At 48.0% G+C, this 144,179-nt stretch overlaps 2 protein-coding genes across 3 annotated transcripts; one reads left to right on the top strand and one right to left on the bottom strand.

Annotated features, from left to right (window-relative positions):
- Positions 1-28,756: 28,756 nt before the first annotated feature.
- GAPDH (glyceraldehyde-3-phosphate dehydrogenase) lies at positions 28,757-43,547 on the bottom strand. Its single transcript, XM_078651551.1, has 12 exons — positions 43,450-43,547; positions 41,527-41,569; positions 36,336-36,435; positions 35,584-35,690; positions 35,319-35,409; positions 35,079-35,194; positions 34,717-34,798; positions 34,319-34,470; positions 32,090-32,168; positions 30,032-30,115; positions 29,579-29,676; positions 28,757-29,087 (listed from the first exon to the last, which is right to left on the bottom strand). The coding sequence occupies exons 2-12, from the start codon at positions 41,547-41,549 to the stop codon at positions 29,018-29,020; spliced, it is 1,002 nt and encodes a 333-aa protein (XP_078507677.1). The 5' UTR covers positions 41,550-41,569; positions 43,450-43,547; the 3' UTR covers positions 28,757-29,017.
- Positions 43,548-43,625: 78 nt separating this feature from the next.
- Positions 43,626-83,763, top strand: LOC144768129 (zinc finger MYM-type protein 1-like). Of its 2 annotated transcripts, none has more exons than XM_078651550.1 (3): positions 43,626-43,780; positions 73,989-77,455; positions 83,354-83,763. In XM_078651550.1, the coding sequence occupies exon 2, from the start codon at positions 74,118-74,120 to the stop codon at positions 76,785-76,787; it is 2,670 nt and encodes an 889-aa protein (XP_078507676.1). In that variant the 5' UTR covers positions 43,626-43,780; positions 73,989-74,117; the 3' UTR covers positions 76,788-77,455; positions 83,354-83,763. The 2 variants fall into 2 exon arrangements, with proteins under 2 accessions (XP_078507676.1, XP_078507675.1); XM_078651549.1 differs by lacking the exon at positions 43,626-43,780 and adding an exon at positions 68,343-68,458.
- The last annotated feature ends 60,416 nt before the right edge of the window (positions 83,764-144,179 follow it).

Below are 144,179 nucleotides of genomic sequence, written 5' to 3'. Positions count from 1 at the left end.
CGATCTTGGGGTCGGGGGCTGCATCGAGGGAGAGTTTACGGCCTACAGCCACGTTACGAGCACCGGCCTAGATTTGGACGACCTGCCGGTGGGACGCCGTCGACTAACGGCGCGCCGGACTACAGTTTACAGCTGAGGCGGCTGGTGAGTGGAGCGGCTGCCTTCCCCCGCCGGGCCTTGCCCCCAACACACCGACAGGGCTGACTGACATTGCTTAACCGCCACACTCCCGACCTGAAGTGGCGAGGTGCCTGGAGGTCCGCCACTGGCGCCGCGGCCTAGCACGGCCCGAACTATTACTCCTGTGTGGCTCACCGGCTTCGGGCACACACCTGCTTTCCCGCCGACTGTTGGGGCGCGACGACCCCAGTGCTGGAGGCGGTGACCCCCCCGCGAGCATTAAAACGGGGCGAACCTGTGCGGAAAGAGGCACGGTACAAGACTTTCGGCCCCCTGAAGGTATCGAACTGATGGCGAGGTGACTGGGCGAACGCTGCTCATCCCTCAGAGCGGGTTTTACTCACCTTCACAGCGCATTGACGGCGTGTGCGGGGGACGGGGCGGGGCGAGGAGCTGCCCGCATCTTGGAAATACAACTGTGTGGCGACTGCACTGACACTGTTTGCGTGACGGGACTAATAGCCCTCCACTTGGCATGGAGTACTGAACCGCCAACAAAGCGCCCACCGAGCTTCCCCAGTGTGGCCTGGAGTGGTACGCAGCGTCCCTCTCACAATGAGCGGCAAAGGTAATCGCGGGCCCCAGCCAAGTAAACTTGATAAATTTGCTTACGCCAAAGACTCCCCCACTGGCGGAGCAAAAGAGGACTAGCACAAAAAGTGCGGAGGGAGGTACGGTTCCTGCAATGACGTTGGAAGACATCATGGCGGCCCTGCAACAGGTACAAACCACGGTGGGCGCGATTTCGACAGACGTGACACTTCTATGGGCAGACCTGCAAAAAATGTCGTCTAGAGTTACTGCAGTGGAACAGGTCACGACGACACTCACCTCGGACACCGCATTATTGCTCAAACGCGTAACGCAATTGGAAGAAGACAACAAACTACTGGCGGACAAGATGGACGAACAAGAAGGGCGCTCCAGACGCAATAATATTCTCATAATTGGCCTTCCAGAATCGGAAGGGGGACCTGCCATGGACCTTTATGTGGAGGACCTTGTGAAAAACACACTGCAAACGAAAGGCCTCTCAAATTTTTTCTCGGTGGAACGGGTGCACAGGGTACCAGGTGGACAACCGCGCCTCGGGGCACGACCAAGACCTGTTATAGCACGTATATTCAATTTCAGGGATCGTGACGCTATTCTACAAACGGCGAGGGTGACACCACCCATACGGATCCAGAATTCCGAAATTTCAATTTTTCCTGACTATACGACGGCGGTGGCAGCGCGACGGAGGAGTTTCCTTAAGGTGAAAAAGACACTGAGATCTCGCAAATTGCCCTACTCCATGCTCTTCCCAGCGCGCCTCAGTGGTGCCTGATAAAAAAAACTTATTTTTTTTACACTCCGGAGGAGGCACATGACTGGCTCGAGGGGTGGCATCCGGCGGAGGGCTCCGGCAGACAGAACGGGCGGCCTAGGCGACAAGGAAAGTCCGATGAGGCTGAGGCGACCGGACAGGAGGAGAAAGATGAGGCCAGCATGACCAAAGACTCTGGGGAATGACTCCTGCTAACACAAGGGAAGTACTTCTTTCTTTTTCCTCTTGGAAATGTGTCCTGTAATGCCGAACTTTACTGGTTGGGATTCACTTCCCTTACTTGCTAACGTGACTATTGGCAATGAGCCGGGACTCTGGAACTGTTGGGGCTCTTTCTGGTCCTTCTTGGACTTTCACCCCCTATGCTCTCATAGGCAACGTTGTTTTTTGACAGGGATAATGAGCACTCTGCTGAGTTGGGGTGGCGGGCAGTTTGGAGTCCGCAAGGCAGGGAGGGGGTTGGAGGGGGGGTAAGTTCGTTGTTTCTCATGTTCTATGTTCATGCGATGCTCAGATATGTAATGAATGACACGGTGTTTTGGTTTGCAGAAACTGACTATCATCTCATTCACACACTGATCCACGGGGGCCCTGAAAACTCTAAGTCTGATGATGGGTGTTGACTCACACACTGTTTTATGAGAAGGCTCCGATGGAGTAACCCTGTCCCTATCTATACTCACTTGAAATGTTCGAGGCCTGGGTGACAAAATTAAACGAGGCCTGGTTCTGAAATGCATTAAAAGGGAAGGTGCGGCAGTGGTGCTCCTACAGGAAACACACCTCAATGGCAAGGCTACAAAGGCAATGGACAGATGGGGTTTTAAGATGGTGGCCCACTCCGAATTCACCTCCGGATCTAGAGGGGTTGGCGTCTTGGTTAAGAAACAATTCCCTTTACTCATACAGTCTGTTAAATCTGACAACGCAGGTAGATTTGCTGCCATACATGCACAGTGGGAGGGGAAGCCCTTTAATATTGTCTCAGTCTACATACAACCAGCCTTGCAGGAGACGGCCCTAGCGGATCTTAGCACTTTCTTACTTGGACTCCCTGACGGGGACTTACTTCTCGGGGGAGATTTCAATTTGGTGGCTGATAACTTAATGGATAGAGTCCCTCCCAGACTGTCTGTGTCTGGTACATCACGGTTGGGGGGCTTTTTGACGGCTATGGGGCTCGTGGACCTTTGGAGGAAGTACAACCCGCTGGAACGCCAGTTCACCTACCACTCCAGCATGCATAATAGTCTTACTAGACTTGATTATTTTCTGGGCTCGGTGGGTGGCCCTGGCACTGTTGTAAATGTAGAAATCCGGCCACGGGGCATTTCAGATCATTCTCCTCTGCTGATTAGCTATGCACATCACCAGCCCAAGCGGCGTCGGACCTACCCGATCCGCTCTGGCTCCATCATAATCATAAGATTAGGAAAGAGCTGAAGGCGGGGACGAAACACTACTTCCAAGACAACATCGATTCCATGTCCTCCTCTGTCACCCTGTGGAAGGCCTACTAAACCGTGATTAGAGGGCAGGCAATAGTCTCCATCACAGCGCACAAGCGTGCAGGGCAAGCAGAACTACTAGCTTTGGAAATGGCAATGGCTGAGGCAGAGATACAGCATGCGACTGACCCGAACCCCACTACGGCGCATAGCTTGCAAACAGCACAACACCGACATAGAGCACACCTGACTGAGGGGGTCAATCTACAAATGTCCAATACACAACACAAAATTTACGAGGCAGGTGACAAGGCGGGCAAATTACTCGCATGGCTGGACAGACGTGACAAACGGGACAGGTGGATAGCACAACTTACGGTGGAGGGAGGGGACCTTATTAGAGATCCACAAACAATAGTACACATGCTAGCCCAACACTATATGACGGTGTACTCTTCTGCATCCACGATCTCGGAGGAGGCAGACACCTACATCAAAGACCTCAAAATGCCCACTTTAACCGCGGAGGAGGCGCAGGCCTTGGACGAAGACCTCACGACTGAGGAGGTGCAATTAGCGATCAAGGCCCTGCAGGCGGGTAAGGCACTGGGACCTAATGGTATACCAGTTGAATTATACAAGCAACAGGCAGGCACGATTGCACCACATCTGCTGCATATGTTTGAAGAAAGCCTAGTGGCAGGGGAACTTCCTTTAGATCAACGCATGGCTACTATTGTAGCTATATTAAAACCAGGGAAGCCGGCTGACCAATGTGCGTCCTATCGCCCGATCTCCCTCATAAATGCCGAGGCTAAAATACTCGCTAAACTATTGGCGCTGCGTCTCACATCCTATTTACCCAAACTCATACATAAAGACCAGTCTGGCTTTATGCCCGGCAGGAACACGGCGCTCAATTTAAGGAGAGTACATGGCGTACTGTCACGTGCGGAATACCTTCGGGAACCGGCTGTAATACTGTCCCTGGACGCGCATATGGCGTTTGATACGGTCCACTGGCCCTTCTTATTTGCGGTGCTATGCCATTTTGGCTTTGGCCCGAGGTTCTGTGCCTGGATTCGCCTATTGTATGAGAAGCCCATGGCGCATGTTGCTGCTAACGGCCACATTTTGGCAGACTTCCCACTGTCCAGAGGGACGCGTCAGGGTTGCCCATTGTCAACATTACTGTTTGCCATGGTATTGGAACCATTGGCGGAATGGATAAGATGGGAGCCTACTATCAGGGGCCTCCGCTGGACTGATGATTGGGAAGATAGAATATCCCTGTACGCAGACGATATCCTATTATATCTCACCTCTCCCAAGCGCTCAATTAACACTCTTCTGGATGTCTGCACAGCCTACGGCCGTGCATCGGGCTACTCGATCAACTGGTCTAAATCCACCATGTACATACTGCGCGGCCCCCCACCACGTCTACCGGACACCTGCCCATTACGGACTGCAGACAGTGGGTTTAAGTATCTAGGGGTATACGTCACAACTAGCCCGGTTGACTTCCATACACATAATCTACCACCCCCCCTTGATCGTCTTAAACGTGCCATACGGCATTGGGAATCACTGCCGCTGACCCTGCTGGGAAAGGCGGCTCTTTTCAAAATGATGGCTTTACCCCGCTTTCTCTACATTTTTTCGAAAATACACCCTACCCCGTACCAGCCGCATATTTCAAAACTATTGCAGCACAGGTCTTGGTGTTACTAAGGGGTCCTAAGCCCGCACGTATAGCACAAGCCAAGCTAACACGAAGCTGGTATGACGGAGGCATAGCGCTCCCATACATCAGCCTTTATTATTGGGCATCACAGTTGAAGGTCATTAACCAATGGCTCCATCTCCCGCAGTCCGAGCCGGCTCTAAAGGCAGACAGGGCACAGTTGGGGTTTCCTTGTATGCTGGCCCCCCTTTATGATAAATCTCTGGTCGCCTCAAAGTTTGGCCCACTACAACACACACTCACTATCTGGCACGCGGCACTGGCCAGGTTGAAATGGCAGGGCGTGTTAACACAGTTAACTCCGTTGTGGGACACAAAGAAGCTGGGGAAACTCAGACAATCCAAGGGCTTTTACCGCTGGGTTGATATAGGCATATCAACCATTGGGGATCTATGTCAAAAGGGACATGTGCTACCCTTTGAGACATTGCGCCAACAATATGATCTGGCACCATCAGAACATTTCCGATATATGCAAATACGCCATGCATTAACAACGGCGCTGCCACCCGAAACAGACATCCCGGAGGCATCTCCGCTCGAGGACAGAATACTCATGGACTATATGCCATCAAAAGCGACATCACTGACATATCGTAAGCTAATAAATAACCTACCTGACCCACTGGTGGCCTTGCGGGAGAAATGGTCCCATGAATGTGGAGACATTGATGACTCGGAGTGGCAAGAGGCAATTGCGTCTCCGAAAGAAGTGGGCATCTCCTCACGTCTCCGCTTGGTGCAACTACGCATATTGCACAGGTCTTACTACACTAGAGACACATTGCATAAGATGAAACGGATTACACACCCATACTGCCTGCGGGGATGCGGTGAAGTAGGGACCTTCTATCACACAATATGGGACTGCCCAAGAATTACACACTACTGGGTTCAGGTGATGCGTACCATGTCTCAATCAGAAGAACTTTCCGTACTGCCGGACCCCAGGCGTTGCCTTTTAAATATATGGGAACCTAATGACCTCACACGCTCTGGGCAGGGCTGGATGACACTTGGTATGATGATAGCAAAGAGGAATATAGCGCAGAAATGGGGCGGGACAGAGACACTTACACTAACGGCTTGGAAGCACGATATGGACGCTGCGATAATTTCAGAACGGGCAGTGTTCTGCAATAGAGGCTGTCCCAAAAAATAGAGTAGGGGGGCGTCGAATAAGTATAGAGGGAACATTTGTGAGCCACCCTCAGATAATGATAGTTCCAGCTCTGATACGGATTAATGCTTTGGAGCTAATGTACTTGCTGACAGCCCATGTTATGATCAATGGAATGAGATGTACTTGTACTTGTGATATAATCAAAATGGTTTCTGTTGACGAACTACTGTGCTTAAATTACTTTGTACTTATGCCGAGCAACGTGTCGCACTGTTTTAAAAATGAAAATAAAAATATTTTCCCAAAAAAAAAAAGGAGTTGGCTTAGCTGTTGTGTTCAGGCAAACATTACATATCACAAAAGTTGACGTTTCCATAAAAATTGTGAGGCTCTTTTCACCAAATGTAATCCTACACTGTCTTCCTCCTGTAATTTCCTGCTCCTTTACAGACCTCCACCTAGCAATGCGACATTCCCAGACATGCTTCTAGACAGGTTTCAAACCAGATAACACTAAACTCCAACCTATGCGTTCTGGGTGACCTCAATATTTGGTTTGACAACCCCAATGTTCCCCACTTCCGAAAACAATCATCGCTAGCCTAGATGCACTGAACCTGCATCAGATCGTCCACAAACCCATACACAACGCAGGACTCATCCTAGATGTCATTTTTGCAAATACCGAACTAGCTACCTTTCAAACTCAAACTCCGGTCACATGGTCATACCACTATTTGCTTGCTTTCCAATATAAAACTACACTTAGCGACGCACCTAAAACCACTTTACGTGCATCCACCTATCAACAGTGGAAAAAAACTCAATTTGGAACACTTAGAAACAAAACTAACATCCAGTACAGATCTAGAAACAATAAATTCTGTTAAAAAATGATATGAATGGCTACCGGAAGCTTCTGATATCCTAACACTAATAACCACACAACAGAACAAAAGAAAACAAGCACCGTGGAGAAATACAGAGATAAAAGACATAAAACAACAAATTAGAAAGCAGCAACATGTCTGGCTCAAAACAAATGCCAATCAAGAAAAACTTTGCCTACAGAAAATTAACAGATTATACAAGTTAGCTATCAAAAAAGGTAAGAAAAGATACTATTCAGACTGAATTGAAAATTCTAAATGTGCAAATAAAGAATTCTATAAAATACTTGTAAACCAAATTGCCTAGAAGGAGCTCATTCCGTTACTCAAGTTTCACAGACAAACTGGATAATCATTACACATTGGACTCATACTTAAAACAAAGACAAAGCACCAGCGCTGATCCTTTCACAAAATAACAATCCAAGGATACTCTAACCCAGCCTCTCCGTTCCTTCCAACACAATGAATTTATGGACCTGAGCAAAGCAAGCAGGCCTGCCAGCAGACCTTCTGAACCGTGTCACAAACCTTCAAGACAATTCCTCTAACAACCTGTGCGGCCACTCTAGTAAGAAGAATCATCAACAACTCAACTACCGGATAATATCCTGAACTCAAAAAGTCATGCATATGCCTACTACTGAAGAAAATAAACTTGGACCCGCTAAACCCTGAAAACTACAGACCAATGACAAATGGACCTTTCCTTAGCAAACTGATAGAAAGATTAGCGTTCGCATAGATGTCATTCTTCAGACATCCAAACGGGATTCCGTTGAACAATAGACACAGAATCTGCCATCCTTGCCATCTAGGATGACCTGAAGAACACAGTTGACCGCAACGGGGTTGCTAGGCTACTTGTCTTGGACTTCTCAGCTGGCTTTGACACAGTTGACCATGACACTCTGATACAAAGACTCTACGAAGCTGGCATAGAGGGGGCTGCTCTAGACTGGATCGCATCATGCCTTCGCAACAGAACTAATGTAATCCATATTCCACCTTTCTCATCCAAACCGTTCTCCACAAAAGCAGGGATCCCTCAAGGCTTTATCATCTCGCCCATGCTTTTCAACATCTACATGAAGTCGTTACCGGTACTGATCAATCAATTTCACCTCACGTGCTATAACTATGCAGATGATATGCAAATACTCCTTCGACTGGAATGCCCCAAAGACATTGGAAACTCAAAAATGTTCAGTTGTCTCAGAGCCGTGGATCAATTGATGACGTGGAGCCATCTCAAATTGAATGCTTCCAAAACAGAAATGCTCACGTGTGGCGATTGTAAACATTATGACCCGTTTGCAGCCTGGGCTGATGATCTGGGAACACCGCCGAAAGTATCAAAGGAAGTAAGAAACCTCAGAATGACCATGCACTCCAAGCTATAGATGAATGCCTAAGTGGACAAACTAGCAAGATCAAGCTTTGTTACTACAAAAACTCTGCAACAAATCTTTCCCGATTTGGGATTCCATTCAAGGTCCAAGCTACCATCTCCCTTGTTCTGTCCAAACTTGATTCCATCAATAGCCTCTACCACGGATCACCTTTAACAACCATGAAAAGACTACAAATGATTCAGAACTCGGCTGCCAGATTACTCTTACATATAAAACCGCAAGACCACATCTTCCCTGCCTTGAAAATCTTTCATCATAACTATTCATCTACTCACAAAGATGTCTAAATCCTTCCCTCTTCTATCCCTCCACTATCCTTTTCAATCCAAATAACTGACACACATGTCCACCTCTCAAATTAATTCCATATTTCACTATACTAATTCACCACTAATCCTTTAAGAGTTCCAGAGTAGTGTGCTACTCTTAAAAAATGAGCTTCAACACCTCATTAGGGGAAGCAAGCACTATATAAATGCAAACATTTTTAGGTCAAGCCTAGAGTCAGCCCACATGTGCTTATCTGCAAGACATGCAGTGTCTCCTCTATGGGCATTGATCATGCCGCTCGTTCCCCATTGGTTCCTTTATATGCTTATCTAGATTCCCTTTCTTTGTGTGGCTAATTTTCACATTTGACCCTCTTTTCAGTGGGTGGTTTTTGTCCCTGGCGACTGACCCCGTTACTTGGATCAGTTGCCTTCTGACCATTTAAGTAGGTTCGGCGCACTACTTTTTGTTTTCCCTCGGCTTAAGTTGCCGTGCTCCCACGACCTTCCGTCCGTCTCTGCTCCTGTTCAGATCAAACAACTACCTCAACCATTTATCCTCAACAACACAAGAAACAGACACATGAGAAATATCAACACTGCGTTCTTAAACACATATTTGTGTGAAGGGTTGTCATAAAACCGAAATAATTATTTGATAAATATACTTTATTGAACGTTAGGTTTGAGGTACTATAAAGTAGAATCAATCTATCTTAAATTGGTACAATCGGATCTTTTACGTCTACCAATTCAACAGCGCAATGGAATCAAAAGGATTTTAGGTAGGGAGACAACGGTATATATATTTAGCATTTGTTCTCATTTGCAGTTATTGGTGTAAATTTTTAGAACTATTGCAATCCTATATAATTTCGGCAAACCAATAAATCTAAGCTATAATTTGAGGTTAAAGGCATGCTCAAATCAGGACATTCCAAGCACGTAATTAAAAACTGCTTACTCATTTGTGCAACATTTGATAGAATATGAGTGTTTCGCCTACTCAGTGATATTAAAAATGATAGCATAATACAGATGTTTGCAAGATTAGGCTGGTCCGCGTTTGTGCTCGATAATACCCTTAAGTGGAATAATATGCCTTAACTGCGTATGCCGTTACTGTAATTTACTCAGGGAAACTACAGCTCATGTTGTAATCCACTGCTTAAAATTAAATGCTATCTATAGGTAATAGAGGATCAACGAACCCCCCGTGATTATTTCATGTAGGTTTTATTACACACAAACTCTTGTGCGTACTTGCTCTGCTCCATTAAGCCTGTCCGATTAGATGTGCCCCTCCTTGACAATCAATACACTCTTTTTTCGTTTCTGCACTTCCTAGTTTGTAGCATACAAACTGGACAGTGTGTGCAAGTTCCTCATATAGGGAATTCAATGACCACTGTATTTTATTTACTTTGATAATTTATATTTTAGTTTTTTCTAGCACTCTTCAAATATCCCAGCACATACCTCATAGCATAGACTTGCCCTTTTGAATTGAGGTTTATCCTAGTCAACCATCTGTTCTATAAAACAAGACTTTGCCTGTCTCTAACCGGCATCCCTCACCTAGAAGATTTGTACAGAGTTCATGAGAAGAAGCAAGATGACATCCTTTGCTTCATGGATAATTTGTTTTCTTAACCACACAGACCTACAATTTAAATATATAATGAGCTCCATGTGGTGGGAGAGGCCCAAAGGCAAATTGTTATGCTGCATCAAGCTATATTTTTTGTTTTGTTTAATAATCTGTATTGAATTAATGTTACTATAAATCTTTTGAGTACCACTAGTTGTCTCCTTCTGGTGCTCTGTTGCTTACACTTTCTATCTCGGATGGCTGACTTTAGTTTTCTTTTTTCAAGCACCTTCTGTAAAGTTATGTTTTTCATAGACTCAATCCCTAGGCTACTATTTGTTCTGTGGCCCATCTTTGAGAAGCAATGTTAAAGTTTCTCTATCGAAAACTCAAATATTTGAAACTATATCTACACCCAACCCGCCAGTCAATACCCCCAAACAACCATTACCCTCCATCCAGCTACCCCCAGAGGCTTCACCTTACGTGGTGGTACTATCTTGAGTTCCGCCACTGGTTGAAGAGCGAGGTGAAACGTTCACCGAGCTAAAGAATAAAATCATATTCTGGTTGAACAAATGCAGACCACTAACGAATTCAGGTCAAGGGGAAATACTATTTGCCAGAAGAGTTAGTTGGATAGGGAATAATACTAAAGATATCGGTGGGGATTGTGTGATCATTAATTTTAGAGATCCTGGCGTGGTTAACCATATACTAGACTGGGGCGGTCCCTGTCATCAAGGCCCAATTACCCCCCTTCACTTAGGGTATTTCTACCCACAGGAAAGGTTCCCTGGTGGTTCAGGAGCATCCTACTATCATAATGACGATGAGAGGTCCAAATACAATATACCTGTGGAAAATAGATCTAGTACTTTGAATAATGTGGATTGACTAGCCTCCTCCTCCTGGCACAATGATATAGATCGTATTCCAGCCGAGTGCTTGGAGGTGAAGGCGGGTGAGAGGCAAGGGGAGGAGCACCCTCAGACCGCAGGGGGGGGGGCAGTACTAGTGGACCCATCGTCGCCTCTATTATCTGTAAATCTCCAAGTTTGCGGCCAAGGAGATGGAAGCGGGACAACCAACCAAGAAGGTACCCCTTGTATTTCTTTGCCACTGCCCATCACAGCCAATTCCACAAGGCATCAGCTAAGTAGCTCATTTATAGGGTCTTGGAATGTAGCGGGGTTAGGCTCTAAGTTATCGAACTCGGATTGGGGAGAGTTGGTGGACCAATACGACGTGTCTGTTCCAAGAGACCTGGATGACATCCGTTCCCCTCAGGGTGGGCTACGCATGCTACCATATCCCAGCTGCACAGGGACCGAGGGGTAGACCATCGGGGGGCTTGTGTACATGGGTAGCCACTCATCTGGGGTGTTCAGTGACATTGATTGACACACACTCCCCGGATCTTCTGTGCATTGCCGTTAAATATCTGGATGGCACTCACCTGCACTGCACTCACCTGCACTCCACTGCACTCACCTGCACTGCACTGCACTCACCTGCACTGCACTCACCTGCACTGACCTGCACTGCACTCACCTGCACTGCACTCACCTGCACTGCACTCACCTGCACTGCACTGCACTCACCTGCACTGCACTCACCTGCACTCCACTGCACTCACCTGAACTGCACTCACCTGCACTGCACTCACCTGCACTGCACGCACTGCACTCACCTGCACTCACCTGCACTGCACTAACCTGCACTCACCTGCACTGCACTCACCTGCACTGCACTGCACTCACCTGCACTGCACTCACCTGCACTGCACTGCACTCACCTGCACTGCACTCACCTGCACTGCACTGCACTCACCTGCACTGCACTCACCTGCACTGCACTCCACCCACCTACACTGCACTGCACTCACCTGGACTGCACTGCACTCACCTGCACTGCACTCCACTGCACTGCACTGCACTCACCTGCACTGCACTCACCTGCACTGCACTCACCTGCACTGCACTCACCTGCACTGCACTGCACTCCACTGCACTGCACTGCACTCACCTGCACTGCACTGCACTCACCTGCACTGCACTCACCTGCACTGCACTCACCTGCACTCCACTCACCTGCACTGCACTCACCTGCACTGCACTCACCTGCACTGCACTGCACTCACCTGCACTGCACTCACCTGCACTACACTGCACTCCACTGCACTGCACTCACCTACACTGCACTGCACTCACCTGCACTGCACTGCACTCACCTGCACTGCACTCCACTCACCTGCACTGCACTCACCTGCACTGTACTGCACTCACCTGCACTGCACTCACCTGCACTGCACTGCACTCATCTGCACTGCACTCATCTGCACTGCACGCACTGCACTTACCTGCACTGCACTCACCTGCACTGCACTGCACTCACCTGCACTGCACTCACCTGCACTGCACTCACCTGCACTGCACTGCACTCACCTGCACTGCACTCACCTGAACTGCACTCACCTGCACTGCACGCACTGCACTCACCTGCACTGCACTCACCTGCACTGCACTCACCTGCACTGCACTCACCTGCACCCACCTGCACTGCACTCCACTGCACTGCACCCACCTACACTGCACTGCACTCACCTGCACTGCACTCACCTGCACTGCACTCCACTGCACTGCACTCACCTGCACTGCACTCACCTGCACTGCACTGCACTCACCTGCACTGCACTGCACTCACCTGCACTGCACTCACCTGCACTCCACTCACCTGCACTGCACTCACCTGCACTGCACTGCACTCACCTGCACTGCACTCACCTGCACTACACTCACCTGCACTACACTCACCTGCACTGCACTGCACTCCACTGCACTCACCTACACTGCACTGCACTCACCTGCACTGCACTCCACTGCACTGCACTCACCTGCACTGCACTGCACTCACCTGCACTGCACTGCACTCACCTGCACTGCACTCATCTGCACTGCACTGCACTCACCTGCACTCACCTGCACTGCACTCACCTGCACTGCACTCACCTGCACTGCACTCACCTGCACTGCACTGCACTCACCTGCACTGCACTGCACTCACCTGCACTCACCTGCACTGCACTCACCTGCACTGCACTCACCTGCACTGCACTGCACTCACCTGCACTGCACTCACCTGCACTGCACTGCACTCACCTGCACTGCACTGCACCGCACTGCACTGCACTGCACTCACCTGCATTGCACTGCACTGCACTCACCTGCACTGCACTCACCTGCACTGCACTGCACTCACCTGCACTGCACTCACCTGCACTCACCTGCACTGCACTCACCTGCACTGCACTCACCTGCACTGCACTCACCTGCACTGCACTGCACTCACCTGCACTCACCTGCACTGCACATACCTGCACTGCACTCTGCACTCACTACTCTGCACTCTGCACTCACTACTCTGCACTCTGCACTCTGCACTCACTACTCTGCACTCACTACTCTGCCCTCTGCACTCACTACTCTGCACTGCACTCAGTACTCACTACTCTGCACTCACTACTCACTACTCTGCACTCACTACTCTGCACTCACTACTCACTACTCTGCACTCACTACTCACTACTCTGCACTCACTACTCTGCACTCACTACTCTGCACTCACTACTCACTACTCTGCACTCACTACTCTGCACTCACTACTCACTACTCTGCACTCACTACTCACTACTCTGCACTCACTACTCTGCACTCACTACTCTGCACTCACTACTCACTACTCTGCACTCACTACTCTGCACTCACTACTCTGCACTCACTACTCACTACTCTGCACTCAAAACTCACTACTCTGCACTCACTACTCACTACTCTGCACTCACTACTCTGCACTCACTACTCACTACTCTGCACTCACTACTCTGCACTCTCTACTCTGCACTCACTACTCACTACTCTGTACTCACTACTCTGCACTCACTACTCTGCACTCACTACTCTGCACTCACTACTCACTACTCTGCACTCACTACTCACTACTCTGCACTCACTACTCACTACTCTGCACTCACTACTCTGCACTCTCTACTCTGCACTCACTACTCACTACTCTGCACTCACTACTCTGCACTCACTACTCTGCACTCACTACTCACTACTCTGCACTCACTACTCTGCACTCACTACTCACTACTCTGCACTCACTACTCTGCACTCACTACTCACTACTCTGCACTCACTACTCTGCACTCACTACTCACTACTCTGCACTCACTACTCACTACTCTGCACTCACTACTCTGCACTCACTACTCACTACTCTGCACTCACTACTCACTACTCTGCACTCACTACTCACTACTCTGCACTCACTACTCACTACTCTGCACTCACTCCTCTGCACTCACTCCTCTGCACTCACTCCTCTGCACTCACTCCTCTGCACTCACTCCTCTGCACTCACTACTCTGCACACTCACTACTCTGCACACTCACTACTCTGCACACTCACTCTGCACTCACTACTCTGCACTCACTACTCTGCACTCACTACTCTGCACTCACTACTCTGCGCACTCACTACTCTGCGCACTCACTACTCTGCGCACTCACTACTCTGCGCACTCACTACTCTGCGCACTCACTACTCTGCACTCACTACTCTGCGCACTCACTACTCTGCACACTCACTACTCTACACTCACTACTCTGCACTCTGTCTGCACACTCTCTCTGCACACTCACTCTGCACTCACTACTCTGCACTCACTACTCTGCACTCACTACTCTGCACTCACTACTCTGCACACTCACTCTGCACTGTGCACTCCGCTGATATCATGGAATCTTCCACCACACTTTCTAAAACTCTATAGTCCGAAGCATAATAGGCACAGAACCAAAAGAAGGGTAGACATTGCTTAAAATAATCTTATTGTATTTATGAGAAGCAAAAGCGAGACTGTGAAATGTGCTGAATATCAGTTTGTTACGAATCAACAGAGTGGAGTTAGAGAACCAAGAAATAGTAATTTAGATTCCGGGTTAGAAGGAGTAGTAATCACAAGCTGAGGATCAACGGGCGCGAAACAGCGTGGTGGGCGCGCAGGAGACGCAGCGTGAGCGTGCACATCAGCTGAAGATCGCCGAGAAGACACAGAGCCTGCCTGCTGCCGTGACTGACCCGCTGCAGAGGGAAAGAGCCCGGTGAGTGGGGGTAGAGGGGGGGGCGGCAGAGAGGGAGTGGGCAGAGAGGGAGGGTGTGTGTGTGTGTGTGCGTGTGTGTGTGCGTGCGTGTGTCTGTCTGTGTCTGTCTGGTGTGTGCCTGCGTGCGCGTCCACAGACCCTGGTCGGCTCGTGCACCGCTCTGTACTCCCTTGCGAGCTTACATGGCGACAATAGTTCTCGTTGCCGAGACCTAAAAAGACTAGGAATTGTTTTGTCTGGTTAAGTGATCACACACTAGGATGCAACTTAGGATTGGTTTTAAGAACAGTCCTGTTGGACCTGAATTGAGGACTCTTGTAGTGTGGATGCTTGCAATTCGCCAATGTGTCAGAATATTGCCACCTTCCGTGATAACTAAAGGGGCATGAACTTAGGTTGGAAATGAGGTCGTGTAAACTGAGAACTATATTAAGATTCCACACAGGAGAGGAAGGCTCTTGAGAGGCTCCAGAAAGACCATAACTGGAATTCTAGAAAGGGACTAGTGTTCCCTATTCTGTATGGAGGCTGCGATTGCAGCAAAGTGTATACATGGAGGTGTAGGGGCTGTTTTCTGCAACTGTAAGGGGTAACATTTCCCTGTACAGTAGGCTTCAGAGAGAATCTAGGTTCTTGGAAAAAGAACGTACCTTTTCAGAGCATTCTTCATCAACGAAAAAGTTAAACTTGCCCCAGTATTGGAACCTTCATAGATTCCCATGCTTTGTATCATTCCCCGTCGTCGGAATGGGAGCCTCGGTAGTATAAAAACCATAGAAACAAAAGAGAAGCCTAGGCCTTATCTCATTTTGTATCCTATCACCCTCTTTTTGTAAAAAGAGACCAAACTTTTGCCAGGACCAATCAGAGCAGCCTCACCTTCTAGAACCTTCCTGAGAGAGCTCAGAGCCTCAGATTTTTCTACCGCACGTTGTGCTAGGGAGTCTCCACTGAGCTCTGCTCAGTTTTCACTATTTTCTGGTTATTTCTTAAATTTTTCTTCAAAACATCGATATGTCTGACAAGGAGAAGAAGGCCTTGTTCAGGTCCTGTGCCTCTTGTGGGAAAAAACGCCTGTTTGTGGAAGATAAGCATGAGAATTGTGTTTATTGCTTATATCCGGACCACAAGGCAACAGAGTGCAAGATCTGCAGAACCTTCTCGAATAAGACCCTGCGTGACAGAGAAGGTCGACTGTTAACCTGGCTGCAGAAAATGAAGACTCGCAAGGAGGTGATCTCTTCAGATGAGGAGGATTCCACATCTTTTGCTTCCTCTCACAGATCAAGGAAGAGGGGTAGGTCTCCCCCTGCGGCTTCTACATCTGAGCCCCCTCTTCAAGCCTCTCACAAGATCTCTGATAGGTCTGAGAAGGCTGGTCCCCTTTAATCTCCTCACGGAAGTGAAAAGGAGAGGCAGGGACAGGCTGCTGGAGGTGTTACAGCCTTAAAGGACAAAAAGGAGGGTGTTCTCCCTTCTCCTCCGTCCAAAAAGAGTAAATCCAGTGACAAACACTCTGCTGTCACTTCAGGATCTGGACAGGACAGAAAACAGCGTCCGTCGACGACGAAAACACCAGGTACGTCAACGACAGTTACTTCTGTGAAAGTTCCCGCTGTTTCTGTTCCGCCGTCGACGGGATCGTCGGCGGCAGCTTTCTCCACGACGACGACGACTTCGTAGACGTTCAAGGTCCCGAGTTAGTCGACGCTGACGTCTTCCACGTCGACGACAAGCAAACTACTGTCGACGGCAGCGTCGACGACGAAAACTACGTCGACGACGACAACCACTTCAACGTCGACGATGATGATAATGACGACGAGTTCGTCTACGAGACCGTCGACGATGGCGTCTACGACGAAGATTGGGTCGACGAAGGCTATGTTACCGTCGACGATTCCGCTGACGGCTTCGTCGATGACGGCTGCTCTGGCGTCGACGAGACCGTCGACGGGTCAAAAGTTGGGTTTTCCAATTCAGAAGATGAAAATTACGCCGGAGATGACTTCTCCGCGACGAGTTTCCTCACATCCAACAACAATGCTGCTGGATGATGAATCGGACGAGGATGACATAGAGGATGATGATAATTATGGTCCGGCCTATAGTCCTTCGGACTTGCATGTCAAGATGCAGGAGACGGACACGGAAGAGTATTGTGAGCAGTCAGGTGGCCAGCAGTTACATCCATATGTCCTGGATGAGCGGTCTGGGGACAGGGCATGGTGGCCATGCCCTCTTCGCTTATTTCTGATTTGCAAATGATGCTTCAGGATTATCGTCAAAGGTTTCCGTCGGAAATGCCTGGACAGTCTGCATGTCCTCCACCCCAAATTCAGCCACAAGTGCTACCGACTATTAATGTTCCAGTGGTGTCCTCTTCACCACCGCCAGTGACACCTTTGGTGCGGGTCCGTACACCAGACCCCTTACCAGTTCAGACGGTCCATCAAGATACCTCTTCGGATGAAGAAGTGATGCAGGTGGATCCTTTAGTTGATCCGTTACAGGACCCAGACTTGGATCAGGGGGACAGTGGACCACAAGATCCGGACGCCGCTGGTCGTGACACGTCCGTCTCCCCCCCCGGTGGATATAGGGGGTTTTCACCATCTCATGGAGCGAGCAGCAAAGAGGTTTGGCTTACCTATTTCGAGAGAGGAATCGGAATGTTTCCTTTATGACTTTAAGGAACAATACCGGAGATCGGTCAAGTCTAGTCCCATCATTGAGCATGTATGGGAGGAGGGCATGAAGATCATGCAGAGTCCAGCCACGGTGATTCCAGTGCTCCCCAGGCTGGAAAAGAAATATAAGGCTCCGGATGGCAGTCCAGCTTGCCTTCTGGGTCAGCCGAAGCCTGACTCAGTGATATCTCAGGCGGCCCAAAGCAAGTCGAAGAATCCGTCCACACCGTTGACCACACCCCCGGACAAGGACGGCAGACGTCTGGATAATGTTGGAAAACGGTTTTCCTCCATGGCCAGCTTGCTAGTTAGAGCGGCAAATGCTCTTGCCATCTTAGGCCGTTACGACCGCCAGATGTGGTGCGACATGGAACCCTTCGTGGAACTATTACCAGATCCCACAAAGGAGGAAGCCAAGAAGGTGCTTACAGAAGGGGAAAAGTCTTCTGCAGAGGTGATTGACTGTGCAATGGACATTGCTTCCACGGCGTTTCAAGCCTTGGCAGGCTCCGCTGTGCTACGGCGCCAGGGTTGGTTAAAGGCCACCTGGTTTCGTCAGGAGGTCCAGAACAGAATCCTAGATCTCCCATTTGATGGGGAGATGCTGTTCGGGAAACATGTGGGCGATACCCTGCAGAATATAAAGAAGGACACGGACACGGCAAAGTCCTTGGGGTCACTCACCTATCGCAAGGTCCCCTTTAGGGGCGCACGAGGTAGAGGATTTGCGTCTTACAGAGGAAACCAGCAGAGATATTCCTCACAGTCTTCCCAGTCCTATAAACCCCAATACTCAAATCAGCGACAGGGGCAATCGGCGTCTTTCTCTCGCCACCCCCCGCGGGGACGTTAACATCGACAAGGTCGTGACAACGCCAAACAATAGCGGCCTCCCGGCTCTACCTACTGTTCCTCCCCTCCCAATCACATCGGTGGGGGGCAGGATATCCCTTTGTCTGGACAGTTGGAAGTCAATAACATCGGACCAGTGGGTCCTCAATATCGTAGAGAGTGGCCATACGTTGGAGTTCCACAACCTCCCTCCAACACGAGCTCCGGGCGCCAGCCGCACAGGACATCTAGGATTACTCCATCTAGAAGCCCATCAATTGTTCCTCAAAGGAGCGATAGAACCGGTGCCTCTCTCAGAGGGGCCGGGGATTCTATTCAAGATTCTTCCTGGTGCGGAAAACTGCAGAAGCTTGGCGTCCCATTCTAGACCTTCGGGAGCTCAACACCTATCTCGTAAAGCTCTCGTTCAGGATGGTCACTCTCCAGGAAATTCTTCCTCTCTTGAATCCGGGCGACTACTTGGCGTCGCTGGATTTAGAAGACGCGTATTTCCATATTCCGATACACCCAGCTCACAGACAATACCTTCGCTTTACAGTGGGAAAGAGCCATTTCCAGTTCAAAGTGCTTCCGTTCGGCCTTCGGTCCGCACCAAGAGTGTTCACCAAGGTGCTGGCACCAGTGGCAGCTTTTCTTCGACGACAATCTCTAGAGGTTTTCCCTTACTTGGACGACTGGCTCGTCAAGGCACCATCTTTCCAGGAAACTTCTCAGGCAGTTTCTACTTGCATCCATTTGTTCCGTTGCCTGGGTCTTCAGTTGAACGAACGCAAGTCAGTCCTGCTGCCCTCCAGAACGGCCAGGTTCCTGGGGTCCGTGTTGGACACCACGCAATGTACAGCTCGTCCCTCGGAGGAACGACAACAGAAGTTGATGGGTTCAGCTCGACTACTCTGCCGCAAACAATTCCTGTCGGTCCGCCAATACAAATCCCTTCTCGGGTCGATGTCATCCTGCATACCATTGGTGCCACATTGCAGGCTGCGAATGCGTCCTCTGCAGGAGGAGCTCGTCAAGCAATGGCGCCAGGCAGAGGGGTCATTCAACGACAAGGTGGTGGTGACAGCAGCGATGAAAAAGGCGAGCGAATGGTGGCTTCTAAAGAGCAATATCGCCCAAGGTCTAACATTCAGGAGTTCACCTTCACCCATGGTGGTGACCAAAGACGCTTCATTGGAGGGCTGGGGTGCAGTTCTCCGAGAGCTTCAGGTCAGTGGCCACTGGAGTCCAGGACAGCGCCAGTGCCATATCAATTTCCTGGAGCTGATGGCCATTCGGTTTGCCCTGCAAGCTTTTCTGCCCAGAGTTCGCAACCATTCAGTGCTGGTCCGGACGGACAATACGATGGCCATGCACTATGTCAACAAACAAGGTGGTACCAAATCACAGACTCTGTCCGCAGAGCTCAACGGATTTGGGATTTTGCGATTCTAAACAACATCACTGAGAGCCGAGCACCTGGCGGGAACTCTCAATGTCAAGGCGGATGCCTTGAGTCGACAGACAGAAGTGACTCACCAGTGGGAGTTGAATCAATCAATTCTAGACAAGGTGTTCTCGGTTTGGGGAACGCCAGCCATCGACCTCTTTGCTTCGCCGGAGAACTCCAAATGCCGGTTCTACGCAAGCAAGGTTCACCATCAGGGGTCCCTGGGGAACGCTCTTTTGATGGCTTGGTACAGCGCATTCTTTTACTCTTTTCCTCCAATTCCCCTCATTCCTCGGGTTCTCAAGAAAATGAAAGCAGAACCCTGCAAGATGATTCTAATTGCTCCAGCATGGCCCAGACAATTCTGGTACACAGCGCTTGAGGCTCTCCCAAGCTCCTCCAATTCTTTTGAAACCCATTCCGTCCCTTTTGTCCAGGAGTCAGGGGCAGGTTTACCACCCGGACCCGAGATCACTCCATTTGACAGCGTGGCTCCTGAACACAGAGAATTCAGTCATCTGACACTCTCTCAGGAATGCAGGGAGGTCTTGGCTCACGCCCGAGCACCAAGTACCAATAAGACTTACAAGGCTAAGTGGAAGAGGTTCTGCTTGTGGTGTCAACGGGAAGGTCTCCATCCTTACACTTCCCCACCTCATCAATTGTTGCCATATTTACTGTCTCTGGCCAAGTCTGGCTTGGCACATTCATCGGTCAAGGTGCATCTGGCGGCCATATCAAGGTATCGACGAAGTTCTTCAGGTCCTTCCTTATGGTCCTCTAGGGTTGTTAAGCAATTCTTGAAGGGATTATTCCGGATGTATCCGCCAGTCTGTCCTCCTCCACCAGTGTGGCAGCTCAACCTTGTCTTGGCGCAACTCATGAAGGCTCCGTTTGAGCCTGTGCACAAAGCAGATTAAAGTTCCTATCTTGGAAACTAGCCCTCCTTGTGGCTTTGACGTCAGCGAGACGAGTGAGTGAGCTTCAAGCACTCTCCATAGTGCATCCATTCCTGCAATTTAAAAGAGAAGGTCTTGTTCTCCGGACCAATCCAAAATTCATACCAAAGGTGCCATCTGAGTTTCACTTGAATGAACCCTTGATTCTGAAATCTTTCTTTCCGCACCCTTCGACACCTGCGGAACGCACACTACATTCTTTGGACGTTCAACGATGCTTAAAGTTTTACTTGGAGCGCACACGTCCCTTTCGGAAGTCAACTCAGTTGTTGGTGTCCTACAGCACACCACGAAAGGGGTTGCCTTTGACAAGGAGGCATTTCCCGGTGGATCTCCAGTGCGATTCAATTCTGTCATCAGGCAAGCCGCTGGACGGAAGAGTCCGTGCACATTCCACGAGGTCGGTGGCATCATCTGTGGCTCTCTTTTCGGGAGTTGCCATTAAGGACATATGCAGGGCAGCAACGTGGAGCAGTACTCAGACCTTCACGAAACACTACTGCCTGGAGTCAGCAGGACGAGACGACGCGTCAGTTGGTCAAGCAGTCCTGCGGAATCTTTTTCATTGAGGTGAGCTTTCCCTACGATCCCTCCATCCAGGTGAGCACATTTTGTTTGTTTTGCTATGCTATATGTATTGCTTATATGGTTATGTGATGCCATGTATTTACAAAATGTGTTCTTGGTAATTTACTGCTAGCTACTCTGATACAAAGCATGGGAATCTATGAAAGTTCCAATACTGGGGCAAGAAAACAAGTTACTTACCTGTAACTTTGGTTCCCCAGTATTGGTAACTTTCATAGATTCCCATGCGCCCGCCCGCCTCCCCTGGGAAAGCTCAGTCTTGTTGCAGAGTTAGTGGCGGTTTTGCACAATGGCTACGAAAATCTGAGGCTCTGAGCTCTCTCAGGAAGGTTCTAGAGGGCGAGGCTGCTCTGATTGGTCCTGGCAAAAGTTTGGTCTCTTTTTACAAAAAGAGGGTGAAAGGATACAAAATGAGATGAGGCCTAGGCCTAGGTTTCTCTTTTGTTTCTATGGTTTTTATACTACCGAGGCTCCCATTCCGACGACGGGGAATGATACAAAGCATGGAAATCTATGAAAGTTACCAATACTGGGGAACCAAAGTTACAGGTAAGTAACTTGTTTTCTTATCCCGGCTCAACCCACCAAATCCAAGATCTGGAAAAGGGACCTGAAGAAACTCAACCCCAACTCCTTACCTTCCCACAGATGCAATCTCCTCCTTCCCCCTACCAACGCCTGACGTACAGTCTCTGACCGACCTCTACCTCAACTAGGACCTCAATAATCAATGAAGCCGCCCCCATGCAACTGAAGAGTCTCCACCAAGAACTCTAACCCATGGTATGATGGTAGACTCAACGAAGATAAGCGTGCCATGCGAATGGCAGAGCGCACCTAGAGACCAGACCCCTCAGCACTGCACCTTAAAACCCCTTAAGAAAAAAAGAAACTCCTACTTTAGAAAAATCAAGCGCTCATAATCAGATTTCTTCAGCCTCCAGCTCGATCAAGCAAAAAACCGACCAAGAAAACTGTTTGAACTAGTCAAAACTCAAACCAATTAAAAACCTCTACAATCAAATAGCACAACAGGCGATATACCATCCTGTGAAGACTTCTCTGCTTTCTTTAAGCTAAAGACTGATAACATAAGTGATCTCAATGATGTAAGCCGCTTCTCCAGCCCCAACAGCATAACTTCCACTCAACCTAAAAACAACGCGGCATGGTCGTCCTTCGACACCTACTCAGAAGAAACAATTAACAAACTGCTCGGCACCTTGAAACCCTCCAATCACCTCAGACCCCTTACCTGCTAATGCTGTAAAAGACTTCATCCCCCTGCTCCTCCCACTTTGGACAAAAATGATTAACAGTTCCCTTCAACAAGGTCTCATCCCTGACTCCCTCAAGGTGGGACAGGTCACGCCTATACTCAAGAAACCTACAGCTGATCCTGCTGACCTAAACAATTATCGCCCTATCACCAATATTCCCACCCTGGCAAAACTGCTGGAAAAATGTGTACAACTCCAACTGACAAAAAACATCGATCAGTTTGACCTCCTCAACCCTCGTCAATCAGGCTTCCAAGCAAGACAGTACGGAAACGGCTATGACACATAATTGATGATGCCCTCCAAATCCTAGATCATAACGACTCCTGCCTCCTCATCCTACTTGATCTCTCCTCAGCATTTGACACTGTCAAACATGAGAATCTACTTGAGCTGTTAAACACCAGAATGGGTCTATCTGGGACTGTTCTCAAGTGGTTCACTTCCTTTCTACATAACCGGTCTCAGAAGTTCAAGATCAACATGTTATCCCCATCTGTGCCTGTAACATTAGGCGTACCACAAGGATCTTCCCCATCCCCAACTTTGTTCAACCTAGACATGGAACCACTCACCACCATGTTACAAGCATCTAACGTACACTTTCCCATGTACGCCGATGATACTCAACTCTATCGGAAACTACAATCCCCGGAAGACACCAAACTTCTGAACTCTACGCTCAGAAACACCCAATCATGGTTGGCCGATAATCACCTCAAACTAAATGCTCTGAAAACAGAGTTCCTTCTGATCTCACCTCCTGCAAAAATCTCCACCACCCAAACTTGGCTCAAGCACCTAACTGCACTCAATGTACAACCCACTATCGTGGACTCCGCGAAATCCTTAGGCATCACACTTGACGCCAATCTCAACATGCAGCAGCATATCAGCAAAACAACTAAGGGAGCTAATTTCCAAATCAACACCTTGAGGAAACTTAAACCCTTCCTCCCAGCTAAGGACTTCCAAACTGCAGTACAAGCCCTAGTCATCCCACGCATAGACTACAGAATTGTCGCTCTCTGCGGACTCCCACTATCAACAACCGCACCCCTAAGAGCCTCCTTGAACTCTGCAGCGAGACTTATCACTGGATCAAAAAACATTTGCATATCTCCCCTGACTTAAAATCCCTGAACTGGCTGCCTTTTGAAGCCAGAATACAGCTGAAAATCGCTTGTATGACACATGGCTGTACACCACAAGTCACCCAACTACCTCACTCAAAAGCTGACTATCAGGGGGCTCGAGATCCACTAGAAGCACAAAAAATCTCCTGAAACCGCGAAGATTCCGTAAGGAAAAAACATACAAATGCTCCTTCTCTAGAATGGCACCCAGGATCTGGAATGCACTCCCTCCCGAAACCAGGCTTCTCCTACACTGCATTTTTTAAGAAAGAAGTAAAAGCCATCCTTCTGGCTAAATTCACTTGAACTTTTATTGATGTATCGAAGACATTGCACCGACTACTACTTGTTTCTGATTATCTAATTGTACTATTTGTTTATTTGATCGCTATCTTCTTATTTTGCTACTCACTTACTACCTACTACTATTTTGTACCCAAAAGTTTAATCACTCCTTTTTCCCTTACCCCTTGTTCCTGTAAAGCGCTCCGATATCTGCAAAGATCTTGTTCGCGCTATATAAAACTTTGAAAATAAAATAAACAGGCTGGTGTGGGTCAACTTGCTTCTTATGGACATACATTTGTGAGGAAGGGGGGGATAACTGAATTGTAGGACCCCCTGTGCCAAATCACAAGATTGAGCTCTGTATTGCCTGTGTAAGAGAAGGTCCAGCCTGAGCAAGAGTTTCATGGCAGCTGCCTAGCATCTCCAGAGACTAGACAACCAGGATTGTCTGTTCCAGGTTGGAACTACAACAATGCACACCAGTGATGTTTACCAATGATTTCACTATGTAGTGCAGAAACTGGCAGAGGTGGAAAGTGTAGGCAGATATCCCTGACAAATTCCTATTAGTGCATTGGCCATTGACTGGGCACCAGGTTGCAAGTGACATTTTTGTATTTACCATGTTGGCAAGCAGGTCTATGTGAGGTGCCCAAATGTTAGAAGTACGCATAGTCTAGGGTTTACCATAAACTTTGACATTTGTTTATAGGCTAGACACTGCATCTTGATAAACTTGAGGTAGGAGGAAGACACGCATCCTCCCCCTTTCAAGTGCCTAGCTAGGAGTTTTCCATCTCCAAACACCTTTGGTGACCCCAAAAGGAAGCACTTTGTGGTAACTGGCCAAAACTAACCAAAGCAGAGGAACTGTTGCTGAACAGGAGGGGTATGAGGAAACCGGTGCCTTGAGGATAAGAGCGCCTTCGGGAAATAACCCAGGTACAGGGAGGATGACATTCTGAAGAGTGGTCAAGCAAAAGTAGCCTGACCGGATGTGGTTGAAAGGGCCATGTAAAGGACTGGCCTGAGCAGTCGGGGAGAGAATGAGACGGAGTAGACCACTCCCATCATGATGCACAGCACCCTTTTGTAGAAAAGCATTCACTTCTTCCTGAAAGAGGTTAAGGATGTAATCAACATGCACAATGGAACATGGTGAGTGTTTGTAGTTAGACAGCCATGTTGGACCACCTTGCCAGGAGATTCTCTCAAAAGAAAATGTATTCCAGCCCCCTTTGCTCTTACGCCTGTTGTAATTCATTGGTGACGGTAGGCCTTCTGCCAGCAAGCCAATAGGAGTGTAGTTGCTAGAAAACCTGTCTTAGCTCCCTCTCGAAGCTGCCACTTCAATGAAAGCCAGACCAGAACTCAGGCACAGAACCAATGGCTGCAGTTTATCATAAACTGCACCAGGCAGTTCATTAGAGAAGCATTTCTATGGATAGTGAGAGTCACCCCATGCCTAAACTCTAGCCCAGCTGAAGCGCATTGCTATCCTGAGGGGGGACAGCAGCCTGTTCTACACCATACTGGCTACCATGAGATTCCGGTAAATCGAGACCACAAAGTTATGGCAGAATAGCACCCACCCTATGCTCTAAGATAGGGCTTGGGAGGAGTGCTCATGTAAAATGATTCAATAACTTATTTTGAAAAACGCAATTTTTTCCACCATTCTTGCACTGCTGATTACCGTGCTTTGCCTTCTAACCACTTGCATTTTATTCCAGAACCCCATTGCACCAATAAAGGTTTTAAATATCAATTTTTGCATTTTGTGTCCAACTTTGGAGATCAGAGTAAATGGGTAGATAAGTTGCCATAATTTTCTTTTCTGGGGGGCGGGGAACCATCAGGGTCACCATGTTCTGAGATTGCAGACACCATCAGGTACCCTGTAAGGTTTAGGGGTCTGGAGGGCGCACTGAGCTAGCAATTAAGAAGGTCAGTCTATTCTGATAGGTGTCGACCCCAGTTTTGAAGCTCATGTCTGAATTAGTAACTTTGACAGGGTCAGCAACATTTCAAGCACTTTAATGTGGCAGTAGTTTGTGTGCCTAAAGCCCCTAGTCAACATCCTAAAGGAGAAATCTTGTGATTGTAAAGACTGCAAAATAGGCTTGAACCTTTTAAAGTATCACCCCACTATAGTTAACCTCCTCTGAAATCCATTTGTTAAAATGCTAACCCAGTATTAGTGGTTATACCACTAAACTAAAGACCTGCATTAGCAGAAATGTTACAAAGGCTTAGTCTTACTGGAGTACATACCTTTGTGGTTGAGGCCACAAAGCAAATTAAAGTTATTCTATTCATGGGTAGAATTTCCTGCAGCAAATATCAGGCAATTTCACACTTCAGCCATAATTTGAGCTTATGGCGATTTAGAAATTTCACTAACATTTCACGAACACAAATTGGTTCCAATTCATCCTACCACATCCAGTGGCAAATTGAAAACTGGGTCCATGCAATGGGGCCAGCATGGCCAGTCCTAGCTGGCTGTACACCAGATCTACAAATGAGATCACTGCAGCAGAACTTAGGGCACGTAGCTGTATGTATAGTTAAACTGTGTTAACAGGTTATGCTAACACTCCTAGCAAGGGCTGTTCTAACTGCTGGCATTGCAAATTGCAGTTGTACAGTCACCAATAATGAAATTATGGTTAAGGTTCTCAGGTTGGAGGATGGTCTATTCTGGATTGCACAAAACAAATCAGCGCGAAGCAGTATTTTCCCATATGGGAAAAAGATAAACACATTCTCACAGTGTGCCTACCTGTAGGGATGGTTTCCTGGTAGAAAATTAACCACATGGAACACAATACCCTCATACAAGGTACACCATCCACAGCTGTTCACTTTTAATGTGTGAACAGGGCAGCCCCTGCCCTGAATTTAGGGATGAAACCGGCACTTTTGCTATAGTATGCTCAATTAGATATTAATGGGGGAAGCAGCATGGTCACTACACCTCACACAGATCTGTCAGACCTGTGTCAACTACCTAATATTGCTGAAACGTCAATAAGTTTCAGAACTTTGAGCAAGACTTAAAACCACAACTTGAAGATCATCCTGAAAAGGATAACTCAACAGGTACCAGAGTCTACAAAACAGCTGGGAGAATCACTCTACTGCAGTCTTCTGAAAAGCACAGTAATCTACACAATGAGAATGTAACCGCCTGCTAGGTATCAATACACCCTTCCCTCTGCTTTCAGGAATGAAAGCAAAAGTGAGCAGACAATCAAAGCACAGGTTAAATTACATGAAACTGAAGGACTATGCTCCTTTGACCTCAATAAAAAAATTAAAAAAGTCCAACAAAAGTTGGATTCAAAAGAGCAACAGTCTTACTGAATTAGAAAGAACTGTATGACACCCCATGGCCTTTGCAGTTTGCATAGCCTCTCAGAGGCTTGAGAAGGTGACCTGCCAATCAGACAGTCTAGGAAACGCACAAAAGAAAAATTAAGAATCACAGTAAGACCGAACAGGCCAACAGATTGTCCCTTTGAATATCTGTGCCCAGATTGTGAAAGGAAATAAAGTCGGTGCGGATGCAAAAGGTACACCAAGGAACCAATCTTGATGCAAAATGCAAAGAAAATATTCCAGGCCTACTAGATTGCAGTAGACCAAGCATGCGTTTCTACACTCACAATGTAAGTCTAATCACGAACGATGAGCAAAAAAAATAAGTGAAACCACCCCGTGCCACTTTCTGCCTTTCACAGATACAAAGTGTGTGGTCTATATTTTTACATCTCCTCTGTTGGTCAGATCCAGCCTATGTTACCAAGTCTCCTGCTGCGTCAGAGTTAAGATCCAGTCAAAAGTGTTCTGTGGAAGACTAGCAATAAAAGCAACGCAGTGTTATGACAGGTACCTTTCCAGGGATCGTATAATTCACCTCCAGTGATCTGCCCTCTAGTGAGGCCTGGCTAGGTGCGTGCATCAACTGGGCAATAGAAAGACTGAACCGTTTCTTCACTAAAAGACTGCAGGCAGCATGTTTTAGGTATGCACCAATAGAACACAAGTATTAGTGACATTTGCATTCCCTTTGAACCCATCACTTAGGTGATTGCTTGGTAGTGCACTTACTCATTAGTATACTGTGCTGATGTAAAATGACAAGCACTGAACATTAGGTATTTTGTTCTGTTGGATAATTTGATTAAACCTTAGCCACTGTTGAAACCCAGTTAAAATAGCAAAGTGTCATTATCTTTAGATCACAGGTTTGCTTCGAACGGCTCAATAGCCAAGGTAACCTAACTCTTGCCTCTAAAGTGGGGGGAACCAACATGCATGGCTACAACATTGCACACACCCCTTCTGCCAGAGACACGAATTACACGTTGTTTCACACAGTGCCAAGATGGGTGTTTATTTCCTTACAGTTTACAGATGTTGGTGCAAGTTTATTCTAACAGACTGGGGGCAGAGCCCCCTCGAGTCAGCCAGGCTGGCTACAGACAACGGCGCACATCAGCCACACGTGGACAGCACTACGAAGGAGCAGGTCAGGAGCGATGCCTTTGTGCACAGGGCATAAGTGGTGGAGACATTTAAATGGGAAGACCAAACGAAGACGGGGCAACGAGATGGGTGGTTCACGTCTATTCCTTGCAGGCCATGTGGCTCATCAGATCCACAACGCGTTGACTGTAACCAAATTCATTGTCATACCTGCAGGGAGAAAAAAGGATCATTAAGTGGTTACAGAACAAATACAATCTCAAGAACTACTGACTGGCACACATACTCAAGTATCAGACAACTGTAGGAGCTAAATTACTAGTTAAATTAGCAGAACCCTACACAAGTACTGGCCGACAGGGCAGATGCTCCTACCTATTGTACCCACAAGGGTGTGCCATTGTTCCACTAGCAGTGGTGGCCCAGACTGGAGAGCTGCTAGCCATGGGAGGAAAGAAGGCTGCCAATTAACAGCTTAGCCAGATAAACACCAAGGCTACATAAGGGAGCTACTGCTTGGCAGATGAGGGCGACTGTACTGTATTAGAGCCCCCTGGCATGCTAAACTGCAACATCCTCTGCTCAAACATGGGAGTTGAGGGAGGAAAAAACATTAAATGCAAAACCTTCCAGTACACAAGGGTTTATAGTAAATCCTACTGGCAAAGTATTGTTGCCCAAGAGCAGAGCTTCGGACTTACCAAGAAACCAGCTTCACGAAGTGGTCGTTGAGTGCAATACCGGCACCAGCATCAAAGATGGAGGAGTGATCGTCACCGTTGAAGTCGGAGGACACCACCTGAGATGCAGAACACAATTAGACACCATTCTCCCTTCCACATGCTGTTCTTTAGAGTAAGATCAGAACAGTTTAAGGAGCCTTGGAGCCACCATACTGGTGTCGAGGGCAAACAGTTCAGTTTACACTGCTACTTCATGTATGGAGTCACAACATGTAAATCTTCCAGTAACTGTGCATGTTATACACCCTGCTGAAGCAGGGTCTCTGCAGACTACCATCCAATTTACTTTGGCTTGTCCAAGCCAGACTGAACTTTCACAGCCAGATACAATTAAAGTATTAAGCCATCCAAATACTCCACCTAGCGCGCACGACATGAAAGTCAAACCTGGTGCAAACCAATTATAATTACCTGTTCTTCGGTGTAGCCCAAAATTCCTTTCATTGGTCCATCTGCAGCTGCCTTCACCACCTTCTTAATCTCATCATAAGATGCCTTAATATGAAAAAAACTCAATTAATTGTACCCTTCCACTGAAGTGATCCTACTCCACCCACCTTCCATGTAAATCACAACTACTTTTATATCCTCCAAACTGACTGCCCCCCAAAACACTACCCCCCCACCACCACACTACCCACCTCTAGATTATCGAACAGTCATACCAGCAAAGCTTGCAGGTGCCTGCAGATAAGCAAATCATGCAGCCCCACCAGTGATGGTTCGTCCCCTAGGGCGTTGCCCCCCTGATATTTTAGCCCCCTGTTAAATTCAAGTAAAAGTCCTAAACATTTTAGAACGTGTTAAGCATTTCTGCTGCGGGCCGGTTTCAGGCATGCGGCAGGTCCCTCAAGAATCCTCCAGTGCAGGCCTGAGGGGGTGGAGCATATTACTGACAGGCCACACTATCAGAGGGGCCCAAATCCGCATGTCGGGTAAGGACGGTGGCCTCTCTGGCCAGCCAGACATGCTCATGAGTCTTCCCCTGCAGTATACTGGGCTCAGTAATGAGCATTGCAGTCCCCTGCCCCAGCCAATCACGGTGCTTCTGTGACAGCAGAGCCAGTGTCTGGATTGGCTGCAGCCTGGTATGCTGGATGCTGGCAGCATGCACTGGGGATGGGGCGGCTTCTCAGCCCTGCTGGATCTGAGCAGGAGCCCAGAACCAGAGCCCACTTGCTGAGCTGGTGGGGTGTGGCAGAGGAGCAATACGCTGCCTCTTCCATGGGGACAGTGATAGTAACCTTCTATCCTTCCCAACACAGGCAGCAGCACAAGTACTGAGCATGGCTATGACTCCTGGCGAAAGTGATAGAAAACCCTCCACCTGACTTGGGGAGGCTTTCATAACCGGGTGCACTGCTGTCGGCTGCTGCATTCCTACTTCACGAGCTGTTGGCCACAAGTAAGAGTTGGGGGCATGGACACTGGGTAGTGGTACAGGCTGCGGTGTGAGCATGAAAGGCACTGTCCTTTCAGCAACCCCACCGTTTTTACAGGCATGGGCTGTGTTTTCACCAACTTGTGCGGGGCCTGGGCTCTTGAATGTGGAAGATTTACACTTGTGATGCCAGAGTATTGTTTTAGGAAGGGACCATGGTACTGCCTCCGACTACATGCTTTAATCTACCATCCCGTAATACACAAAAAAAATACTGTTTGCAGCTGTTTTTCGATCTGTGTACTGTTGCATCAGTGGCAGTGCTGTGAAATTTGTAGTTACCAGCGTGGCAGATTTCAGCTTGAGAAAAGGATATTCTGCTCTGTGAAATTTAAAGTCTCTTAATGACCTTGATTTTAGTTGCGATAGTGTGAACGGCCAGCCTCTGAACCAGTTTAGAATTAAAACGTCACCAGTCATGGATTTTCTGTGACTGTTGGAAACCAAGGGCTGCAGTTAGTGAAAAAAAAGTCAAGATGTGCAGGGCATGCTGCATGTGGTGTTTTGATAGGGGGATGGAAAGGGTTATGACAACCTTGCCAGATTTCCAAAATAAAGACAACCACTTAGTAAGGGCTAGTGAACATCCAAGCAATAAAGTAGGTTTCACTAATACGGTCAGATTGACAGGAGTTATTCTGTGAAGTAGTGAGTTTTCAAATCTTTTCTACATCGCATTGTTGGGGTGGTGTTAATGGATTGGAGGATATGGTTCCAGATACTGGGTGCAGAGATGGAAAACCTGCTGTGCAGTCTGGTTTTTACTTTACACTTAGTTTTCAGTCTGATCGTATCCTGTAGGACCTCCCCCCCCACACACAGGCATCTTTATTGGGTTTACACGCTTCCCTATTCAACAAACGTTTACACCCTACCACTTTGAAGTGTCACCAGCCGCCACTGATCCTCACCAATAAAGGTGTAGCACTGGGCCCCATTTGCCCTAGTACCTCACTTGTAAGTCAGCCAACAGAGTGATATGCAGATTAACAAATTAAAGCAAAGGGTGTGGTTAGGAGAGTACTTACACCCTTCTCCAAGCGGCAGGTCAGGTCAACCACAGACACATTGGCGACAGGTACACGGAAGGCCATGCCGGTGAGTTTCCTGCACACAAAAAGATGAAGCAAGTTACACAGGGGCGCATTACAAGACTGTATGTCATTGGCTGCAGTAGTTGCAGCCAACCAGAACCCAGGACTTTCAGATCCTGGCCAGCGTCTCACCCAGCTCTTGGATAAGTTACAAGTCAGCTTAATACTACAAAAAGATAATCACATGTTGAAATGACTAAACTGCTGGGAGGATCAAAATCTATGGTATCGCCATCTAAATATTCTGTAGTTATCCCATTAGAAAAGCCACATGTAAAAGCCAAAAAACAGTCAAGATCTTGGTCAGGATGGGAATGCCCCCCCTACCAGGTAGATAGGCATGTACCCCTGCCCCAAGTCCCGACAGCATGTGAATCTGGTATCCTATATATTTGGCCCTGTAGCAGTCCAGGCTCATCCATGAGATCCAGAACATGTTCCGAGACCTGCAGCACCAACAGGACCTCATAACTGACCTAGGGATACAGTAGTCCCAGAAAGCAGTGGTGGCAGCATCCAGTTTATGAACCCTCTACTAGAACAGTCCTATAGTATGAGCATAGAGTGGGGGTCTACTGACCACACGTGGAGTTCGGCTGTAGTGTGACCCACAGAGCGGACTATTCGTGCATGTGCACGAAGTTTGCAACACATGTAAGGACTGGCAAATCCTGGGATCAGTTGGCTAGCCCCTTGCCAAGTATGGGGCAAAAGAAAATAGAGGGTGGATACTGTTCCTCCCCCCCGAACAGTGGATGTGTATAGACTGATCGAGGAAAGAGGACACCGAGGATAGAGACACGACCTACCCTTAAATTCAGTTAGGACCTTATTTGTTCTCCTGAACACTCCCATTTGGTGTATGTAGGCGAAGTGAGGGGCTGCAGTTTAAGGTGAGGAAGTTTCTAGGCATGGCCTGTTTTAGTTGGTCCCAGATTACTGCTTCAGGAATGTTAATGCCAGATGCAGAGAGCACTTTATTGTGCATTGTTTCAGGCTCCTGCTTGGTGCCAGCACCGTGGCTTCTTGCTTAAGAGATCCGTTTCCTGGCACATGCGAGAGAACCAGCCCAAACAGTCCGATCCACATGCAGGCTAGGAGCTTGGTGCCTCAGACCCCACCCAGTTATAGTTCTTGACCAAGTAAGGGGTGCTCTGCGGAGTTCAGGGCTGCAGTGTGACCAGGGTGGCATGTGCATGACAGACTCCTTAAGGAGAGGGGAGATCACTGCCTGAAAGTCTGCACTTCACACTGGAGAAGCTGCTGGATGAGGCAGGCCGCCTGGTGCAGTGGAAAGCTACTGTCCAAGAGGGCAAGCCCGCATTGCTGACTACTTGTTAATGAAGCCGGTGTTGTGAAGGGTCACCAAGCAGCTCTGGTTCAGAATTGCACTAAAGTTTACAAAATAAGAGCAATTGTCATCCTGCACCCAGCCATGTGCCAGAAAGACTGAACTGCGCCACATCCAACTGCATCAAGAACTGGTGCAACAACTGGAGGAAACACCCCCAAGACAGTCACCAGCCAAAAGCTGCAACTGCCGTGAAACCACTGCTGGCTACAAATCTGCTGAAGACCAGCCCTGCCATGTAGGCCTTCTCTGCAGGTACCCAAACAGCAGTCCAGGACCTGAACGTGTTACTGCATTGCTGCACCCCACCTGCAGCATCAATGGTTTTGCTGAGCCTGCCAGCTCCACCCTGAAGGTAAAGCAGGCACAAGTGCAAATGGACTGCAAGACTGAGCACGCGGTGATGTTAGCAAGACGAACTAGTCATTAGCGAGTTGGGTAATCTAGGGACTTTTCCATGACATGCGACCAGACATTAGAACACCTCCAGTGGAGAGCACCATACTTCTGATCAGTGATTCCCATTTCACTTTGAGGGATTGAGTTTTGTTGGAGGGGTTACAAATGAGCATTGTTGGACATTACCTGTTGAATCAATAACTCTTGACACACCCCAACCCCATGCAAGAATCAGTTCAGCTATCCCAATAGATCCAGCCCTTTGGGACCCATATTAGACACCCCTTTTGAAGGATTCTGCCATGTATTGTCCAGGGGCTGCACATAGCATCTTACTGCGCTAGCGTGGAACAGAACTGACAGACAAAGGTTACTTAATGTGCTCTACAAGCCTGATCTTGCACACTACTCACCCATTGAGTTCAGGGATAACTTTGCCCACAGCTTTGGCTGCCCCGGTAGAGGCTGGAATGATATTCTGGTTGGCACCTCTGCCGTCACGCCACAGTTTCCCAGAAGGACCATCCACGGTCTTTTGTGTAGCGGTCACAGCATGGACAGTGGTCTGGAGGAGAAATTTAGAAACATGACTAGATCTGACTGAAGCAATTGTCCCACAGAAATTGGCTAAATAAAGCATCATTTGTGTGGACAGCAGCAAAGCTCCAACTAGCAAACAACCAGAGTGAATATGCTGTGCACCATTAGTATCTCACCCACAAGCCCTTCTCCCAACCCTCAATGGAGCCCTACAGCCATCCGAGCCAAAACGACCTGATAAGAATGGTCACGCCTCCAGCCCATCACCTACCATCAGACCCTCGACGATGTGGAAGTTGTCATTGATGACCTTGGCCAGAGGAGCCAGACAGTTTGTAGTGCAGGAGGCATTGCTGCAGAAAGGGGATAGACAAGCGCACAAAGTAATCAATAAACTGTCAAACATAGTACTAGGTTACCTCAACACCTACCAAAACTCCGTCCCACTGCTCACTCAACTCGGTTCTAGGATTCAGACATGTCACCAAAAGCCATGTGCTCCATTCATTCAGCCTGGTATAATCTGCAACCCTGTGATGCAGCAGCAGTTTGGTGCCAGACATCTAGCCCAAAAAAACCCTGGCAGCCATACTCCTAAAAAACGCAGGTACTCAGCCTTCTGTAAGTACTCACCTTACGACCTTCAGAGAGTTGTCGTACTTGTCGTGGTTCACCCCCATCACGAACATGGGAGCATCAGCAGAGGGTGCAGAGATGATCACACGTTTGGCACCACCCTTCAGATGAGCCTACAAGATGAGGTGTCAAGGACAAGTCAGGGCACAGGATAAACATGCTAGTGAGCATTAAGGCAACCTACACCACATGTTGTGGGAGCAATGATAAAGTAGAACTTGTACAGCCTTCACTTACAGATGCTTTGTCAATGGTGGTGAACACGCCAGTCGACTCGACCACGTACTCTGCTCCAGCATCCCCCCACTTGATGTTGGCAGGGTCACGTCTGTAACAAGATAAGATGGCTTGTTAAGTAGAAATCAGCATACTGGTGCAAACACTGCCTGCATTTAGTTAGTGTAAAGTACTAAATATGCTCCCAATATGCAGCTTATGGTATACCAGTTATGCTGGTGAGCAGGTTTATTGATTATGCAAGAGCAGATGGCACCCCACTCACTCTTGGAAGATGGTGATGGGCTGGCCATTGATGACAAGCTTGCCGTTCTCAGCCTTGACGGTGCCTTTGAAGCGTCCATGGGTGGAGTCATACTTTAACATGTAAACCTGGAGGGGTAAGAATCAGAAGAGACCATTACTGCAGTAGGCAGGGGACCTGAAGGGTAACTTCTGATGGATGGGCTGCATCCATCATTCCATCCGCCACCCCCAAAAAAGCAACCAGCGGTCACAGCCAGTTCTGAAATTATGAACTATGAATTTTTGCACATGCAATTAATGGATATTACAGATGTACCCCCTAGTAACAGTTTGCTTCAAGCGAAGCACTAAGCGAATGCATGAACAAACTAGACAAACGGCACAGTCGTATCCCTTCCCTATGTATATAGAGATAACTAATCACTAGTATATGCTGTAGACCTTTGTACTCTACCATTCCTATGACTTAGAGTATATCCATTTGTAGCCCTTCCTTGAATGCTCCTCCTTCCTTGAATGCTCCTCCTTGTGTGACTAACTTGTACATTTGCAATTTTTTCTGTTTGTATCTTTTATGCAACGCAGGTAGTCCGGAGTCCTTATGTATCGCAACTGGTTCTTATGTAAAGCGCTGACACCTTTGGGTAATGTTTGTGCTTTATAAAAATCGCATTAAATAAAGAGCAAAGCGAGGCAGTAGATTACGCTTCTAACACCTAGAGCTCTTCTGTGAAGAGTCCCCAAAGCACTCACTATGGTATCCATACTCACCATGTATTCTAGGTCAATGAAGGGGTCATTGATGGCCGCAACGTTTACTTTTCCAGAAGTGACTGCAGCGCGGGTTACCAGACGACCGATGCGGCCAAATCTAAGGGGAAAGAAAGGGTTGGCTTGAGGAAGGCAGCGACAGTGAACATCTACAGCATGACAAGTAGGCCTACGAGCACTTCGAACACCCCATGGAGTAAGTAAAGTGCCGTGATCACTTTCACAAGTGGAGGAATGATGCAGCCGACCTAGGCTCTCTAGTGCAGAAAGGCCTGGAGCAACTTAATTACCTTATGGAAACTCCCTTTAAATGGAAATCGAGAACCAATTGCCCTCCTTACTAGTTGTGGTAAGACTAGTTCTGCAGTCCCCATAATGGACATGCCTAAATGTTTCATGCCACTGTGAGGAGTCCAAAAGCTGCATGCTGGCGGCCACGCACGAGTGGCTCTCCTAAACTAGCCGCTCCAGAGAGTCCCATCATGAACAAAGACAGTCTATTCTACAACCGACAAGCCAAAATTCCATTTCCCCCCCCCGATTAGTCCCACACAATACTTCAGAGGCAAAGCTGAGCTTCATGGGGCAGCGCTCGTCACAACACTAAACCAATGCTACAACAGGCACATCGGCCCTGGCAACTGGAGAAAAGTGAGATTGAGGAACTAAAGGAGCTTAATTACAACAGCACCCCGCTACAGAATGTTACACAGTGGAGATGTGGACTATAAAAGCGAAATGGTTGGATACAGTAAGGAAACTGAACATACACCAGAAACAAATATAGCACGAACTATGCGGCTTTACAAGAGCAAATTGCAACCTGTTCTACAGTGCCACTTGCCTCAGCCGTCAAACCAAAGGTGTTTAGCCTTTCTCCCCAGGTTACTGGGATAAGTGTTGTGTTCCCTTGCTGAGCACTCTGGCAGATGGGGGAAATTGGGTGCTGTAAGTTTCTGTATCGTGCCCCATTTCAGACAGAAGACCCACCAAGTATGAAGTGTTACTGTCGCAAAGGAGTCACTAAAAACTCATTAAAACTGTGATCCCACACTCTTTGCAATGAGCAGCTTCTATGCTCAAGCTGCAAACAAAATCCCAGCAAGTGAAAATTCTTAGCTATGTGTACACAAGTAAATGTTCTTGGTGCAATCTCATTAGGTACCGATTACACGATGCAAGTAATTTTGCTTCTAAACAATTGCATTGGCTCCTCCCACCCTGTAATGGAATAGAGGTGGTTACCACCCAAGCCAGCCTTCAGTGATGGAAGCTTTTGAAACAATGCATCCCTGCTTTTATTCTCTGGCCTGGCAGCTCAGTGGTTGCCAGACAGTTTTCAGTGTAAAGGGGTTTCTCCTCCACCCACATGTGAGCCGCCGCAGTGCTAAGGGGGCGGGGCGGCCGCACGGTGCTCCCTTGCTCTAAACGGAACCGCTCCGTCACAAGCCTCGAGCACGCTGTGCTTGTGACGGAACGGTTCCGTCACAGCCCCGCCCAATAGAACGCTCAGCGCAGGCGTGGAATTTGCGCCGCGCAGGAGCGGCGAGCGGGCCGTGACGGAAGCGTTCCGTCACAAGCACAGCACACCAGAGGCTTGTGACTGAACGGTTCCGTCACAAGCATGCAAGGGGTTAAACCAGGAGTACTTTATGAGACAGCACATGGAGGGCAATCACTTTTATGTGGATGCGCACAACTTCTGTCTCAAGTACTCCTGGTTTAACCCCTTGCATGCTTGTGACGGAACCGTTCCGTCACAAGCCTCTGGTGTGCTGTGCTTGTGACGGAACGGTTCCGTCACGGCCCGCTCGCCGTGCCTGTGTGGCGCGAATTCCGCGCCTGCGCTGAGCGTTCTATTGGGCGGGCGGGGCTGTGACGGAACCGTTCCGTCACAAGCACAGCGTGCCCATGGCTTGTGACGGAGCGGTTCCGTCACAAGCATGCAAGGGGTTAAACCAGGAGTACTTTATGAGACAGAAGTTGTGCTCTTCCACATAAGTGATTGCCATCCATGTGCTATGACCATTGTGTATCCAGCTGCTTGAACTTTAATGGCATTACAATGACATGTGCGCCCCTTAGACTGTCAGCTAACTTATGCTGTTTCTTTGGCTGAAGCACGGATTGGAAGAAGCAGTCATTAATCTGCATGGATTGTTAGGACTGTCTTGACAGTGCAACAATCAAGACCTTCAAACCTAGTGTTATTCTGCAGTTCGATGCCACACAAATGCATGTCTAACATGCAATGTACTCCTAATGTAGTAAATTACCATACAATATTCCTTTAAAGCCAGACCTTGGTGAATAATACAATGCCAATAGGAGTGCTGACCGTTCCATATGAAAACGCCAAAGCGTAAACTGCCCGTTGCATAAAGTCTACAAAAATGGAATGCATTTTGCAATTAAGGGGGGCAAAACTCACTCCCAACAGGTAATTTAGTCCGATCCCAGGGTTTCTTATTTAGGAGCAGATAATTCATGGAGGGGGTTCAAGTCGAAATGTGGTAGGGATGTTTAAGGTAGTTCTGTCATTTTTTCCAGGCTAGTTTAACATGTTCTACTTGAAATGATAGGACTAATGGATTATATATTCTGAAGACATCCGGCCTTGTGGGTGAGGACTGCCAGAATCTCCAGCTTAGCAATGAAACCTGAAAGGAAATTCAAACAAGATTGACAGTAGGGGATAAATGCACAAAGAGTGTGCTATTTCTTACAATATTTCAGGCAAGCTAATGTTCGAAGGTAAGAGTGCAGCCACTCAACAGTTGTAAAAACAGATAGACTAAGTCTACCCTAAAGCATGGACACAATTTTCAACCTGAGCAAAGCTAGCATCGATCAGTATACATATTGACAAACTCAATGTTGAGTTTCTCCTCTATTGTTCTTTTCATGGTTTCTTCTGAGTAAAGACAATTCATTTCTTTTCAACCACAGGGTAACCAAATTCTTGCCACAGTTCTTAATTTAGATCTTCAGTCAAAGGGTAGCAAAAAGCTTGCCAACACGTGTCGTCCGGCTAGTATGCAGGGGGACTTCGTCAGGGCAAAGATATGTATATATTTCAAAGAGTAAAAGAATTTAAGTAGTCCATCCAAGAGCCATTTACGCCCAACCATGGTCAGGCTCCTCGAAGGTGAGGTCATCACTTCATATAAAAGAACGTACTGGCATAATTTAAGAAAATCTCGGTAAGTAAACAGTACAAACCAAGTATCGTGCTGGCAAAAGTCGCAAGAGCGTGGAGTCTAGCAATGAAACCTGGTACCTAGCGTTTACCAGGCAGCACAGCACCAGTTCAGCGCCATCTGTAAACAAGTCCAAAGGGCAGTGGGATTCCACACGTCACTCGCTGCAAGTATCTGCCCCGCAGAAGGGTACTTTGCACCAAGGCCCAACCGAAGGGAGAAAAGTGAACAAACAAGCCACACACTGGAAATTACCCACAAGGCCCAAATGCAGTGCAGGGGTGAGAACCCACGTGTGGAGGAATTCAAATCCAGACAGGAGGCTTAGTGCTGTTGAAGCAAATTACGTGCAGGCGTCCATCACCCTCTTCAAACAAGTGGATACAGGCGGGCATCACATGCAACCGATATCTGCTTCTGAAATATTCTCCACTCCCATACCTAAAGTATGGTCTCCACAATATTTACGGCACTACCCCTCATCTAGACCCTCGGGGCCCCAAACTTGTGAACTCCGGATTGGCAGTGGGATGCCCCCTATTCCACGAAATGGGCGTCAGATTATAGACGGACATTGTCGAGAATAAATGGAGGCACACAACTCGGACAAGTGGCCTGGGCAATCGCCATCAGACCCTTGAAGGTCGGGTTTCTCAAGGAAAGGTCAGACGGGTGCCTGGCGGATCCGTCCGCCCCTCCTGAAGGGTAAGATACTATGTTTTAGACCACAGCCCCCAGACCAGTCTGTATAGCGTTTCCATCTGAAGGACACCGGAGGGGCAAGAGGGAGCCTACACGCTGCGTAACCCACCCTTTCCACCAAAGGGTGGAAGAATCAAAGCAGCCCATATAGTCTCAGACTGCATAGGACAGTACAACTCAGACTGCAGTTAGGCGGCAATGTATATCATTTATTTTAATCACATGTCCCTCGACTTAAAGCGGTTACTGCTAGTGCGACTGAAGCAAGCAGAAGGGGGGCGAAAGTTCTAAGGAGACCATTCCATTTACTGCCAGTGAGCAGCTGGACTGAAATAACAAGTCTTGGCAAAACCACTAGTTATGAGCATATGTCCTATGCGACTAGTGCTTGCTCCTGCCTTGCTCTGTGCAGACACGGTTGGCTGCACTCGAGCAGTGAGTGGAAGATCAACACGACAGACAATAGCATTAGCTGAGCCATACTCAGCTGACCTAGACAAGAGGCGACTGGCTGTCTCATGCCAACACATTGGTTAAGTACGACAACTATTGGTCTGATTAAAACCCGAGCTGTCAGAACCCATGGATGAGATGTCCATGGATTGGACAAATTACCTTAACTGCCCTCAGATTCAGCCTCCCACCGGTAGTCCGCTTTGGTATGCACTTAAGCACTGTTTTTATGTGTCCATTTCAGCTTCCCTTCAGACCCCTTGTGTACAGAGATGACTGTGCGCACTTCAGACTCCTGGGGCTTGCACGGACGCTAAACCACATTTCCTGCCACGGAAGACACGCAACGGCATTAGTCACATCCGCGCAGTTACTCAAACTCTCCGCCCTGGAGGAGGGGCGGGTGGGTCGGGGAAGCGCCCACAAGCCTCGGTAGTCGAAGGTAGGTACAAGCACGGTGCAAAAGCTTGTGGCCGGGGCTTAGCTCCTGCGATTCACACCGTACCTCTAGAGCTCCAAAACCAGTGCGAGCTTCCAGTCACCGACCCAACAGGTGTTCGAAAAGTGCCTAGAGGCAGCTGCTAGACAGAGCAAGGGCAGCTCCGGCGCCGTGCCAGCCTGCACGTTCACCACGTCAAGGCCGCGGGGAGCTAAAAGCGCTGAATGGACAGCTGCAGTTACCTGCAGTCTCTAGGCAACCGACTGCCTAGGAGCAGTGACAAAGGGCAGGGAGGGGCAGCCAGAGGGTAGTGCCCAGGTGTACAGGAGAACGAGGCAGGAAACAAAGTTGTGGATTCAAGAGACGTGTGGTAGGCAGTACAGAACACATTACTCACCCGTTGATTCCGACTTTAACCATCTTGGCTGTGTGAAAATCTCCTGAAAATAGAAGAAATAGGTCAGTACATCCTAAGCGAGCCCCAATCTCCCACCCACCACATCTGCGTGACAAGGGATAAAACTGAGAAGGTGGTGTCGACCTACACATTCACTTAAACAGCTGCATATCCAGTGGGAGAAAAACGCAAGAGATGCCCCACCTACGCAAAACACGGGAGCAATGTCGGTCGGATGGGCTGGGAGACGCAGATGCACTATTTTACCAGACAAGGCTGCCCATCACTCTCGTGCATGCCCCCCCCCCCGGGCAATTCCTGATTTCACGTTATTACCGATTTCTTGTGCCCCCCACCCCCAGAGCACCCCGCCCGCCCTCCAGGAGATCCCACACCGCATGCCCCTTCGCCGCACGGGAGCATCACTGCTTCCCGTCAGAGGGAGGGGACACGGGGCCGCCGAGGGCTTCCACGGCCCTCCGAGGCCTCAAGGTTACGGCCAAGGTCACAGGGAGGCTGCGGTACTGGGGTGCTAGGGAAAGGCTGGACAGCTCCATGCTGCAGCGTTCCTCCTGCTATAGTCACAGCAGATCCCACCTACGCCCCCGATGACACTAGCACGGCCCCTCCACTACCGGGACGCCCCCCCGCACCACAGGAGGCCTAGCTAAACCGCCCCTTATTGGGGAGGTGGCCGGAGCTGCGGTACACTCGCATGAGCCGTAAGGGCCACTCCACTGAGTCAAGACCCCATTCATAGATTTCATGCCCCCCCCCCCCTTTTTAACAGGTTGCGTGGTGTCCCCGTTAAACAGTCGTACATCAATGATTAACTTCCCAGTACACCGTTCGTGCCTCGAAACAAGGCGGGCATTGGTGAGGCGCCCCCACCCCATCATCCCACTAAGCAGGCATCCATTTTAAGATGAAATGCCCGGTCTGCACAGGGCGACAGAGCGGAAATAATGACACGAGATGGCTGGCCAGACGGACTGGCTCGCAGGGGGTGCCGGGCGAGCAGCGCCATCTCACGGCTTCACGTTTCCCGATAGTGAAGCGCTGCCAGTTACAGCGCCTCCACCTGCAAGTGAGGCGGGTCCCATGATCGATTGCAGCGAAGGTGACCCGGTTCTGTGGACGTGCAGGGAGAGAATACAAACAAATATATATGGTTGCATATGCAATGTTCATGTACATTATATTTACACAGGTCTGAGCGATTAAACATACATGCACGGGTGGAAATGGCTGCTTTAGATCCGTGCATGTATGGCAGGCACATTCAAGCTGTGCGCAGCGGGTGGCCCGAGAGCATCAGAAATGTCTCAGCATCTCCCAATCTTCTAGTCATACCACGGCATGTAGATAATCCGCAGAGTCTATACGCCTCCCAGTTGATGCTCTTAATAGCCTCGGCTGGGATATACATGCTTACCAATACAACATCTTTCATTTGCAGCGTGCGTGACCCGTGCAACAACATTTACTTCCAAAATGACGCCGAGGCGCTATAACAAGCGGTAGCTTCAAAGAGTCTATTCTGGTAAACTGGCGCGTGTCCTTAAATGGATTCCATCATCTCTGGGAACTGCGATATAGTGAATTAAAAAAACACCACAACCCCACTCCAACCCCCACCCCACCAGGTATGACCATGTAGTCTGAGATCCCTACCGGAAGATCACCATCGAAGGAGGAGTGGGGGATACGGAATTATACCAGTCTTGAGGGCTGGGTGCTGGAGTTTCAGGTGCACAAAACCCAAGATTTATTTTTAGCTCGCCTATAGCCAACTCTTTAGCAGCCTAGGAGCGCAACAAAAGGTCACCCGCTCTCTTTACAAGCAGCAGGGTGTTGGATGCACCACCCACTCCTAACACGCTCTGGCAGGCCCACGCACACACTAACAGCAGCGCTCCTTACCTCGCCGACTATGACCCAACTCTTGCTCTGCAGTAAGGTAGGGAACAGTGAGGCTGACATCACGTTTTTATAGCCCTCCTCCGAGCCCGCCCACACCCACTCCGATCAGCCTATCAGAGCTGAAGGTTGGGCACGCCTCCCGAGGGCTACGTGCAGCCGTATTGCCGCTGATAGCTGCGCACTGCTGAAATCGAGGAGGAAGCTGCAGTGCGCCCCTCCCGTTCGGCGGAAACGCTCGACTCCATAACCCGTAGTGGCGGATCGCGAGCCCGGGCAACCCCCGCGACTCGTGGGGAACAACAATTCAATCCGGGATCTGCGCATCTCTGCGGTATGAGAGGCGTGGAGCGGGGGTAGATGGGGTATTTAATGTTACGTTACAGAAGTGGTTCCCAAACTTTTTTGACCCACGTTTCCCTTGACCCAATGGCTGTTGGCCGCGGCTCCCCATTATGTTACTTTTTGATTTGGGGGGGGGGGGGGGGATGTAAGCCCAGCCTCTGCTCAGTACCTAGAAGCAATTAGCAGTGATGCGGGCTTCAAGCAGGAGTATAAAACACTGGCACAAAGAAGTGAGTTATGTGCACCTGGCAGTTATTAGCCTCCCTGTAACCATGATTAGAGACAGACAAAAGGACAAGCCCTGTCTAGAAACTTCTTCACCTTGAACAACATAAACTGCAGTCCCACCTTTGCCCCTAACATCCACTGAACAGCAGTGTGCCAGAAGAACTTATCAGCATCACTTTACTAACAGGGCTTTCATTCAATTTCTAAAAGGGTGCCCGGTCTCCATTTTCCTTTACATCAATGTCTGTGTCTGAGCATTCCAGCCACAATCAATACATCCCACTGTCCGCAAAAGCTTTATCAACCCTCTATCTTGTTCTGTGTTGAACAAGATGCCATCCAACCTAGATCTCACTGGTCCCAGTACATAATTCTCACCATACAAGCACTAACAAACCTGCACCAAGTAGTTGTTGCACATACACACACTGTATGCAAGCATGTGATATCACAACAAGAATCTAGGGTTCACAGAAAAGCAGAAATTTGCATGAGGTGTTGGTAGACTACATACCCTCTCCCTGGCACCGATCAAAATGTCTGGTCATTCAACCGATTTACTAAAGCCAGGGACGCTGGCCCCACCTCTCTGTGTAACTTACCCAGAACATGGAAAGCTGTTCTACGCCTGCTGTTAGGGCAATCATTATGCACCCCTCAAAGTCACAACATAGGTCCTGCACCCTGCATTACATGTTTTCTATGTGGGCAACATTCCCATTCCAACAATCCCCATGCTAATAATTTCAAGCTGCTGAACACCAAGTTGAGATGTGTTGGAGGTCTCTGTGTTTAGAAAAGGACAGTGCCAAAATGTGGCACTGAAAATGTGTTGTAGGGCACAAGCCACTGAAATCTAAGACTTCACTAGAATGTCATGGAGAATAATTTAAATTAGAAGAGATGCAGGGGGAAAGGTAAGGTTGAAATTTGTGGCGACAGAAGACCGTGCTAAGTAAGAAGTCCTGTGCTGTGCTGGGCACAGCTGTGATATCATAGAGTTATTGTGAAAGGAAAGAGACCAGTAAGGTAAGGGTGGTGTGTGGGGGAAAGGCTTGGTACAGTGGAGCCCTGGGGTAGGAGTTTTTATTTATTCATGTCGTTTTTTTAGACCTCAAACGTGACCAAAATATTAAAAGTGCTTTACACAAGCAATTGAAAAGTTAGAAGATAAAATAAGTAAATCACTTTTCTTAACCCCAGAAAGATGTGTATATAACTTAATTGGGGACATAAAGTAAGAATTGGGTTACATACAAGAAATAATATATATTAACAGAAGAACCTGTAGGGAAAGATCTGTAAGTAAAAGCATTTTATGAGAAAAGGAACTAAAAACCCTCTTACCCTGTCCAGATGTGCGTTAAAGGGGTAAACACGGGTCAGAGAGTTTCTCCCTCATAGCACAGGTCGGGTGCAATCACAAGTCGAGGGAGGCTCTGGGGCCCTCTGACATATAGTTATGTTTGGCGCAGGCAGGGTTATTCATCTGTAGAAGGGCGCCTCTTGGATGTACACACCCGAGGGGTGTCTTTCTCTCACGTCCTCGCAATCAGACAAGTTCCTAGCTTTGGAGCGCTTACACTTCTGGGGTGACTCTCGGGTCTTCTTCACACAGCTTAATAGGGCATAACTTGCGGATTTGGGTGCTCTGTGCCAGAAATTCCATTTCCCCCCTGTAAAATTCGACAGGGGTCACTTGCCGAAATTTACATGGTAATAATTGCGATGGATGTGATAATTACCAAAACAGTAGTTTGCACAGGGATCTGAAAAGAACAGCCCACTCGTACGAGGCCCGTTATTCTGGCACACACCAGACACTTATTTGTCTCTTGTGAATAGGGTTTATCACTGAGCTATGTGGACCTTCAGGCGCAACAGAGGTTAGGTGAGAATATGTTTTCAGACTGATTACTGACGTCATCAAGGAGATGGCCAATGAAGTAGTTTGGCGCGAGCACAGTTTTCCCCTTTCCTCTACTAACTATGGGGCAGATTTACAAGCCCCTTGTGCCTCTTTTACGCCGCCGTTGCGTCACTTTTGTGCCATGGTGCGGGTTATTCTAAATCTGCCCCTTATACTTTCCCTTAGCTTTGCCAGTCTCCACTATCTGCGAATTTATAGCTAAAGTTAATGCATCAAAGTGCCTCATGTTTGTGCAGTATTTATTTTTTTGGCTCATTCGTTAAAAAATGCATTTGGAGAAATGGGTAAAGTGTTCAGGACTTCAGGACATCTGAATGAGGGCTCTCACCTGGTTGGTAGGTCACTGGCTCGAGGGGGATTCACACTTCAGGGGTGCCAGTGGGCATCGCCCATTGGAATCAAAGGGCTTCAGCCACCGCCCCCTTGTGTGTGTCCGCCCGCGATGAGACAGCTTCCCGGGCACACACACACAGCTGCACCCGAGCACTTCCCAGGTCTTTAAAAGACCATTTGTTTGTTAACGAGGCTTTGATGTCCCCCCCCCCCCTGCTTAGAGCACCTGCAGCTCCACTCTGCCTTTTGCGTGAAGAATCCGTCCTCTGCCGCCAATCCTAAATCCTGCTAAGATAAGGCTGATGAACCTCTGTCAATCAGCGCTGGGACAGTTTTGAAGTCCCAGTCCGAGCACGTTCTTGCCGCAGCGCCTAAAGAAAGCTGTGGTCCCGCACTGGTTCTTGGGGCTGCAGAGAGTCAATGTACACACTTCACACATTAAATCTCCTTCAGAGCATACTTTCTTTTCCACGTTCCCAAGACGTGCGCGGCGCCCCTGGCAAGTTCTAACGGCGCACCGGGGCACCGTGGCACACAGTTTGGGAACCACTGCGTTACAGTAACAGTGAATCCAGAGACAGGGTTATTTTTGTAATCTGAGTTTGACCGTTTTCATTCTAACAGGATCGCAGCTAACTAAAACATTGAATGTTTAAGACCGTGAAGTGTCTCAGGCATATTAATTGCTGGTATAAGCCTTCTGCCCCAACATTCTAATGTTTGTGTATACATCCCCCCAGGGCACGAGTCCCCCCAAAAAAGATGTGGGGGGACTCTCCAAGTTAAGTATTATCACAGGAAGTGACATCACGACGTGTGGCATCGCAGGAAGTGACATTACTGCTCGTGATGGGTTCATTTACCCAAGGATTGACAAACTAACTCTGCTGCCAGCCTACTCCACCAGGCGTAATATTCCATGTGCAGCACATTTCCATAGATGTGATAGCTTTAGCTGTCTGGTGGTTAACACATTTGATGGAAAGGTCTGTTTTTGTCTAGTCCTAGTTTTGACTTAAAGTAGCATACAGGGTTAATGCTCCTCCTGCATAGCACATCATGCAGATGGCAGATCTTATTTTATGTAGATAGATAAGTGGGTTGCTGCTTTGAGCGCAAAGATCCTTTTGTTACACACAGTAGCATTTTAATCCTCTTATAGCACAGTGAGCTATAAAGGATGATATGTGACTCCTACACCCAGTACCCCTCACTGTCTTATGCAACACACCATGTACAATGATTTACACACTTGTGTGATCTATTAACAATACAATGTGTATGTTTATTGTAAAGTGATCTGACACCCTGTAGTGGGATGAATAGTGCTGTAAAACAAATACAAAATACTGGTATTTATATTGTTATTTTGCACTGGGACAGAGTAACACATCTGGCATTCTTGCAGTGCTTTTGTTTCCCTTCTACTTCATTTATATCTAGGTGTGAGGCTGCAGGCAGGCCCCACCCTGCATACTCTGACAAAAGGAGGCCAAATGGCCCCTTAAGTTTGGTCTTTGTTATGGCACAGCTGGAGTCTAAAACGACAAACCCCCATCCCCGCCTGCACAGTGCTGCTGGGAAGGAAAGCAGACACAGAGCAGGCGCAGCTGAATGTGTCCCGGTGTCTCAAATGACACCGGGACCAGTTCAGCATATTTTAGAGTGGGGCTCAAATTCTTAGCAGGGTGGACGGCGTCCACCTTGTGAAAAGAGTGGGTGGACACCGTCCACCTGCCTGTATCCCTGACTCGAGCCCTGGTTCTCCCCTTTTAATTTATAACATACTATCCTTAGTGGGTGGACTCTCCAAATAGCCATATAGCCCTTCTGTCTCGGGCTATACTGGTTGTTAAAGGCCCTATCCTTGAACCAGACCTTTAACAACTGGAACAGCCTCCGCAGTAGGCTATAAAGCTATATAAAATGTGTACTTTGCTTCATATGGATTAATAGATGCTGCATAATGCTTATAATAGCAGCACCTTCCAGAATTCTGGTGTAGAACTTAGCATCTGCGCTGCTGAAACTTAGCATATTATATACGTAAATACAGGCTGTATTTAATGGAACCCTAGCAGAGCTATTTAAAACAAGGAGCGGTTTAATTCTTCCGAAAGGGTTTGGTGCACCTTAGTACTTTTAGCTGCCAAATCTGTAGACAAAGAGTAAAATTACCATTCCACCTACCACGATGAGGTTTTTAAAATGGATATGAAATAAAGAATTAGTTAGTAACCATTGATACGTCTTTTTGCAGACTATTACTGTTTTTCAAGTACAGAAACAGGTTACAAATATATAGCTGGGAACCATTTTCGAATTATACTACTGTGCCATAAGCGAGATCTCCCAGCCATTCTGAGTATTTCATCCAATAGCACTTTCCATGCTGGGGTTATTGACCCCATATATAACATTTTAAAGCACAACTTAAAGTTCTAGAGTGCAATTTGCTGTTGGCTAAAAAGCCAGGACCAGTTGAAGATGTCACACATGACATGGGGCCACATGTCGGAAACATCTCATTATTTTTAGAGGCATTCAAACTCAAATGATTAAAGTAAACCAAATGTACTTGCATAGTTCCAACAAACAACATCCCCAGATAAAATACAATTAGTTTGTTTCTTTATTTTAAATATGTGGCATTTCAAGACGGAGAAAAGGATAAATACGAGTACAAATACTCATTACATCATATACAGGAACATTAAAGAAAATGCAACAAGCAGAAATATAGAAAAAGAAAAAACAACATCTTGCTAAAACAGTGAAACTAAGTTTTCCCAGCTTCCTTATAATCCGTTATTGAAATTCTTTGAAAATGTCATGTCTTCTAATTAGCCACATTTTATCGTTTCCTCTATCATTTAACATTTTGTAAATTAATTCCTTGAGTGACCTACTATAAGTAGAGTAGGAGCTTTCCAAGTTCTGGTGATATTTAATCTCCATATAACAACAGTAATAAATAGGACAACACTGCTGTGATAAGCTCTGTCTATGAGCCCCAGCATAGTGGAGCATACTTCTTCTTGATACTAAAAACATAACAAGCATTTATAATGCAACGTTCTCGCCTTTGCCAAAGTTAGAGCTATTGGCATTGTAAATGATAAAATTTTTATTTATGTGTTGGTTTTGAAAACAGATAAATAAATGGCATTGTCATTTACAATGTCAATAGCTTAATCTCTCGCAAATGCGAGACCTATTGCATTTGCACCCACGCACACACACAGAGACGCACACACACAGAGCCCCCCACACACAGCGCCCACACACACACAGCGCCCCCACACACACACACAGAGCCCCCCACACAGAGCCCACCCACACACACAGAGCCCCCCCACACACACAGAGAGCCCCCCTCACACACAGAGAGCCCCTCACACACAGAGAGCCCCCCACACACAGAGAGCCCCCCACACACAGAGAGCCCCCCACACACAGAGAGCCCCCCACACACAGAGAGCCCCCCACACACACAGAGAGCCCCCCACACACACAGAGAGCCCCCCACACACACAGAGAGCCCCCCACACACACAGAGCCCCCCACACACACACAGAGCCCCCACACACAGAGAGCCCCCCACACACAGAGAGAGCCCCCCACACACACAGAGAGCCCCCACACACAGAGAGCCCCACACACACACAGAGACCCCCTCCCACACACACACACAGAGCCCCCCACACACAGAGAGCCCCACACACACAGAGCCCCCCACACACACACACACAGAGCTGCACACACACACACACAGAGCCCCACACAAAAAAGCACGCACTACGAGGGAACGGGGGCAGAAAAGCACGCACTACGAGGGAACGGGGGCAGAAAAGCACGCACAACGAGGAACGGGGGGGGGGCAAAAAAGCATGCACAACATGATGCGGGACTAGAACTTGACGAGGAAATGGAGGAACTACCACACGAGGATGTTGAGGAGCTTGAATTCGATGAGCATATTAAAGATCTGGAAACAGACGAGGATGTTGAGGAACTTGAACTCGACGAGGGGTCGGAATTTGATGAAGAGCTAGAACATGATGAGGATGTAGAGGAACTGGAACTCAACGATGAATCAGAACTGGAAGCCTCTGAGCAAAGTACAGACACCACGCAAGTCCTAGGAGAGTTCAGTGGGGAAATTGTACTTTCCAACGTGATATCAGACGTATTCCCCGCACATCTGCCTGCAGGTTTGTTTAAGGCGGAACAGATAGACAGTGGTCGAATTGAGCAGTTGTCGACTATTTGAAGAGGTGAAACACAAGGAGATGGATTCACTGGGGGTGTTTCACAGGGTCTTGTCACAGGAGCCGGTGCACTGGAGGCAGGTTTCATCTATGGTGCGTTTGCAGAGTTTTCCCTGGGAAAGGTAGAGCAGGTGAAATGCATACTCGGGCAGCTGTTGTTTGGAACATTATTGCACCACTGTGCATAATGAAGGGAGATTAAACGTGATAGGCAGATGTTTTGTGGAGAGCTGGCACAAGGGCAGTTGTTCTCTGGGTGGGCAGCTAAGCATTTGGTATTCCCCACTGTGTCGATGGGGCACCCCGCGTTCAGGAAACAAGGGCCACAGGGGGCGGTCTCCGCCATTTTTCAACGGGCTGACAGGGCCACTCTCTTCATGAGAGAACCGCTGCGACGGAGGGGGCGGAGGCCGCGTGCAGGGCCTGCTGAAACGGGAGGGGTTGAGGCTTGTGTTTCTTGAACATTTGATCGTGCGCAAGTGACGCTCGCTCTCCTCTCTTTGGTGACTCTGCGTCAGCCACCTTTGTCTATCTATGCGAGGGATAAATGTCAGTCAGCCTTAGTTTATCTGCATCAAACCGAACCCCCCTACTTTTAGCCAGGGTTTCTGGTGGTATCGTCCGCCCTCAACCTCGTCAGTAATTTTATCACAAAAGGGGGGCCTGACGCGACGCTATTACGTCACGGCTATTGTGGGCATGTCCGTCATGGTTAAAAAAAACAAGTACATGCCTGAAAGGAAACTACTGTGTTTTTAGTTCCCCCTCTGTACCTGGGCCGGGCTGCGCTGTGTGGAGAGGAGGCAGAGTCTGCTCATGCTGCCTGCACGCGCCAGTCGGCCCTCTGATTGGTTAATAAGGAACACCAATCAGAGAGCTGACTTGAGCGTGCAGGCAGCGTGATGAGGGGCTGCTCTCTGCCGATGACGTCAGGGAGAGAAAGAACACCAAAAACACCCCCCCGAATCCCGTCTTGAACTGAGTGACGCCCCTCTCCGCCAATGGCTGGCCTCCGTTTAGGAAGCCAGCCAATGGAGAAGAGGACCGGGTTTAAGCCCCCACATATGTAACATAAGATCTCTCCCTGCGACTGCGCAAGCGCAGCCTACGCAGGTCTTGACCTAAAAAATTGCATTTCTTACATCAGTTTGAGAAATTGTATAATACATATTAACTAATTTACACTCTAAACGAGCCCTTATAATATATTTCCATTTGCATGATAATGTTACAAGAAGTGTGAACCATCCTGTGAACTTCTTTACATGGAATGTTAATGTCACATATGGAACCCACAAAATATCGCACAGATCTGATTGAGAAGAATATTTCTAATTTTTTGAAACTGAAGAAAAACAGAATGACAAATTAGCCCTTATACTTAACTAATCACGAAACACTGGGTTAACCAGAGTGATGTGCTACCTGTCTGCCAAGCACTACTGCCTCCATCCTGCGACCTCGCCCCACCAAGAAACCGGAGTCCGTCCTCAACAATTGTAATATTGACTATCCTTGTATACTCCCATCCCTCTTGTATCCAGCACCCCTTCCCCCTAATTTACAGTACTCTTGTGTTATCCTCCCTATTGTTTGACTCTGTGACTCTGAAAAGCGCTCTGATACCCTAACGGGTCAAATTTCCGCTCTATAAAACAATAAAATAAATAAATAAATAGGGATATAGCGATTAAATGGAAGAATTCATACTATTTGCTCCATGGCATAAGATTTCCACTTTAAAGTGCCTAAGTTCTTCATTTACTCACCTTCCTTGGCTACACTGTTAAGCCCATTGACACTATAGTTAGCTAAGGATTAAGGTGGGGTGGATACTACAAGGTCATATTCTTAACTTTACAGGCAAAACACATTTCGGTTTCTCAACATGGGCTGTAAAAACCCATAAGGTAATCCATGTCAGAAACACAGTTCCAGTCCCCTTCTAGGTGTTAATTCATCATGCATTCCTCACGAGTATTCGCTTTTTCCAGATGCTGTGTCTGTGTGTTTTTCATGCAACATATGACTCTTGCATAGTGCATACTGTGAACCGAGTCACCTATAGTTTAGGTGAGCCCAGGATGTAGACACGTATTAATCCCAGGCCACGATTGAGAGCTTTGGAGCGGAATTTAAAGGCCGTACAAGTTTTTCAGTTGGCAGTGAAGCATGATGTTTTTCAGAGTACATGCTCATCCAGTCCTTGGCCTCTCTGAACGGTGCACACATGGATGGTCCCATATGGGGCAAGTCTAATTACTATTTTATGTGAAAGTGTGCAAAGGAAGTACACAGGTGTTGAAATATTCATAGCACCAAAGTAAAAGAAATGCTTTGTTTGCAGTTGAGGAGCAAGGCAGTGTGTGCTTGTGAGAGAGAAGGTGTGGTGAGGGGATGTGACCAAAGGAAGTACACGTAGAACAGGGCACAAGTCCTAAAAAAGAAGTGGGGGGACGCTAACGTCACAACAGGAAGTGACATCACGAAAGGTGGCTTGCACCATCGGACTCATTGCCTCCCCTTGCTCACCCCTTAGATGCGATTGCATCAGAGATGCCAGCGAGTGAGCAGCGTTCTGCATTCTGAATGAGCTCCGATCATCTCGCCCCAGAGAGGCCAAAGAGTGAATGTGTGGCTCCATTTGCTCCAGTAATCGGGCTCCTGGTAAAATAGGTGGGGGGACGCCGTCCACCCGCGTGGTACCCCAACTCGAGCCCTGACGTAGAAAGACCAAGTGATGAGTTGGAGATGCAGTGGAAGCAGACGAGGCGTGATGTATACAGATGGAGGATTTCAGAAAGCTGTGGGGGTGGGGGAAGACATTAGTGATTAATGGAGTGTGAGAAGGTAGAGGGGGGAGGGTCATAGCTACAATTCAAGCAGCAGGGCCAGTGGCACCAGGGCCATGAGGAGCCCATTGAACCCTGTAAATTGCTGCACTTCACTACCCCAGCTGCAGTCACAGGGGCATTTCCCGTGCTAGCAGAATGGCCCCACGGCATCCTTGCTAGGCTGCTACTGAGAGGATATTGCGGTACAAAAGGGGGTGGTGATGGACGGAGCATTTGAACCAATCAAACACTCACACCCAGTCAACAGATCTGGGTTTAAGCCATCACCGTTCTTTAGCCAACTCTGCAACCCCAGTTCAGACATGGCCATATGCAAATCAGTCTGACCCTGTGCCTCATGGGAACAGTCCAGCCCGAACTGGCAAGCCATGCCTTCCCTGGACCGGAAACAAGCTTCCGAGGACCGGTTTCTGGCATTGCAGCCGTCTTCAGCCAGGGTATGCTCAAACGTGAGTCCCTTGCTCACTTTGCCACTGGATTCAAGCAAGCCGGGCTGAAGACGGCTGAAATGCCAGAAACTGGTCCTAGGATGCTTGTTTCCGGTCCAGGGAAGGCATGGCTTGGCAGTTCGGGCTGGACTGTTCCCATGAGGCACAGGGTCAGACTGATTTGCATATGGCCATGTCTGAACTGGTGTGGCAGAGTGGGCTAAAGAACGGTGATGGATTAAACCCAGACCTTTTGACTGGGTGTGAGTGTTTGATTGATTCAGATGCTCCGTCCATTACCACTGAGAGGATATTGGCAATGGTGTGACGTGAAGTTTAGGAGTGGTTGAAACACTCTGAAGAGAGCTACCCCTTCCATAGACCTTAATATTATTTAATGTTTACACATGTGTGAATTTCTACAATGCTGTTTTCACCCTTTGGACCCTTTTGCTCCAGAAAAACACGCAATAGCTAATCTGCCACCTGCTTTTTTTTTGTTACCCCATTCCACACCCAATTATTCCCCACACCCTTTATCCCCCCTCCCTCCCTCCCCTTCTACGTGCACCTCTCCCCATCTCTCACTGTGGCACCTCGGGTGTGGGAGGGGGCAGTGGACCGTAAATTCTTTTTAAAGCTGCACCTTCCAATTATAAGGGTGTGTCGGTGTAGAACGTGATCTAGGTTGGATCTGAGCTGATTCTTATTATTACATTGGTTGATATAGCCTACCCAGATACACGAACCTTGCAGGTTGGCGTGCTGCCGTAATCTCGCTAAAAGCACGAGCTCTGAAATGCCTCGTCTGAGCTGCAGCTCCCCCCACCCCCTCACATTGCCGAAGCTATAGATAGATGAGTCATTGTGAAGGACACTCGTTCCTGCCTCTTTCTTCCGCCGCCATGGCTCCTGGTGACGTCGCAGCCCTCGAAAGCACCCCACGCCAGCCCCTTGGTAATCCATCCATCGGTATATTGATCTTCGTAGGGCACTCCTCTCTCAGCCTTACAATCTGAAAACGAGAATATTTGGATCAGAAATGGGGGAAAAACATGTCACCCACCAATGTAAGATGTGGAATTTAATGAGGAAAAAGAGGGTGTAGGAGCAAATAACAAAAGTTGAAAATGTTAATTTATGTAAAAATATCTCCCCAAAAAAAAAAAATTGTAATTTTTGCCACACCTCCTACTCAGTAAAACAAACATTCAGTTAAGGAACCGTATTCCCCTGGCCTCATTCCCTCCGAGGAGCAGGACATGTGTCTGTGCAACCAACACATCAGCCCAGTGAACCGTTTTACTGAGATTTGGATTTGCAATCTTCAATTCTCAAACGAAATTCAGACGAAGCCACATTAACAAATGAAATTCGAAGACGTGACATGCAAGTTGCATCAAATCTTTTCAGCAGGTATATTAAACCAAAGAACTGTTACTAATATTGTAAAATAATAACATATTCTTATGTAGCTTTTCCTACCTTGCTTCTGTTGATTGTAAGCACTGTAAATATCAGCTGTTCCCATTACCCAAATTATTTTACTTGAATAACCGACCTCAGGAGGATGGAAGGTTGAGCCTGCTTTGTCCGGATGTAAACTCATGGCCGCCAGACCATTCCATTTACCTTACTGAGACATACGTTGCCTGACCTGTGTTAGTGAGTTCCAAGCTGTGACCTGAAGGTTGATCAGAGACCCCTGCAGTTGGTAAATTAAGTCTCATAGCTTATATTAACGTGAAGCTCCAAACAAAGGAAACAGGGAACCAGCAGAAAGCTGGAACGTAGAAATGGTGCCACCATACTTGAAGAATTTATTTTTGTAATCCTGTGTAATTGCCGGTGAACCCTAGCTAATCGATGTAACTCATTTGCTTAGGCACACCAGACAAAATTGAGTGCACGGCCTAATGATAGAGCAATAAAATCACAGTGGTACTGTAATAACCCATGAAACATGCGCTCTTCCACACACTCATGCCTGGAACCTATCTGTCTGGCGTAAGAAAATTATAAGTGCTGGACAAAAGGGGGCCTTGGATAAAAGTATAAATATAAGATTTTATAGAGAACCGTCTGTGCAGTTTCAGCTTCCCCATATAATTTGCAAAGCCTTCCTCAGGATAAATTCTTGTAACTGTTGATTCACAAGTGTTTCACCACACAATGAGTGGTGACAATTTCGAAATACAATGATTTTCATAACAGTTCCGTTAGATGGCCAAACAGTTACCATAGGCAATCAAGAATTCCAGGGAACCTCTTGTCAGAAACCATGATTTTAAGATTTTCTTGCAAAATATATTCTGCTTCTCATTTTCCTAAATACCACAGGAGACATCTGGAGGCCAGCCAAATCATTTTCCAGAATTCCTCTAGGAAAATATCCATTATAAATACAAACTTGCAGTTATAACAGGGTATGGGTGGTGGTGTTAATTTGAAGTCTTGGAGCAACAACACTAGTCGACTCCCATAAAGCTCCTTAAAGGTCCACCATGCTTTCATCTGGCAAGCACTATCAAAGTACAACCATCTTCACTCCTTCGAGCTTCAGTGCTGACTCACATGGTTTGCAAACTTTGACCTGCATGCTACAGACAATTCTCCGCAGAGTATTGTTTAACCCTATGACCTGTAGGTTAAACGTGCACACAAGTCTGCAGTAGGCACATTCTTCTTTCTTGCATCCAACACTTCCAACTCATTTAAAAACTTAGGGGTTTTGTTTGACCCAGTATTGAAATTGCTTTTACAGACTAAAGTGGTCACTAGAATGGTCTTTTTTTTCAACTTCCATTGGTGGTGCCCTTACTCTGCTGTTCAATGTCTCACCGTACACCACCATGCCCACCACCACCCTTGTAGAAGTTGGAACAAGTTCACAGAAGAGCAGCTCACCACTTCCCTCACCATAAACCCACCACCGACATCCATGGATGCTACCACCTCAGCATGCAACCTCCACCAATGGATCGCCAACTGTGCTTACACTCTGGCCCCTTCAAGAAAACCACAGGCAAGCAAGACTCCAAGAAAGCCAGGTTTTAATCTCCTATCCTTCATGAATCCAGGCTCACCTGTGGACAGCTCAAGAAGAGATGGAGGAGCAGCAAAACCCTAGAAGACCACTCAGCCTTCAAAACTGCTGTCACCGCACACCACCACCTTATTAGAACAACCGAGAAAGCCACCTTACAAGAAAGGATCAACACCAACACACGCAGCAGCAGGAACCTTTTGCAGTGGTATTAGAACAACCGAGAAAGCCACCTTACAAGAAAGGATCAACACCAACACACGCAGCAGCAGGAACCTTTTGCAGTGGTCAAAGAGTTTGCCAAACCGACCATAAAGACAGCAGACATCCCACCCTCCGAAGACCTCTGAATCAAACTCAGCACCTTCTTCCACCACAAGATCAAGGAGATCTACAACAGCTTCGACACTCAGGACCCTCCCATCCCACCCGCAGCCAACGCACCCAACAACGCCGGGCCCCAGGAGACCCTGCTCAGCTAGACTTCCCTCACCGCTGACGACAACCTCAAGATCATGAAAAGCATCCACTCCAGAGCACCCTCGTATCCATGCCCGCACCACATCTTAAAAAGTGGCGGCGCCTTTATTGCTGTGAACTCTGCCGCACCATCAACTCCGTCACCTTCTCGGAGGACTGAAAACATGCAGAGATCAAGCCCCTGCTGAAGTAACCCTCTGCCGACCCGACGGATCTCAAGAACGTCAGAGCCATCTCACCGCTCTCCTTCCCAGAAAAGGGCATTCAGAAGGCTGTCAGTGCCCAACTCTCCGAGTTCATCGGGGCTAACCTCATACTGGACCCCTCCTAATCCGGGTTCCGAAGCAACCACAGCACCGAGATTGTCCTCCTTGTCACCACAAACGACGTCTGCACCCTTCTCGACAGAGGCAAAATGCTGCCTTCATCCTCCTGGACTTCTTGGCTGCCTTAGATACTGTCTCCCACCGCACCCTATGCACAAGACTACGCAACGCCAGCATCCGTGACAAAGCCCTGGAATGGATCCACTCCTTCCTCACTGGCCAAACGCAGAAAGTCAGACTACCACCATTCCACTCTGAATCACACAGAGATCAGATGCAGAGTGCCCCAGGGCTCCTCCCTGAGCCCCACTCTCTTCAACATCTACATGGCCCTCCTCACAGCCATCGTCAGGTACCACAGACTCAATATCGTCTCCTACGCCGATGACACCCAGCTGATCCTCTCTCTCATAAATGAACGCACAATCGTCAGGATCAACATCCAGAACGGGATGAATACCGTCGCCACCTGGCTGCCTCAAGTTCAACTCAGAGAAGACCGAAGTCCTCATCCGGGCCTCCACACCCTCCGCCTGGGATGTCTCCTGGTGACCCGCAGCACTTGTAAACCGCCCCTCACCTACGGACCACGCAGAAAACCACAGCATCATCCTGGACTCCTCGCTAACCATGAACCGCAAGATCAATACAGTCCCATCATCCTGCTTCCACACGCTACGCCTACTCCTGAAGACTTTCAAGGGGATCCCCACTGAGTCCAGAAAGAAGGTCAACCACAGGTTCATCAGCAGCAGACTAGACTACGGGAATGCACTCTACACCAGCATCACCCAGAAACTCCTTAAAAAACTTCAGAACATTCAGAACGCCTCCGCAAGGCTCACCCTCAACACCCCCTGCCGCAGCCACATCGCCGGTCACATGAGAGACCTCCTCTGACTCCAAGTTATTAAAAGAATAACCTTCAAGCTACTCATCCACAGATACAAAGCCCTACATCACGAAGGATTATCATACCTTAACCACTGCCTTACATTCCACGTACCCACCCAGAAATCTTCGCACCCCCAGCTGGCCCGGGCCACCATCCCATGCATCCGCAAGCCCACGAATGGACGAAGATCCTTCTCACTGCAAAGAACTTGAATACCCTTCCTCTTCACCTCAGGCAATCACCATAACTGCCTCAATTCAGGAAGGATCTCAAGACTTGGTTCTTCGACTGAACCGCAGGGCCCTAGACGGATCTGCTACAACCCCCCCAGCATCTTCAGGTGAGTAGTTGCGCTCTAAAAGAATCTGATTGATTGAATGTTCATCGTCTTGTGTGAGGTGATGGAGAACACTTGGTTAAACTACACTAACTTCCAATGGGTGGGTCTTTTTCAGTGCCTCATTCATCGGCTTCAAACTATAAAATGGGATGTTTGGCTGCTATTTAAGCTTAGAAGAAGGACCATGTGTCACCTGTTAGAACTGCTGCATTTGGCTGCATAGTTCAATGTAAGGCATTGAGACAGAAATGCCCCCTGCTTTGGTATAAAGGTAAGTACCTCTGGTCTGAGTAACCCACTGCATGCGAACCTGGCATCCCATCTTTAATTTTGGCCCTGATGTCATGCTCATCTAGTGTGAGTGCAGAGGACTCGGCCTGTCCCTGACCATGCATGGTTCAGGGCGTACCCAGTGATCTTGAGTGCACCAAACGTGCCTCATAGTTGACAGTGGACTAGTGTCCGTGGTAAATAAAGCGGTGATGGCACTGTACCATGTATTGTGAATCTTTAGTGTGACCACTCCTTTTTAGGTCTCGTGGCGTTTACAGCGCGAAGCGCTGTCTCGCCAGAGACCTATTGTTAGCGACTCTGCTTTCCAGGAGACAGCACCTGGCCGCGCGCATTTTCTCTCCAAGGAGGCGATTTGAGCGGGCCACGCGAACGCGCTCGCTGTGGCCAGCTGCTGTCTCCTGGGAAGCTCCAACACCACACACACATGCGCATACACAGAGACACACACGAGCGCCCATGCAAGCACGCACCCATACATACAGAGAACCCGCCGTCGCATACACACACGCGCGCACACACACACACACACACACAAGTGCACCTTGACCCCCCCCCCCCCAACAAGTAAGGCCCACTTACCGCCACTTCGGACTTCAGCCGCCACCGCGGGGCTCTCCCTCGGGCATGGGAGCCCCGCGTCACCAGCACTGCTTCTCTCCGTGGCACTCCGTGGGCGCGTGCGCGGGCTTCCGAAGACGTAAGTCCCGCCCCACGGAAGGTTTCGGTTTCGCTCACGTCTGAATCGCTGGGGGCGTGTGGTGAGTACCCTTCATTTAGAACCTGCCCTTCGCCAGGGATATTGTTGCTCTTATCAAAGCTTGTGTTACATAGCGAGAGAGCGAGAGACTTTTTCGCAGCTTTCCGATGGAATGACTTGTGACTGCTTCAATCCCTAATACGTGCGGAGAGGTCGGCATTTTGGCGGATTCGCGGACTGCATTATTCATGAGGCCCGTGTGATAAAGGCCCTGGCAGTCCGCAATCTCCCTACTCTCCCCTGAGGCTCGAGATAATGCGTACGCGGGGACCTGGTCAAGACTCTTCCTTTCTTCTGAGTTTGGATGAAATGCGCTACACCACTGAGGGAGACTTTGTATTATGCGGAAACTTTCGAGCCTCTGGTGCAGTCCTGACGTTTCTGTGGCGCAGCAATGTTCAGACGTGTGTCTCTGCTAAATATCCGGCCCTGCACGGTGTGCTCAGACCGTGGATGAGATGCTGAGCCGCTCGCCCCCGTGGATGCATCTGCTTCCTCTCAGCGCTCAGGAGGCGCACAGCCCTCCACGCGTGGAGCGGAGGGACCCCTCTTCTCCGGAGCACCGCCGGGGGCCTCTTGCCTCCCAGGCGACGCCATCCCATCATTAGGCTTTTAATAACCTCGGCTGCATGTCCGCCTGTCACACCCGGCGCCCGGGCCCAGCAGGCAGGTGAAGCCGGAGGATGCTGCGCTGCGTGCTGTCAAGGCCCCCTGCGCATTGAAGCGTGGCACCAGGCACTCTGTCATTATCTGCACCGTGCTTCCACCCCCGTCTCTCCCCCCCCCATGCACTGCTCATTCACAGCTTCACTCGGTTACAGACAGCACTTTATTTCTAGTTCCTACTTATTTTGCGCTGTTTTTTCTTTTTTTTGGCATAGCTGATGACGTCGTGGCCCCTGCTGCGCGAGCTCGGTGATGAGCGCAGACTTTACCCGAAGGTGTCAGAGCGCTTGTTTAACTAGCCGCCTCTTCCCGGCTAGCCCCGCACCTCTCTGTGATCCTCAATAGAGAGCAGTCCTCGCACAGCCACAATAATGGAGAACAGGGTGTTCTGCTTTTCCGCCTTCTACGCGTCGGCCCTGGTGACCCCCCCCCCCTGACCTGTGCACGTGATCTAGCCTGATGGACCCTGCCCTCCCCCCCCCCCCCCTATCACTGGCCTAACACCCCCTGCTGGCATGTGTGAGTAAGTGTGATGGACCCTCACACCCCCTGTGGCATGTGTTCCTCAGTTTGATCGACACTGCCCTAGGCTTGTGCCCTTGCCCCCCTCATCCTGCCCACCCCCAACCCCCCATTGACTGATTCTTAACAAAGTTCGAGGGGAGCATTAAGAGGAGACAGTTCCAGCCAGCCACATTGGGTGTGAGGTATTGCGGGTGTCTCGTGTGTGTTTGTCCATGTGTTCGACTGTACATGCCTCTACGTGCGTTTGTGTATTTCTTTCTGTCTGCCTAGTTGTGTGCCTGTCTGCGGGAGTGCATTCAAACTGTGTGTCCCCGTTTGTTTATGTGTGTGTGTGTGTGTGTGCGTTTGTGTATATTCCCCATCGAGGATCTTATCCAGTCTTTCCTCAGCCTGCAGACGATTGTTTCTTTCTCCTGTTTGTTGGTTGCCTCTCCACAGTACTCCCTCTGTTTCATGTTGAATTTACAGCGCTTTGGAGCCCTCTGAGGCGCTGCACAAAGACTGCGTTAAGGTACTGGGCAGATTACGCCAAATTTCCCTTCCTTCTGTTGCTCCTCGACCTGGGGCATGCAGACCTGGGCGCTGGCTGACCCTCCCCGGGCCGAGGGGCGGCGCTGTCCACTCTCCGCCAGCTGGACCCCCCCCTGACCTGTGTACGTGATCTAGCCTGATGGACCCTGCCCTCTCCCCCCCTATCACTGGCCTAACACCCCCTGCTGGCATGTGTGAGTAAGTGTGATGGGCCCTCACACCCCCTGTGGCATGTGTTCCTCAGTGTGATCGACACTGCCCCAGGCTTGTGCCCTTGCCCCCCTCATCCTGCCCACCCCCCCATTGATTGATTCTTACCAAAGTTCGAGGGGACCATTAAGAGGAGACGGTTCTAACCGGCCACATTGGGTGTGAGGTATTGCGGGTGTCCCGTGTGTGTTTGTCCATGTGTTCGACTGTACATGCCTCTACGTGCGTTTGTGTATTTCTTTCTGTCTGCCTAGTTGTGTGCCTGTCTGCGGGAGTGCATTCGGACTGTGTGTCCCCGTTTGTTTATGTGTGTGTGTATGCGTTTGTGTATATTCCCCATCGAGGATCTTATCCAGTCTTTCCTCAGCCTGCAGCCGATGTTTCCTTTCTCCTGTTTGTTGGTTGCCTCTCCACAGTACTCCCACAGTACTCCCTCTGTTTCATGTTGAATTTACAGCGCTTTGGAGCCCTCTGAGGCACTGCACAAAGACCGTGTTAAGGTACTGGGCAGATAATGCCAAATTTCCCTTCCTTCTGTTGCTCCTCGACCTGGGGCGCGCGGACCTGGGCGCTGTTTGACCCTCCCCGGGCCGAGGAGCGGCGCTGTCCTCTCTCCGCCAGCTGGTCTGTTGGACGAGGTAAGTGGTCTGTGTTTACTTTTCCAGAGCGCGGCGCCAACCACGTGTATATTACAATGTTGGACTTATGCTTTTTTGTGAGACTGTGATTTTAATGCACAAAGTGTTGTTTTTACGTTGCATGTAGGGTGCTGTGAGCATAGGAGTGTGCATCCCAGAGCAGCCCGGGGACTGCAGCCTGGAGGGTGTTTTTTCTTCCTTACACCCAAGCGCATGCCTTTCAGCCAGAATGTAATAGATATATGTGTGTGCACAATTACATGTTGGTGGTATGCTTAGCCAGGGCTTGGTGGTATGCTTAGCCAGGGCTTGGTGGTATGCTTAGCCAGGGCTTGGTGGTATGCTTAGCCAGGGCTGTTGTATGCAGTTAGGGAGTCCAGGCATGGGAACTGTTTCTGCAATGATGCAGGAATAGTGTTCAGGGTGATGTGGCCCCATGACATTAATGTAGGTCCTTGCCCTGTTCCCCTGACTTTTGCATCAAGGAGAAACTATGGCATTGTCATACACAATGCCAATAACTCAAACTTTAATGCTGCGAGACCTATTGCATTGTAAATGCTTGTTATCTGTGTGAGAGAATGTGGCATACTACCCCTGTGTAATGTTACGCCATTATGTAAAACCCAGAAACTTGCACAGACATCCTGTTTGCATATCTATTGCATGTACAGTGAGTCTGTGACATAGGTGGTGGTAGGACTCTGCATGTGTGAGTCTGAGTACTGAAGCCCCTGGGATCCATTGTCGATGCCCCTGATTGTGGCATCAAACAAAATGCAGGATAGGGATAACTTCCCCTGAAAGTGGAAGTGTATTGCTGGCATTTCTGTGGCTGGAGAGCCATCATTCTCACTTCATTTTCTGGGACTGGACTAACCCTTGAAATTCTGTGATGACTTTGTTTGCCAGGTGCTACTAATTAGGTCTTCCTGAACGTTGCCATTTGATAGACGGTATGGGTAGGTTCTGTAGCTGTTGTTTAAGGTGGAGGGGTTTCTCTGCTATGTCTGCCCTTTTGAACAGGTCTGAATATTGAGACTGTGGATCCACATTTTCTGTCTGGAAAATGTGTACAGAAGTGGGATCCAAACCATCCCGCTTTGTTCTAGTCCCAGGTTCTTTTTGAACAAGGAAGGGTGCATGCCAAAGTACTGAAAGAGCTGCTGTGTGACCAGGCCTGGTGACTCTCTGACGGGCAGTCGCCCAAAAATGAGTGGCTATCATCTGGAGGAGCTGAGGGTCTGCCTGAAGAGCCTTGAAGCCTGCCTTCTGATGGAGGGAATGAATGTGCTAGGCCCTGCAGGAGGAGAGACTGTCCAGGGGGAGAGTTCCATTGGTGTTCTCTGTGAGGGGAACTCCAGAGAAAGATAACAGTGGAGAGAATGTACCAGGGTAGGCCCTGCGCTGCGATAGGGTCTTCCTGACCTCTCTGCGCCGTATGTGGAGTGAGCTGTGTCGAGTTTACGCCAGAAGTGTATCACCTTGGGAGCTGTTCGCGCATTTATCCATTTGGTGCTGCCACAGCTGTCAAAGAGTAATGAGCAGAGAGGCCCATCTGCCAGGTTTATGCCACTGCCTAAGGGATCACTGTCAAAAAATTCCACCTGGATGTTCACCCTCTCTGGGTGCCTGCCTATAACTTTTTACTGGAGCTGCTGCTTGTGAGCAGGGTGCTGCTTTTAAGACCTCCCTATTGGTCAGTCTTTTGACGACATCCAGTAATACTATCACTACAGTCTTGCATCGAAGAATGCAAGCTCCAATGGAGGGCCAATGTAGTTGCATCTGCTGCACAGCCAGACTTTTGAGAGCACTCTTACAGGTAAAATGCTGACTTAGCTTGCTAGGGTAGGTGAGACACAAACTTGTGCAGGGCTATCCCCTGCGCACACTAGAGATTATTATTTCAGTGATAAAAATGGCAATGCCTTTTATTTACGTGTTGGTCTTTAAAACATAAATGAAAGGCATTGTCATTTACAATGTCAATAGCTTAAACTCTCGCAAATGCGAGACCTATTGCATTGCAAATGCTTGTTTGTGGTTAGTTACCAGAGAATTTAGCATCTCTGCTCCATCTCGCTCTTCGTCTTGAGTTCCAAAAGAGTGCAGTGGGCACTTTAAAACACTGTTTCAACAAAATGTTTAGACTGCAATGCAAAGATCTCTCTCAAAACATTTAATATACCTTTCGGCAATAACAAAAAATGCTTTTCCTAAACTACAAACACTTTATGCAAATTATGCCCATCGTTTGAGGAGTAGTGCTATTTAAACTACCACAAACATACAGACATGCATACCCACACCACGTGTGCATCACTCTTGCACACAGAGTAATCACCTCAGTTAATCCCTTTAACACCCGCTGTCCCACCTATAAACACCCTTTCACAACTTGCACATGTACAGACCACACTCTGCTACTGTATCATCCTGTCTCCTCCACACACATGCACTCAATCCCCTTACTTGATCCTCCACATTAAACATGCCAACCCTCGCTCCCAAACCTACAACTAGGCTATGTAAGCTCGAGGACGAGGTACACGGCGAAGGCTGCTTCTGTGCAAGTCCCAGGACCTAGTGCGCGTGGCCGAGGAAGAACCAATACTTACGTTAATAGAGGAGGGGGCTCTTCTCAATTGCTCCTGTGTTGGGGAAGCGGCGGGCACGAATTAAAAAAACCGGCGGGCACGAATTAAAAAAACCAATCACCGCCGCAGCCCGGAGGAAAACACCGGAAGCAGATGTCCGGCCCGCCGCCTGGTTGTGGGCGGGGCCGGGAAGAGGTGGGTCCGCTCCGACTGCCTTGCGGAAGCTTTGCCTGTTGTCCTCCGGTCTCCCGAGTCGTGAGGGAGACCGGAGATGCCGTGCCAGCCATGGCGGGGGGCCGTGCACAAGAGGGAGCCCCCGCTGGAGAAGGAGAGACCGGCCCGCCGCCGAGCGCCAGCCGACCCGGTGAGTCCCGAATAGAGAGGAGGGGCGTGAGGCCTCATGTATGCGGTGGCCGGGGGCGCTTTTATGTATGCGGCGGCGGGGGGGGGCGCGGTGCGCGCACGTGTCTGTGTGTGTGTGTGTGGGCCTTCCTGCCTGCGTGTGCATGTGTGTGTCTGTGGCAGGGGACGTGCACGGCGCCGGGCTGGGCGTGCGCGCTTACGAGGTCAAATCTCCGGCAGGAGAAGCTCGTGACAGTCTGCTGTCCACATTCCCCTAAAAGTGATTACATTAGTTGTCTCGCATAGACAGCAAAAGCTTCGCTTTTGCTTTCGTCTAGCGAGACCTAAAAATTATAAATTGTTGAACTAAGCTGCCTATTAAAACCAGCAATAGCATTTGCGCTCCATAGCCTAATCTTGTCTAGAACAATAGAGGGGGAGAACGGTTGCAGCTGGAATTTTGGTCTTTTGAGTTAGAGGATGATTACAGGAAAGCAAAGGGGTTGCAACTCCTCATGACAAAATGCAGAATTCTGCACGCATTTATTCGTAGTCGGTGAACTCTACGCTATTGAGTAGTGCAGTGAGATTAAAAGTCTTTTCTTTTCCATAAAGTGCAGCACTGAGCTGGACAACTCCTAAATGTGTCTGTGGGTTGATTGTTGAGTTCTGAGTTCTTAACCTACTTCTCTGAGACCCCTATGACTGCTCGCCCTCACTACCCTGAAACCCAAGTGCCGCAATGGTTGTACTCGGAACAGTTTGAAGAGCCTTAGTAGGCCAGGCCCAACGACACGTCACAAACTACCCCCAACATCACAGGGTCGGACCAGTCGCTCGTATGTCCTATATCCCCCACCAGATGGGGTGGGTGGGCCTGACTTAACCCCTTCAGTGCTAATGACAAGGGTAACTCGTCATGGAGTTTCCATTGATTTCAATGGAAAGTCAATGGAAGTGCATCATGTGCCTTAGCAGCCAAGGTCCTGTATCTCCTACACAGACCTCTCCAGGAGAATCTTCCCATCTTTCTCCCACAGAAGGGTCGTTCTTAATCAGCCCACTTGGACTTTTTGATCCTCAACACACCTTCTATTTATTCCTAGAGGGAAGCGTGACCGACCAGGAGGCCAGTTGATGATGTTAATAGTGACTCCTGCTTGAATTATTTATTTGTTTAGTCTGGAATTTGCACCACGAAACCTGCCATCTCATATTTAGGATAAACTCCTTGTTTGTTAGTTCTCCTGTTTGCTTCCGACTGGGAGGAGCGGTTCATGGCTAAGAGATACTTGGATCCATAGTGAGCACTATATACATTTTCTAACTTGCACAAGTTGCTCTTTTCAATGGCCTGGGCAGTTCAGCCCCAGACCCGAACAATGAGGGATGCCCAAATGCCTTGTCTTATGGCAACCCCAAAGGTCACCTTGGTGGGCATGCCTTAAAATGTTTAAGAGGAGAAGGGACAGTGAATTACATGTCCATCACCAGCCTTGAGACCACAGGAGCAGAACAGCCACCGCCCTTCCCCCATCCAGTCCCAGTGTTCGTTCTTTCTTGTTTGCAGGGCAGCGCTCCCTCCACGCCTAGCCGCGCTCATCATCAGCAAGGTCACCACTCTCTGGTTTACTCCCTCCCCCTGCCTGGTGGCATCAAAATCAATATTCTGTGCGCCGAGCTGGAGCACGTCCAGACACTGCAATGCACAGAGCCTGGAAGGTCCACAAACTATAGCGACGAGGAACGAGTCCAGTCGTCCCTTTCCTGCCCCCTCCTTCCCTGTGCACCCAGGTATTCGTGTATTTTGAAGGATTATCCTCTACGTGTGGGCTAGCCACCTCAAGCCATAGTGTCTTTCGGCAACATCTCAGACCCCTTTGTGTTCCCAGACACCCATGTCTCTCCATCCTTTCTAATGCTCCTCATGTCTCGGTGTTCTCTGCCTCTCATGGCTCTCCCTGACCCAGCTTGCTTTGGATTTCTGTTGTTATGGCTCTTGTCTTCCTACTTCGTCTCTTCCAGAATGGTCGAGTTTTCTGGACTATAAATCCTAGAATACAAAATAAAAACCAGGACTGGGTAAGTTACTCACACATGAGCCTAGGAAATATGATGCTATTTAATTAACCCGACCTCTCTGCATTCCAAGGGTCTCTTTTTAATACTTATACCGTATTGTCGTTCTGCCCGTGTTTCCTACTGCTTGATCCAAATGTTCTGTCTCTGGACCCATGTCACGTGATGTGTTCAATCGGGTCCCTCTTTTAGCACACAGACGGGTGCATTGTGGGACTTGTAGTTTCGTTCCTAAGATTGTAACGGTAGTCCGAAAAATTGCAACAAGATGTCGGCTTAAAACAATAGGTGTTTGGAACTGTCACGTGAGATGAGAACACTTCGCAGCTATTCTTGGTGGCTGTTGGCGTCTTCACAGCCTTCGTGGTTCTAAACTAGCATTTCCACAGACATCACCTGCCATAGGACGAACGGAAATGCATTACATAATGCAAGTATGAAGATGCATTTCTGTTAGGCAGTGCAATCATGTTTCACTTGCAGAGCATGCCTGGAACTAGCTGACACACGCTCATTCCTCGATCTTGCAATCCTACCACGGTTCAGTGAAATCTGTGTTGCGCAGCCCCGCCCCCGCCATACATCCTCTATGTTTTTTCGTGCTCTTCTACTATAAAGAACACGGGACCGAGCCAAGGCCGCAGCTGTCGCAGCAGAGGGCGCCTGACGCCGCTACCCAGAAGCCACTGCGGCGAGCCTTTTTATGTGTTCAATGGCGAGTCTAGTCATTGAGGCCTATAAGACGCAGGGAGGGGGCGGGGCACGCAAGGTGACGTCACTCGCAAATACGTGCCTGACCTGTTCTGCCTGCTGAATTGTGTGACGTACCGGATGACACCGGTGTCCCCCAGAGGCACCGGAGAGAGGGGGAGCAGGCTGACCTCTAGCCGACGGTGAGACCCAAAATGAGAAAACATGGATTGGCAAAGGCAATAGGGCTCGTCTTTCAACCAACCTGTTGGCTTTCCCACTGTTTTAAGCGATGGCGTGCAGCATGGCTAAAGTGGAACCCCCACCCCAGAAAAATACAAAGTGCAATGATGCAGTGTCTTTGTCTTTGTGTGCACATGAAGCATGTGCTCGTCTACAAAGTGACGCAGGCACTCTATTTTTTCCTCTTGTTTAATGAACTGAGTTGAAATTGGAAGTTAATAGAAAATTTAAAAAAACAAGCACCATGCATACCACTACAATGCAAACATTTACAGCAAATTTCTTGACTCACCAGTGCAACACTAAAGCATTTCACTTAAATCGACTGACTAGTGCACCTCACTGTGGCGCAGATAGCGCGTCCTGACAAAGGCAGGAGTATGATGCACACAAAAGTTACAGCTGAACTAGAGATGTGCACGTCACTGCTAAAGTAGGAGTGCGCTATGGTATCCAATGCCTAGCTTGCAATAAGGTGAGCGCATCACCGCAATAGTCAAAGCATGCGACAAATTAACTTCCTCCTAAATAAACGCTCGCAGCAACTCCTCCCCAAAATGGCAGGATTGGAGGCTGAAGCAACGGATTGTGTAGGTGGGGGGAATGAGGGAAACAACATTGAGTGCAGCGGAGGTTTGTATGATGGAACTACGCATTAATTTACCACACACGTCTTTACATCCTGGACACTACCACTCATGACCCACTATCACAAACCCCATTATCACGCATGTCGCATGTCGTCACAATGCACATTCATAGGGGCACATTGTAAATGCCTTTACCACACACACAGTCACCATGCATACCACTACAGTGCAAACATTTACAGCAAATTTCTTAACTCACCAGTGCAACACTAAAGCATTTTACTTAAATCGACTGACTAGTGCACATCACTGTGGCGCAGATAGCGCGTCCTGACAAAGGCAGGAGTATGATGCACACAAAAGTTACAGCTGAACTAGAGATGTGCGCATCACTGCTAAAGCAGGAGTGCGCTATGGTATCCAACGCTGTGAGCACTAGCACTGTATTTCTAGATTGCCATATGGTGAGCGCATCACCGCAATAGTCAGAGCATACAACAAATTAACTTCCTACTAAATAAACGCTCGCAGCAACTCCTCCCCAAAATGGCTTTTGCAGGATGGCAGTCTAGCTCACGCTCCTATACTTTGACGTAGCTGTCCAGTCAATAAAGGAGCTTATGAAATGTCTCGAGAGAAGGAGCTCGTAGAGATCTCAAGCGCACCCTCGTGTATAAGTGCTTGCAAGTAATAAGTAAAAAAAATGATAAAATAAAAATTATTTTACCACAACTGATCTGTGCCGCCTGCTCCCCTGGCACCTAAGTAAGCAATTAGGACTGAAATCCAAAAGCAGTTAAGACAGCAAGGACGTCTTGGTGCTGTTCCTATGTGGACATGCAACATCCTCCTGCGTTTAGAATCCTAAAATGCTCGCCGTAGCACAGGAGACTGTGGTAAGTCAAAACCTTTACACAGGGCTTTAAGTGGGATGAAAAAACTAGGGGGGGTCTCTCAAAGGGGTGTGGCCGATGTAATTAAGGGAGTAGCTTAAAAACGCTTAAGCTAAAAATTATTTGTGCTTAGCAGAGTGTGCCCCCGACTAGTGTTTTGCTGTTTCTGCCATTGAATTCAGATACATAATACAAGTAACATTATACCTACAATTATCCAGGACTATTGGCTTTGTCAATGGTTGTTAGTTGCATAAGATAAATAAGCAACAACTATTACTTTGTTGTATATAGTTATTGAAAATTCTTCAGTTCTGAATGATGAGGCTTTTAAAGTACTAAAACAAGTCTCTTCAAAGTTACATCAAATGCAGTGAAGGATGGTACTGCTGCAGAGCTAAAAAAAAAAAAGAATTGCACCCGGGGGGTGAGTGCAAAAATGGAGAGCCCGATAGAGACCCATCTCAGCATGTGCTTTCTTGAACTGCCGATGCTGAGCACCAGCGAGACGTGGGCTACATAAAGCTCTCCCCTTACTACTCATGTGCTGTTGTAAAGGACCAAATTCCTTTATTATTCATTCCTTTAGAACAAATATGCTGTAAAGGCATATTCTTGGTAAAGGCATGCGTGCTCAAGGCCTGCGTGGTAAAGTCATACAAGGATGTATTTTAAAGATTGTTCAATAAGTAGCTAGAACCTTGTTTTTATATGTATATTGCAGCCTTGAGGAAGCCCAGGAGGGCGAAACGCGTGTCGGCTGCCGTGTTTATATGAGAAATAAAGATTCGATTTGGAATAACTCTTCAGCTGTCATTTCGAAAATGGGACTTTTCTGTGGTGACATCACTGTTTGAACTGTTGAACAGAAAACTCTGTATGCGTATGGTGTTGGTGCTTAAATACACGTAGGAGAAAAGTAACATTCTAAGGTGTGCTCTGGTGTGGTTAGTGTAAATTGTATCTGGAATACCTCGGTAAGTCCAGAAATTTGATATTTAAGATGAATGAGTATCTGACACCAAGTGAGCACCCAAAACCAAGAGGAAAATATACTTAATGGCTTCTATGTACTTCTAGGAGACCTATTGCTGTGCAGATCTCTTGTTACATATTCACCGTTGTGTGTCCGTAAAAAACATAATCACTAACTATGCAACACCCTTTAATTTGTGAAATTGAGATTGGGTCTCTGCAAACAACACAGAATTCCAAACCCCTTCACCAAAAGAATGACCTTTCAGTTTCAAACTGTGTAATCAGTAATGTTTGACAAAAGTATTTGGGGAGGACCAAGTGGCCGCACTACATATTTCCTTCAAGGGTGCTCCCTGACACTCAGCCCAGGGGATCACCCCCTCCCCCCCCCCATTTGTTGATCTACCCAGATTTGCTCTGGAATAGGAATTTAATAGAGGGAATATGCCTTGAAAATAGAATGGATCCATCTGCTAATAGTCATGTTTGAGGCTTTAATTCCCTGGTTAAAGTTTCCATATGTCACCAACAAATGATCGGTCTTCCTGAAAGTCTTAGCTCTCTAAAGTTAGTGATCAGAGATTGTGAAATATAGACACTATAGACTCTGGCCCTCATGGCAAGATGGGACCCAGATCCGAACTGCTTGAGAGAGGATTCTTTTTATCTGTCTGGCCCCTAAGAATGCTTTTTTCTTCAGCCTTGGATGTAGCCCCCATCAAGCTGGCTAATAGGGAATCAGGAATTGTTTTATCAATCTGAACCAGAGGGTAATGATTAGACATACATTTTGGTATGGCAATCTCCGTGTCCTTCCACTCCCTGGAGAACACATCAGTGACATACTGTGTATGGGAAGATCAAGGGTAGGGGACTCCTGAAATTTCCTGAGAGCAGGATCTGTAGAAGTGCTGTGTACTTCATCAACAGGAAATACCATATTCACTTTAATTTCCCCCAAATTTACTCAATAATGTCTCTCTCAATTCGCTTCTCTCATTGATCAGAGGGGCCGGGATCCCTAATACTCTCCTCAATACTGAATGCAACAGTGTCTAATCATGCATTAGCATGACCAGGTTTGGTTGAGGGAAGAGGGTTTTGTAAGGCAGGGTCGTAACAAAGGCCCCCTTAGCCCCGCGATGGGGGCGGGGGGGCTTCCGTGCTCCAGGGGCCCCCTCACTCAGCAGAGCCAGCAAGCAAGCCTCTTCAAGTCTTCATGAATTAAATGGTGCGCAGGGCCTCCCCATAAATTAAATGGTGTGCATATGCCACTGCCTCTTAATTAATTAAATGGTTGGAGTGCATGACCGGGCCTCTGAGGCTCTTCATAATTATATGGTGCGTGGCGGCGCACAGTTGTCTGTGCGGTCTACAGGGTGGGGGATAGGGTGGGATGGACTGGTTACCAATTCCATTGGTAAGGACAGCATTTATTGTGATGAGAACAGGGGGCCTCTACATGCAGGCATTCAGGCCAGTGAGCAATCCAGAGGAAGATGGGGTAACACAGGCAAGGTGGTGATACCATGATAGGAGGAGCAGAGAGAGAGAGGGGGGGGCAAGAGAGAGAGAGAGGGGAGAGAGAGAGAGAATAGACACGGGGATTTCTGAGACATATGTAGGGTAATGCTGTGGACGAACATGAAAGATACAGTATCTGTACAACCAGGGTAGTCCCAACGAGTGCAGGTAAGTGGGAATAGGAGAGCATAGGCAAGGCATGACTAGAGAACGCAAGCAGCGCAAACCATGGGCCTGAGGCAGGATGACACCCGAAAGACTAGGCATGCTGTGACCAAAAAAAGATGGCCCTCACTCTGCCTATTCCTTACATTTGAAATGTACATTTACCGCTGTAGTGAGAGAATGCATTTTATGAAAAGGAATATAAAGTAGGTGGGGTTGCCAAAAGAAAAATGCCAGCCATGTGTTGTTTAAAGACACTAAAAAGACCTTGTCTTGACACTAAATAGGGTTATAAATAAAAATGTATGTATTAATTTGTAATGTGACTTTGTCTTTGTTCCCTTTATCAGTCATGGGTCATTCAAGCAGCCCTAGAACACAAGTGTTGGACTTGGCCCTTCTAGCAGGTTCACCCCTAAACGTTTAGTTTTTAATTGTGACTTGGTGTTTGTGATTTTTGGCTTCTGCTCACTTTACCACTGTGTCCCAGGGTAAAGTGCGTGCGTGTAGTGAGGTTGGCCTGCCCTCCCATAGGAATGCATGGGGAATGTATGTGTTCCTGGTAGTTCCTGATGCGTGGGGAGTACAGGTGCGAGTTTGGTATGTGCGGACTCGTGTGATTAAATGCTGAGCGATGATGTGCACAGTATTTTCAGAATGGATGACTCCGTGCAGTAATCACCAAGGTGGGATTATGAACAAAAGAAATACCATAAAGGGACCTGCAGAGAGACGAAAAACAAAATAGTGTGCATATCTCTCACCTCTTAAGCCATTGCTAAGCGCTGCATCCTATTGCACAATAAGCTGCATGCACCCCAGTCAGTGTTCCTCATTCACAACATGGAATGGGAACACTTCCAGCATAGCATCAAATTCAAAACAAATACAACGCCCTTCCAACCACACATCCTACAGATATTGTAGCTTGCTGTTCCTGTAGGCAAGCGCTTCAGAGCTCCACATAGGGGTAGTAGGCCCTCTATAAATATAACAATACAATACATTCAAGACTGCTCCATCCCCTGTCTTCTTGGCTCTGTCCTTTAGCTCCTGCCTCCTTGCAGCCGTCCATTCAGTTCATGCCTTCTTGCATCTGCCTTCAACTCCTGCATTCTTAGCTCTCACCCTCCTCATCCAACTGTTGAGTGATTACCTCTTCAATCCCATCCTTTCTGCTGTTTCCTTCTTGTATCTCTCCCTTGAGTACTCACCTTCTTGCATCCATTCCTCCAGTGCCTGCCTTCAAGTATCCCTTACTCCAACTCTACATCAATAGTTGGTATGGTTAAACTACCGTAGTGTTTAGTAATAATGCTTTCTATTTTCCTTTCTTTTAGGCAGTATTGGTGGAACAAAACCCACAATTACAATCTTTGTGGTGTACACAAAATATTCTTACTGCTACCTTCATAGCCGTGCATTCTACTACAACATTGACTTTCTAAAATTACATTTTACTCAAAGAAATGAGCAAACAGCCAAGAAAGTATTTAAGCGGTGCTCAAAAGCGGCAAATTAAATCAAAACAAGAGCAGTTTAAAGGCAAATTCATGAAAATTGATTCTATGTTTAGGTGTCCCGGTGATCATGACGCGTCCTCATCTCATGCATCATTACCAGAAGGCAATGCAGCTGCATCATCATCAACAGAAGACAAAGCAGCATTGCCACAATGCCAATTGGTCCCACCACCTGACAAAATATCACAGTGCTCTGATCAAACCACAAATGTACCTTTTAGCATTGAAGCACCAATTGAAGAAAGTGAAGACATTATGAGTAAGGATGTGGAATTCCATTTAGAAGAACTAGAATCAAGCAATAGTCCATTTTGCCAGGATTTGTACCCGAGTGATAGAGGGAACTTTTTAGACAAACCTTGGCATGATGCCGAGTTACGAAGGTTTGTCATTAGAAGTGGTCCATGCAAGCCTATAGGACCCTTCCCACGAGATAATAAGAACAGGTGCTTTTCAACAAAGTATTACTACAAGGAAAATAGGACTGGAGATAAGACTCCAAGACTGTGGCTGTGCTACTCTTTAAAAATGGACAGTGCATACTGTGAACCTTGTTGGCTTTTTGGAGATAGAACACTTTCATCCTATCAGCAAGCATGGGCTAATGGTATAAAAGATTGGCAAGGCATGTCTCGAGAAATTAAAGAACATGAAATGACGCGCTCACATTTAGTGGCTTGTGCTGTACATGGAAGATGGAGGCAGGATGAGACGATCGATACACAACTGGAATCAGACTACAAAGAGCAGGTGAACTATTGGACACAAATTCTGAGTAGGATCATCGATATTGCACTTCTGTTGTCAACTTGCAATTTACCTTTCAGAGGACATAGAGAACAAGTGAAAGAAAAAGATGGTGGAAACTTTCTGGCAGTGATTGAACTTTTGGCCAAATATGATCCTATTTTAAACCATCTGATTACAAAAGATAGTAGAGTTAAATACTTGAGTCCTGCTATTCAAAATGAGCTAATTGAAATGCTTTCAAATAAAGTTCAAAATGAGATAGTAAGTGAAATAAAAAATGCACCATTTTACTCTGTTATATTGGACACAACGCAGGACATTAAAAAAGAAGACCAATTAAGCCTGGTTATCCGCTATGTAACACTGTACCTTAATAATGACGAAATTCCAACTGAAATCAAAATTAATGAAAGCTTTGTTGGTTTCTATAAAATTACAGACCAAAGTGCTGAGGGGATAGCAACAGAACTTGTAAAACTTCTAGAGGACAAAGGCCTAGTGCTTAATAAATGTAGAGGTCAGGGATATGATGGTGCCAGTTCAATGAGTGTTATATATAGTGGAGTGCAAACCAGAATACGACAGAAAGAACCCAATGCAGTCTATGTACACTGTGCTGCTCATAATCTAAATTTAGTGTTGAATGATGCCTGCATGCACATTCCTGAAATTTCAGAATTTTATGACATTCTACAGAAAGTATATTTATTTTTTAGCCAAAGCATCAAACGGTGGGAGCTTCTTACCACTACAAAAGAAAGCACAACTCATTCAAAGCCAACACTGAAGAGACTCTGTCCAACACATTGGGCATCCAGACAGGATGCTCTCCATGCTCTACGCTATCGTTTTATGGACATCATGAAAGCACTCGCTACCATTTTACTGCAGTCTAAAAAGGTTGAGGAGCGCACAGAAGCTCGGGGTCTTATGAAGTGCCTGGAGACTTTTGAGTTTGTGTTAATGGTTGTAATCCAGTCCAAAGTGCTGGAGACAATAAATATTGTGTCCAAACTGCTTCAATCTAAAGATTTGGACCTCTTACAAGCATCAAATATGTTAAGTAGCGCAGCGAATACGTTTGCCAGTTTCAGAGAACAGTTTGAAGATGTTAAAAGCTCAGCATCTTTACTTGCAGCTGCATGGGGAATTCAATTGCATTTTACACAAAAACGACCACAACACAAAATACTTCACTTCGATGAACTCTTTGAAGACCAAAGGCTGTGCAATCCTGAAGACAATTTTAAGGTGTCTGTGTTTTATGCTAACCTAGATATTGTTGTAAATCAGATAAAAACTCGATTTGCTGGTATCAACACCATAAGCCAATGCTTTCATTTCATGATGCCTTCAGAAATCCTCAGAGCTAGTGAGGAGGAGTTGTTTGAAGCAGCCATGACCCTGGCAGCTCATTACGAAAAAGACTTGTCCCTAGAGTTTCCACAACAACTCATCGCTTTCAAAGCAGTGTTGAAAGAACAAATACAACTTATCTCAGGTGGCACAATAAAGGACCTGGCTGACCTTTTATTTTTGAGAAACCATGCAATTCTGCCCAGTGTTTTGGATGTTGCAACAGCACTGAAACTTTTTCTTACAATTCCAGTTACTGTAGCCAATGCAGAAAGGTCATTTACAAAGTTAAAATTAATCAAAAACTATCTCCGAAGCACAATGCCGCAAGAAAGGCTGTCGGGGCTTGCAACTTTAAGCATTGAGAGTGATCTAGCAAAAAAAATAAATGTGAGAGCTGTAACAGAAGAGTTTACACAAAGAAAGGCAAGGAGGCAAACATTCTTTCAGTCAAGTACATCTCCCCAATTCAATGAACCAAGCAGTAGTAGCCTTCAGCCACCAGTCTAATTTGGCAGTCACTCTTCCTGTCTTCAGCCTTGTGTTCACCCTTCAAGTATTGTTTTCTGCTGTACTAGCCTTCAAACTCTGCAAATAATTCCATCAGGAACCTGCAAGTACTGTTCCTACTCATAGTTTGATTTTCTAAATGTATCTGTCCTTTGAATCCCATTAGGAAGCAGTAAGTAGTATGGTATTCTGCCAGTATATCATACTTTAAATATTGTTTGCTTATATATAGGCTACCTCAATATTCTGAATATATGTTTATAGATGCAAGAAGAAATGTATTCAGTTAACCTGACATATATGCACCCCCTTGACACTTTCTTTTGTACAGATAAAAGAAGCATCATTTGAGTAAACAGCTTTGTTTATTTTGCTGCTGAGCATGTTATTGTTTTGTCGGTCACTTAAATATTTGCGCCTTAATGCACAAGCTAAAGAGGCATACTTTGTCGAGATTGGTTTAATGTTCCTGCTGCTCAACTTATCGTTTTTATCACTCACATTTAAATATTTGCACCGTTCTGCACAAATAAAAGAGGCATTATTTGACTGGACGGGTTTGATGTTTATGCTGCTAAATGGTTATTACTTTACCAGGCACTTTGAAATATTTATGCCCCCATGCACAAACAAAGGGGAATTAGTCTGACTAAATAGGTTTGCTTTATGTATGCTGCTACTTCTCTTCCAGGGGATACTCATTAATAGTCATAAGCACTGAATTATCTCCGCCCATGAGCGGGAACCCGGAACACATAAACAATATACATATATATGTGTAAATATATCAAAAAGTACATAGTACTAAACTAATTATACACATATACATGTATAATAACCATAATATGCAGCCTAACATATATACATAGGCTAATAAATACACACGTTCTGAAGCATGAAAATATGCTGTATATAAATGCAATAAACAGGCATGAGCCTAAAATGCATTTCATAACCATGAAAACCTTTTATTTTCATCAAAGAACCTGTTGTAAACAGTTATTAGCCTAAAAGGCTGCATATGAAAAAATGTCTGTGTACAGAAAATCAGACTGGCACCCTGCCTTTAAGGCCCCAGAGAATCTGCACACTTTGCCTTTAAGGCCTCCAGGAGAACTCTGTTCCCATCATGCACCACAGGTGACAGTTAGGTCAGTTCTTTTTTCCGGCTTGTTCTGTGAGGAACCTGGAACTTGAGCTCTGCTAGTTTAGCAGTTTTTCTGTCAGAATTTGGTTTTTTCTTCTCTCTTTTTACAATTTACTACTCTGGTGGTGGTTTAGTACCTTTTTCTGACTAAACTGTTGGTGATTTTTTAGTCAGAATGCCACCTTTATTTTACAAATGTCCTTCCTGTGGGAAGAAGATGTCAAAAACTGACCCACACTCTGTGTGGTTTGTCTTCCAGCTTCTCATAAGGTGGAAGATTGGTATCACTCCCTCAACCTTTCTAGTAGGACTTAAGAGAAAGGGAGAAAATGAGGTTGCTGGGCCTTCTGGGGAAAGAAAGTCGTGGTGAGAAGGGCTCCAAGAGCTTGTTATCATCTGCCAAGCCATCTTCTCAACACAAACGTCGAAGATCAGCTTCTCCTGAAGGTAGAACTAAGAAAAATCGACTCCAGGGAGCGTCGCCGTCAAAAAAGGTGCGCTCGACGTCGAGATCCAGATCGCCGTCAGCATTGTCGGCGTCGATGAGGGCTCCATCGACGTCGAGGACTTCGCCGGTGAGCGACATAGTCAGTCATCTTTGAAACCCTACATCACAAAACGTCTGGGAGTCCTCTTCTGCCGCTAGTGCCCTGTTTGATAGAACCAGCAATGAGAACATTCTTGACTCCGGCTACGGTGGGTTCAGGTCCTTCTAGGATTGCAAAAAAGTGCAAGGCTCCAGAAGAGGATCCACTATTTTTGCGCTCTGACCCACCTCCAGACTCTCTTATTGTGGCGGCAGTCAGAAAAGCGCATTCTGCAGCATCTACCTCTTCTGCTCCATCTGAAAAGGACAGCAAGAGCATGGATTCCTTGGGGCGAAGAATGGCTAACACCTCTGGTTCAGTCCTGAGAGTGGCCAGTGCTTCAGCCTTACTGGGCCGCTATGATCGTCTTCTATGGGACTCGGTGGCTCGTTTTGCGGATAAACTCCCTAAGGAAGATCAAAAGGATTTCCTGGAGATTGTGGAAGAAGGCGGACTGGTGGCTAACCAGAGCATTAGCGCGGCTGCTGATTCGGCGGATCTGGCAGCGCATAGCTATGCTCACGGTATTTGTGCTAGGCGTACAGCTTGGCTGCGCCTTACTGGGCTAAAGCCTGAGGCCCAGAGGAAAATAGTGAATTTACCGTTCAATGGTTCGACTCTGTTTGGATCTCATGCTGACGATGAGATGTCCAAGATGAAAGTGGAGTTGGACACCCTGAAGGCCGTAGGTCTAGAGAAGAAGAAAGAATTTAAGCGTCGGGGTAATTTTCGTCCCTATGACAAGAGATATTTCCAGCAGAGGAGCCAACAGACGAATTGGTCCTTGCAAAACCAAGGCCAGAATCCACAGAGGTCGCAATTCCAACAGCGGCGACCTGGGCGAGCCAGAGGCAATGGTAATAGGCAGCAGTCATCCGCTGCCAAACAGCCTCAAAAACAATGAACGGAGGCTTCCTCCACAACCGTGTGCCACTCCGGTTGGAGGAAGTATTGTGTGGTTTCTGGAGGAGTGGAAACAGATCACAAAGGACAGATGGGTGATGAGTATCATTCAGAAAGGGTACCTTTTGAGATTCAAGAAGGCCCCTCCTGTCATGCGTCCTCTAAAAATGTTACAGTGGAATGTGAAACGTTTACAACAGGAAGCGAACATCCTTCTGAAGAAGAAGGCCATAGAACTAGTACCTTCTCCGCAGAGATGTCAAGGCCTGTACTCTCGATTTTTTCTCGTAAAGAAAAAAGGTCCAGCTACGGAGTTCAGACCGATTCTGGATTTGAGACGGTTGAACAAATTCATTCGAAAGAAGAGGTTTCGAATGCTGGCTCTTCATCAGATCTTCCCCCAGTTACATCAGGGGGATTGAATGTGCTCCATCGATCTGAAGGATGCTTACTTTCATATCCCGATATCCAGAAAACACTGCAAGTTTCTCAGGTTTCAAGTAGCTGCTCATCACTATCAGTACGCAGTACTCCCGTTCGGCCTGAGATCAGCTCCCAGAACATTTTCCAAATGTATGGCGGTAGTTGTGGCTTATCTTCGAAAGAGACGGATTTTTATATATCCGTACTTAGACGACTGGCTTCTGAAGAGTTCATCCCCATCTCTACTGGAAGAACATCTATCGATATGCCTCCAACTCATGTACAAGTTGGGTCTTCAAGTCAATTACAAGAAGTCCATAATGAACCCCACCCAGAAGATCCACTACCTGGGTGCTCAACTGGACACGGAAAACGAAAACGTGTGTCCTTCGGAGGAGAGGTGGTTATCCATCAAGGCGAAGTGTATTCTTCTCCTTCAGTCTGCATATCCGACAGTTCGGCAAGTGTCCTCTCTCCTAGGGTCCATGGCATCGTGCATCTTCATTGTTCCAAACGCACGTTTGCATATGCGTCCTCTACAACAGAGTCTGGAAGATCAGTGGAAGCAGAGGACGGGATGCTGGGAGGATCGGATTCATCTCCAACAGTCTGCAAGAGATTCCATCCGGTGGTGGATGAAGAAGACACACTTGATGAAGGGAGTTCCTTTTCATCAGGACCCACCAACGCAGACTCTGATCACAGACGCCTCTCTCCAAGGTTGGGGGCGCATATGGGCCCTCTGCAGGTACAAGGGCTATGGTCAGACTTCGAGAAAGGATATCACATCAATCTACTCGAACTTCGAGCAGTCCATCTTGCTCTCAAGTCCCTGGCACCATCTCTACAGACTCTGTCCCTCCTGGTGCAAACAGACAATACAACTACAATGTATTACTTAAACAAGCAGGGGGGTACCAGGTCCAGGACTCTGTCCATAGAAGCCCAGACCATCTGGCATTGGTTGCTAGCACAAGACTTGTCAATAACAGCGGTTCACCTGCCAGGGAGTCTCAACTCACAGGCGGACGACCTCAGCAGAGACTTTGTCGAAGCGCACGACTGGGTTCTCAACGAGGACGTCGCGCACAGCATTTTCCAGGATTGGGGAACACCAGACATCGATCTGTTCGCAGACGCGGCAAACACAAAATGCCCCGTCTTCGCGTCCAGGTTCTCCCAGAAAGGGTCTCAAGGGAATGCCCTTTTGATAGGGAAGAGGTGTGGCGCCGCGGCCAGGGCGACTGACGCTGGAATCTGGGGATCACGGTTCGATCCCCGGCACCGGCGGCAGATTAGCCCTGCACCATGTGACTCTGGGCAATAGCTTGCTTAATCTTCCTGACGGCCCCCAGCGCCTATAGACCCTTACGGGTGATTGTGCGCTTTACAAATGTGGATTATTATTATTATTGATAGACTGGTGTCAAAACTTGCTGTACGCCTTTCCACCGACACCGTTGATACCAGCAGTGATCAACCGGATGTACAAGACCGACTCCAGAATGATACTGATTTGCCCAGAGTGGCCACGCCAGTGGTGGTTCCCAGATCTCCTCCAGTTGTCAGAAGTGCCACACAGGAGATTGCCTTGTCGCCCGGATCTTCTGTCCAAACAGGAGGGGCGAGTGTTTCATCCCAATCTGCCCTCCCTGCGCTTGGCAGCATGGCTCCTGAAGTCATCCAGTACGGGCATTTGCAGCTGAATCCGGAGTGTATGAACATCCTTAAGGAGGCAAAGCGACCTTCTACAAGACAATCCTACGGATTTAAGTGGAAACGCTTTTACCTTTGGTGTCAGAGTAAGGGTCTTGACCCTATTCATGGTCAAGAACAGGTGATCCTACCTTATCTACTTTACCTTGCTGAATCTGGTTTGCAGTTTAATTCCATCAAAGTCCATCTTGCTGCAATTACTGCTTATAGAAAATCGCCAAGACAGATATCTTTCTTTCGGATGCCTGTGGTGAAGGATTTTCTAGAAGGCTTAAGGAAGGTGTATCCTCCAGTCAGGTCTCTTTCTCCACCTTGGGAGCTTAATGTGGTGTTGACCAAGTTAATGGGTCCCCCCTTTGAACCCATACATAAAGCGTCTTTACAACACTTATCTTGGAAAGTAGCGTTCCTGGTGGCCATCACTTCTGGTCGTAGGGTGAGCGAAATCCAGGCTCTGTGTTGCAATGAACCGTACACTATTTTTCATGGAAACAGAGTGGTGCTCAGAACTCATCCTGCTTTCCTACCCAAGGTGGTGTCGGATTTTCATATTAATCAAACCATAACATTGCCTACTTTCTTCCCAAACCCTTCGAGTCCGGCTGAACGGGCTCTACATTCGTTAGATCTGAAAAGGGTTTTGAAATTTTACTTAGATAAAACAAAGTCTTTGAGGCACACTGACCGTCTTTTTGTGAACTATGGTCCTACAAATACTGGTTTGGCAGCGTCCAAGAGATCCATTTCTAGATAGATAGTGTCATGTATCTTACTGGCTTATCAGCTAGCCCACAAGTCTTTGTCAGGTAGACCTAGGGCGCATTCTACGAGGGGGAAAGCTTCTACCACAGCTCTCCTTAGGAATGTGGCTATGTCAGAGATATATAAAGCAGCTACTTGGCGTTCAGTGCATACGTTTACACGCCATTACTGTATAGATTCTGATGCGCAGGTTGATGCACAAGTGGGACAAGCATCTCTCAGAAATTTGTTTGCTAATTCTAGCTAAACACTATGGTTTAAAAGTGTGGCTATGCATTTATCTGTTCGCCCGCTTCTAGTGGGTATGAGCTTGCTACTCTATTCAGTGCTTATGACTATTAATGAGTATCCCCTGGAAGAGAAGGATTAGGTACTTTCCTGTAATCTTAGTTCTCTTCCAGGGGTATACTCATTAAAGTCATAAGCACCCTCCCGCCTCCCCGGGCGAGCAGTAGCATTGAGGTTTTCAATATGTATTATGAAGTTTTTAAGTGCAGATTCCTGCTAAAGTTTACTGTACCGTACAAAAGAACTGACCTAACTGTCACCTGTGGTGCATGATGGGAACAGAGTTCTCCTGGAGGCCTTAAAGGCAAAGTGTGCAGATTCTCTGGGGCCTTAAAGGCAGGGTGCCAGTCTGATTTTCTGTACACAGACGTTTTTTCATATGCAGGCTTTTAGGCTAATAACTGTTTACAACAGGTTCTTTGATGAAAATAAAAGGTTTTCATGGTTATGAAATGCATTTTAGGCTCATGCCTGTTTATTGCATTTATATACAGCATATTTTCATGCTTCAGAACGTGTGTAAGTTTGGCTTTATTAGCCTATGTATATATGTTAGGCTGCATATTATGGTTATTATACATGTATATGTGTATAATTAGTTTAGTACTATGTACTTTTTGATATATTTACACATATATATGTATATTGTTTATGTGTTCCGGGTTCCCGCTCATGGGCCGAGATAATTCAGTGCTTATGACTTTAATGAGTATACCCCTGGAAGAGAACTAGGATTACAGGTAAGTAACTAATCCTTGCTGTACTTACTGTTTTACAAGTCAGTTTGAAATATTTGCACCTTTATGCACAAACCAAAAGGACATTGGTTGATTAAAATGGTTTGATATTTGTATGCTGCTGCCTGCTGTACTTGTTACTGTTTTGCTAGTCACTTTGAAATATTTGAGCCTTCAAAAAGGGAATTGTTAGTTTAAACTGGTTTAATTATTGTATGGTGCTGTAGTTGTTGTCTATCAGTTGCTTTGAAATATATGTACCTTTATGCACACACCAAACGGGGAATTGTTTGACTAACCTGGTTTCATTTTTGCATACTGCTGGACTTGTTTTTACCATGCAACTTTGAAAGTATTTTCACCTTGATGTAAGAAGAAAGTTGGATTGTTTTACAAAACATGCTTGATTTTTGTATATTGCTGGACTGGTGTCGTGATTGCTTTATTTTGCACTTTGAAAGTATTTGCACTTTCTTTTTTGCTTTACAAACTACAGTTTGTATAGATTGTCATTAGGTACTTGCTGATACGGTTTGTTTTTATTCTACATGCACTGTTATTTTTGGTGTTGCAAGCACTTGTCTGTAATACGTGTGCCTTAACCCCTTCGCTGTTAGGCCTTTCTCCCCCCCCCCCCCCCTGTGCTAAGCCTTTTTTGGCTATTTGGGGAAGTTCGCGCTTAGGCCCCTGTAACTTTTTGACCACATAAGGTATCCACGCCAAATTTGCGTTCTTTTCTTCCAACATCATGGGGATTCTAAAGGTACACAGGGTCTGTGGGTTTCCCTGGAGGGGACCCAGAAGTAGCCAAAATACAGCTACATTTTGTTTTTTTAGGGGAAAATGGGAAAAAAGTGCTGCAAATGAAAGCGTCTGTATTTTTTTCCCTGCAAATGGTATCAACAAAGGGTTTGTGGGGCTGACATCACAATTTCCCCAGCTTTTAGGGACTGACAGACTTTTGTTAGAAAACCAACATTTTTTACACAGTTTTGGCATTTTACTGGGATATAGCCTATGTTTGCTATTTTTTGTGGTTTCATCCTTCTTCCAGTTAATGGTAGAAATGGGTATGAAAGCAATAATGGACCCTGGAAAGCTATACATTTTAGAAAAGTAGACCACATTCTGAATTCAGCAAGGAGTTATTTGTGTAGATCATTAAGGTTTCTTTATAGAAACTAAAGAAAATTAGTTGAAAAAAACTGCCATTTGTGCCAACGTTTTCACCTGTAACTTCTAAGTGTGACAGCTGTTTGAAAGCAATATACCGTTACATCCACTGTGTTAGACCTGACACCTTTTGGCGTGGTTCTTCCCCCATCTTTTTGCCTCTGACTCATGTGTTTTGATGCTGTGCTGGATTTCGTTTTTGCTGGTTTAGATGCTTTGGACCCTCTGCCACTGCTGATCAGTGTCAGAGGGTAAGTGCTCCCTCTGTAAATTGTGATATTGATTGAATATACCTGATTGGCATATTTGTAGCACCACGAAGTCCCTAGTAAAGTGCACTGTGTGTGCCAGGGCCGGTGATGACAAATGCTACTAGTGGGCCTGCAGCGCGGATTGCGCCACCCACATGAGTAGCTTTAGAATGGTGACTCAGGCCTGCCAGCGCAGAGCCTGTATGCAGTCAGTGACTGCCATGTCAGCCTGGCCAGTGTCCCCACTGGCTGGGCTTAACCCTCCCCTGTCTGTGCACATCAGCCACCCCTATGGAAGGCTCCAGGTACCCCCCTGGGTAGGGTGCAGTGAATGGATAGGGTAGAGCGTGTACTAGTGCAGGTAACATGCTCTGGTAGAGAGCAGCAGCCACTTTGTGTGCTCACTGCTGTAGGGCTGTAGGGCTCCCTAGGGTAGCCTGGGGAGGCTGGTCCCATTGGATCCCAGCCTATCTCCCTATAGGAACAAGATGGAACATCCATGAGAGATATCCCTGGACTCAGAATTTAATGACACATCTTTTAGTGAAGGGTGTTTTTAAATCCTGTGTTGGAGAATAGCACTTTTAGAAAGTGGCTGTTCTCTTGTCTAAACCTTTTTCTGTGTGCCTGGGTTTGTGGAATGTCTGCCTGGTCTGGATGTGACAGGAAGGGGCTGCAGAGCCCCAGAGGAGAGGGTCGGAGCCATCCCGGGGATGAAAGGGCACATCTGCCTGCTTGGGAGGAGGGAGGAAGGAATGCCAGATAAGTGCTGGGCTGTGCCTGCCTACCTCCCCCACATTCGCTCTCTCCTGGTGGTCAACTGACCCCCCTGGCCCTGAAGCTGACAGGAAGAAGAAAGCCAGAGACACCTCAGTGCTCCGCAACCCCCAGAACTGGTTTAGACTGGACCCAGGGCCTCCATGCACTAAGAACTTCAAAGACATTGGGGGTATAAGGAAAGGACCCCTGTCTGCAGAAAGTTAGATTCTGAAATTCTGCAAGCAAGAAGGAACCCTCGCTGGAAGGAGGGCAGCTAGAGAACTGAAGGAAGATTGCCTTGCTGTGTGCTCTAAGGGCTGACTTGTTCTGCTGTCCACCTGGAAGCTAGGGAGAAGAAAGGGACTTTGCTGAAGTGCTGTGACCCTGCCTACTTGAAACTGCCAAGACTCTGCTGTGAGCTGTGTCTACAATTGAATCTCCAAGGGCCTGAGAAGAGCTGGCCTCCTGCTGGGAACCCAGGGCTAAAGGTTCCTAAAGCTATCCCAGGAAACAGCTGCAAAATCGTGCTGTTGGGACCCAGGACGCGTGGTGCTGGACTGCGGGGCGTGAGGAGGAGATCGGTGTGCTCATCGGCACATTACTCGTGAGGGTTGGAGGCTTGTGGAGCCTCCCCTCGTGAAATCTGCTCCCAGGTGGCGGCAAGGTCGAGAGGGGGGTCTAGTTCTGACCAGCGCCCTCTAAAACCCTTTGCCGCCAAATCACCGTCGCAGCCCGGGGCCAGGATCACCCCTGGAAGTGGTTGTTTGTGACCAGGAGCGGCCGCGGCGAAGAACGAAGCCGCCGCGACCCCATTGGCTGAGGGAGCCGAGCCCCCTCACTAACGCCGCGACGGGATTGGCCCGTGCGGCGCAGCGTCATCAGCAGTATTGGGCCGTGATTGGCCGGAGTCGCGGAGCGTCATCGTACTGTCCCGGGAGTCGCCCTGCCATTGGCTGACTCCCGGGTGCTGTGGAGGCTCGCCTGAGGAGCCGCGAGGGGATTGGCTGCCTTCGCTGAGGCAGCTGACGAAGCCGAGGACTCAGCGCGATCACCGCCGGGCCCGGGAAGACGTGACCTGACCCCGCCGAGGGATCTCCGTGAGTGCTCCAGCCCCTGGCCTGCCGTCTCTGCTCCCCGCTGCTCTGTGAAGGATCCAGAGCGGGCGGAGAGCGTCCTGAGACCGGCCGGGCGGGAGCAATACTGAGCCGGCACCCGCGAGGTGCCCCTGGGGGACCCGCGTCACCACAAGTCCAAGGAAAGAAGTCCCCCCTCGCCCAGGATACCGGGTGAGCCGCGCAAGAAGCGCTTGTGGTCCCTGAAGCCAGGGGACCCTTGGGGGATAGTTATTCTACATTAACATTGTTGGCTTGCTCATTTTGGAGAGCGTTTTTGATACCATAAATCAGTGGCCATATTTTTGAGTGCTGATTTAAGAGACTAGAGACATTGGTTTTGAGAACTTCCTGAAATTAAGAAAGACCAATTAAGAATTAAGTGCAACCTTGTTCTAAGTGAAGTGTTTTAACGTGCAACCTTTAAACTAGAAATGCTAGCTGGTCTAAAGAAGTGATTATCGTGCAACTGCTTCATTTACCTGCTGAAACTAGATAAAGTTATATTTTATATATACTTACCTGTGTGGTCTCAGTTTGTGGTGGATTGGGGATTATTGTTGTGTTAAGTGCAAATGTTATCCACATTGTCTCCGAGTTTAGCCTAGACTGCTCGCGCCATGCTACCTAGAGGGTGAGCAGGGGTTATCTCAGAGGGTTATTCCGTTGCCCTGACCGGAGCTAGGGGTCCCTACTTGGGCCAAGGTACTTACCTTTGCCAACCAGAGACTCCCGGTTCTAACATTGGTGGCTCGCGGTGCGGATATTGAACTAATGATTGCACTTGACCGGCAGTGATTTCTTGTACATCACTAGTCTAGTTTAGCGGAACAGGTTGCGCAGGATTTTTTCTTTTTGGTGAAACCTTTTTAGTTGAAAAAGGGTAGGAAGCATCATGTCTCGAAAAGCGCCAAGCGTGAATGGAGACGTGGAGGTGGAATTTGAAATCCAGAAGTTGTTAACCTATAACAAGGAGCAACTGAGAAAAGTCTGCAAACAGCTTGAATGCCCAGTGAGGGGCGGCGCAAATAAGGAAGAGCTACAGACAGCTCTGAGGGCCTGGTGGGAGGCCAAACATGGTGTCCCAGAAGCTCCTATGGAAGAGGGTGGCGCACAGGAGATTGGGTTTTGGCCCAGTGAATTGCCAGTGGCGAAGCCAGCGTCTAGGGCCGGCAGCACCCACTCCAGTAGGAATATTTCTCCAGAGGAAGTGGAGGAGAATCAGAGAACTAGGGCCCATGAGATTGAGCTTTTGAAACTCAGAGCGGACGCCGATGAGAAGAGACTGCGCCTGGAAATTGAGAGGCAGGCGCAGGAGCGAGCGGCGCAGGAGAGAAGGGATGCTCTCGCTTTGGAGGAGAAGAAGCTCGACTTGGCCCATGAGAGGGGCATGAAGGAATTGGCCATCAAATATAAAGAGAGGGTGCCCAGTTCTAATGGTGGCAGCGCACAACCAGTACAGGCGGGTAAGGTATACATACCAAAGGATCTGGTACAGAATTATCAGGGGGGTGATGATATTTATGCGTGGTTTAGAGCGTATGAACTAGCCCTAAGGATGAATGAAGTGCCTGAGAAGAATTGGGGAGCAGGATTGTGGAAGCATTTTGAGGCCTCTGGGAGGGATGTTTTGGCACCCTTAGAAGCAGAGGATGCTTTGTCCTACTCCGCCATGAAGGAGGCTTTGTGCCTCAGGTATGGGCTCACTGCTGAACAGTACCGCCAGAAGTTTAGGAACTTCAAGAAGCTTGATTCAAGTACTTGGGTGGAGTGTGTGAGTATGTACACGCGTGCACTGGAAGGTTGGATGAAGGGCAGCAAAGTTACTGATTATGTGGGGTTGTGTCACTTGATTAGTAGGGAGCACTTAAGTAGTTTGTGTGTCCCAGAGCTGCGCCAGCATCTTTTGGATAGTAAGTTAACTGATCCCAGTGAGCTTGCTAAAGAGGCGGACCGGTGGACTAGCACCAGGGTCCACAAGGGGGTGGTAAGTACCCCAGCCAAGGGTGGACAGGGTCCTCCGCAGAAGAGTGGGGGGGACACGGGTAATCAAAAGGAGTCTTCTAAAGGGCCCCAAACTGGTTCCCAGGAGAAGGTGTCTCAACCCCCCAAGGCTAAGAAGTCCTGGCCCCGTAAGGGCAAGCAGGACAACAGGCCCCCACCTACCTGCTTTACATGTGGGCAGGTGGGGCACATTGCTCCCAAATGTCCAAAGAAACCTCCAGCACCTTCTGGTGCTCCAGCACCGGCATTGGCCAGTGTAGCTTTGGGAGGGGATTTGATCTCTAGTGGGGAGGAAGGGTTAGCAGTGATGACCCTTGTCTCCTTAGGAGACCGAGAGATGGCCCAGGAAACCTTGCTGCCCCAAAACACTAAGAAATACGGGCAGAAGGTGACCATCAATGGACAGGTGGTGGAGGCTCTGAGAGACACAGGGGCCAGCGTGACATCTGTTAGGTGTCAGTGGGTGTCTGAAGAGCAAATTGTTCCCCAGGTACTCCGGCCTGTGGTGGCAGCTGACAGTTCAGTGCGCTACTGCAGGCTGGCGAAAGTTCCATTTGAATGGGGAGGAGTCTCCGGTATTTTGGAGATTGTAGTAAGTGATGCCTTGCCTGTAGATTGTCTATTAGGTAATGACCTGGAGAGCTCCCCCTGGAAAGAGGTGGAGCACAGGACTCACTTGGAGATGTTGGGTTTGCCTGCGTGGATCTGTGTGTCCACCCGTGCAATGACAGCAAGAGAGGGCGGTCTAACAGAGCTGGAGCCTGGAACAATGGCCCAGGGACCTGCCAAGAGAGGAAGGGGTAGAGGGCGCGGGAAACCGGCCCCCACTGTTCCCACGGTCCAGGAGGAAGCAGACCCAGAGGGGGATGCCCTGGAACCGACGGGGGAGCAGGTGGCCGAACTGGGGGAATTGCCTGAGCTGTCCCAGTGGCAGCAGGAAGGTGGTCCCTCCAGGGAGGAATTCTGCCAGGCTCAGAAGGAGTGCCCTTCTCTCATTGGTGTGCGGCAGCAGGCTGCTGACCAGGCCGCAGGCCTGGGGTCCAAGGAGCATTTGATCTATTGGGAGGATGACTTACTTTATAGTGAGCCTAAGTTCGCTGAGCCCGGCGCAGCCCGTGTGCTGGTGGTACCGGAGCGCTTCAGGAACTTCCTACTGGGTCTGGCTCATGACGTGCCTCTCGCAGGACATCTGGGGCAAGACAAGACCTATCACAGGCTTGTCACCCATTTCTACTGGCCCCAGATGAAGACGCACGTCTCTGCCTTTTGTAAGTCTTGTCAGACTTGTCAGGCCAGTGGCAAGAGTGGAGGGAAGCGCGTGGCACCCCTCCAACCCTTTCCCGTGGTGAGCACCCCTTTTGAGCGGGTGGGCATTGACATCGTGGGGCCCCTGGATCCCAAGACAGCCCTAGGCAACAGGTTTATCCTGGTCTTGGTGGACCATGCCACTCGGTACCCGGAAGCCCTTCCGCTCAGGACAGTCACCGCCCCAGTGGTGGGCCGTGCCCTGATGGGGATCTTTTCCCGGGTGGGATTTCCGAAGGAGGTCGTTTCGGACCGCGGGACAAACTTCATTTCTAAATATATGAAGTCCCTGTGGAATGAGTGTGGGGTGACATACAAATTCACCACTCCTTACCACCCTCAAGGAAATGGTTTGGTTGAGAGATTCAACCGCACATTGAAGGGCATGATTATGGGCCTGGAAGAGCCCATGAGGCGGAAATGGGATGTCTTGTTGCCATGCCTGTTGTTTGCCTACAGGGAGGTGCCTCAGAAATCATTAGGGTTCAGTCCCTTTGAGTTGCTGTATGGCCACCCTGTCAGAGGACCTCTGGCTCTGGTGAAGGAGGGGTGGGAGAAATCCCGTGGGAAAACCCCTCAGGATGTGTTCAGCTATGTGCTGGCCATCCGCAACCAGACCAAGCGCTTCAGGAAGCTCGCTCAAGAGAACCTGGAGGCTAGCCAGGAGGAAATGAAGAGGTGGTATGACCAGAATACTTCTCTGGTTGAGTTCCAACCTGGACAGAAGGTGTGGGTGATGGCGCCAGTGGAGCCTTGTGCGCTCCGTGACAAGTGGTCTGGCCCATATGAGGTGGTAGAGCGCAAGAGCGAGGTTACCTATTTGGTTAACCTGAAGACTCCCAGGCAGCCCCTGAGAGTGCTACATGTGAACCGCCTCAAACCCCACTTTGAGAGGACTGAAGTGACTATGCTCATGGCTACAGATGTTGGAGGGGAGGAGGATAGTGATCCTCTCCCTGACCTCCTGGCAGTCAAGGAGCAAGATGGGTCGGTGGATGGTGTGGTCCTCTCCCCCACCCTGACCCCAGAACAGCAGGAGGACTGTCGCCAAGTCTTGGGTCAGTTCGCCCCACTGTTCTCCCTGACCCCAGGTGTCACCAAGTGGTGCGTCCACGACGTGGACACTGGAGACAGCATGCCTGTGAAACAGAAGTTTTACAGGGTGGCTGACAAGGTCAGAGCTAGCATCAAGGAAGAAGTTTCCAAGATGTTGGCGCTTGGGGTTATTGAACCCTCCAGCAGCCCCTGGGCTAGCCCAGTGGTCTTAGTGCCTAAGAAAGCTGCTACCCCCGGTGGCCCCCCAGAACTTCGGTTCTGCGTGGACTACCGTGGGCTCAATGCGGTCACGAAGACTGACGCGCACCCCATCCCCAGAGCTGATGAGCTGGTGGATCGGTTGGGAGCTGCCCAGTACCTGAGTACTTTTGATTTGACGTCAGGGTACTGGCAGATTGCCTTAACTGACGGGGCAAAGGAGAGGTCAGCATTTTCAACGCCAGAAGGACACTTCCAGTTTCGTGTCATGCCCTTTGGGTTGAAAAATGCCCCCGCCACATTTCAGAGATTGGTCAACCAGGTACTGGCAGGGCTGGAGCAATTCAGCGCAGCCTACCTGGATGACATTGCGGTGTTCAGCTCCACTTGGGAGGAACACCTGCAACACCTCACTGAAGTGTTGAAGGCTCTGCAGAAGGCAGGCCTCACTATCAAGGCCAGTAAATGCCAGATAGGGCAGGGATCTGTGGTGTACTTGGGACACCAGGTGGGGAGCGGCAAGGTGGCGCCCCTACAGGCGAAGATTGATACCATTCTGGCTTGGGAGCCCCCCAAGACCCAGACTGAGGTGAGAGCCTTTCTAGGTCTCACCGGGTATTACAGACGGTTTGTCAAAGGCTATGGCACCATTGTGGCCCCTTTGACAGAGCTGACATCTAGGAATCAGCCCAGGAAAGTGAATTGGACTGAGGCCTGTCAAACTGCTTTTGACACCCTCAAAACTGCCATGTGCACAGCACCGGTGCTTAAGGCACCTGACTTTTCAAGTGAGTTCATCGTGCAAACTGACGCTTCAGAGCAAGGCGTGGGAGCAGTGCTCTCACAGATCAATGATGAGGGAGGAGACCAACCTGTGGCTTTCATTAGCCGGAGGCTAATCCCCAGGGAACAAAAATGGAGTGCCATTGAAAGAGAAGCTTTCGCTGTGGTCTGGGCTCTGAAGAAGCTGAGGCCCTACCTGTTTGGGACTCACTTCCGTGTTCAGACCGACCACAGGCCCCTCAGATGGTTAATGCAGATGAGGGGTGAGAATCCAAAATTGTTGAGGTGGTCCATTTCCCTACAGGGGATGGACTTTACGGTGGAGCACCGCCCTGGTACAGAACACGCCAATGCTGACGGTCTGTCCAGATTCTTCCGCCTTAGTGATGAGGACTCCCAAGAGGTTGGGTAGTTCTCCCCACTTTCAGCTGGAGGGGACACGTGTTAGACCTGACACCTTTTGGCGTGGTTCTTCCCCCATCTTTTTGCCTCTGACTCATGTGTTTTGATGCTGTGCTGGATTTCGTTTTTGCTGGTTTAGATGCTTTGGACCCTCTGCCACTGCTGATCAGTGTCAGAGGGTAAGTGCTCCCTCTGTAAATTGTGATATTGATTGAATATACCTGATTGGCATATTTGTAGCACCACGAAGTCCCTAGTAAAGTGCACTGTGTGTGCCAGGGCCGGTGATGACAAATGCTACTAGTGGGCCTGCAGCGCGGATTGCGCCACCCACATGAGTAGCTTTAGAATGGTGACTCAGGCCTGCCAGCGCAGAGCCTGTATGCAGTCAGTGACTGCCATGTCAGCCTGGCCAGTGTCCCCACTGGCTGGGCTTAACCCTCCCCTGTCTGTGCACATCAGCCACCCCTATGGAAGGCTCCAGGTACCCCCCTGGGTAGGGTGCAGTGAATGGATAGGGTAGAGCGTGTACTAGTGCAGGTAACATGCTCTGGTAGAGAGCAGCAGCCACTTTGTGTGCTCACTGCTGTAGGGCTGTAGGGCTCCCTAGGGTAGCCTGGGGAGGCTGGTCCCATTGGATCCCAGCCTATCTCCCTATAGGAACAAGATGGAACATCCATGAGAGATATCCCTGGACTCAGAATTTAATGACACATCTTTTAGTGAAGGGTGTTTTTAAATCCTGTGTTGGAGAATAGCACTTTTAGAAAGTGGCTGTTCTCTTGTCTAAACCTTTTTCTGTGTGCCTGGGTTTGTGGAATGTCTGCCTGGTCTGGATGTGACAGGAAGGGGCTGCAGAGCCCCAGAGGAGAGGGTCGGAGCCATCCCGGGGATGAAAGGGCACATCTGCCTGCTTGGGAGGAGGGAGGAAGGAATGCCAGATAAGTGCTGGGCTGTGCCTGCCTACCTCCCCCACATTCGCTCTCTCCTGGTGGTCAACTGACCCCCCTGGCCCTGAAGCTGACAGGAAGAAGAAAGCCAGAGACACCTCAGTGCTCCGCAACCCCCAGAACTGGTTTAGACTGGACCCAGGGCCTCCATGCACTAAGAACTTCAAAGACATTGGGGGTATAAGGAAAGGACCCCTGTCTGCAGAAAGTTAGATTCTGAAATTCTGCAAGCAAGAAGGAACCCTCGCTGGAAGGAGGGCAGCTAGAGAACTGAAGGAAGATTGCCTTGCTGTGTGCTCTAAGGGCTGACTTGTTCTGCTGTCCACCTGGAAGCTAGGGAGAAGAAAGGGACTTTGCTGAAGTGCTGTGACCCTGCCTACTTGAAACTGCCAAGACTCTGCTGTGAGCTGTGTCTACAATTGAATCTCCAAGGGCCTGAGAAGAGCTGGCCTCCTGCTGGGAACCCAGGGCTAAAGGTTCCTAAAGCTATCCCAGGAAACAGCTGCAAAATCGTGCTGTTGGGACCCAGGACGCGTGGTGCTGGACTGCGGGGCGTGAGGAGGAGATCGGTGTGCTCATCGGCACATTACTCGTGAGGGTTGGAGGCTTGTGGAGCCTCCCCTCGTGAAATCTGCTCCCAGGTGGCGGCAAGGTCGAGAGGGGGGTCTAGTTCTGACCAGCGCCCTCTAAAACCCTTTGCCGCCAAATCACCGTCGCAGCCCGGGGCCAGGATCACCCCTGGAAGTGGTTGTTTGTGACCAGGAGCGGCCGCGGCGAAGAACGAAGCCGCCGCGACCCCATTGGCTGAGGGAGCCGAGCCCCCTCACTAACGCCGCGACGGGATTGGCCCGTGCGGCGCAGCGTCATCAGCAGTATTGGGCCGTGATTGGCCGGAGTCGCGGAGCGTCATCGTACTGTCCCGGGAGTCGCCCTGCCATTGGCTGACTCCCGGGTGCTGTGGAGGCTCGCCTGAGGAGCCGCGAGGGGATTGGCTGCCTTCGCTGAGGCAGCTGACGAAGCCGAGGACTCAGCGCGATCACCGCCGGGCCCGGGAAGACGTGACCTGACCCCGCCGAGGGATCTCCGTGAGTGCTCCAGCCCCTGGCCTGCCGTCTCTGCTCCCCGCTGCTCTGTGAAGGATCCAGAGCGGGCGGAGAGCGTCCTGAGACCGGCCGGGCGGGAGCAATACTGAGCCGGCACCCGCGAGGTGCCCCTGGGGGACCCGCGTCACCACAAGTCCAAGGAAAGAAGTCCCCCCTCGCCCAGGATACCGGGTGAGCCGCGCAAGAAGCGCTTGTGGTCCCTGAAGCCAGGGGACCCTTGGGGGATAGTTATTCTACATTAACATTGTTGGCTTGCTCATTTTGGAGAGCGTTTTTGATACCATAAATCAGTGGCCATATTTTTGAGTGCTGATTTAAGAGACTAGAGACATTGGTTTTGAGAACTTCCTGAAATTAAGAAAGACCAATTAAGAATTAAGTGCAACCTTGTTCTAAGTGAAGTGTTTTAACGTGCAACCTTTAAACTAGAAATGCTAGCTGGTCTAAAGAAGTGATTATCGTGCAACTGCTTCATTTACCTGCTGAAACTAGATAAAGTTATATTTTATATATACTTACCTGTGTGGTCTCAGTTTGTGGTGGATTGGGGATTATTGTTGTGTTAAGTGCAAATGTTATCCACATTGTCTCCGAGTTTAGCCTAGACTGCTCGCGCCATGCTACCTAGAGGGTGAGCAGGGGTTATCTCAGAGGGTTATTCCGTTGCCCTGACCGGAGCTAGGGGTCCCTACTTGGGCCAAGGTACTTACCTTTGCCAACCAGAGACTCCCGGTTCTAACACACTGCACCTTTTTGGTTGTGAGGAAATATAGGACTTGTAGGTTTACCAAGAACCCGACGAACCCAAAGCCAATAACTGAGCAGCGTCTTGCAATGGTTTTTCATTATGTACCGGGTATATAGCCATTAGTTTGGGAAAATATGTACATAGAAAAATCTGTATGAAAGACAACTATGTATTTCTGAAATTAGAATAAAATATAGTTTAGAACCAGTAGATATTTGCACATTTCAGTACTCATACTAACATGAGAATGACTTATTTTTTACACATTGTCTTTAATTTGGAAGGCAGAAATGCATCGAATGTTAATGGGCAAGAATAGTTGCTCTACAATTCTGTGTTATAAGTCTCCCGATAAAAATGGTACCTCACTTGTGTGGGTAGGCTTAGTGCCCGTGACCAGAAACGGTCTAAAACGCAACGTGGACACATTTTATTTTTATAGTGAAAACTGACTCTTTTTTGCTCTCACCAGGTTCTATTACCCAGAATCCCATGCAACCCTAAACATTTGTAAAAAAAAAAAAAAACACATTTTCCTCACATTTCTGTGTGGAAAGTTCTGGAATCTGTGTGGATCCACAAAATTCCACCCACCCCACGTTTTCCAAAGTCTTCCAATAAAAATGGTAACTCACTGGTGGAGAAGTGTGGCTCAACGGTTAGAGGCGGCAGACCCAGAAGCAGAGGTCGGCCTGGGACCAGGGTTCAATTCCCGACGCGGCAGGGTACGGGACCAATGTCAGCGGGCTCGATAAATCTCGCCTCGGTGCCTCTCTAACCATGGGTCCCACGCTGCAACTCTGGGCAATAGCTTGCTTAATCTCCACAACGGCCCCCTCGCTGCCGGGGATGCCTGGCTTCACCTTGGGGATGCCCAATAGGGACCATCTCACAGGGAAAGCCAGGACGGGTTCCCCAGCGGTACACAGCGCCAAGAAACCCCAGGGTGAACGTGCGCTCTACAAATACATACTAACGTAACGTAACGTAACTTTTGTGGGTAGGCCTAGTACCCGCGACAGGAAGCGGCCCAAAACGCAACGTGGACACACCACATTTTCTCAGTGAGTACGGACCTTTTCTTTGCAAAGTGCCTAGCTGTAGATTGTGAACCCAAGCTCTGGCGGCACTTAGCGAAATCTAGCAAACCTATACATTTTTGAAAGCTAGACACCCATGGGAATCCAGGATGGGGTGACTTGACTGGCCCCCACCAGGTTCTGTTACCCGGAATCCCTTGCAAACCTAAAAATGTGTAAAAAAAAAAAAAAAGGAGGAAGATGGCGGCCGACTGAGACGCTCGGTCGCGAGCTCCGGATGAACCAGAAACTGCACAGTTGATAAACACTTCCCAAAGCAGAAATGGGAAAATTTCAACCGGCTAAAGACGCTACTAAAGAAAGGGCAGTCTAAGCCCCCAAAGAAAATCTCTTATTACTCTCACAGAAAAGCTTAACTGGCCAAGTTGAAAGGATCGCTTACCTCTGTGGTGAGGCCGGCAGCAGTAGCGGCGGTTTGTACTGCATTGTTCGCTCTGCCGTTTTCACCTTCCATTTGGCTCTAACGCGACCCAGCCGGCATACCGGATTCGAAGTGTTTGCCTGAAACAACGAAACTGGAAAACTTGCATGACGGGGTGGAGCAGAGACGTGACGCGGCAGAATTGTGAGGCCGCGGTCCGCTTCACGCCCGTTACCGGGCTATGGGCGAGAGCGCGAGACGCTGCCCAGAGCTGCCGAAAGACGTTTGGCGGGGTCACCTTCCTCTTCCTGGGAAGGAGCGGCAGAGTCAGCAGTGCAACTGAGTATACGGCAAGCTGGAATCACCGACGGTGCAGCGCAGAGACGATCAAACTGGGCTTCTCAGGAGAGGCTGCGAGCTCAAACCCCCACGTACATCAAGTGAACCCTCGAGATGAGCAAAACAATAACTCATTAATTTTGGCAGACTCATGCTGGATGAGTGAAAAGGGTAGCCAAACCCTTAACTCTGGAGGAGCGCCTGGAGGGGCAGAGTTGCCACACAATAAATTTCCATACAGTACAGAAGGGGAGGAAATCCAAATAAAAAAACAAAGTAAGAAAGACCCCTCAACACATACTTTGGCCGAAACTGGCTGCAACTATACAGCCCCACCTTTGATACAGGACAGCAATTGCAGAAACAGAAGGGTAGAGGGCCCCCCCCCAATTTGTGTATGCAACGAGATCAAAATCAAGGAAACCACTAGTAGAAACGACCCCTCTATCAGTGTTATCAGTGCTAGGGAGAGCTGAACAGGGGGCTGGAAGGTCTTCATACTGCCTCAGGAATCAAAACCCGTCTAATCAAAACTTGCTGCCAACGCTAAGAAAGTGCATGACCCCGAGGAGCACAAAGAAAAATCTAAAGCACCCTCCACGATTAGAGGAACTATCTGAAAGTATAAAAATCAGATCTTCTAAAGCGAAAATTAAGGACAAAAAATTAAGATAACACCATCTTTAAGATCATACTTTAAGGTGCAACAAGTGGTGCAAATAAGAGGAAGAGATCAATCCCCAGCGGCTAATACGGCAGATACTGTTCCCTCATCAGTTTTAGACCCTGATAGGCGGTATCTTAGCCCTACTTCTGAAGAAGAAGAAGGGGAAATCGCAGAAGAGGGGGTAAAAGGGGGTAGAAGGAGTAACGATGCAATCAACTTTGACACAACCTACACAGTCAACACAACCACTTCAACCCTCACAAGCAGATAAGAGTACCCCGGTGGCGCAGCAAGCTGAAGCAGACACAGAGCTACAAGAGGATATATCGGGGCAGCATGACATGGACCAGACGGGTGCAAGTAAGACAGGGAGAATGATGGAGATGTATATGGACAAAATGATGGACAAAATACTGGGGGAAATGAGAGAAAAATTCTCAATATCAGAAGGAAATCAAAACAAAATCCAAGAGGTGGTTGAAAGCTTAGATCAGAAATTAAATGAACTAGGGGTGAGAGTTACAGCTGTTGAGAACGAACTTGGAGCTTTAAGTAAAAAGGTAGATGTAAATCAAAGAGAAATACGACATTTAAAAGATAGCGAGAGAGCTATTAAAGAGAAACTTGAATCTTTGGAGAACCAGGGAAGAAGAAATAATCTTAGAGTGTTGAATGTTCCCGAAAATTTGGAAGGGTCAGATATTAAGGCGTATGTCGTATCTCTCTTAGAGGAGTTTTTCCCTTGGACAAAAGATTGTGATTTGATGGTAGACATTCAACGAGTCCATAGGGATCCATTTAGGAAAAGCAAGGAGAGGAAAGCCCCAAGGAAAATCTTAGTAAACTTCAGAACATACTCCTTGAAAGAAAAAATCTTAAGTGAAGGTCTGAAAAGTGGAACCCTTAACAAAGACATCTGGTCCTTTCGAGTCCGATCAGACATATGCAAAGCCACACAGGACAGACAATGGGAACTGGGGCAACTCATGCAGGAGCTAAAAGCACTGGGAGCGAACGTGCAATTGAAATTCCCAGCGGCTTTGAGAATAATGTGGCGAAATAAAATGCACAACATAAGGGAGCCAAAAGAGGTAGAAAACCTCATTCAACATATAAAAGACCAAATCGAAATTGAAAAAGCCAGTAAGGTGTAATGTAGGTATGAAATCTTACCTATGTAAAGTCCATAAGAAGGACCTGGAAAAACCATATGAAAAAAAAAAAAACAGCTGTAGCGGGAAATTAAACACAATACAACCATCTATCTACTAAATATAAAGTAAATACTGGGAAAAAAAAATGGGAAGTGCCTGCACAACAAAGAATAAAACTGATGAAACGGAGCACGAAAACGGGTGGAAATACCACCTGAAAGAAGAAAAAGGGAGGCTTCCTCAGGGTGGGGATCCCGAATTACACTGTATTATAAATATGCAAACTTTAATTGCACACGGGTGGGGAGCAAAATAGGGGGAAAAAAAGAAAAAATATCCTCAAAATTGGTAAATAAAAGGATTAGTACGGGAGTCAGACGGTTGTCTCAATCTCAACGCCAAAGCAAGAAAATAATCAATACGAAATGGCAAGAGAAAAGATTGTAAAGATTCTTTCATGGAATGTTAATGGGCTTAGAACTCCCAAAAGAAGAAGAAGAATTTTGGAATACTTAAAAGAGATAGAAAGTGAGATCATTATTCTCCAAGAAACTCATCTTGTAAGGCCCGAATGGACTCAAATGGTAAAAAATCTCCACTGGATCGGTACAAGCATACACACCTCACAAGACTGCAATATAAAAGGGGTGGCAATCATTATAAAAAAATCCTTGAATGCTAAATTGGAATCTGAAGTAGTTGACAGCAAAGGAAGATGGGCGGTGGCTAAAATCAGGATTGAGGGCTGTATATTCACGATTGCGGGATATTACGGTCCGAATATGGACGACCCAGCGCCTCTTCAAAAATTATATTCAGAACTTTTGACATCTACAGCTCCGATTATTGTAGGAGGAGATTATAATATTATAGCGGATCCTAAAACAGATAGATTGCCCCCAACAAAACAAATGAATTTACCAAAAATGAGGGAATGGCTAGGGATCTATAAAAAAGGAAGACATGTGGAAATTAAAAGGAGAAAAAAACTACCCGTATACCTTTCACAATAAGAAATTAGGCCATAAATCCAGAATAGATTTCTTCCTATTGAACAATTCTCTCCGGGACAATGTTAAATGTATCGAACATCTACCAGCACATTTATCAGACCACTCGGCAGTACAGTTAACTCTCTTACTACCACAAACACTCATGCCTCCCAGGTGGACTGTTGATCGATCGATTCTTAAGGACGAACAAAGTGTGGATCAGCTCAAAACAACCTCCATTCACTATTTTGCAGATAATGCTGATGGAACGCCCAAAAGAATAACGTGGGATGCCTATAAAGCGGTAATAAGAGGTAAATTACTTAGTTTGGGAGCATACAAAAATAAGCTAAAAAAATTGGATGTCAAAAAGATGGAAACAGAAATCAAAGAAGTAGAAGTACTACTAGGGAGTGGCACATCACTAGAATTAAGAGAAAGATTAGAAGAGAAGAGTCGCAAACTAAAAGAGAATTTGGCGGACTATCTGGAAAATATAGTTCAAGAGAAATGGGATAATAGCAAATTAGCAAACTATGAGTACGGGGAAGGTTGCGGAAAAATGTTAGCCTGGAAAATGAAAACGGACCAAACTAGAAATACTATATTAAGTATCCATACTCAGGATCAATCATCAACTTGTTCAGACGATGTCTCAATAAGGCAAGAATTCGCAAACTTTTTTACCACAATATACAGAGAAGATATAAATCCATCAGATGAGGATATCAAGAAATACCTTGAGAGTGTACCCCTTCCAAGCTTAACGGAAAAAAAGTGGACTCCCTGAATAGTGCAATCACACTAGAGGAAGTAAGAACTGCTATAAGTAATCTAAAGAGAGGAAAAGCCGCGGGACCTGATGCGCTTCCTAATGAATTTTACATTGCATTAAAAGAACAGCTAATCGAGTATCTAGCAGAAGTAATGAATAAGACCTATATGGATCACGAAAAGATACCCGATTCATGGAATGACGCAACGAATAGTATTATATTGAAACGAGGGAAAACCCCAAAGCTATGCGAGTCTTATAGACCGATATCACTACTCAATTGTGATTACAAGCTGTTCATGAATGTAATAGCTAAAAGACTATCGAAAGTAATGCCGAAATTGATCAACCTGGATCAGAAGGGGTTCATAAAGGGCAGACAAATTCAGGAAATTACACATGAGCTAATGGCAGCTATCGATGTTGCTATCTGTGAAAAACTACCCCTTACGGTCATTACGTACGATGCAGCTAAAGCTTTTGATCGTGTTAATTGGGCTTTTCTAAACAATATCATAGGAAAAAACAACTTAGGAAGAAATTTTGGCCATATGGTGAAGGAAATTTACACGAATCCAAGAGCGAGAATAGCAGTGAATGGGAATCTCACCAGTAACATCGAGATTCAGAGGGGTACTAGGCAAGGTTGCCCCTTGTCTCCGTTGCTTTTTAACCTATATATCGAACCCCTGGCCTGCTCCATCAGAAATCATCCACTTATAACACCCTATAAATATCAAAACTGGTCAAAGAAAGTGGCATTATACGCAGACGACCTGATGGTGTTCACTGATAATTACAACCTCTCACAAACAGCAATTGATGATACAATGAACAGCTTTGGCAATGTTTCAGGATATTTGATTAACAACAGTAAAACAGAGGCAATGAGCTGGAACACTAACCCAAATTCACCTTTCACAAAGGACAAAATAAAATATTTAGGAATCACTATAACAAAAGAGTTGGAAAAAATTCCACAACTAAACCTAAATATAGTGGCTAAAGAAATGAGAAGACTTCTCAAAACTTGGTCAGGTCTACCGTTAAGCTTTCTGGGCAAATCCAATGCAATAAAAATGACAATCATTCCCAAATTCACATATCTCTTCAACACCATTCCGTTAGAGTTTAAAAAAGAAGCCCTAAAAAAATACAAGGAGAAATATCTAGTTTTATCTGGTAAGCAAAAAGTACAAGAATATCATGGAACAAACTTAGGAGAAGAAAGAAACAAGGTGGAATAGCAAGCCCTGATGTACATGAGTATTACAGATCTTTTCAATTTAAAAATGATAGAGTCATGCTAAGGGAACATCACGCCTACCCAAATTTTCTACAACATTTAACGAAAAGAGAAGACCATTTCCTCTTCAAATTTGGTCATCCAAAATTTTTCAAAAAAGTAAAACTGAAGATCTTAAACAACGCTGTTAAACTTTGGAGCCAGATAAGAAATGTAGTAAAGATACCATATTATAGCAATATGGCCCCAATATGGGACTCTCCTGGCACGCCGGAATGTTTAAAAGACTCATTATCCAGGCCACTTAGACAATCAGGAATTGAAAAATGGGGACAACTTCTGGTTGAAAATGCCTTAATATCTTGGGAACACCTGCATACAATCACAGAAGGAAAAGTATCAAAGTTCAAATATTATCAATTGAGCAGCTGGGCCAACACCATTCCAAAAGGGGCAAAAGACATGGGTAATTTCGAAGAAGAAATGATAAAAGAAACCCCAATAAAAAAGGAAGTTTCGAAATGGTACTGGGCTTTAATTGAATCTGGAGAAGAGGATTTAATAATAGCGGAAAAATTATGGAGAAAAGACCTACCAAACGAAGTCATGGATCTAAAGCTAATCTGGAAAAAATCAGTAGAAAAATGCTGGTCATGTGTAAAGCCGGCAGCTCTAAAAAGAAACCATCTTTTTTCTATTCATAGAGCATACTGGACCCCAAAAAGATTGTCAAAATGTAAAGGCGCGTCGGTAAAATCATGCTGTAAGTGTGGAGAAGAGAAGGTGAATGATATTCACATGTTCTACTGCTGTCTAGCACTCGCGCCTTATTGGCAAGAGATTGGTAAGACACTAACAGCGGTAATGGCAACTCCTATAACTGTAAGTACGCTTTTAATTATTTTTGGGATTCACTCTACTACTCAACCAGGCACGATAAGGCTAAGTAAACACCAAGAAAGTTTAATATTTGTTCTGATTTTGTTAGCACGAAGAGAAATTTGTATTAATTGGCTAAAACCGGCACCACCAACCCATGAAAACTGGCTAAATTCTGTAATAAAAACCTGCAGACTAGAAAGAATAGGGAAACGCTCTAAAAGATCGCTATACAGGGAGATTTGGGAAAACTATATCACTTCTAGATGACAACCTAAAACTTTTCTTTTTTTTTCTTTTTTTGACATATTCCAATGATTAAAGCGGAGACAATAATTCCAGGCAGGATTTAAACTCTGCTGAGTAGCCTTATAGGCTAGCTCTTCCCAGGAACAACGGAATTATTGGGTATGATAAAGGTAAGCAGGAGTAAATTGACTGGTTATAATTCAACATTTTAGGAAACTCCCCTTGGACCTTCGATAGACACTTTGGGGCAGTGAAGGCACAGTTATCGCAAAAAACCGTCAAACTCCCAAACACCTTCCTATCTACATATTCGCAATATGAGGAAAAAAAAAAAAACATGAGAATGATTTATTTTTTACACATTGTCTTTAATTTGGAAGGCAGAAATGCATCGAATGTTAATGGGCAAGAATAGTTGCTCTACAATTCTGTGTTATAAGTCTCCCGATAAAAATGGTACCTCACTTGTGTGGGTAGGCTTAGTGCCCGTGACCGGAAACGGTCTAAAACGCAACGTGGACACATTTTATTTTTACAGTGAAAACTGACTCTTTTTTGCTCTCACCAGGTTCTGTTACCCAGAATCCCATGCAAACCTAAACATTTGTAAAAAAAAAAAAACACATTTTCCTCACATTTCTGTGTGGAAAGTTCTGGAATCTGTGTGGATCCACAAAATTCCACCCACCCCACGTTTTCCAAAGTCTTCCAATAAAAATGGTACCTCACTTGTGTGGGTAGGCCTAGTACCCGCGACAGGAAGCGGCCCAAAACGCAACGTGGACACACCACATTTTCTCAGTGAGTACGGACCTTTTCTTTGCAAAGTGCCTAGCTGTAGATTGTGAACCCAAGCTCTGGCGGCACTTAGGGAAATCTAGCAAACCTATACATTTTTGAAAACTAGACACCCATGGGAATCCAGGATGGGGTGACTTGACTGGCCCCCACCAGGTTCTGTTACCCGGAATCCCTTGCAAACCTAAAAATGTGTAAAAAAACATTTTCCTCACATTTCTGTGGTGGAAACTTCTGGAATCTGCGCGGATCCACAAAATTCCACCCACCCTGCGTTCCCCAAAGTCTTCCGAGAAACATTGAACCTCACTGGTGTGGGTGGGTCAAGTACCCGCGACAGACAAGGGCCCAAAACCTATTGAGGCAACATCAAAATTACCTATCGCAAAACAACCTGGTTTTGCAAGAGGGGTCCCATAAGATTTTGGCTCCGAGCTCGGCGGCCATCTAGGGAAACCTACCAACCCCATATATTTCTGAAGACTAGACTCCTAGGGGAGTCCAGCACACTATGCGTGGGTCCCCCAATATTTTCCTACCCAGAATCCCCTGCAAACCTCAAATTTAACTGAAAAAGTCACTTTATTCTCAAATTTCTATGTGGGAAAGTTGTGGAACCTGCGTGGATCCACAAATTTCCTCCCACCCAATGTCCCCCCAGGTCTCCAAATTTCTGTGTAGGAAAGTTGTGGAACCTGCGTGGATCCACAAATTTCCTCCCACCCAATGTTCCCCCAGGTCTCCCAATAAAAATGGTACCTCACTTGCGTGGGTGGGTCAAGTACCCGTGACTGGCAAGGGCCCAAAACATATTGAAGAGGCATCAAAATGCTCCATCACAAAACAACCTGGTTTTGCAAGGGAGGTCCCCTGGGTTATGTGAGTTATCATTTGACTCGGGACACTAAGGTGAACGCTGTGGGTTAGGACATTTGTGCCAGCCCGGTGATTCCACACTAAAATATGTGATAATGGGCTTTTTTTCCGCAAAATCTGAGGTTCGCAGGGGCATTTTGGGTAAGGAAATGTTGGGGATCCATGCAAGCCATACCTCATTGGACTCACCAAGGTGTCTAATTTTCAGAAATGTGTGGGTTTGGTAGGTTTCCCTAGATGGCGGCAAGCCCGGGGCCAAAACCCCAGGTGCCTCCCCCCAAAACCAGGTTGTTTTGTTATAGGTATTTTCGATGTCTCCTCAATAGGTTTTGGGCCCTTGCCTGTCATGGGTACTTGACCCACCCACGCGAGTGAGGTAACATTTTTATCGGGAGACCTGGGGGAATGCTGGGTGGGAGAAAATTTGTGGATCCACGCAGGTTCCATAACTTTCCCACACAGAAATTTGAGAAAAGTAATTCTTTTTTTAGCTAAATTTGAGGTTTACAGGGGATTCTGGTTAGGAAACCGTTGGGGGCCCACACAAGCCATACCTTGCAGGACTCCCCTGGGTGTCTAGTTTTACGAAATGTGTTGGTTTTGTAGGTTTCCCTAGATGGCCGCTGAGCCCGGGGCCAAAAACTCATGGGACCCCCTTGCAAAACCAGGTTGTTTTGCGCTAGGTAATTTTGATGTCGCCTCAATAGGTTTTGGGCCCTTGCCTGTCGTGGGTACTTGACCCTCCCAAGCTAGTGAGTTACCATTTTTATCGGGAGACCTGAGGGGAATGCAGGGTGGTAGGAAAATTGTGGTTTTTCCGACAACAGAATATTATGACACAGTAATGTAAGGAAAATGAGTGACAATAGTCACATTTTGAGGTTTGCATGGCGTGAGTAAAAAAACTTGTTGGGATCCATGAGAGGCACACCACCCAGCACTCCCCATTTTGTTTTACTTTAGAGAAATATCTAAAGTTGGTAAATTTTCCCTAGAGACAGACTACACCTTAGCACAGAAAGACAAATGAGACCAATATGACTATCTATCCACCTGTTCCTCAAGTACACACACATACTGGTTGGATTTGGCACCAGGGTGAGTGAAAGGTTCAAAATTTATATTTTATTAATAATAGATTTCACATAATTAAAAGATTAAAAATCTGAACCAATGACTCTCGGCTCGTGAGCTGTAACGCCACGGCAAGGCTCCAACCTCTTTACAGGCTATTCACACCCCTTTCATACTTGACGCACACTTGACGGTTCAGAACATAAAATTCTATTAACAAGAGATTTCACAAAAAGGAAATGCACTGTCTGGCAATGCTCGTCGCTGGATTGTTTCTGGAGGGGGGTATTCTCTTGCCTATCTGAGGTCCTGGGATGGTTGCTCCCACGCATGCCACAGTTCACCCTGCTGCATGTGATGGACCGGATCGGGGGCAATATTTATAAACAGCATCTTCTGCAGCTGGACTTCACGTTGGCGAAACGCGATATTGCCAGGATGTGGAAGGATGCGCGGGCCCCCTCAGTGGCCGCCTGGAAAAATGGCCTGGACTTCTGCATGGGGCTGGAGCAGCCCATCTTTGTGGCCCTGGGGATGTTCGCGTAAGCATTATAAAATATGGAAGCGGTGGGCAAACTATAGGGGCCTGTGGCTGGAGCCTCCGATTGCAACAGAGGATATTCCAGTGGAATGAGGGTAGAGACAGGGCGGTTGAGACTGGCGAGGGTTGCCTGGGGTTAGTGTGTATGCTAAGACTGGTTATTGTCTTTCTTCAGTTCTGGCATTTTGTCTATTTCTTTCCTTTTTGGTCCTCTGTTATAGGTGGGTGGGCAGTTCTCAGTGGGAGTTGCGCAACTCGGGGGGGGGGGGGGTTGGGTGAGTGGGGTCGACATCCAGAACCACACTTCACGTCAGAGATTTTGGCTGTTTTGTTTATAAAAAGGTCAATTGTGGTCATGCAAATGTATAACTGGATACTGCAGTGACCTCTGGGGTACAGAGCCCTGCGTTTACTGTGCAAATTGACAATAAAGTTTGTTTAATAAAAAAAAAAGGAAATGTACTGTTAATATTTAAAAGGTTAAAAACCTGAACCAATAACTCACAGCTCATGAGCTGTAAAGCTACAGCAAGGCACCAACCTCTTTACAGGCCATTCACACACCTTTTATAGGTGACTGTGACGAGGAGAGTCGACCCAGGAGCATGATAGGGGAAACAATACCCTTGGGACCTACCAATAGATCCTCATCGTCTCTCTCCCACAGCAACCGGAAGTCTCACCATTCTGCCTGCTGGAGACCGAGACGGGACCCTGTTTCTTTAACTGGGCCGAGTTCTCAGGAGTTGCCGCCCCCTTCGATGCGGACGTTGAAAATGTCGGAAGTCAGACACGAGAGGTGTGTTTTACAACCGGAGGAGAAGAGTTTGTAGCAGCGGAGGAGACAAGCGTGCCGAGGAGGAAGACCGAAGCATCGGAGGAAACAAGGTTACCAAGTCCGAAGAACGGAGGAGGACGCCTGGGGATATCACCCCGAAGTCTACCGGAGCCAGGGGTTCAACGACACCACGCACCGCCCAGCCACACTTCAGGAGAAGTGTGGCTAGCACAGGTACGTTCTCGTATCGCGGGCTGGGCGGGAGAAAGGTTTAAAGCCGCCCTGACAACACTGACTAGTCCCATGCACTACCCTTCCTGAGCACTACCGGCACCCGAGTATTCTAGAGTTGTGCTGCACCGAGTAACTCCTCACACCCTGTCCCTGTGCACTATAAATATACACCCTGTTCTAAAGTAGCTTTTCTTTTTCTTTGTCTTTTGCCAACGAGCTTGGGACACCCTGGAGAGGCGACAACGAGGACTAAGAGGGAGCGGGTCCCCAGAGAAGGATCAAGAGGCCTCACTTCCATTCTACCGACCCAGTCCCAGGAGAATCAATTTGTTAAAGCCACAGTTACCAAAGTTAACTGTCTCCTCTGTTTCCTCGGTCCCTCTTACAGTGGTGGAGAATGCGGGCACCGAAGTAACCATCAGGAACGAAAAGATGGAGGAATTACTACAACATTTAGTAAAAGGACAGGAGCAGCTGGGCTGGGCAGTGGAACAACACTTAACATCCGCCCGAGCAGACAGGGAAACCTTCAAAACCACTATCTCAGCCCAAATTGATGGGCTGCAAAAGATAACGGACCCCGTTGTGCTGCAATACAGAGAAACACGGAACCTGCATCCCAGTCCCTCGGGGGTCGCTCTGCAAAAGTATATACCCAGAGAAGACCCTGACGCGTTTCTTCTAAATTTTGAAAGGGCAGCCCATGCCTGTGGTTGGCCCCTAGAAAAATGGCCATTTTTCTTAGCACCCTTAATATCTGCTGAAGTCCAGGCGGCCTATCGGGTCCCAAACCTCTCGGGGAATGTCCCGTATGCCACCATCAAAATGATAATACTCGACCATTTGGGACTGGACTCCGAGGCTTATCGTGTACGTTTTAGGAAGGAGAGGGGGTTGCCCGGGGAAAACCCCAAGACTTTGTTTTTCCGTTTAAAGATGGCCGCAGACAAATGGCTTACACCTGCAACATCGTCCAAGGAGGACATTATGGACAAAATTTACTTAGAGCAGTATTTAGAGGCGTTGCCCTACAACACCCAGAAATGGCTCCGACAACATCCCAATCTGACTACGATCTAAGCCATTGAAATGGCCACCACCTTTGCTAGAGCCCAACCAAAGCCACACCCCTGGAAACAGGATAAACCCAGTAGACCACCAGTCGTTAAAACGGAAAGGAAACCTAGGACTGGGAGTGAGAATCTTCCCAACAGACTTCAGAAGCCAGATATACCCAGTTTTCGAGGCCCACAATGCTTCGAACGTGGGGCCTGGGGCCATATCGCCAGACTCTGACCCCAGAGAAAAACCCTGGAAGAACCCATGGAAGTGGGATATCTCCCTAAACCCGTCTTGTATTCAGCAGAGCTGGGAGGAGCATACCATGTGAGTGTGAGGGTGAATGGGGAAGAGGTTAGGGCCCTTCTTGACTCCGGGTGCAAACAGTCCGTAATAAAAGGGGTCTTCGGTAAACCTAACCAAGTGGTCCCTTATTCCTGGGTCAATATCAAATGCGTCCATGGGGATGTTAAACCCTACCCGATAGCGGTTGTTAGCTTAGACCTGGATGGGGGAAAGAAGTGTACAGTCAGAGTGGGTGTCTTAGAGACCCTTCCTGAGGAGATCATTATTGGGACAGATAACCCTAACTTTATAGAGCTATTCACGCATCTCCTCCAGCAACCTCTCTTCAAACAGAACGATAGAAAAGATTCGGCCATATCAGCTTTGTTGTCTCCAGAACCTTGGGCCACAAACAGGAGCTATAAGTTTGCCCAGGCTAATGATAGGACCCTGTTCAACGCCTGGGAGCAGGCTCATAGTACCCAAAGTTCTTCTGATACCCGTTACCCTCGTTTTGTAATCCAAGAAGGCTTACTCTATCGGCAAGGAACTCCCTCCAGCTCCCTACACTGCTGGTACCTATGTGCTTTAGGGAACAGATCATGTTTTATGCGCACACACACACACACCTCCTAGCGGGACACATAGGGAGTGAAAAAAACCACACAGAACATTTTGAGACACTTTTATTGGCCAGGAATCTATCAAGACATAAAAACCCACTGCCAAACTTTTGAAATGTGCCAAAAGAAGAATACCCCCAGACCTCCAGCTGTGCCACTGCAACCCCTCCCGATAATAGGCACCCCTTTCGAGAGAGTGGGGATGGAGTTGATAGGGCCCCTGCCTAGAACCAAGAAGGGTAACCTGTACTCTCTCGTGATGTTTGATTACGCCACCCGGTTTCCTGAGGCTTTTCCCCTAAAATCCCCTACCTCCCGAGTAATAGCAGACAAACTCATTGAACTATTCACTCGGGTAGGATTTCCGAAGGAGATCTTCACCGACCAAGGCACTCCCTTCGTCTCCAGGCTGATGCGAGAGGTGTGCAAGCTCCTAGACTTACAACATATTAAAACATCTGTATACCACCCGCAAACAGACGGTCTAGTTGAGCGTTATAATGGCACCCTCAAGTCCACTCAAAAAAAATGTTGTCAGTAAGTGGGACCGCTTTCTTCCCTTAGCCCTATATGTCATCAGAGGCCAAACCCAAAGCAGTCTCGGGTGTTCATCCTTTGAACTTTTATATGGACGTCAACCTAGAACCCTTCTTGAGATGACAAAGGAGGCTTAGGAGACAGAAGAGGCAGGAGAAGTCCGGAACATCTTGGAATATAGCCAGAATCTGAAAAACCAAATAGGGAAGATTCGAGAATTAGCATACTCAAACCTAGATAAAAGCCAGGAAAAACAAAAAGCAGCCTATGACAAGGGTAAATGGTGGAGAAAACTTGAGAGAGGGGAATGGGCGTTGGTTCTACTTCCCTCCAGCACAAAAAAAATCCAGGCATAGTGGATGGGACCCTATAAAGTGGTGGGAACGATAGGGAACACTAGTTATCAGATCCAGGTTACCCCCCAGAAGACACAGACCTACCATATAAACTCCCTGGCCAGGACCGCCCCCAAAGAGCAACAATCTTGCCATTCCCACTAGCACCTCCCCTGACTCCACTCTGGAGAGCCTAGTGATCAATGAAGACCTAAGGGAGCAACAACAGGACGACCTTCAGAAAGTGCTTAGGCCTTTCTCTCCACTGTTCTCTGATCTTCCAGGTAAGACGTCTCTAATCGAACACCGAATAGTGACATCACCAGGAGCTGTGGTCAAACAACGACCATACCGCATTCCTGCCGCCAAGAGAAAGGACATACAGAAAGAAGTCTGGGAAATGCTGCGTCTTGGGGTGATCAGACCTTCCAGGAGTGAATAGTCCTCCCTGATAGTAATGGTTCCAAAACCAGAAGGAAGCACACGGCTCTGTATGGACTTCCGCGCCCTAAACCGTATCTCCTCGTTTGATGCATATCCTATTCCTCGCATTAACGAACTCATTGCGAAACTGGAAGAGGCCAAATATATCAGTATCCTGGACTTGACCAAAGGATATTGGCAAGCACCACTCAGAGAGGAAGACCGGAAAAAAACAGCTTTTGTAAAAACCAGACGGGCTATATGAATTTAATGTCCTCCCTTTTGGTTTGCATGGTGCTCCCGCCACATTCCAACGCTTATGAATGAGGTCCTAAGGGAACATCAGAACTTTAGTTCCGCCTACTTAGACGATATCATAATCTTCAGTCCATCCTGGGAAAGCCACATGAAACATATGCAAACCATTTTGACAGCTTTAAAAAAAAGCTGGCCTTCACATAAATTCCAAGAAGTCCCGTATAGGATATCAGAAGGTGAAATATCTCGGGTATTTGTTAGGTCATGGCATGTTTGAGCCCCAAATAGAGAAAGTATGTGCCATCGCAGAAACGCCATTCCCCAAGAATAAAAAGGAGATGAGGGCTTTCTTAGGGCTTATCGGCTATTATCACGGTTTTATCCCTTCCTTTTCAGAGGTCGCAGCCCCTTTGACAGACACCTTAAAAAAAGATGCCAAACCCAAAGTCTTCCAATACCTCACAACACCCATGTGGAGTGCCTTTCAATTCCTTAAAACGAGCTATCACTACCGGCCCGGTATTATCCACTCCAGACTTTAACCGCCCCTTCATTTTACACTCAGATGCATCAGAGTATGGGGTTGGGGTGGTACTTTCCCAGTTGCCCCAGAAGGCATAGAGCACCTATTACTCTACATCAGCCGAAAGCTATTTCCTCGGGAAATGAAATATCCTACCGTAGAGAAAGAATGTCTCGCCATCAAATGGGCTGTGGACAAGTTGAGATATTATCTGGAAGGACACCCATTCACCTTGTACACCGACCACGCTCCTCTCACCTGGATGAGCCAGAACATCTCCCAAAATCCAAGGGTACTGAGGTGGTTTTTGACCCTCCAACCGTTTACTTTCACAGTGTGCCACAGAAAAGGGGATGATAACAACAACGCTGACTACCTCTCTCGCTTTCCTCTCTCCAATCGGGAGAATCCAGGGGGGGTGGTATGTGACGAGGAGAGTCGACCCGGGAGCATGATAGGGGAAACGATACCCTTGGGACCTACCAATAGATTCTCATCGTCTCTCTCCCCACAGCAACCTGAAGTCTCACCATTCTGCCTGCCGGAGACCGAGACGGGACCCTGTTTCTCTAACTGGGCCGAGTTCTCAGGAGTTGCCGCCCCCTTCGATGACGTCACAGATGCGGACGCTGAAAATCCCGGTAGTCAGACACGAGAGGTGTGTTTTACACCCGGAGGAGACGAGTTTGTAGCAGCAGAGGAGACAAGCGTGCCGAGGAGGAAGACCGAAGCATCGGAGGAAACAAGGTTACCGAGTCCGAAGAACGGAGGAGGACGCCTGGAGATATCATCCCGAAGTCTACCAGAGCCAGGGGGCCAACGACACCACGCACCGCCCAGCCACACTTCCGGAGAAGTGTGGCTAGCACAGGTACGTTCTCGTATCGCGGGCTGGGCGGGGAGAAAGGTTTAAAGTCACCCTGACAACACTGACTACTCCCATGCACTAACCTTCCTGAGCACTACCGGCACCCGAGTATTCTAGAGTTGTGCTGCACCGAGTGACTCCTCACACCCTGTCCCTGCGCACTATAAATATACACCCCGTTCTAAAGTAGCTTTTCTCTTTCTTTGTTTGTTTTTGCCAACGAGCTTGGGACACCCTGGAGAGGCGACGACGAGGACTAAGAGGGAGCGGGTCCCCAGAGAAGGATCAAGAGGCCTCACTTCCATACTACCAACCCAGTCCCAGGAGAAAACAATTGTTAAAACCAATAAAGCCACAGTTACCAAAGTTAACTGTCTCCTCTGTTTCCTCAGTGACACACAAGACCATTCACACTGCCAGCCCCGGGCCCAGCACATTACAACATTCACATCAACATAGCGCCATTCAACGGCCCATCATTTTTATGCGCCCACATGACTGACAGCATCCACACCGGCTGGTGGTTCACACAGTGTCTGCAGTGGCGTTTGACTAGCAGAGTGTTTAATGACTAGCAGCAAGTCACTACTCACACACCGCCAGCCCTCGCACACCGCCAGCCAAGCGCCAGTCCATGCACCCTGTCAGCCAAGCGCCAGTCCACGCACACTGCCAGCCAAGCACCAGTCCACGAACACCGCAGCCCAGCGCCAGTCCACGCACCCTGACAGCCAAGCGCCAGTCACCGCGCCAGTCCACGCACACTGCCAGCCAAGCGCCAGTCCATGCACACCGCCAGCCAAGTTCCAGTCCACGCACACCACCACCCAAGCACCAGTCTACACTCACCGCCATCACATTTAGGATTTTTTTTTATACAAAAAAAGAAAACACAAACAAATTGCAGATAGGTACAAATCTAGCACGAAATCTGAAACTAAATTCATTGCACAAAGGCCAACCTTGAAACTGAACAAAAAATATAAAATAATAGAGACCAGGCAGTTCACTTTACCACTCATGGATGCTTCAAAAAATTATTTTGCGTGTGGTACATTCTAAAACAAGCCGGCACACACAGCGCAGGGTTAGAAGGACACTCTGGGCAATACATATGAGTCTCCTTCCTTGTATTTCTTTGCCAACAGACTCTACATCTACTGGGAAAGTCTTTTGATGGTTTGGGAGGAATGTGATCAGGAAAGTGGCGATATTTCAATCTAGCCACATCCTCAACCACTCCAACTCTAGGAACACTTGCCTGTTCCACTACAACAAGGCTGCCTATTACAGACTCCTGAAACTTAGCAAAAGTCATCTTTGACTCAGGACAACAATCCTTGAATACAACAAAAGCATTAAGGGTTGCCAAGTGGAAAAGATGGATAGCCAACTTCTTATACCAATAGTAAGCCTTACGAAGAGCAGTGTAAGGTTCCAACTTATGATCTACTCTATCAACACCACGCATGTGCCTATTATAGTCTAAAATGCACACAGGTTTGCGTGCTTCAGCAACCTGACACCAAACAGTCACAGGTGAAGTGCTTTCATCATGGAAGGTTCTGGCGAGCTATTGTTACTTCTGCGGTCCAGCATTGTCTGAGCCCATTCTCCAATCTTGAGTTGTGTTCTCAGAATTCTCTGCATGTCTGATCTTGAGACCTGCTACCTACTTTTTGGAGAATTTAGGTTTTGGTTTGTTTTTCTGAACGTGTTGATGGTCTTTGAACTTCACATGTTCCTCTTTTTGGTCTGACAGTCCTCTTCTTTCGGATGTCTGTGGCGATATCTGAAAGGTACGAGAGGAACGTGTATTAGTATCTTGATACTTATCAGGTTTTCTCAAATTATCCCTATTCCTGAGGTTATACCTCCTTTCACGGGGCTCCTTTTGATGAGAACTACCTCGGGATTGAGAACGTTTCTCTTTTGAGTGTTTGTTATTTTCCCACTTCTATTTAGAAGAGGTAGGATTGTGTTTAATTGGGTCCTTCTCAGGACTGCCCGACAGTTGTTGTGTAACTGGTTTCCTACCCAAACCGTCTCATAGGATTTTTCAATTACTCTGGCTAATTCTTGTGGTTGTTCATTAACATCAAATTCTCTTAATTTCTGGCGGATCGCCACTAACGCTGCTTCTCCTTTAATATTAGATAATATTATTGTTGAGACCTGGTCGAAATTTTTCAGTAACTCCATACCTAAATTCAGAGCAGGCTCTGCCCCGTATTCGTTTTGAATTTGTTTTAGGACATCAGGTATTACCGCCATAGACGGAACAACATGTGTTTTAGTGTAGATAGCAGCAAAGACTCTGCCCCAAGTGGTGCAGTCTTCCAGATGTGGTGTTCTCCCCATTGGTAAACAGATTGTTAGAATTCTGTGTTTCTCATAAGGGCTAGTATTAGGAAATACTGCTTCAATTAGAGTAATATTTTGAGCTTTCCAGAATGGAATTTGTTCACATTTTGTGGGCATTTTACCCATTACTGCGTGTAAAGTTTGTGGAGTGATTTTTAGCGTATTCCCCTGGTGAGAGGTTGGTTTCGGAATAGTTATTGGTGGTTGGACTGTGAAAGTCCGAATGACATATTGAATCAATTGTCTGTAGATTTTGATTAACTCTTTGAGTTGAGCAAGTAATTCATCATTCGACATTTCTTCAGTGTCAGGATGAGGTGTGTAACCGGCTAAAATCGGCCATGTTGCTCCTGTTCTACCTAGTGGACCGAGCCTGGTAATGTGCTTTAAATGTTTAGGGCGCCTTTAAAGCAGAGATCATGCTCCTGGTATGTGAGTGGGATTTCAATATTCTCGAAAGGAATATTTTCCTCAGGTGGTAAAAGTGAAACATATGTGTTGCTGGATGTGATTCTGGGAATATTATCCATGAGTAAATACCTCTGTCTGATAAGATTCATGTGCCTCTATTACAAAAACTGCTCTACCACCTCTTGGTGTTAGGCCATGTTTTATAAGTTTTAGAGTGATGGCTCTCCTTAAATTTGGAGCAATGATTATAGCATTCTCATGGGTTTCATTAAACCTGAATAATAAAAATCTGCTGCGACCTTGTCGGTTACAGCTCCATCGATTCCGGTGTTAGTCCCGTTATTAGATCTTGTTTAATAAAAAATGCAGAGCAAATTTCAAGGGCACAAAGCTAAGGTGCACAATATTTTGGAACAATGCATCCTTCAATGTTGAACAAACCAAACAGCTAATACATAGGATTTTCGTCCTACTCAGCTAAGGCGGATTCTATCCCTACCCATTCCAGACGTCTTATGGAGTATTATGAGTAGAGGGTCTCCGAGAAAAACACAACTGAGTTACTTCAGTATCTAGTGTTAAATTAGTGCCTTACCAAACTGTTGGCCGCCATGTAGTGTAGTTCCTATAACCCTTATAGGGTATAGGAACTATACTATACTATACTTGTGTGTGCCAGCTAGCTCAGAGGTCACTAGAAACTTCTTGAATGAACAAGAAAGGATTAGTCTCTGACAACCGCATAAACATAACAAATTTGTTTCCCTTAGAATTGGATCAGTTCTCTCAGAATCGTGGAAACAATAGATACAAGTTTCACTCAGTCAATTGTGCATGCTTCGTTTCTACAGAGTTACACAGAAATAGATAGATGGGCTTTTCAATAAAAAGGGTTTATTGAACAGTCTTATTTCTCGTGCAAGAGATATGAGCCGCTTCAATCGTAAGACAGAATGCGAAGTATAATACGTACAGTGTTAGCAGCAAGATAAAATAATGCTGCAATAGCATGGTTTGTAGCTATGACATATATTCATAAAATATATACATAAATAACAGGCTAAAATGTGAATACTCATCTGGTGCTTCTAAATAGTTCTACCCCACTGTACCTAACCTAAGTGTTGTATGAAGTAAGAAGTAGGTGCTGTTTTCTAAAGTATAGCTAGCTATAGTTTAGTATTGCCAAGAGTTGCTCTAGGCTCTAGTCTGCTCCATACCTTAGAATGAGAGAGGTTGGAATCTCTTTCCGGGTCTCGATCTATAACACCCCTCAAGGGGAGTCAGAAACAATGGAGCTGGATTCTCTGCGAGGAGGATGACAGCATCTGGTCAGTGCGTCAGGCGGGGACTCGAATTCTTTCTGAACTTGCCGCGGCGAGCTGTGTAGCGGAGCCGCGCAAGTATGCAGCCGTGCCGTCGTTTGCCATGGCAAGTGAAGGTATATTTATACCTTGAAGGTGTTTAGGAATGCCAGTATGGACGTAAAAGTCGGGCAGTGTAACGTCATGAACGAATTCCTAAGAAATAGATGTTCATGCATAATAAATGAGTTCTTGCAGAAATCAATAATCCAAGCAGGGGAAGTCCTAAAGGCTTAAGAGTCTGGTTTCCCAAGAACTCGTTGTGACGTGGATGGACGGATGTAGGTGACCATGCCTGTATTTGGTTTGCATGAGCAATGCCTAAATAAGGGTCGGATTTCTATGCCTAAATAAGGGCAATGAGAGTTGTGCCTATATAAGGACATACATCGGGAAACCTATATATAATATCTAAATCGACACACAACATGGTAGTCAGCTTGTAGACATCTCTCCTGTCTGAAAACGTCACAGCTCGAAGTTCCTCACAACGCAATGCACTGCACTGTCCCCGCACAAGCTTTTGACAAACAAGTTATTTTGGGAAACCTTTACGGTTAGAGCGGATTGTGCCACAAGCAACTGTGTCCACTTTGGCCAGTTCCCTGAACAACTGCACAGCAGTGTAAAAGTAATCTACATATAAATGGTGACTGTTAGATATGGGGGTCTCTAGTTGGCAATGGTATTCACCTTTGTCCAAATAGGGACCCTTACTTCTAAGTCAGGATAAGGGGATTACACTCCTTAATAACCCCTGCTCACCCCCTTGGTAGCTTGCCACAAGCAGACAGGTCAGAGGCAGTGTGTGAAGCATGTATTAATATACACAGTAATACAGTTAAAACACTAAAGATGGACACAACACAGGTTTTATAAAAATAAGTATTCTTTATATAGACTTAAACACAAGACCACAAACGACGATAATCCACAATACTACACTTAAGATTGCTTTAAAGGTGTTAAAAGTTACTTGGTTCAAGTTGATGATAAATGCTACAAAGTTCTCAACAAAGTACCTGGATGCATAACGCAAAGTAAACAAAAGGCTCGCAAAAGGGGAGATGCGTCGGTTCCGTGATCCGAGGGAGATGATGCGTTGTGCCTCAATGCATGCCTAGAGTAGGGGATGCGTCGTAATCCTTACCGGTGCGGAGGTGATGTGTAGATTCTCGGCCTGCGGGCCCGTTGTGGTGCGCAAGATGGTGCCTTGATGCAATGATCCGGTTGCGATGCGAGAAGATGGCGCCCTTGATGCGGCGATGCGATGACAAAGCGTAGACGCCCTGGCAGCCTTGCAACAACTCTGTACTTTGGAGCCGTGACAGGCCCTGCGACACGCTTCTCCGGTGATGCAATGGCGTCTCTCGATGGCGTCACGCTTCTCCGGTGATGCGACAGCAGGCAGCTTCGATGAACATACGCTTCCAGGGAGATGCGGCGAAGGCTCGCTTTCTCCTGTGATGCGACGATTTCAGCTGCGGCGGCGACGCGCTTCCTCTCGCTGCGTCGCGCTTCCAGCTCCCAGCGACACGCAAATGTCTGGAGTTGCGAATTCCCAGCAAGAAAATTCAGTGGGAAGCTGGAGATGAAGTCTTTTGTCCCCGAGACTTCAGCAGGAGGCAAGCACAGTTCAAGCCCTTGGAGAATATTCTGTAAATGAAAGTCCTTAAAAGTTCCTTCTCCTTTCCTTGGCAATGAAGCAACCACTGCAGGCCAACCCAGCAAACAGCACACTGGCAGAGGGGTAGTAAAACTCCTGCAGCATCCTTGGTTCTTCTCCTCGGCAAAATGTTTCTTGTTCCAGAAGTGATCTAAAGTTCTTGGGACTGGGTCCCAATATTTATACCCCAAAATCCTTTGTTCGCTGAAGTCCAAACCAGTTCCTGAGCACTCTGTTTGCATGACTCTCTTCTTCCTTTCACTGTGCAGGGCAGAGACATCAGCCGCCCCACAGGAGGTGGAGCCAGCACAGGGGAGGGAAGATACAGCTCTGGAGCACTTTGTTGACATGATTCCTTCTCTCCTTTCACAGTGCAGGGTGGAGACATCAGACAGGCCACAGGAAGTGGAGCCAGCATTGTAGAGGGAAGGCCTAGCCTTATTCAGGTCCCAGGTGCAACTCCTCCCTCCCATCTAGTTGCAAATCTCTCTATTCACCACTGGGCTGCCCCAGCCTGTCTCCTGAAATCCCCCAGCCCTGTCACTCACAAACCCGGACAAGGAATACACAACCGAGCAGAGGCAGGCCTGGACAGTTAGGCAAGAAAATACCTTCTTTCTAAAAGTGGTATTTTCAAACCCAGAATATTAAAACCAACTTTACTAAAATGTATTTTATCATTCTGAGTTCAGGCATACTAAATTCGAATTCCTACCATGTTTCCTGAGTCAGTTAAGATTATAAGAAAGTAATAATCTAACTGCCCATTCTAGCCTATGGAGAGCAGGTAGCCTTCAATAGTGAAAAACGAAAATGGGGGAGGAGCCAAGATGGCGATCGGAACAGTCGCATAAACGCCTCGCTCCGAGATCCCTTCCTCCCCGCCACCTATCCTGTCCTTAATCCTGTTCGGGGTGTTCCGAATTCGGTTGCCAAGGAAGAGCCTTCACTCACCGTCTTTTTCCGGGGCTCTGGCGTGCAGTGGTTTCTGCGTTCTGCCCTTGTCGCCGTGCTGGCCTTCCCGGCCCTGACGCCGGGGCCTCGAGTGCTGTGCCTGCCCGGAGGTGTTCGGAGTGCCGGCGGTCCGGAACCGGTGGAGAGACCCGATGGTGGGAGCCTGAGAGCCGCGAGCTGGAAGCGCCGGAGCCGACCCACCCCCGTGGTGGGCCACCCCGCATGCTCGATTGCCTGCCGGCCCGAAGAAGAGAAGCCGCGCTGTCCGGCACCCCTCCGGTGAGAAGCCCACTCCTGTTGACTGTCCCGCCTGAGATCCGGTGCAGGGCCCCCCCGATTGTTGAAGGGGGCACGCCCGTTCTTCTGGTGAATCTCCTTTCTCCGCCGAGCGCCATCCGCCGCGGTTCGGCGGTGTGTCCTGGGACCTCCGGTGCTCCTGGTGGACTTGGAGGCGGATGCGACAATGGCGGCGGGCGATGAGCTCAAGATGGCGGATGGCCCCTCGGAGTGTCTTTCTCCTGGAGACAGGGTCGTTTCTGCATTTGCTCTCCCCACACCTCGTTTGATTCGGGCGGCCCCTACACGGAGTGCTGTCTTGTTTGCCCTGGCTACTCTGCGGATCGACATGTCCTTGAAATGCCGGGACTTGGAATTGCGGATCGCCGCCATGGTTGCTCCGCCATTTTGTGATGCGGTGTCGTCTCCCCGAGTTGGTGTGGTCGCAACTTCTCCAGCTGCTGTGCTGGGATCTCCGGCAGGGTGTTCGATTCTATGGGATCAAGTGGACCCGGTGCCGATGCTGCAGTGTTTCCTACATCCTGATTTCTTTGCTTCGTGCTGGACAGCCCAGATATTGTGCTTGGCCACGTGGATCTTTGAGGTACTTTTGCATTCTGACTGCTGCCGAGTTTTCCTGGTTGCTTCTTGTTGGACGGGACGGTGTTCCGCGAAGAACTCACTTGTTTTCCCCGACTGGTATGGACATACTGTATCATGCTGTTTCTTGGCCGTGGCGGAGTCTGGCAGCTTGGCTCTTCGTAGAAGTGGACAGGGGTGATCGTGCCTGGGTGCCTGCGGGACCTTTGTTTTGTTAAATGGCATCTCCGGGCTTCATTAGTTGGACAGTTCCTGTCCTCATCCTTTGTGTAGGCTTTTCTCAGTATCCTTTTTGACCTCGATTAGTGATGCGTTGTTGCGGGGGGGGTGGTGTTCTGTATTTCGATCGCCGGCTCCTCTCCTTCTCTTTCTTCTTTTTCCTCTCCTTCTCTCTCTTTCTCCTTTCTCTTTCTTCGATATTACTCCTTTTCTCTCTCTTCTATATTTCGGGTGACTCTGGGCGACAGGCACGCTGTTTAGTGGGGTAGGCCATAGCCATTACAGTGATGTAGGGTGGGGGGGGTGTTTGTTATTTTAGTTTGTTTTATTCTATGGACCCTTTTGGCCTTTTTCTAGGGGGTGGGCTATGTCCCTTTGTTTTTACTCCTTCGTTTCGTAAGTGTCTGCACTTTCTCCTTTTTCGGGGCGGGAGGGCTGTCTAAGTGGCGTCCACCTTACTTGTTTGCTATGATTTGTCCTTTATTTTTGAACCTTTGATGGGCATAGGATGTCTATGGGCCTCGCCCTACTGTGGTTATTTGATTGCGTGGGGGGCTATAACCCTCCCGCCCCCCCCCCTCTTTTTCTGTATATGTTGCATGACGCCCTGGTAGATATGGTTGCTGCCTCCTCTATAAATCATAAAATGAAACCTTTCTTATCCTGGCGCTTACTGTGTAACGACAATATTCCACGTCTATCCTGTATTCATTCTACCGTACACATTGATGTTGCTCCTTTTGAATCTCCTGATTTTGCGGCCGGCCCCTGTGGTTGTAGGCCTGCGCTTGTACTTATACGTGTCTTTCAATAAAGGTTTTAAAAAAAAAAAAAAAAAAAAAAAAACCGAAAATGGCTGTAATTCACTATTGGGTCATGCTACACACATCAGAGCATGTCCTACCTTATACTTCCAATGTACCCTGCCCTGGGGCCTACCATAGGGGTGTCTAATATGAAGCAAAGGGAAAGTTTAGGGACTGGCAAGTGGGTGCACTTGCCTAGTCGACATGGCAGTACTAGACTGCACACAGGCCTTGCAATGGCAGGCCTGAGACACACTTTACAAGCTGCTTCTGTGGGTGGCACAACCAGTGCTGCAAGCCCACCAGCAGAATTTGATTTTTCAAGTCCTGGGCACACATGGTGCACTGTACTAGGGGCTGACAGGTAAATCAAATAACCCAATCATAGAATCACCAATTAGTACATCAATGTAACATAGGGAGCACTTGCACGGTGGCACTGAATAGCAGTGGCACAGTGCCCAAAGCATATAACCAGCAAAAACATATCAAAACAGGAGGCAATCCGCCAAAAAGGAAGGGAGACTCACACCAATGATGCCACGTCTAACAGCGACCTTTATTAAAGAGTCCTCTACCAAGTTCCCACACAATTTTCTCCGTCATTCCAAAAGTGAACGAGCAACCAGTGGGGTTAATCCTGGAATCCTTACCGGTGTACACCCTGAAATTAGACACATATCCAGTCCTAATGTCACACAGCATATACATCTTAATTCCATAGCGTGCCCTCTTAATAGGAATGTATTGGCTAAAAACCAAACAGCCTTTGAACAAGACCAAAGACTCATCCACTGCTATTTCATTCCCTGGAGCATAGATCTCAGAAAATCGATCTACAAAGTGATCAGTGACCAGCCGAATCTTAAAAAGTCAGTTACAATCAGGGTGATCTTGTGGCAACGCTAAACCATTATCGACAAAATGCACCATCCGAAGCAGAAGCAAAAACCTATCACGACTCATGACTGCCGGAAATATAGCCGTTGCCATCAAGGGACTAGTAGACTAATAGGAAGACATTGATGGCTTCCTTAGCAAGCCCATCCAAAAAGTTAAACCTAAGAACTTCTTCATCTTTTCCATATTTGTGGGAGTCACCGGGTAGCTCTTGTGTGCGGCCTAAGACTGGCACTGTTGTCCCTCAAAAAACTGTTCAGCATACAAATTAATCTGCTCAACAATCTCTGCCAAAAATACATCGTCCATAAACAACTGTAAAAAATGTATTGGCAAAAAGTTTTCAGTATTCACTCTACACCCTGGAACACCAGTAAAGTCTGGCAATGCCGTCTGCACCATGCCTGGGGCAACCCAGAGGTCAGTATTTCAAACGGGAAGCCTTGCCGCCCCAGGCTGCAGCCCAGATGCCTCTTGCTGCACTATTGGCACATCAATGACCTCCTCTAAAACAGGCACTTCATCCGCATGATTCCTCGTGGACAGAAAACCCACTGCCTGAATCTTCTACTCCCTCCTCTGCCTCAGATGCAGTCAGTCCCTCAACCATGGTCAGAGGAAGACTCTAAAAGCATACCAACAACCTGCTGAGCAGTAATCCTGCGGCTAGCCATTATCCTTACTAAGAAAGGAGACTGCACACACAAGTCAACAACAACCAACGCTGTGCAAAATAAGTAATAAAGAAAGTGTGGCTTTAGCACAAAGATCTATAAACTCAAAAACAATATAACTCTCTTTCCAAAGATAGCTACATTCACCAGCACCTACTCTGCGGAGACACATCAAAAAGCAACGATATCCCACTAGAGAGAAAAAACAAAACCAATTACTCATAAGACAACAAAGTACACATCGAGCACTAATGCAAAATGATTTTGACACTCAAACAATAGAAGCAAAACATACTACTATTATTACACCATTTGCAAAACACACATTCATGTAGGAAAATTAAACTCATTTAGAGTGAATAGGTCAAAAAAAAATCTTTTACCAAACACATGCAACTACACAAGCTGCAGAACTACCTGTAACGAAACCTCAACCTGGAACAGTCTAAAGAGCAAAAGCCTTGAACTAGAATAAAACGGAGAAATAAATTACAATTACATTTCACAAAAAATAAAACAGGTAAAATTATAACAAACTATGTCACTACCCAAATGGACAGCCAGATGGGCCTTCAAATAGGGCTGAGAAAAATGGGGATTAGGTGGGGTTTTCTGCCAGGCCAATCTGTCCCCCAGATGGGGCAGAAAATAGCAGACAGAAATGTGCCCCCTTGCAAAAAAATAGATCCCTGGTGCCTAGTAGGGTTTTCTGCCTCCCCCTCCCACCTAGGGCAGAAAGGCCAAAAAAAGGGGCAGATCTGTCCCGGGGGGGCGGGGCAGAAAATACATAAACTTAATTTAACCCCCTTGGAATCGACCTTTGGCCAAGCGGTCGCTTCCATTACATATAAAAAAACATCCCTAGTGGACTTTTCTGCCCCCTGGGGGGCAGAATGGCCAAAAAATGGGCCAATCTGCCGTGAAAAAACATGCACACATTTTATGCCCCTTTGGAAGCGATCCTTGCCCAAGGGGTCGCTTCCATTTAAATTTATAAATCCCTAGTTAAATCCCTGGTGGTTAGTGGGTTTTTCTGCCCCCCCCCCCCCCCTTGGGGCAGAGAGGCCAAAAAAACAGGCAAATCTGTCCCCAGAGTGGCAGAAAAAACATCTAAACAATTTGCTCCCCTTTGGAAGCAACCTTTGCCCAAGGGGTCGCCTCCATATAAATACCATCCTGGTGCCCAGTGGGGTTTTCTGCCCCCCCCCCACCCCCTTGAAAGGCCAAAAAACTGTTCGATCTGCCCGGGGGGGGGGGGGGACATGCACACATTTTTTCCCCTTTGGAAGCAACCTTGTTCAAGGGGTCGCTTCCATGTAAATTATTATATCCCTGTTTAAATCCCTGGTGGATAGTGGGGTTTTCTGCCACCCCTGGGGGCAGAAAGTCCAAAAAAAGGCAGAAAAAACATCCCAAAAATATGCTTCCCTTTGGAAGCGGCCCTTGCCCAAGGGGTCACTTCCATTTAAATCAGATTAATCCCTGGTGCCTAGTGGGGATATTACTGCTGCACAATCACGACACTGTGCGCGATCTGGAAGTAGAAATGTCCTGCAAAGAGACATCCGGGGAAGAAGAAAAACTCTTTCCCCTCCCCCGATGCCTCGATGCATGGAGCAAAACCCCCCCAGGAACAAGGAAACCCAACTTGTTCGGTCCGACGCCTGGAAGCAAATGGCTTCCAGAGTGTCTAGGACTTCCTGATGACCTCCGCGCGCTGACATCATGGGATTTCCATGGGGGGTGGGTCAGGGTGGCAGCGGAAACTCTTCCGCTACCGTTCCTGTTTGTGGGGGCTCGATGGGCGGCCCATGGGACTCCGCCAGTGTTTCTCCCATGGGTGGGTGCCATGACGGAGTGGTTCAGTCATGAGCACACTCCCACCGTGGCTCATGACGGAACCGCTCCGTCATGAGCATAGAGAGTCTTGTATTTCGCTTTGTTTACACTACAGAAATGATAAATTAAAACAGACAAACATCTGCATCAATGTTCTGAAGCATCCAAACACTTTTCTTCTTCAGCCTTGTTTGCCTGCCTGTTTTGCATAGATTACTAATAAAGACATTATGGTAGGAATTGAAATTGCTTCCTCAGTTCACGTTATTATCATGCCCCACCCTTGACAGTCGCTAGTGTGTGGCATGCAGATAATTCACACGTCCATTTCCCTTGACTTTCGCAGGATACTGAGTTCTATCTTGTGTAATTCTCATGTATATTGTCAATCGAGTTTTTATGCACTTGAAGGTTTGGGTTTGTCTTTCAAAGTTTCACAGTATTGTCCATTAATGTCAATTCTATTTCAGACCCTTCATAGTTGGTCTTTGTTCTTCAGCCATAGGCAGTTCCTGAGACAATAGGATTGCTCCTTGGCATTGTTCTGATTGCTGCCTCAGTTAAATAATCTGCTTTTGACAGTATTGTTACAAAAGGCATGGCTTGTAGGTTAAGAGTGTTTCCCACTTTCTCAGAGAAAGACAATATAGAGGCATTTCATTTAACTGTTGGAGGTTTCAAATCAGAATATACTGGATTTCTGGGTGGTAGGGCAAAGTGGTAGGTGGTGAGCTGGGCCGCAGGGGTTGCAGCGGAAAACCCAGGAACTTTTAGTTGCAGGGGGCCGAGGGGGGGCTCTATGTGCTTTGCAGGGGGGCCCCCTCAAGTTTCGTTATGCCACTATTGTAAGGCTTCTACTCTCTTCCTTACAGTACTTCTGATAGATTTAATTAGGACAGGGTCCACCTTCTCACTCCTGCATCTCTTGAAGTGAGGGGGATGGGATTGTCCAGAAGCAGATGAGAAAGCTATACACTCCCGCAATGCAGAATGTTTGGCCAATCTTGCTGATATGCCAACACTAAAACATTAGAAGAATCCAAACAGGAGCTGCCATACTTACCATAGCAGGCCGTCATGTAAAGAAAAAAAGACACGCAAAAAAGAAAATGAATGCCGATACTGACTACAGGATGAGCCTGTGGCCTAATTTGACACTAGGTTTTTTGGGCATGTAGGACCCACGGGCTGAAGTCATCCTTCTTGTGAGAACGTCCGTGGTACCATGCAGGCAGCCTTACTTTTAAAATCTGGCCTTTAGGTTGCCTTTAGGTAGAGAGATTCACTTCCCAGCACATACCCTCTGATGCCTTATCAGCGACCTGTTCCCCCTGTTCAAATATTGCTGCTTGGCATTTCTGCATTCTCACAGTGTCTTGAAGCGTCCTCAAGTCCCAGTAAGGAAGGAGTATGTTAATGTTTTATAAAGCACCTAAAAACGTGGAAGTCCCAAATAGCAATGCAGTTGCCTCTGCATCAAATATACTTTGGGCTACCTGGACCTGCGACCTAGCGAGCAAAGTCACGCCTGCGCCTTCGTGTACGAGATCACGTCTCTTCCGCCAGAGCCCTACCTGACTGTTCCAAGTCATCAGCTGGGGTTGGGCAAGCTTCACACACTGCACCAGGGCGAACAGGTTACACAAGAACCAGGTTGTGCATAGTGACTGCTGAGCTGACCTTCAGGGCAACTGGGAACAAGGTGAGCGAGAAACTCCTGGCCTCTCACCTGCTGTATTCAACCCTGGATCCCAGGCCTTTCCACTCCCCCACTGCTGGAAGCCCTTGAAACCGTCTCCACCCTGTCAACAACAAAACCCCAGGTACACTCAACACAATCGCACTCCTATCAAGCCCACTTCACCCCTCCACACAACAGTGTTCGACCTGCATTGACCCTGGCTAGGGTCCTCTCACCAGCCTCCCTTTAGTAATGGTCCCTTTCACAGAGCTGTCAGGCCATAGCCTTGCAAGCGTGAGTCCTGTTCTATTTTTCGCTTTGCATTCTGATACTTCTGGTGTTATTTAGTCATATACGCGCTAGGCTACATGTACAAATAAAACAAATACTCGGGACTTTGATGAGCGTCTCAGGTTTGACCTGGACACACTTGGCTGCACGGTTTCCATAGACTTCAGCAGATTCACCCCTCTCATCTCCCCAAAGACCAGACGTCACACCTTGGTTAACCTCATTTATTCGATTTGTTTTTTACAGTGCTTAATTTGTGCTGGTGCTTTCCGGTGCTCAGCCCCTGCACTTAATTGCCAGCACCGGGGCTTATGACTGTCTGCCACATGGTAGTGGGGTCTGCCAATTTAGGTACGAGCACAACAACTTCTGTTTATTATTGCCATTTCAATTTACAATTATTAGTATTTGCCTCGAAAGCCATTCTTATAACTTTGGGGGCCTGTAATAGTATGAATGGGCACACTTTTAAGAGGGTGATGATTATGAGTCTGTTGGTGCTGTGATTGGCAGTGCTGCCAGGGGCAACAGATGGTGCAAGCTCTAGGGTCCTCCTTTCGAGAACCCCGGCAGTAGGTTTTTACAAATTAAGCACTGGACATCATTTTCCGGGCCCGGCATATTCGTATTGGAAGTATTTGCAGAAGAGGGCGGTGGGCTTTGTTCCTTGAAGTGGCTGCTGAAGTCACCCCTTCTCCACCCCCCCAGCATTCTGGGACTTGTGGGTAATTTTTTTTTTAATGAAAAAAAGGAAATTGTAAGTAAGTCAGGGATCTTTTGAAAGAGTCAGCACTATCTGAAGTTGCCAGACATGACCTGTCTCGTCGCTCGGCGGCTGTTGCATGTTACAGTTCTCTCTCGCCCTTCTTCAGGGGAGGCAGCCATGCTTTCCCCTGGGCAGGTCTAGGGCCTTCGGTCCCTCTCGGCTGCTGCTGCCTCACTCAGCACTTCCTGCAGCTGGACCCTCTGCCCCCTGCAACTAAAAGCTCCTGGGTTTTCAGCTGCAACCCCTGCACATCACACTTTAAATGATTCCTTTTCGCCCACCATTTCCTACATTATGCCTTACGTTCTATGGTTCCTGCGCCCCTCCTTCGTGACAGTATTTCTTCTTGCAGTTCTGCTTCTCCAGTTCATGCCACCCCCTCTGCAGCCCCTGCACTCCTCCCCGCCTGTGGGGTTCCTGCATTCCTGTGTCCCTTGTGCAGTTGTTACCAATCCGAGCGCTCCATTCCGGTGTTCCTGCACTTTCCTACTCTGCACTTCCTTCCTCTGCAGCTCCCGTATCGGTTTGTCCAATCACCAGTCCCTGCTTCTCCTGCCTATTACCATTTCCGGCACCCCCTTTACATAGGCCGGGGCTGCTCGTCATGCTTCACAGCTGCAGACCCTGACTTTATGCACGCTTCCCATCTACCCGCCACCTTATGCTACCCACAGCCGTGTCCCCGCTGTGCAGTGCTGCCCTCTTGCATTTCCTGCCTGCATTATTCTAATTTTTGCCTTTATCTTCTTCTGGTCTAGCAGTGTCGCCTTTACCTTCCCCAGTTACTGCACGCCGCCTGCATTTGCCCCAGCCCCCTTGCTGCAGCCAGCGCCTCCAGGGTCCATCTATGCAGCTCTGAGAGTCGAGTGTGCCTGCATTTGCCCCAGACCCCCCTGCTGCAGCCTGCGCCTCCAGGGTCCATCTATGCAGCTCTGAGAGGCGAGTGTGCCTGCATTTGCCCCAGACCCCCCTGCTGCAGCCTGCGCCTCCAGGGTCCATCTATGCAGCTCTGAGAGTCGAGTGTGCCTGCATTTGCCCCAGACCCCCCTGCTGCAGCCTGCGCCTCCAGGGTCCATCTATGCAGCTCTGAGTCGAGTGTGCCTGCATTTGCCCCAGACCCCCCTGCTGCAGCCTGCGCCTCCAGGGTCCATCTATGCAGCTCTGAGAGTCGAGTGTGCCTGCATTTGCCCCAGCCCCCCTGCTGCAGCCTCTGCCTCCAGTGTCCATCTATGTAGCTCTGACAGTCGAGTGTGCCTGCATTTGCCCCAGACCCCCCTGCTGCAGCCTCTGCCTCCAGGGTCCATCTATGTAGCTCTGAGAGTCGAGTGTGCCTGCATTTGCCCCAGACCCCCCTGCTGCAGCCTGCGCCTCCAGGGTCCATCTATGCAGCTCTGAGAGTCGAGTGTGCCTGCATTCACCCCAGCCCCCTTGCTGCAGCCTGCGCCTCCAGGGTCCATCTATGCAGCTCTGAGAGTCGAGTGTGCCTGCATTTGCCCCAGACCCCCCTGCTGCAGCCTGCGCCTCCAGGGTCCATCTATGCAGCTCTGAGAGTCGAGTGTGCCTGCATTCACCCCAGCCCCCTTGCTGCAGCCAGCGCCTCCAGGGTCCTCTATGCAGCTCTGGCTGCCTGTGGCCGTCGAGTGTGCCTGCATGTACCCCAGCCGCAGCCTGCGCCTCCAGGGTCCATCTACGTAGCTCTGAGAGTCGAGTGTGCCTGCATTTGCCCCAGACCCCCCTGCTGCAGCCTGCGCCTCCAGGGTCCATCTACGCAGCTCTGAGAGTCGAGTGTGCCTGCATTTGCCCCAGACCCCCCTGCTGCAGCCTGCGCCTCCAGGGTCCATCTATGCAGCTCTGAGAGTCGAGTGTGCCTGCATTTGCCCCAGACCCCCCTGCTGCAGCCTGCGCCTCCAGGGTCCATCTATGCAGCTCTGAGAGTCGAGTGTGCCTGCATTTGCCCCAGCCCCCCCTGCTGCAGCCTGCGCCTCCAGGGTCCATCTATGTAGCTCTGAGAGTCGAGTGTGCCTGCATTTGCCCCAGACCCCCCTGCTGCAGCCTGCGCCTCCAGGGTCCATCTATGCAGCTCTGAGAGTCGAGTGTGCCTGCATTTGCCCCAGACCCCCCTGCTGCAGCCTGCGCCTCCAGGGTCCATCTATGCAGCTCTGAGAGTCGAGTGTGCCTGCATTTGCCCCAGACCCCCCTGCTGCAGCCTGCGCCTCCAGGGTCCATCTATGCAGCTCTGAGTCGAGTGTGCCTGCATTTGCCCCAGACCCCCCTGCTGCAGCCTGCGCCTCCAGGGTCCATCTATGTAGCTCTGAGAGTCGAGTGTGCCTGCATTTGCCCCAGACCCCCCTGCTGCAGCCTCTGCCTCCAGGGTCCTCTATGCAGCTCTGGCTGCTTGTGGCCGTCGAGTGTGCCTGCATTTGCCCCAGCCCCCTGCTGCAGCCTGCGCCCCCAGGGTCCATCTATGCAGCCCTGACAGTCGAGTGTGCCTTGAGGCCGCTCTCAGCAGTTCCACCTCGGATATATAACCCCCCTATTAGCATTTCCTGCTCTCGTCCTGTCATTTCAGGCCTGTTTGCCCCGGTGCTGACAACGGCACAGTCTCGGGGTGCGGGCCGGCCCCGGTACTGCGCTTACAGTTTGAGTCACGGGGTCCCCGGCCCCTGGTGTCCGCCTCCCAGGCCTCAGCCTCCCGGCTGTAACCCGAGAGCCCGCTAAAGGGCAGCCCCTTGAGGACAGTCAAATGTCACGGGAGGGAAGGCTTATTTTAGCCCCAGCCGAGGTCACAACCTTTCTGTAAAGGTCAGGGTTGGTGGCTGGGAGCGGGGTGCTGGGAGGACAGGGGGTGAAGGACACTTGTAGGACAGAGGGACCCAAGCTGAACACCAGCCGAGCAGACAGTGTACACATTGCATGATCCTAAGGTACCACCGGTATTTTGATGTCCCGGCCGGTACAAAAATAACCAAAATCACCTGACCTGAAGCCGGAATTTTTAACCCTTGTCTGTGCATGCTTCAAATGGCAAATATATATATAGAAAGCACTTTTAAATGTGTTCTAGAGATGCGCGAACTGTCCAGGACTAACAAAGGCAGAAAATGCATGCTGCAAAGGAATTCGTACAATAAAGTCCTTTTTCATGTCCAGGGCTTTGCAGACACTTAAAACAACAACAAATCAATGCCTGGTATTTTTCTCTGGGAAAGGTTGCGACCCTGACTGTACTCAATGTCTGAGACAGCTCCTGCATCCTGTGACTGCCCTGTGAGTGCGACCTCCTGCGAGCCTGTGCACGGTTGTATGTCAGTACAGCGCATGCTTTTACCCCGCATGCCATTATCACGCGGGGATTACAACGCAAGTCGTTACAACGACTTGCGTTGGGGGCGCTGGATAGTGAATAGTTTAATTTTCTATTCCAACTCCAGCCCACGTTGACAGTAGGGAAGGTGTTGGATAGAAAATTAAACTATTCCCTATCCAACAGCGCCCTCCAGCGAAAGTCGTTGTAACGACTTTCGTTGTAATCCCTGCCTTGTAATGGTAGTGCGGGGTAATAGTTGCGTCGTAAAGGATGTTCCTCCTGTGCACACATGGAGACTAGACTAGTCCCACCCGCTGTGCCTGAGGTTGAGATGGACTCAGGTCCTGATCAGGGAGGTGCATCACGCCTCAGATCACAGTAGTGCTCGAGGCCTCAGTGCAGTCCACCCAAGGTCGACATTAGCCTGAGCTGCACCTGAACACAAGGCCTTAGCTCAGTTCTGTGCCCAGTGTTTCAGCGTACCACTCTTCAAGGCTAGGTCTGTTATCAGGTCTACCCTAGGCCTGATAACAGGGAGGTGAGCCAGGTCTCTGATCAGGTCTGTACACAAGGCCTGAGCTAAGGCGGGTACTGTAAATACGGCCTGAGCTGAGAACTGAGCACCAGTCCTTAGCTTAGTAGTGTGAACGACAGTTCACTTGACTGTCACACCACTTTACAAAAGATATGAACTCCGTACTTCAAAGGAGGCCTGAACACGTTACTTTCCATATGGCTCAACAGGGATCTGTACATAAGGCCCAAGCTGAGTGCTCTGCTCAGTAGTTTACACAATGGAGGTGATCAGGGTTTTACCAAGGCTTGATAACAGCGCTGTGTGTACTAAGCCTGGGGTCAGGACTGTGGAACTAGACTCTGAATTCGAGCATTGTAAACTCTGTCTGAGTTTAACGTACCACACAGTGCCTGAGATGAGCATTGCCTGTAAAGTCTACTTGTGCAGTGCGCGTAAGGCCTGGGTCCAGCAAAGTACAGGAGTCCTGAGGTTAGGAGGGAGTAAAATGTCTCCACTCCGGCCTTTGTGCCAGGCCTATGTCCAGCGGTGTACCCACGTTAGATCAGGGCTCGACAGTTTTCTTGAACGGAGCTCTTTTCAGAATGTCTGAGATAGGGGCTGAAGATATGGCCTATGAGTTAGGATATTGTAAGAAACTGGGGTATTTGTAGAGGGTGGTAGGTACCCACCTCAGGTAATAACCACAATTCTTGTTAGGATGAATCATTAAAGTCACTGAATTAATCTGGGCTCAACCCCTGGTAGGTGTAGGGTAGAGCAGACGAGCTTAATTTAGAGGCAATCTATACACTATTTATGCAGTACTAAACAGTAATAAAGTTGAAATGCAAAACAATAAAAATCCTGAAAAAAGTTAGGAAAATAGAGTAATATTTAATAAGGAGTAGTTTCTGTCCTGTAACTCCAGTTCTGTAGTAGGGGTATCTCTGTTATAGTCATAATCTAGTGAATAGTCCCGCCCATGTGCGTGGACCCCGGAGCAATCAAAAATAATCTCTTACAGTGTCAAAAAATGCAGAAATGCATAGACACTTAAGAGAGAATTTAAAGACAGATAATGCAGCCAAAAAGGCTACACTGTCCAGTACTTCAACTAGAAATTCCACCACAAAATCCACAAAACAGCAAAGCCTGTACAGATTTCCCTTGCTTAACCGCAAAATCCCTCAGGAATGATAGAGAGAAGAACCTGGACAGACAAGCCCCATAGGCTGCCATTATGTGGCTTAAATAGGATACTGTGCCTTTAAGGAACCTTCCAGAACCTTCTCCCAGTATCCCAGAATGCATAGCAGGTCCAACTTAGTTTCAGTTCTTTTTGAAGGCGTAAACAACGCCAGACCTGTAGCATTATGTACCTGAACAAATCTCCACCGGGGAGGCGGGAGGGCGCTTATGACTATAACAGAGATACCCCTACTACAGAACTGGAGTTACAGGACAGAAACTACTCCTTCTGTAGTAGGGGATCTCTGTGTATAGTTATAATCTAGTGAATAGAATGGCAAGCCCATCCCCACATCAAGCGGCGGTGGAGAATATGAAAAACACGCCACTATTGTGCGAACAAATTCCGCAGCGAAGCCTGCCCAACCTGAGCGTCTGCCCTGGCATCAGTGTCCAGGCAGTAATGCTTAGCAAAGGTATGGACCGACTTCCAAGTGGCCGCCTTGCAGATCTCTGCAAAGGGAACATTACGAAGCATAGCTGTCGCAGCAGCTTTGCCTCTGGTGGAATGAGCCTTAGGCTTACCCCCTAAGGTCTTATTAGCTTTGCAGTAACACAATTGTATGCAAGACACAATCCACCTCGAGATGGACTGTTTAGAGGTAGCAAGACCTGTCCTGACTGAGCCATAATTAATGAACAATTGGTCTGACCTACGAATATCTTTAGTCTTATCAAGATAAAACTTCAGCACCCTCCTCACATCCAGGGAATGTAAAGACCTTTCCGCTGGAGATGACGGATTCTGAAAGAACGTAGGCAAAGTGATAGTCTGATTGATATGAAAATCAGAAACAACCTTGGGAAGAAACTTAGGGTGAGTACGCATAACAACCTTAGCAGCATGAAACACAGTATAAGGTTCTTGGCAACACAACGCCTGAATCTCACTCACCCTGCGGGCCGATGTAATGGCCACGAGGAACGCCGCCTTCCAGGACAGGTGCTGCAACGAAGCCTTATGAATGGGTTCAAAAGGCTCCTTCATTAATCTGGACAGCACCACATTCAAGTCCCACGAAGGCGAAGGAAGCCTGACAGGAGGGAACACTTTCTTCAAGCCTTCCAAAAAATCTTTGATCACAGGGATCTGGAAGAAGGAAGTCTGTGAAGGGCCTTTCCTGTAGGCAGTCAAAGCAGCCAGATGAACCTTAATGGAATGGACATTAAGGCCCGACTGCGCCAGATGCAGCAGATACGGAAGGATGACATCTTCCTTGCATGTCGTAGGGTCATAGTTCTTAGACTTGCACCAGATGCAAAACCTCTTCCACTTGTAAGCATAAGAAGTCCTAGTGGAAGGTCGCTTAGCCTCCTTCAGTATGTCCATACAATCCTCTGGGAGATTCAGATGGCCATATTGCACTATTTCAGGAGCCATGCCGCCAAACTCAAAGACGAGAGGTTGGGGTGTACCATCCGCCCCCGAACTTCGTGAGAAGGTCCGGACTGCACGGCAGCTTCATGTGAGGAAGGAGAGAGCGGTGAAGCAGGTCCGTGAACCACCACTGTCTGGGCCATTCCGGGGCAATCAGGATCATCCGCGCCCTGGACTGGGACAGCTTGATGAGAACCGCCGGAATCAGGGGAATTGGTGGAAAAGCGTACAGAAAGCTGTTCGACCAGTTGATCCATAACGCGTTCCCCAGCGTCCCCGGCTGGTAGTACCTGGAGGCGAAGCCTCGGCATTTGCTGTTTTCGGCGGTGGCGAACAGATCCACGTCTGGAGTTCCCCACCTTGCGAAGACTTCTCCTAGTACTTCGTCGTTTAAGACCCATTCGTGGTTTTCTTGAATGAGTCTGCTCAGTTCGTCTGCCTGAACATTCTGCACACCTGGCAGATGGGTGGCCGTTATCGACAGTCCTCGAGCCAGAAGCCAGTGCCAGATCGCCTGCGCCTCCTGCGACAGAGTGCGCGATCTCGAGCCCCCCTGCTTGTTGAGGTAATACATCGTTGTCGTGTTGTCCGTCTGAACAAGCAGAGAGTTGGTCTGAAAGGACGGGTGAAAAGCCTTCAGTGCCAAGTGCACAGCCCTGAGTTCCAGGAAATTGATGTGGTACGTGGCCTCCATCTGGGACCACGTCCCTTGAATTTGTAGGTCTCCGGAGTGCGCTCCCCAGCCCTGGAGAGAAGCATCCGTCACGATAGTCTGTGTGGGGAATATCCTTGTGGAAGGGAACCCCTCTGAGGAGATTCTCCTTCGAGCACCACCACTTCAGAGACTGAAGAGCATGCAGAGACAGTCGTATCTTGTCGTCCCAAGATCCTCTCCTCTGGTCCCATTGATCCTCCAAGCACTCCTGCAGCGGTCTCATGTGCAGCCGCGCATGTGGCGTCAGGAAGATACACGAGGCCATCGATCCCAGCAGAGAAGACACCGTCCTCACTGTCGTGGACGGAGTAGACATGAGAGCCTGAGCCTTCCGAAGGAGTGATAAACGTCGCTCTTCCGAAGGAGACACGCTTGCCGACAGTGTATTGATGGAGGCTCCCAAGTACTGGATGCACTGGACCGGAATCGGGACCGACTTGGACATGTTGATGTGCAACCCCAGCTTGTTCAAGAGAACGCACGTCTTCTGGAAGTGTGCTTGAGCTTCCGAGAAGGAGGAGGCCTTGATCAACCAATCGTCCAGGTACGGGTAGACAAACACCTTGTTCCTCCGTAGGTGTGCTGCTACCACTGCCATACATTTCGAGAATGTCCTGGGTGCAGACTTCAGCCCGAAGGGTAGTACCGTGTACTGATAGTGATTGGTGCCGACTTGAAAGCGCAGAAACTTCCTGTGTTTGCATGCAATGGGCACGTGGAAGTATGCGTCCTGTAGATCTATGGCACACATCCAATCTCCTCGTTGCAGCTGAGGGTAGATCTGATGCAATGACAGCATGCGAAACTTTTCTCTGCGAATCCACTTGTTTGCCTGTCGCAAATCCAGAATGGGCCTGAACTCGTTTTTGTCCTTCTTGCGGACAAGAAAGAACCGAGAGTAAAGACCTCTTCCTCTTTGAGACAGAGGTACGTCTTCGATCGCCCTTTTCCTTAGCAGAATGTCTGCCTCCGCCTGAAGCTCGCGCAGTTGATACTGCGAGCTGACGGGAGGAATCGATGGAGGAGGGCTGGTGAAACGCAGACTGTATCCATTGCAAACAATATTCAGCACCCACTTGTCCTGAGTAATTTTTCTCCACTCTGCCAGAAAAAATTGAACGCTTCCCCCCACCGGAGCGGGTAACGGACGAGGGGGAAGTAACAGCTCAGGGTCGAGGCCCGGCCGGGCCCTTGGAAGCGGTAGAGGACTGCTGTCTACCTCTACCCCCCTGGCGTTTCTGGAAGGGCCGTCTGTACTGCTGCTGCTGCTGCTGCTGCTGCTGATGTTGACTGGCAGACTGCCCTCTTCCACGACCCTGCGACCCGAACCGCCGTTGGAACTGACGGTAGGGTTTCTTCTCCTTGGGCTTCTCCAAGCCCACGGCCGTCAGGGTCTCCGCCTCGGCCTTCATCCTGGCCATCTCGTCATCCGCGTGTTTTCCGAAGAGGGTATCTCCGGAAAACGGGAGATTCGCCACACGTTGTTGTGCTTCTGGCTTAAGAGACGTCAACCGCAGCCAAGCATGGCGCCTCTGGTTAATCCCGTGGCAGTATCCGTGCGCAGACAGCAAGGAAATATCCGCCGCGGCGCTAATGGCCTGGTTAGAGACCAGCATCCCCTCCTGGACGATCTCCATGAAGTCCTCTTTGCGGTCTCGAGGAACGAGGTCCGCAAACTGCTCCATTGAGTCCCACAGTGCACGGTCGTATCGTCCCAACAACGCCGAGTCACTGGCAGCCTTCATTGACGAGGAGGATGTACCACACGCTTTTCGCCCAGCAGAGTCGATCCAGCGGCTCTCCTTGTCCGGAGGCACCGTGGACGCAGGGGAGGTGGCATGAAGCTTCCGGGCCGCCGTCACAATGACCGAATCCGGCGCCGGGTCCTTTCTCAAGAAGGCTGGGTCCGAGTCCGGAGCTCTGTATTTCTTGAGGAGCCTGGAAGGCGCAGACTTTACAACCGCCGGCGTCAGGAAAAGCTGTTCAGCCGGCTCGAGGAGCCCCGGCACCAGAGGCAGTAGGGGGCGAGACAGGTGTTTCTTGTGTAACGTCTCAAAGATGACAGAAGTCGAAGGCGTAGGCGCTTCAACTTTGATCCCCAACTTCGCCGCTCCGCGCAGGAGAACCTCTTGGAATGTGCCGATATCGTCAATCGGGGACACCCTAGTCTCCGGCGAATCAGACAGCGTGGGCGAGTAAGAACGGGTCCCAGATGAGCGTGACCTGGACCGACGCCTCCTATGGCGATGCCTGGATCTCGATGAAGATCCGCGTCCACTCCTAGACTTGTCCCGTCTCCCCGAGCGAGACCTCGATCTCTTGGGCCTGGGACGGTCCGCCGGCCTCCCCGGTTCCGGAGTCCGAGGCTTCGACTTAGGAGTCTTCTTCGGCGGCGTCGGAAACTTGGGCATCGACACCGCCCGCGGTGGAACCGGGGGTGGGGGAGTCACTGGAAGCGGGGCCTGCGGAGCCGGGTGAGCAGGCAATGGAGGGGGGGTCGGAGCCTTCGGAGGCGGACCCCTTGGTAAAGGAGGCCGTAAAGGAGGCGCTGGAGGCTTCTTCGGGGTATATACCTCGGAATACGCCGTTCCCGGCGAGCCATCATCCTGTCCGGAATGTGGGGGGCCCCCCACAGTCCTGGGCCTGTCTTTTCGACCTCCTGACGCCGAAGATCGGTGCCCAGACGGCGAGCCTGGGTCCCTAGACGTCGAACGGCCCTTCGGCGTCGACCGCCTCTCACTCCTCGACGTCGAACGGTGTCGACGTCTCGACGTCGACCCTGACCAGATGGACGAGCCACGGAATCTCGACGACGGGCGATGGTGCCTCGACGGCGACCTCGACCTCTTCGGACGTCTCGACGTCGACCTGGATCGTCTCGACGTCGACCTCTTGGAACGTTTAGACGTCGATCTCTTTGAATGTCTCGACGTCGACGTCTTTCGCGCCGGAGACTTCTTCCGTCTCGACGGCGGCCTCGACGACGAGGATCCCCTCGACGACGATGTCCTCGACGGCGAACGGCGGTGTCGCCTCGACGGCGAGCGCCGACGCCGGGTCCTCCGATGTCGACCACTCGACGCCGACGGCGACGACGAGGAGATCGACACCGGCTTCGACAGGCGACGTTTTCTCAACCCAGAGCCCTGGGGAGACCGGGAACTGGCCGTGGACCTTCCCCTCGACGTCGTGGTCATCGCAACTGACCCAGACGGAGATCTTGGGCGCGGGCTGGACTTCCTGCCCCTGGGGAGCCCCCCAGAGGCCTCAGCATGGGCAGAAGGAGCCCCTCCTGACCCACCTCGTGCCTTCAATCTTCTTTCTTCAAGTCCCTGAAGTCTGATTTTTCGCCTGTCCTTCAGGGTCCTTCCAGAGAAGCCTCTACAGATCACACACTCCTCAGGGATGTGAGAAGAGGGAAGGCAGAGGATACAGACCTCATGGGGGTCTGACTTGGCCTTCTTCCTGGAGCACTCCGGGCATTTGTCAAATAATGCTGGCATTATGGACAATAAAAGAGTGCAGGAACCCAAGAAGAAAGTCACTAAAGTACTTTAAAAGCACCAAAAATCGAATTTAGTGTAAAAACACCAACAAAACCCTTGAAAAGGGAGAGCTCAATGCTCCAGGGTCCTGCTTGCAGGAGCCGGAAAAAAGAACTGAAACTAAGTTGGACCTGCTATGCATTCTGGGATACTGGGAGAAGGTTCTGGAAGGTTCCTTAAAGGCACAGTATCCTATTTAAGCCACATAATGGCAGCCTATGGGGCTTGTCTGTCCAGGTTCTTCTCTCTATCATTCCTGAGGGATTTTGCTGTTAAGCAAGGGAAATCTGTACAGGCTTTGCTGTTTTGTGGATTTTGTGGTGGAATTTCTAGTTGAAGTACTGGACAGTGTAGCCTTTTTGGCTGCATTATCTGTCTTTAAATTCTCTCTTAAGTGTCTATGCATTTCTGCATTTTTTGACACTGTAAGAGATTATTTTTGATTGCTCCGGGGTCCACGCACATGGGCGGGACTATTCACTAGATTATGACTATACACAGAGATCCCCTACTACAGAAACAATATGACACCAAAATGACAAAGAAATCCAATAAGTATGGGGAACCGGCGATATGAATTAAAAAAGTTTTGAGTAGAAATATCTCCGAAAAGCACAAAGTGCCAATGATAGTCAGTCAAAATAACTTTATTCGGTCAAAAGACCAAAAAAGCAAATGCATATAGGAAGGCAAAAGCAGGAAATCACTAAATACATACAACAAATCCACAAAATCTCAACAATTAGAAAAATAATAATGAAACAAATAAAACACCAATAAAAGTACAATAATAATATTCAGCAGAAGGAACAAACAAGCCAATTGATTTCTTTAATAGCCATACAAGCCAATGCATAATTATTGGCAATGCTAGCCCCTAATAAACATATGTTGACTAAGAACTATGATGTAGGCATCACGGTTAGCTATGTCAACTAAATATTGCTTTCCTTTAAGATGATAATAAAATGATAAGCTCAATACCTAAAATAGGTTATGAAGTGACTTAAGTGCAAGATAAAATGTACCATGGGTCAACTCCTAGGTGATGACCCGTTGGCTGCTCTGAACGTTCCGCACCAGTGCGGAACGTTCTAAGAAACGGGCGGGGCCACGTCGGCTAACGGACGTGCGCAGCACTACCGGGGTAGTGCTCGCGACGACCGTTGGCCGATAGCAGCAGCCAACGGGATAAGGTGCAAAGTGCTTAAAAATCAGTGTGGCAGATGCTATGCTAATTAGCTTCCTGAAAAATGTCGGGAAAACCTAAAGATTCCCACAACAAAAGCCTCTAACTAGGGTCCACTATGTTGATGTGAAACATGGAGATTAGTTTGCCAGTAAATTTCATCACATAGGGCTGATGTTTTTCCTGATGTGGGTTGCTCTCCAGATGAAAGAGGCAACTCGGAGACATGCACTTCAGTCTACCAAATAACATAAAAACGAGAATAAATCCTGATGCTTTCTGATGTTGTCTGCTATGAATAACGTTTTTGGTAAAATGTCCTAGTATCCATATAAAAATTGCAAAATTGAATAAAATGCAAAGTAGATTGAAACGACCTACCATCACTCGGACATTTTACTATCTCCTCCGGCCATTGCTTCATTTTGGGGACCGAAACGTCGACCTTCATCTCATCCCTACTCTGTTTTATTCATTTTGATCTGGGATAGGTGTTTTTAGGTTCTGTTGAGTCTCTTATCAATTGACTTATTTGTGTACCTGCAGCCCTAATTATTTCTGTATCATTCCCATCTGTATATATGAAATCACGTACCTTCTAAAAATTTCTTTTGATAAATTCTATTTTTCCAATACACCTTTGTGTTTGTTGTTTATATATGTCGTTTATATGTTTTGACTAAATAGAGGTTATGTTTTGAATTGAATATTTATATCATTGTTGCATTGATTGCCTGGAAGGATCACTAATATATCCTTTGAAATCAGCTTGAATCACTAATTGTTCTCCGAACAAATCCCCTTGACGGCATTTATACCTCTCATTTTGGGGAAAGCCACAAGGCATGGGCTATGCCCAAATGTAATCACGTCTGGACAAAGAGGTGTTGGGTGTAAACAGCAAATGCTGCTATAGTCCCTCATTTGGTGTCACAGAAAGGTATGTGGCCACAAAGGGCCTTAGGACATTAGCACATCTAACAGCAATTTGTTTTGTACAGAAGCCTCTAGGGTCACCTTTAGAACCCTTTTAAAACATGGGATTACCAATGTCTCTCTCAGGTTGTAGAAATATGAGCATTGGCTGCCTGTTTAATACTCGTCAAGATTGGTGCCCATACGTCAGGCTATGATAGTCAATGTTTACAGTAGAACAGGACCCGAGTGTAATTTGACGCTGATCGTTACAGAGCTTGGGTCAGACATACTAACCAGGTTCATCCTGGTCAAAGATTTTACCTTCCGGCTTTAGTACTTAAATTCCCAATCCACCACAGGAAAACAGTTCTAAAGCCACCCAGGACCTCAGGGATGCACTTAGAAACTCACCGGGTATCAGGCAGAGGCTAGACAGGAGGGATCAGTCTTGGCCCAGTTGCAACTGGTCAGCAGGGAAGTTGCATGACGCAGCCTCTTGTAGTTTGTTGTGTCTCTGTAGCTTTAGCAGGAAGTCAGCCTTAGGATCATTGGAGTCCACTTCTTTGTTCTTAGCAGCAGAGCGAGAGAACAGGTCCAGTCTTCCAAGGCTCATCTCAGGTTGCAGACAACTGGTTAGTCCTCTTCTAATCTTTCTCTTGCACAAAAAGAGTTCTGAAGTAGATCCAACATTTATGCCTAGCACGAGCTAGTGGGTTGCCCTAACTAATGGAGTAAAGGTTGCAGGGACTAACTTTACCCACTTTGGGCATTTTCAAAAAGGCTGCCTCTATACTCTAAACCTGGGCTTTGAGAGAGGGGGGATGTGTGTGTGTGTGGGGGGGGGAGGTGTATTTATCCCACAGTAAACATAGAATCCTCCCACACCCAACACAAACTGAGGCAGTCATTGCAACCTCAGAGACAGAAGTCTGACAGAATAAGGCTGAGTTTTGAGCATCCAGACAGTGGAGTTTGGTTATCCTATCTTCCTCCTTTGAAGTGTGTCCCAAAAGTTATATTTAAACCCAACAGACCTGTCAAAGCAGCGTTGACACTGCAATGTCAAATGAAGCCCACTGTGGTTTAGCCCTGTTTGGCTGGGGCAGGATAAAAGAAGGGCCTTACCAAAGTGTCCGCTAACATTTGTCTGTGACAGGGATGGCCTCTTTGAAGTGCGCCCGGTAATATATGGAAAACCCAGCAGCTCTGTTAAGCAGGATGTGTGATTCAAGCCATATTTGACACTTCAGTGTCCAAAAGTATCCCTACAGCCCCAACCTGCATTTTATGTGGGGTTCAGATTTGTCATATTTGCCCATTCAGGCCAGCTTAGTGTTTGCTCCTTGGAGCAAGGTCACACTTCGTGCATCCCGATTTAAATGCTAATTACTGGCTGGCAGAAGTGGGAGAGTAAAATCCAAATTAAGCTTCCAGGAACTTTATGAAACTCTAAAGTAGCTTCCTAGAAGTTACTTCGCCGTAATATTTTTTTTTAAATCTGATTTTACCATTAAATTGGATTTTTAATAACTATTACAAATAGTAGATTATTGCTTTTCTAGCAAGTCCCATTCCTAAGAAACAGTCTTAGTATTTATTATTGCATACCTGTGTTTTGGCGTGAAACAACCAACCTTGGTATGGTAAATAGTTTTAAGGGTGCTGTCACTGTAAAGACATCTTTAACATTGACCTTTTATATGTCCTACTTTTACATACCATGCGCACCCTGTCGTTTGGGCAATAAAGCCTAGTTTGGGTTGATTTAGAAGTATTTAAAAGTAAGGTTTAGGCCTCTCAAAATAGGTTATTTCGCCTGGTCGAATTTGCAGTTTTAAAACTGCAGAGTCAGGCTACAATGGTAGGCCTGAATATAGGTTTTTACAATGCTACTGCTGTGGGTGGCTCAATGAGTGCTACAGACCACTGGTAGCATTTAATATACATGCCCAGGATGCACTTGGTTCCATATATTAGGCACATATGAGGAAATTAAATGTTGCCACCTGGAGTATACCAATCTTACCATGTTTTAAGGAGGAGTATACGCATTTTACCACTGGTTAGCAGGGGTAAAGAGCACAGAGTTCTATAACCAGCAAAAATGTGGTTCACCAAAAAAGCAACACAGAAGAAAGGGCACATTTCCAACATATATGTTTTAAGATTTGGGCTGCCTACAGGCTTGACCTAAGCTTTGTAAATAGGTCCACAGCTGAGCCATCTTATCCCCTTTTAGATGGAATACAATGCCTAATTGTTGTTAAGAGGTGCTCCTCTGATGTAAGTTTAACATTCTCCCTCTTTGCTTTGCCATCCCTGTCCTTTATCAGTTTTCTACCCTTTGCCATTTTACTTTCAGTATGTGAGGATGGAAAGTTACACCTGTGTGTACCAATAGTAACTTACCGCCGTTTTTCTATTGTTCCCAGACTTTTTCTATATTTAGCTAGGTTTGAGGGACCCTTCCATTGCTTCCTCTGTAAATCTGGTGCTCCCCAGATCAGCCTTTGGTTGTCTGTGGGAGAGGGATGATCCTAACCTGGTATCCCTCCCCAAAGTCACAAGAAGGTACTCATCCCCTACTCTTTTTAAATCTCACCTACAGCTTTTACTTGCAGGTATTTTTTTTAATTAGATCTTCATTTTCAACAGCAGTATTACTCCATCCTACTCTTTTTAAATCTCACCTACAGCTTTTACTTGCAGGTATTTTTTTTAATTAGATCTTCGTTTTCAACAGCAGTATTACTTCATCCTTTGAGTTTGTTAAAGGGTGAAATAGTGCTTAGATTTGTTTGTATTTCCTTCTGACACTGATCTCCCTGTGTTCATCTGCTCATGGCCTTATTCAATTTTTTTAGGTAGTGGGATGCTCACAGCCTTAGTCTTTACTGATTTAATCCGTGCTCCAGGATATCTCCCTCCTCCTAGGGAGTATCGAATAATTCCAAAAGTAGCAGGACTATTGTTCAATTTTTGTCATCTGCTATCTGGTTGTGGAGAGGCTGCAGAAGAGCTCCACAACAGCAGGAGAGGACCGCCGGGAGCTAAGCAGGGGACAAGGCTGGCGTAAGGAGACCAAGTATCCAGATCCTCACAAAATCACACAATGCACCTCTTTAGAGGCTAAGCAACCTGATGAAAATCCTCCTGGGGCTAGGCCTGGCTATTATTGACCACAATGGCAGGGGCACTACCAACAATGATTACAGAGTATTTGGGGGCTGCAGAAGTGCAGCAGCAGCCCCATGATGAATTTAGAAAAATTAAACCTAGCCGCCTGGGGCCTTGTGCCCTTGACCCTGAGAGATGGTGATCACAATTTTAAGCACTCCTGGAGTTGTAGCTTTTGCTACTGGGCTTTGGAATGCAGGAATCCGTAGTTGTTGGTCCTATGACTGAACTATGTGGCCCTGTAGAAATTATTATTATTAAGCTTATAAAGCGCCTGGTTACTCCAATGGAGTGTCTTCGCGCTAGGCCACAAAAAAACTCCTTCCATCATCACCCACAGCCAGCACCCCTACACTATCCACCCGCAGCCTCCACCACTATACAGCCCATCCACATCCAATGCCCATGTACCATCCAAACACAGCCAGTGCTATTACACCATTGCCTGGGCTCCTGTAAGATGCATTCAACCATTGCATCACCATCATTCTCCACCGTCCTCTCCCACAGCCAGCGCTTATACATCATCCTGACCGCAGACGCTCCTACACCAGGTTGTATAGTAAGTACTTCCGCGCCACTGTCCTATCGTCCATGTTCATACATCACCCCCTTGAGCCAGTGCTCTTACACATCCCGCACAGCCAGTATTCCTACACCTTCTCCCACAGCTAATGCTCTTAAACCATCCCCTTCCGCCATCGCTCCTACGCTTTCTACCACTGGCCATAACTTCTACACCATCCCTCACAGTCAGTGTTCCGGTGCCATCCCTCAAAGCCCTCGCTCCTACACCATCTTCTTAACCAGCAACCGTTAACCATCCTCCACAGCTAGTTGACCTGCACCACCCCCACAAGTGCTCGTACACCTTCCCCACAACCCACACACCTACTCATTCTTCATAGAAACACTTGCATTCCATGTCCTACAGCTTGCATTCCTGCTTCATTGCTCTTTGGAACACCTTGAGGTCTATGGGGCTGAGCTTGTGAACTCATCCACTGTATCACAGCACAGACTGCCCTGTACCAGACCATGCAGTATATGCCAAGTGCTCGTCAACATGTTTTTTTACCTTTTATGTAACTCATGTACTCCAAAGTCCTTATGTAATGCAACTGGTTCTTATGTAAAGCGCTCTGACACCTTCGGGTAATGTTCGCGCTATATAAAATCGCATTAAAAAAAATAAAACATGGCTGG

This window comes from Lissotriton helveticus, chromosome 7, assembly GCF_964261635.1.
Source record: "Lissotriton helveticus chromosome 7, aLisHel1.1, whole genome shotgun sequence".
Lineage (NCBI taxonomy): Eukaryota > Metazoa > Chordata > Amphibia > Caudata > Salamandridae > Lissotriton > Lissotriton helveticus.
This window is presented reverse-complemented; position numbering and strand designations above follow the sequence as displayed.

Excerpts from the sequence above, each read along its gene's own strand:
- GAPDH (XM_078651551.1), bottom strand. The coding sequence starts at position 41,549 with ATGGTTAAAGTCGGAATCAACGG. Across the intron at positions 35,691-36,335 it reads TCATTGACCTAGAATACATG|GTTTACATGTTAAAGTATGA; the intron begins GTGAGTATGGAT and ends TTACCCCTCCAG. Across the intron at positions 29,088-29,578 it reads TTCGTGAAGCTGGTTTCTTG|GTATGACAATGAATTTGGTT; the intron begins GTAAGTCCGAAG and ends TTCTCCCTGCAG.
- LOC144768129 (XM_078651550.1), top strand. The coding sequence starts at position 74,118 with ATGAGCAAACAGCCAAGAAAGTATTTAAGCGGTGCTCAAAAGCGGCAA.